The sequence below is a fragment of the Xiphias gladius genome, chromosome 3 (genome assembly GCF_016859285.1).
Source record: "Xiphias gladius isolate SHS-SW01 ecotype Sanya breed wild chromosome 3, ASM1685928v1, whole genome shotgun sequence".
Taxonomy (NCBI): Eukaryota; Metazoa; Chordata; class Actinopteri; order Istiophoriformes; family Xiphiidae; genus Xiphias; species Xiphias gladius.
The window spans coordinates 25486852-25608747 of record NC_053402.1 but is presented as its reverse complement, the minus strand read 5'-3'; the positions used below and the strand labels follow the sequence as shown (position 1 = coordinate 25608747).

At 44.5% G+C, this 121896-nt stretch overlaps 7 protein-coding genes, 1 long non-coding RNA gene and 1 other non-coding gene across 26 annotated transcripts; 3 read left to right on the top strand and 6 right to left on the bottom strand.

Annotated features, from left to right (window-relative positions):
• Positions 1 to 1450: 1450 nt before the first annotated feature.
• On the bottom strand, positions 1451 to 25760 carry kpnb1 (karyopherin (importin) beta 1). The gene is made up of 23 exons (XM_040124023.1): positions 25676 to 25760; positions 24970 to 25323; positions 24014 to 24072; positions 19325 to 19507; positions 19021 to 19221; positions 17697 to 17849; positions 17036 to 17095; positions 16780 to 16869; positions 15366 to 15476; positions 15156 to 15257; positions 14822 to 15046; positions 14481 to 14672; positions 13366 to 13496; positions 11169 to 11316; positions 10494 to 10565; positions 8711 to 8855; positions 7860 to 7942; positions 7260 to 7367; positions 5327 to 5470; positions 3893 to 3998; positions 3421 to 3535; positions 2524 to 2685; positions 1451 to 2339 (listed from the first exon to the last, which is right to left on the bottom strand). Coding segments are annotated over exons 2-23 (2631 nt in total). The 5' UTR covers positions 25010 to 25323; positions 25676 to 25760; the 3' UTR covers positions 1451 to 2338.
• On the bottom strand, positions 3724 to 3866 carry LOC120788514. Its single transcript, XR_005707253.1, has one exon. It is a non-coding gene; the product is annotated as a small nucleolar RNA SNORA79 (small nucleolar RNA).
• A 3391-nt stretch (positions 25761 to 29151) lies between the features above and the next one.
• Positions 29152 to 57427, bottom strand: zgc:158376 (uncharacterized protein LOC100101643 homolog). Of its 3 annotated transcripts, none has more exons than XM_040124014.1 (11): positions 57089 to 57427; positions 53717 to 53917; positions 49372 to 49515; positions 48057 to 48143; positions 46738 to 46926; positions 46475 to 46507; positions 43527 to 44803; positions 39170 to 39333; positions 37612 to 37773; positions 36381 to 36644; positions 29152 to 35381 (listed from the first exon to the last, which is right to left on the bottom strand). In XM_040124014.1, the coding sequence occupies exons 2-11, from the start codon at positions 53900 to 53902 to the stop codon at positions 35113 to 35115; spliced, it is 2775 nt and encodes a 924-aa protein (XP_039979948.1). In that variant the 5' UTR covers positions 53903 to 53917; positions 57089 to 57427; the 3' UTR covers positions 29152 to 35112. The 3 variants fall into 3 exon arrangements, with proteins under 3 accessions (XP_039979948.1, XP_039979949.1, XP_039979950.1); XM_040124015.1 differs by having other exon boundaries at positions 36381 to 36602; XM_040124016.1 differs by lacking the exons at positions 53717 to 53917; positions 57089 to 57427 and adding an exon at positions 50627 to 50732.
• Positions 57428 to 61090: 3663 nt separating this feature from the next.
• Positions 61091 to 71290, top strand: ube2m (ubiquitin conjugating enzyme E2 M). 2 transcript variants are annotated; one of them, XM_040124090.1, is made up of 6 exons: positions 61091 to 61457; positions 64910 to 65004; positions 67449 to 67487; positions 68836 to 68939; positions 69147 to 69210; positions 71098 to 71290. In XM_040124090.1, exons 1-6 carry the CDS (start codon positions 61343 to 61345, stop codon positions 71236 to 71238), a joined length of 558 nt encoding a protein of 185 aa, XP_039980024.1. In that variant the 5' UTR covers positions 61091 to 61342; the 3' UTR covers positions 71239 to 71290. The 2 variants fall into 2 exon arrangements, with proteins under 2 accessions (XP_039980024.1, XP_039980025.1); XM_040124091.1 differs by lacking the exon at positions 61091 to 61457 and adding an exon at positions 61595 to 61727.
• A 5302-nt stretch (positions 71291 to 76592) lies between these two features.
• On the bottom strand, positions 76593 to 89223 carry LOC120788321 (E3 ubiquitin-protein ligase TRIM21-like). 11 transcript variants are annotated; one of them, XM_040124037.1, is made up of 14 exons: positions 87281 to 87342; positions 85685 to 85749; positions 84527 to 84656; positions 82276 to 82731; positions 81441 to 81545; positions 81218 to 81313; positions 80360 to 80593; positions 79450 to 79627; positions 78695 to 78784; positions 78464 to 78490; positions 78332 to 78358; positions 77624 to 77799; positions 77363 to 77518; positions 76593 to 77049 (listed from the first exon to the last, which is right to left on the bottom strand). In XM_040124037.1, the coding sequence occupies exons 3-14, from the start codon at positions 84644 to 84646 to the stop codon at positions 76843 to 76845; spliced, it is 1872 nt and encodes a 623-aa protein (XP_039979971.1). In that variant the 5' UTR covers positions 84647 to 84656; positions 85685 to 85749; positions 87281 to 87342; the 3' UTR covers positions 76593 to 76842. The 11 variants fall into 11 exon arrangements, with proteins under 11 accessions (XP_039979971.1, XP_039979967.1, XP_039979970.1 ...); XM_040124033.1 differs by having other exon boundaries at positions 87122 to 87313; XM_040124036.1 differs by having other exon boundaries at positions 84527 to 84653; positions 87122 to 87313.
• LOC120788346 lies at positions 87986 to 90388 on the top strand. 2 transcript variants are annotated; one of them, XR_005707221.1, is made up of 3 exons: positions 87986 to 88546; positions 88647 to 89248; positions 89356 to 90388. It is a non-coding gene; the product is annotated as an uncharacterized LOC120788346 (long non-coding RNA). The 2 variants fall into 2 exon arrangements; XR_005707222.1 differs by having other exon boundaries at positions 87986 to 88904; positions 89014 to 89248.
• A 76-nt stretch (positions 90389 to 90464) lies between these two features.
• utp18 (UTP18 small subunit processome component) lies at positions 90465 to 96552 on the bottom strand. 2 transcript variants are annotated; one of them, XM_040124055.1, is made up of 13 exons: positions 96120 to 96552; positions 95245 to 95393; positions 94404 to 94499; positions 94261 to 94322; positions 94081 to 94184; positions 93443 to 93568; positions 93157 to 93331; positions 92772 to 92872; positions 92548 to 92638; positions 92314 to 92437; positions 91739 to 91913; positions 91479 to 91621; positions 90465 to 90791 (listed from the first exon to the last, which is right to left on the bottom strand). In XM_040124055.1, the coding sequence occupies exons 1-13, from the start codon at positions 96336 to 96338 to the stop codon at positions 90767 to 90769; spliced, it is 1590 nt and encodes a 529-aa protein (XP_039979989.1). In that variant the 5' UTR covers positions 96339 to 96552; the 3' UTR covers positions 90465 to 90766. The 2 variants fall into 2 exon arrangements, with proteins under 2 accessions (XP_039979989.1, XP_039979990.1); XM_040124056.1 differs by having other exon boundaries at positions 95245 to 95390; positions 96120 to 96550.
• A 2225-nt stretch (positions 96553 to 98777) lies between these two features.
• Positions 98778 to 115151, bottom strand: wipf2b (WAS/WASL interacting protein family, member 2b). 2 transcript variants are annotated; one of them, XM_040124058.1, is made up of 8 exons: positions 114318 to 115151; positions 111409 to 111506; positions 110502 to 110634; positions 106785 to 106895; positions 105511 to 106182; positions 104375 to 104605; positions 103456 to 103557; positions 98778 to 102571 (listed from the first exon to the last, which is right to left on the bottom strand). In XM_040124058.1, the coding sequence occupies exons 1-8, from the start codon at positions 114322 to 114324 to the stop codon at positions 102531 to 102533; spliced, it is 1395 nt and encodes a 464-aa protein (XP_039979992.1). In that variant the 5' UTR covers positions 114325 to 115151; the 3' UTR covers positions 98778 to 102530. The 2 variants fall into 2 exon arrangements, with proteins under 2 accessions (XP_039979992.1, XP_039979993.1); XM_040124059.1 differs by lacking the exon at positions 114318 to 115151 and adding an exon at positions 112871 to 113301.
• On the top strand, positions 114454 to 119427 carry si:dkey-225f5.4. 2 transcript variants are annotated; one of them, XM_040124076.1, is made up of 9 exons: positions 114454 to 114567; positions 114846 to 114942; positions 115580 to 115703; positions 116247 to 116404; positions 116981 to 117123; positions 117202 to 117379; positions 117668 to 117807; positions 118579 to 118741; positions 119123 to 119426. In XM_040124076.1, exons 1-9 carry the CDS (start codon positions 114551 to 114553, stop codon positions 119186 to 119188), a joined length of 1086 nt encoding a protein of 361 aa, XP_039980010.1. In that variant the 5' UTR covers positions 114454 to 114550; the 3' UTR covers positions 119189 to 119426. The 2 variants fall into 2 exon arrangements, with proteins under 2 accessions (XP_039980010.1, XP_039980011.1); XM_040124077.1 differs by lacking the exon at positions 114454 to 114567 and having other exon boundaries at positions 114575 to 114942; positions 115585 to 115703; positions 119123 to 119427.
• Positions 119428 to 121896: the final 2469 nt, after the last annotated feature.

The following is a 121896-nucleotide window of genomic DNA, read 5'->3' as shown; positions in this document are numbered from 1 at the left end:
GCAGCTTCTCATCCTGACGTTCAGGGCTCACAGGTTTACTCATTATTTTATTTTAAAGATTAAAGATAATGATCCAGAAAATGTCTCACAAAGGACTCGGATGTTTCATCACCCCGATGAACAAAAGCTGCTCATTGTGTGAGGCAGTGCTGGGGAGAGATGAGGACACACACACCCGGGGGACTCGGCGAACCTGCACTAATTCATCCACCTGGACGGATCTTTGTTGGGAGAATCTGGTTCGGTTCTTTATGACCCCCGAGCGGAAACCCAGTGCTCCTGCTGGATGGAGTGTGGGTCGGCACCGGTGGACCGTGACCACATGAGCTTCAGCCCTGAACCCAATGTTTTTTCTTTTCTCATCTCATTTATCCTTCTCTGAACTTTTATCATCAGTATTTTATATTTTAAATATAATTTAGAAATATCTCAACAAAAGGCAATAATGCTCAAACTGGTGCATCTGTCCTACACAATTCTGCTGATTATCGTTTAAAAATTAAAGTAAAAAAAAAAAAAAAAAAAAAAAAGGGAGGTATGGGGATGCACTGCTGCCCACAGGAGACAGTCAGGACTGAGACCACAGCAGGGAACATCTGTAAACCAGCCCCCCCCCCCACCCCAGACAGATGTTTGTGTTTTCATTTCGTGTCATCAGAAGAAGCAGCGGCAGATTGTTCAGTACAATATAGACTTTATTAGTTCACTAAAGTTGAATATGAAATAAAAAGCAGATCGGCTTTAAATGATTCACAATTCAGTAATCGAGTTGCCAGGTTCATCATGTCAACACAGGAAGTATGTTCCCTCTACTGCTGCCACACCTCTACAAAATAAGAGCCCTCCAAGGCTGGAAACACTTCACTGTCAACTCAAAGAAAGTTGAATTTGGACTTTATTTCAGATGTTTTCTCTGGTCTAACGTTGATTATCGGGACTGACTGAAGGTGAAGCGATCCAGACACGGAGCCGGAGGCGGACAGGTGGCACTGAGCGTGCTCGCAGGTTTCTGCAGCGTCCAAACTTCATGTCAGACGAGATTTTCACACCAACTACAAACTCAACGTCCCAAAAAAACTCCGTCAGCGAGGAGCGACGGCCGAGCTGCTGCTACCAAACAAGCCATGAAGCTACCAAACAAGCCATGAAGTGAGTTAAAAAAAGAAAAAAGAAAAATCATGGTTCTTTGCGGCGTCGGGTAAACAAACCGACAGTGGGAGGCGGCCACCGAACTCAAGAGCCAAAGTTCAGCTTCAAATCAGCAGAGTCCAGAACGTTTCATCAGTCCAGGAGTCCAACAGACGGCAAAAAAAAAAAAAAAAAAAAACCGAAATCACCAGAACTGCTTGGGGAATGTTTCATATCATTTTATTGTTTTTTTTTTTTAACTTTATTTTCATCATAGCAATGGAAAAATAGAACCTTATACAAATGTCTTCAATTCTCTGAATTTTTTTTTTTTTTTTTTTTTTTTTTTTTAAACAAGCAAAAATGGTGAGTGACCCTTTCCCAAACCAAGTGCAGCGGGGAAATAAAAACTGAAACGCTTCACCAGCAGCTCCCACCACTCGGGCTAGAGGTGGTTTTATTTTCCATTTGGCACTCGCTCTCTGAGGATTCCTTGTCGGGTTTGGACTTTTATTTTGAAGGAATTTAGTGCTGTTGTTGTTTGGAGCGTCGAACGCTGCAGACTGAGCAGGTGGAGGTGTTCGTGTCCGTCAGATCTCCGTCGCTGTTTTAGTGCTCGGAAAAAGAAGAAGAAAAAATAAGAGCAACAAAAATCTAAAGTTTTCCACAGAAGTCCACAAAGTCCGCTCGATTCGTATCTTTGATTCCACAGAAGTCTCATTTTCTCGTCGTGTTTTTATCCATTTCCCCTCCTTCCCCCCCTCCCCCGGCGTGGGGGGCGGCAGTGGGTCAGTGACGTCATTGTGATGTCGTAGGAGAGCCCGGCTACAGCGAGAGAGGTGGATTGTGGGAGGAGGAGGGGGGGCAGGCTCAAAGGTAAGTTTGTCTTCGTTTAAAGGGGGGAAGAGGGGGGAGTCAGAGTCCAGTCCACAGGCCGTCCAGGAGGGGGGAGGGGGAGGAGGGGGAGTCGTCGCCTGCTGGATCTGAGGGTGGTGTGACGTCATCATCTCTCGCTCGCTCACTCGCTCACACGTCTCTCTCTCTCTCTCTCTCACACACACTCATCTCACTTCATCTCACTCGACTTCTGCTTCGACCGGACGCTCGCGACAAAGACAGAAGAGTTAATTCCAGTGGGGCAATTTGTCCTCATTGTTCACTGATGTCGATCTCTCTCACAGCTCTCTCTCTTTTCCCCGACCAGCAACAATCTGAAAGAAGAAGAAGAAGAAAAGAAAGACGTCATGAGGCCGAGCTGCGACAGGAAACAGTGACTCGGACACGAGCCTGCCCATGACACTGTGGTTCCACATCTCACACATCCCAGGACATTCTACAGCTGCAAACTCAGGCGGGAAGAAAAGGAGCTTTCTCTGTGCGTTGTGTGTATCTGACCAGGCCTGGCTCTTTAGCTTGCGGAGCTCCTTGGTGGCCCAGGTGGCCAGCGTTTTGGTCTTGGCGGTTTTGGAGCGTCGACCCTCCGTCAGCAGGTCGTTGATGAGCGGACGAACCTCCACCAGCTTCATCACGTCTTTACCGAAAGCCGTGCACAGGTCGCTGAGAACACACACACACACACGTAAAAACGCACATCAACAACAAACAACTGTGGCTTTTAATGTGGAAGAACTGAAACTCTAGAAAACAGGATCCTTAAAAACGAGGAAAAGAACTTCAGCAGAATTAAGATGAAAAGATAAAATGAAAGAAAATTATTGTACAACTTAAAAAAAAGAAAAAAAAGAAAACTGAATTATGAGATGACAAATTGATATTGTGAACATGCAAAAAAAAAAAAAAAAATTTGATTAACTTTTTATACAGAAAAAGTGAATCATAAACTGCTGAAAATGGAAAATACGAGAACCTGAATGCAAATGCTCAAATTAAAATGTGTAATAAAAAAGGAAATATCGTGTTAGTGTGTCCTGCACTCTGTGGCCTGAAAGGAGCTAAACCTCCAGCACTGGGAATAGGGTTGTTTAGAGACCCAGACCCAGGTAAAACACTCACCTCCTGCTTAGACAACAAAAACGGGTCTGATGAGAACCTTAGACGCCGAAACACAAACAAGTCAGGTGTTTTCTGTGTGTTGGCCTCAGATGTTGGGTTGGGTTATACATCACACTGTCAGAGTGGTGCATGATTTCTCTTCACAGACCAAACGCAGCCCTGACACCAGTTCAAAAACCCGACGGGAGGGTAAAGACGCGGTGCGCGGCGGCGTTCAGAAAAACACACTGTCGTCGGCTGCACTCTAAAAAAAAAAATTAAACCCGAGCAGCGTCTCACCCGATGAGTCCGGCAGCGTTGGCCACCACTCCATCAGAGTGGTCTTCGTCCTCCGCTATGTGATGGATGAAGGAGAGGATGAACTCCACCCGAGGCTGAACCAGCATCACATCAGCTACAGGGGGGAGGAGGGGGATGAGTAGAGAGACGAGGTGAGAAGGGAGGGAGGGAAGACAGGATAAAAAGGGAGAAGGAAGAAACAGTTCAACCAAAATGTTCATGATCATGCAGCTTTTTATGAATGACAGCTTTTAAAATCCTCTGATGTTGTGACTCAGACCGGCACCGTTTGTGTGTGTGTGTGTGTGTTGGGTCTCGCAAAACCAGGGAGCCGTTTTTATTTTCGGCTGTAGCCTGAAGCTTCCTGGGTGAAAAAGACCCGAGTTTCTCTGCGACGTCGTAAAATCCTCCTGATTAACTGCAGCCAGGAGGAGGAACCGACGTCACCTGACAGTGTGTGCTCGTCTCTTACGGTGGACGTTCTCCTGGTCCCCCTTCAGGCCCTGGATGATCCCGGTGTAAGCCTCCAGACAGCCCTCCCTCAACTCGTTGAGGTAGTCCACCATGTCGTAGTCCGTCTGAAACAGAATCAGAAAAACTAGCTTTATTCCTGCTGCTGCTGCTGAGTCCAGTTTGACGTCTCACTGCTTTTAATCAGAATCACACCACTGGTTGTAAACTGATGTTCCCGACTGCTGAAACCCTTCAGATGACAAAGTCTGTGACCTAAAGCTGGACACTGGAGAATATTTGAATAATACGACACTGAATTATTTGGATAATTTTTCTCCAAAACCTTTTATTTAACAAAAGGAAACTTTGCTGAAATGAAATGTAGGATTAAAATCAAATTGATTTAAATCCGTAAATATCCGATCAAAGAAAAACAAAACTAATCATCTGAGCAGCCATTCACTGACAGATTTCAGCACCCGATTATTTCCATCCTCTCTGAACAGCGTCAGTAAAACCGGTGCATTTCTGAAGCTCTTTTATCCAAGATCCACACGCACCGATGGCAGCGAGCTACCACGCAACGTGCAGGTCTGACCGTCGGGAGCGATTTGGGGTTTGACGTGCGGACAGGAGGAGCTGGGGATCGAACTACCAACCCCGCGATTAGACCCGCCCCGCTTCCAGAGCCACAGCCGCCCCTACCAAGGACGTTTACGGGTGAAACTACAGGAAACTGGAAGGAAATAAGCTTAGAAAGCTCAACACAAACAGTCGTACGAAGCTCGGACTGAAAAGCTCCATGGGGTCAGTATTTCGTCAGACTACAAAGTGTGGAGGTCTCAGATAAACGTGGTTGGTTTTACATCACAGTCAGCGTGGTGCATGATTTATCATCACAGACCAGACACACATCACACACAGAGGTTCATTACTATTCATTAATATTAGTGCTGAAACATAGTCCATTACTCAAATGATAGGAATTTGATCAGCAGCTATTTTGATAAAGGGTTAAAGTAACATCAGACTAAACTCTTCGCGTGACTCGCTTTCTTCGTTTATTGTAAAATAGTTTGAGACAATCTTCCATTTGATGGTGAAGGTGAAAGTTAAAAAACAAAGGAATCAATAATATCAAAACCTGCAGTTTAAAATATGTATCAGCACCGAGCCGTAGGTCTTGATGATTCAAACTGGATTATTTCTGCTTTATTCACATTTTTATTTTTGCATTGTCTGTGGTTTTGGCTGTTTCGTCCTATGACTGTTTTACATGTTCACATATGAAACTGAAAAGTAAAATACTCCACCAGTGCAGCCTTTCGGTGTTCTCTTTCTTGCTACTGTGGCTCTGAACGGATCCCCACGGATGTGCTTATTAGTTGTAACGTGAATACGTTTATTTAAATCGAGGTAAACTTCCTCAGTGTGCGCGCCTGCGCCCGCTTACCTTGTCGACCTGAGCCTGTGAGGCCTGCTGCAGGGTGTCCAGGACGATGTCCAGGTATTTTTTAAACTCTCCTCCGATGGCCAGAGCGATGTCCCCGAACGCCGAGAGGATCTGAGGCTTCACCGACCGGTGGACGTTCTCATTCTGAACAGACACACAGAAACACTGAGTTTAGTGAAGAACCAGCAGCTGAAGGCGTTTAAACAAGACACTGAGAGAAGATCATCTGCAGTGACTAGGGATGGGAACTGATAAGACCTTTTTTATTTTGTGTTTATTGAATCGGCTTATCGGTCTGATTCTTTGATTTCCTCAACGATTCCTGATCAATTTTCTGTGTGGGAACGGACGAGCCCCTCCGATGGGAAGCAGCGGTATTCGTGTGTAGAGGGTCATTCCTGGAATTACTAAAGCCCATGTTGTGTAGAATGATGTCTCAGCATATTGGTGGCGTTTCCATTCTTACTTGAAATGACCATTTTACAGACATTAGTGTTTCCCACAGGTTGAGAATGTTGGTGGCGCGGCGTGCGACTGATATATGGAGGAATCCTGACTTTAAATTCAGTACTTTAAGCCTTTTTTAAAATATATTTTCAGACTTCACGACACTTTGAGCTGTAACTTACATTTACTACACACTGATTCTGAGGTTGCAAAACTAAACTGTCTTAGTTTGCGATAACTTCTATGAGTCACTGTATCGATACAACAGAACTCAGATTGGCCTTGAGGGAACAAAGCTCAAGAGAATCAATCAAGTGACTAAGCCAAAGGCAAGGTTTATTAAAAGTTATAACTGCCACACACACACACACACACACACACACACACACACACACACACACACACACACACACACACACACACACTCTAATGAAGTCATTGATTGCACAACATGTACTTGTTTAAACCTTCAGCTTTGAGAAGATTCCTATGGTTCGGACAATTCGGAATTGGTTCTCAATTCCCATCCCCATAGCGGACAACAGGGATGTGGAGGAGAGAACAACGGAGGAAAAAGAAAGAAGAGGATGAGAGCAATGAGCAGGGTGAAGGAGTAACAAAGACGGGAAGAACGAAAGGGAGGGGGACAGTGTGAGAAGAACGAGCCATGTAAACACACCATACTTTTAAACAACTAAACAGTTTGCACAGAAATAATTTAACAGCGGATTAAAGAAAAAGACTCAGACTGGCCGTGGTGAGGTTGGTGCGCTCGTGCACACGTTACGGCTTCGTTCTGAAGTAATTCATATTTGGCCTTGGCGGAGGTATGTGCTCTCCTGAGTGCCTTTCTAGTTAAATCTGGCAGTGAAACAGAATCTTCGAGGATAAAAGGTTTGTAACGATTCATGTAAAAACATGCTTATTTGGAAAGCTGTAGGACGCTCATGCCGGTTGCCCCAATATATGCCGTTTAGCACGAATCCTTGTTTCTGTGAATCTCGACAATGGAGGCGGCGAGAGCAAAGTTAGCATGAACCATACAGCCACAATAGCCACATTCATGGGAAATACAGTTGAAATAAACCGGAATCCTCCTTTAACGAATCGGACAATACAGAAAATGCTATGTAGGTGGTTTTTCTCTCATTGTCTGAAAAATCAGACAATACAAAAAAAACAAAGTGTGGAGGTCTCAGATAAACGTGGTTGGTTTTACATCACAGTCAGCGTGGTGCATGATTTATCATCACAGACCAGACACACATCACACACAGGAGATTCATTAGTGAGGAAACTAACAGTCCGTCAACAGAAAGTTAATAAACAGCTGGATGAATGTAGAGGACAGAGGGAGGACACAGCGGAGGGGGAGAAGTAGAGTGAAGGAATAATAAGAGGAGGAGAAAGAGGGTGAGAGGAAAAATGACAACGAGGGAGGAGGGTGAGTCAGAAAGGAGGAGACACAACAGGACATCTTCCTCACCCCGAGGTTCTCCAGCAGCAGCTGCATGATCTCGTCACAGTAAGGCAGGATGTTGGACATCAGAGCTCTGCCCAGGTCACACACCAGACCCACCGCCGCCAGACACACCTTCAACAACATCATCATCATCACACCTTCAACAACAGTATCACCACCACCACCACACACCAGACACCAGACACACCTACAACGTCATCAATATCATTACACATGAGCTTCACGAAGGACTGGAGGAGGATTACTGGACTGTTGGATCAGACTGACTTAGTTTGGACTGGGTGTTCCTAATAAACTGGACACTGGGTGTATGTTAGACGTCAGTCAATCCAAGATACAAGTTCATGCATTCATCAATTTGAACAACACAAACAGGAAAAAAGAAACACGCAGTTCATGCTGTTATGTCAAAAATAAAACAGTGCTGCTTGAACAGGGCTTACATCAGTTTTAATTAGGGGGAAACAACAAGGAGAAGCTGAAAGGTATAAAGGATAAGCTCTCATTTATTTTTCTTTACGTCAGAGGGACTGAACCCGGTTGTGGTTTGAAACTGACGTATTTTCATTTGGACCAACAGTGAAACAGAAGTTCATGTCCTACCTGATACTCAGCGTAGTTCTTCAGTCCGATACCCAGGAAAGGCTTAAAGGCATCCATGTACTTCTGGAAGTCACTGCCCAGAACTGAAACAGAAACCAGCAGTCTACCATCAGTGAACCGCAGCTCCGTGACAACAGCGCCACCATGTGGTGCTTTCACACAGTCCAAGTCTCAAATGTCAGAGCTGAACCCCTCATTATGGGGGATTTCTTCAGGTATCAGGTTTTCACCCAGTCTGATAAAGCCCTGATCCAGGAACGGACCGTTTTTGAAGCTAGTTTAGTTGTTAAAAGTGTTCAGTTTTCAGAATGTGAGCCGGCAGAGTAATGTGACTGTAGACTGTGCAGTGCGACACAGTCTCACTCTAGAGATCAACAATTGCCTGCACACTTTGGTTAAGTTTAACGCTCAAAGAAAAATTCAAAAACCCAGAACAAACAAATGCCCGTTGACAACGTGCAATGTTTTAAATCAATCACAATATTAATATGGATTTTTGTTCAATACAAATCTCCATATAACAAAACAGCAACATCACAGATTTGTCAAAATATAATCAAAACATTTAATGCAATGTTCCACTGCAGTGACTCCCTTGATCCGAATGAATATTGAAAAATATTTTCAAAGACTCGAAAGGGCCCGTCTGGACCAGAGGTATTAGTCAAACTGAGCACGAGAAACTTAATAAACACGTGGGAAAGCTGAACAGTCTGACCAGTGTCGTGAACTATCCATTTAATTTGATTTGAACATTTCCAGGCTTCAACCAGCGCTGCTGTGGCAGCAGAAGTAGCAAGAGATGTACACTGTACAGTTATTTGTGTGTGTGTGGGGTTCAGAGCGTGTACCTTCCACCAGCGTGGATACGGCCATCAGCGCGTCCTCCTGTACGCCTCCGGAGCCGGCGGTGCTCTGAAACATCCTCAGCAGAGACGCCATCACCACGTCGGAGATCTGCAGGGCATCCTGGTGCTGAACTTTACGAAGAACGTTCTGTAATAAAAACAGGAAACAGTCAATCTGACATTTATTCTAAAACTGCTGCTGTTGTTACATGTCACAATAAGAGCATGGGTAACACTTTAAGCCTACCTATTCATCCTGTATAATCAGTACGTAAACCTGTACGTACTGGTGTAATTATAGTTAAATGGGCTCAGGTCTGACCTTTATAAACTGATTTTACAAAACACGACTGAAGCTGTGACGAGGTGATTTCAATTCAGCTGGTTGTTTTCAGTGAGCTTGGCATTGGCCCCTTCTCAAGCGACATATTAAGGCTGCTGTAACGAGCTCCATTTAACGACATCATAGTAACATCAGTGGTGGAAAGTGACCGAGTACATTTACTCAAGTACTATATTTAAGCACAAATTTTTGGTACTTGTACTTTGAGTATTTCCATTTTATGCTACTTTATACATCTCCACCACATTTCAGACAGAAAAGCTGTACTTTTTACTCCACTACATTTATCTGACAGCTTTAGTTACTTTTAAGATGAAGATTTTACACAATGATCATATAACAAGCTTTTAAAACACAACACAGTGTCAAAGATTAAACCAGTGGCTTCCAACGTCTTACAGCTTTGCCAAATTGTGATTTTTCCCTCAAGACTTGTTCAAATATATCAATATCTCAGCACAAATCAAAGATTAGAGAAAGACAGAAAACAGATGATATAATCCAAACTGTCTGTCTTCTTCTTCTTCCCTCTCCAATGAATCATCCGACGACCCCTCAGGTTCACCTGGTGACCCTCTGGAGGGGCCCGACCACCGGGTTGGGAACCAGTGGACTAAACTCTCTCCCCGTACATGACGTAGCTAAAAGCAGCTCCACCTGGAGCAGCTCCGACAGTAATACTCGTGTACTTTTACTTCAGTAGGATTTTAAATGCAGGACTTTTACACCTGATGGAGTATTTTTACTTTAGTAAAGGATCTGAATACTTCTTCCACCACTGAGTAACGTGGGTCCATATTATCTAAATGTCCACACCGTTGTCTCATGACTTAGTCTCCTGTTCCAAAACAAATCCAACAGCAAAGCGTTTAATTAGGTCGTGGTTATGACAGTGTTAGGCCTGGCGAACATCAGCATAAAGAAAATGGAACCACCGGGGGCTGACGTTAACGTTGAGTTGGCGCAGTAATCGTCAGAAAACGGTTACATTATTAGCGTTAAACGAGTAGTCCAGAGCCCTAACATCAGTAATGTTACACAGGTAGAATCTGGAATAATAAGTACTCCAGCTAATGTTAGTTTCCATGGAAATAACGTTAACGTCTAACGTTCCATCCAAACTGTGATGGCTAGTGTTCGCTGAATCAAAACAACTCTGCTTTATCAGGCTAATGAACAGGCCCAAGCTGGACATGTTGTCAAATAACCTAATTAAGGTTTTCATTACGCTACTGTCAGAGATTCTTACCGTAGGGCATGCAGGCCGTCAAAAACTGATATATAGATCTATATCTATATATTATTACATGTTAATATCCTGATTATTAATGTAAATACGGGGACTTGAAGTGAAATGATACCAGAGCATGAACACAACTGAGTTAACCAAAGAGAGAGTATGTGTGTGTGTGTGATTGACAGCTCGGGTGTGTGTGGTCTCACCTGTAGAGTGGCACACAGCAGTGACTGCAGGTCGTTGAACTGGATTCGGTCTGAGGTGCTCTGGATGTGAGACTGGTGACACACAGGGCAACTTGTTACTACTCTGTAACTGGATCTCGTCTGCTGCTTCTTGTTTAATTACATTCATTGATTTTATTTTTTAAAACGTTGTTCTAAAGCATTTGTGTGTCTTTAGTGAAGCACTTTGAACTGTGTGTTTGAAAAGCGCTTCAAGAATAAACTCTGCTCAGTTGACAAAAAAACTTTTGCACTTGTGCAAATTTAGACCATAAACTTGACTGAACAAAAAGTCTGACTGTCAAAGTAATTGTTAATCATTTTGACAATCACATCACAAGACTCACTGACAATGAAAGATTCAGTTAAATTAGAAGTATTTTCACTCTCAAATCTGACAGAAATGCAGTAACCCTTTTCAAATGAAGTCCTTCGATCCACGTAAGCAGTTCCCGCTCCACTACAGAACACACACAAAACTAATCAGACTGAATTAATAACCTCAGAAACCATTTCCAGCTTTGTTCATCAGGACAATGCTACCACATAAAAACGTTCGTATTTGTCACTTACAGACAATAAATCCTGAACCAAAGAGTCCTGACACTAAAATTCCTCTGTTCCCTCGATCCTTCACCCGTCTCTTCTGTGTCTCACCTCCATCTGCAGGACCTGCTGCAGTCTCTCCATGATGACCAGTGTGGTTTTCTGGACAGCAGGGTAACAGTCCTTGGCGCTGTTCTTGACGATCTCCATCAGAGCTTCGTAGGCAGCAGAGCGCAGGTTGTTCTGGTGACCGTCAGGCCTGAACGGGAAACACAGGAACCATCAGGATGAAGACCAAATCAACAGCAACACAGGAACCACCTCTCAGTAGTCGACTACATCCCATCACTACAGCAACACTGTTTGGATTTGTATGGATTTATACACATTTATACACATTAAAGCCCACTTATGCACATGATTGTTACACTGAAACCAGTTGTGGTCAAAATGAGACTGTCCTTCAAAATGATAAAACACCACCACACGGGGTTTCTGCAGGTCCACCAAATTAAATTTAAGACTTTAAGACCTTATTAATGAAATTTTATGTGTTTTTTACTTGAATGGCCCTACCAGTTGAAAAAAGACAAAACAAAGAATAAGTCCTCCAATCATTTATCATCATATCTAAGTGCATTTATTGATACTGATACTTATTTTGTCTGGATTTCCCAGTTGTATAAAACAATAGTTCGTAGCAATATAACTAATCAAGATGACCATGACCCTATATGGATTACTGAACATGCTCAGGGGGCCCAAAGTGACAGTCATCTCTTTCAGTCTGGGGTCCTATACTTGTCTATGCCCAGGGGCCCATTGTATCATGATCTGTCTATGCCTGGACCCAGATAAATAATTAACTTGTCACATTTTTTGCTGAAAACCGACAAAAACATTACTCTACCGCAGGTAAGAAAACATATACCGAGACCATTGTAAATGAAATGTGAGACTTTTTAAAACTTCCTAAGGCCTGTTTTAAGGGAACAGAATACAAAGACTTGCAGATATCCTGAGCACAGGAGGGTTGCCACAGATTTTTATGAGGTAACGTTTAGTAAGCTTGTAAAACATGTACAGTGATTACTGTTACACGCAGTTTTTAAAAATGCTAAGAAGCTAAAAAATAAAATTCAAGATTTGTGTTAGTCTTTTTTTTTTGTTGAAAAAATTCAATACTTTAGAAACTAAATTGGACTTTTTGAGGGCATTTGATAACATCTAACTTGACACTTTTTGTATAGAAAAAGGTCGACGTGGAAATGGTGATGAAGGAGAGTAACAGCTCTAATGATCTGGGTAAAGATTTCAATTTTTTTTTTGTCTCTACCTGTGATTGTCTCAGTTTCCAATTTAAAAACAAAAACAAAAAACAGTGCATTGCTATGTCTCTTAAATGGCCCCTTTATTACTAAAGGCAGTGATTAGTAGTAATAGAAGTAGGATGGAAAAAGTTTGATGCTGAACATCAGATTAAGAGAGGTTTTTAAAACGGCAAGTAACGATTATTTTTATTATCAATTAACCTGCTGATTATTTTTTTGATTAATCAATAATTTGCTCTATAAAATGTCAGAAAATAGTAAAAAAACAAAAAAACCCCCCCCAATTTCTAAAGCCTTAGATTCTTATTTTCTTTCCAATTAACACTCCAGTGTCTAAAGGTTGTTCAATTTACCATCATACAAGATTAAAATCAGCAAATCCCCAGAATGTCTGGATCTGAAGAAAGCTCTCACTTTTGTGCTTGAAAAGTGACTTAATGATTTAATTATTAAAAACAGCTGCGGGTTATTTTTCTGTCAACTGACTAATCGATCAATCAACTGATTGCGCTCCTGGTGAAAAGCCCTCCCTACATCTACGTGTCTGAGCTGAAAATTAAAAAAAAAAAAAGAAAAAAAAAAAGATAAAATCGTCCCGTTGTTTTGGTGTTTGACGTTTTCTGAAAAGGTTTATCTGTGTCTCTGTAACTTTCACTGTACCAAAGTCTGACCTCAGTCTGTGACATTGTCTTCTACATTTCCAATCTGTCCTCTGTCTAACACTCAGAGTTTCTGTTTCTATGGCAGATTTTTATTTTCAAACTTTCCTCTTCCGTTCAGTGAAACGCTCGGCTGCATTTTAAAGTTTCTCACTTTAAACTGGAAACAGGAAACTGTCTCACCACAAAGAGTGTGAGATACTTTGACATTGGTCCTTAATCTGACTGTTGCAAAAAAAACAATATCACAGCCACACACAACCTGTGTGACTTCTCTTTGTATTAATTTTCCTATACACCTATTCTCCATCAGCCCACCTGTCTGTGGTCTCCAGGAGTTTCTGGACGATGATTTCGAAGGACGAGGACAGACAGTAGGTGCTGGGCTCCTCCTGGTCCTCTGCAGCATCTGTGGCTTCGTAGGCCGCCTCAGCCAGAGAGGAGAACGCCTGACAGGAGGAAGAGAGACGACATACATTGGTGCGTCTGCGAACAAAAACCAGCCATGTGACGCCGGACATTGTTGGCCCTGCACATTTATTCTACAAGTACGAGCTGCACCTCAGGCCAGGGTAGACTGGATGTTAGTACAGGAAGTAAAATTTCATAAACATTTTCTAAGCTGATTTGAACATGATCAAATAAATATCTGAGACACTAATTTCCCTGACTGTTCCAAACCTTTTCCAGGCTCAGAAAAAGCAATTTTCAAAATTCCATGACTTTTCCAGGTTTCTCCTGATCATACGAACCCTGTACTGTAACTAATGTCACTGCTTACAATTTATAAACATAAAAAGTGCATTTGTGATTTGCATCTGTCTTTGTTTTATATGCATTTTTTTCTTTTTATTTTGCAATGTATACTGAGAATGAAAAGTTCTTACGTTATCTAATCTTATAGTTCCTGTGGTTTCATAGTTCCTGGAGCCATTTGGTTGAAAAGGGCTTTTAATCAAGAACTACGAGTCTCTTTTGCACATTTGTATTTGTGTTTCAACCACATCTGCATAACTGAAGACCAGGTAAATATTCTGACACAAAAAAAAAAAAAAAACACAGATGGAAATGTACTTAATTTATGTGAGGAAATGGAGTCATGTGTTGATTGTAGGGCTAAAACGCATTTAAGGTTCCTAAAAACAAAAGCTCCTGCAGTGGAAGAGGCCTAAATGTTTCTTTAACGATCTGTTTCTTTTCAAACATGCAGTTTATCTGTGTGGTTTCAGACTCACTGCTCCATCTCCAACATTGCGGTGTTCAGTCGGACACTGATGTTCCCTCATGTTTTGTCATTTCTAAACACTTGCAGGTTTAAAAAGACTCAGTCCTGATTTGGTCTGTCCATCCACACCTGCTCTAACCTTCCACACTAACACTGTGAGTAACTGACAGTTCCAGTCGACCCCCCCATGTCAGAGCCCACATCTCACCCAGCACACGTTGGAGGCCACCCTGGGTTCAGCCCCCAGACCCTCGATCAGACATTGCAGCAGGGGGGCCAGGTAGATCTCATTGATGGCAGCTTCAGGCAGCAGCTCACAGATTCTCCCCACCGTCCACGCCGTGGTGTCCCTCACCACCACACTGGGGTCCTTCATCAGCTCGATCAGGGTCGGCATCGCCTGGGGGGGGGGCAGATGGTCGGGACACGGAGGGAGGAAGAAAACGGACGGCTCAGGATCCTGTTTGTCTTTCTCTGCGGAACCTCATTCATTAACAGTAAGCAGGTAACCTCAATACAAGGGGTTGAACTGGTTAGTTAGCGACCGACCTGTATGACGAGCGGTTTGAGCTGGTTGAGTTCAGGTCCCTCCAGGATGGATCCAAAGGCCATGACGGATGCGTCGCGGTAGCGCCAGTCGGGGTGTTTGATGTGTTCTTTGATGAAGGGCAGAACGTGAGGAACCACGTCGTCCTCGCAGCAGGTCGCCAACAGCATCAGACACACACCTGCTGCCTTACAGGGGTTCCAGTCATCATCGTCGTCGTTCTCATCCTGAGGGGGGATGGAAAAATCAACAGCAGGCAGTGGAATTAAATATAAAACCTTCCTAAAGGAACAAAACTGCAAGGATGATAAGGTAAGACTTCATCAGGTGAGTTACCTGTTTGGTGAGGGTCTGGGTGAGTATGGGGACCAGGTACTGCAGGGCCCCTTTGGCGTAGAATTTACTGGTGTGCTCCGGGGGGCGTCCCTGCTCCGAGGCCTGCCAATGGTCAACACCAAACAGGAACAGACCAAAAAAAGCAGTCAGATGGGAGGTTTTAACAAACTGAGAAAAACTGTTAAAGTAACAAAGTCTGCTCACACAGACCTCCGAGGCCTCGATGGCCAGGTCCATCTCCTCGTCACACACGTTGGACCAGAACTCGATGCCCTGTAAGGCCACCTCATCGATGTCGCTCTTCATTGCCTCGATGGTTATCTGAGAGCGCAGAGGAAGAGGGGAAGGGAGAAGGAACAGCAAACACACAAGACAAAAAATATATTTAACTCCTGAGCTGAAGCATCAAAATCCAAACGTTAGTTACAGCCGCCGTAACAGACCCTCAGAGTCCATAAAAAAAAAAGAAAGAAAGTTGTCATTGTGCCTTTACTCCATTTCTGCATGTTAATGAAAAACTGTTTGACTTAGAAAATAACAAAATAAAAAACCTTCAAAACAACATCAGCATTTAACTCGGACATCTTCTAACTTCGGAAAATATGCAATTTTTAGGAGAAGGAGAACTACTGCAGGTCTGCAGGCAACATTCATAAAAGTGATGACACAGTTCTACTTGTGACCACACAGCAGCCACGCTGAACTAGATAACTGATCAGACAACAGATGTAAAAACACTCTACTCACCAACACATCTACACGTCATCTGTCTACCCAACCTCATTCATCTGTACTTTTGTTTTATTTGTAAAACGTCTATTACTCCTCATTATCCCTCTTTTTATATTTTAATGTTTGGTTTTTTCGCTTGTTACACGTTTGTAGTTTGTCTAGCACTGTGTAATTTTGTTTAGAAATTTGCTCTAAAAGTTTACAACTCATCTTTTTTTCCCCCCAATGACTCTTTCAAATCCATAATTTTCCCATTGCATATAAAAAGCTGAATTTGGCAAAAAACAAAACCCTTCGCTCCTGTTTCCCTTAACTTTCTTCCAACTTTTCTCCCCTTTTAAAATACAACCAAAATGATTTATATTTAAAAACATTTTGTCAACACCTCTGACAATAAATATATAAAAATTGTACTAAATAAACAACATTTCACCCCTTTTAAAGGTTAATATACAGTATCCCTTAAGGTATACTATTCCTTTACAAGTTAACAAAACAATTAAATCATGAAGAGTTATAGATCATTGATGTCAAACCCCTATCGCTGCAGTTCTTGGTGACAATTCTTTCAAAAGATAAAAAAGTGTCGGCTTTTCCAATCATTTATTTTGCACTGAAAAAAAATAAGTTCTTTATTTTCAAATATTTAAAGTAGTGTTTCCATGAAATGTCGGACTTTCCTCAAAGCTCAAATACATCGTCTCTATACAAACCATCAACTTAATCAAGCTTTTACCAGAAACAGTTACAACAGTGTCTGACACTAACGGCTGTTTAATCACCAGACTAAATCAATCAATCAAACAAACATCAGATACGGGCAGATGTTCAGTGCTGTGGTTTTGTAAAGTCAGCCACAGTTCCTGACCTGTTGACCTGTGTGTTGTCTTACCGCGAACAGAGCTGGGCCCATGTATGTCTCCATGTACTGGTAATACAGAGACATGATCTTCACCAGGTTCTGTAAGGCCGCCACACGCACCTGAAAACACAACACTGTTAAAACACAGATATAAAAACACACACTAAACAGTCAACAGGAAACATGTTTAGAGTTAAATCTTAGACAGTAAGACATTTTTACTGAATGTAAAAGCATGTTCATTTAGGTCTCTTGATTTCAGTCCTTCCTTCCTGATGTTACTCACTCTGGTATCTGGACACTGTGTAGCTTCACAAACCACCTGCATGATGAAGTGTCTCTCCGTCTGAAAACACACAACGTTTAAAAAAAAAGAAAAATAAACATTTATAAAGATCTGTTTCCAACTGAACATAAGAAAAGACCTGAATAATCCAAAACCCCATCACATTTCTATTCACAGTCTTATTTTTGGCAAATCAATTTAAATTTCAACTTTTATCTCACATATTTGGCTCGAGAAACTTAAAACAAGTCACAACTCTTCACCAGTTGTAAGACAAGTTTCATTTTAATGGAAATCCCATTGAAGCTCTCACTGATTTGCATCTGCAGGTTCAAGTTAAATTTAGACTTTAAGACCTTTTGAAAAGCACATAGAATGAAATTCTTTGAAAATATCTGGCAGGCACAGCAGAAGAGAAACAAAATTCTAGTAGCCGCTGAAAAGGCTTCGCGGTGGCTTTGGATCAAGAGGGGTGATCCGTGGTGTAGCCTGCTATTTGAACACGAGCTGAGGGCTGATCACTACCGGCTGGGGAGGGTGTCTGATGATCAAAGGCCCGAAACACCCTGTGATCTCGGGAGCTTCACTGACGTTGTGTCCAAGCTGCACCACCTAAGTAGAACTAGGGCCGACGGGACAGCGTACGTCTATATCTGTGTACCTCCTTGTCGAAGTTGGCTCTGGTGAACTCCAGAGAGTTGAGCAGGGCGTTGGTGGCTGCCAGTTTGACGTTGTTACTGGGCTCCTCCTTCCTCATGCCCTGGATGATGGCTGTCAGGATCTGGTTGGCGTTTTCCTGCAGCTGCTCCGGATCCTGAAGGAACCACAACCAGGTTAATGAGTGTCATCATCAGGTTAGCACTGAGCTATTGTCACAGCTTTAAAATACAAAAGAACGTTTGAAAATGGCCCTTTGGCCGAACCGTTGATAACTCCTCTCGCCTGTGAGGAGGGATCAAACCGAGTTAAGCTACTCTGACGTGTAATAACTGGCAGTGCGTGGAACTAGACATGTTCCAGGACAGGTTTCATCAAGTTTGACGCAATCTGAAGTTGTCTTTTTGCCTGCATGAGGAGAGTGTCAGTGATCCTGAGAAACCACCATGATTGGACATCCTGAAACTTCCTTATGTAAAAGTTAAAAGAACTGATAGTGGATCATGGATATTATCACTCCTGTTGCTTTTGTTTCTTCCTTTCTGTTTTGAGCGTTTGCCGCCAGGGTTTCCATCACACTTTGGGTGATTTAAACAATAACTATGTTGTAATGCGACAAAGTCGTGAGGAAGAAACTGTCTAAATTTAGAGATTATGAGGTAGAATTTGGTTCTGGTTTGTGGTTAGTCTGACTCTGAGAACCAGGGCTGCTATTTCTGAAACCACTGATGTCAATCAGGGGTAAAGGATTTAACTAACATGCGAGTCCAGATGACACCCGTGAGCAGGAATGGGATGAATACTGACTTACATTTTTTAATAATGCTTTATTTTACGTGTGTGTAAATTCCAGATATTTTCCTTGAAAGTTTTCTGGAAAGAACAGTGTAATTTTAATTTATTACTCATTACTCAGTTGGTACATTCCCATTTCATTGATTTTGTATCTTCTTATTAGATCAGTAATTTACCTTGTTTGAATGGAGCTTCTCCTTTGAGGGAAATCTTTTTCCCTATAACACACCTCGTAAGTGCCGAATTATAGGATTCTTTTAAGGAATCTTTCTTGGAAATTATTATGAACTTGTAAAAAAATAAATAAATCGAGAGTTGCTTATTTTCTAGTGAAATTGGTCTTTTATTCTCCCACACTACAGCCCTCCCCTCAACATCTCTACTGGTAAACTATAATTACTTTATTTACCAGTGTATGTTCATGCAATTTTCAGTTCTGCTTTTTGAATTATTTTCTCTTTAAACAGATTTCACCATAAAGTCTGATGCTTCATGTATCTTCAGTGTCGGTGTTTGTATGTGCGATTACTCACGATGTCCTGGCAGATGTATCCGATGGCCTCCAGTGTAGACTCCTTCATGTGTTCGGTGCTGGAGGGGTCAGTGACGTTGGCCACCAGCTGTGGGATCAGCTCGGGCCACTGGTTAACGGGAATCTCTGCACAGGCGATCCCGGCGACGCACTGCGACGCCGAACTGGGCCGGTATGTCTCCGTGCCCAAAGTCTGTAAAACCTGAGAAACAGAATCAGACAGACGAGGTGCGACGCGATGAGATGATTACCTTAGATAAATAAACCTTAAATAAACCCTGTGGGAATGTTTTCAGAGTCCTTACGTAGTTCTTGATCTCGCGGCGAGCGTTGGCGTCGATGGCCAGCCATCTCTGCTGGTACTGCGTCTTAACATCGGGGTCTTTGGAGGTCAGAGAGTTCTTCACCTGCAGACCGGCAGCAACTCGAGCCACCTGAGTGTTCCCCGGGTTTGCCAACACTTTAGACAACTCCACCAGGAATGTGGGCTGGGGGAGGAAAGACAAATTAAGATCGGAGAGAAAACGCTGCAGACGAGACGCTCGACAGTTGACTGTGGTCGTCGCAGTATGTTTTTGTGTCGGAATTAAACACAAAATACTTTCTAATAACTAAACCATTTTAAGGGTTTAACATTTAATTTAAATCACTGATTATTTGGCAATTTATTTGTTCGATTAAATAACCGTTTGGTCTATAAAACATCAGACATCAATGAAAAATGTCCATCACAGTTCATCAAAGTCAGTTGACAAATTTCTTGTCAGTCCAAAGTCAGATATTTAGTTTATTCTCATAAAAGACCAGCAAACATTAACATTTGAGAACCTGGAACCAAAGATAGTGTCTTTTTTTTTTGGCTTGAAAAAAAATGACGAGTCAATAAATTATCAAACGATATTGGTGGATTTTGGGTCATGTGACTAATCATTTCAGCTCTAAATACAACATTTTAAAACACTGTGTGTGTGGGTTTGTATGTGTGCGCCCAACACCTCTGCATTCATTTTCATGCTTGTAAATGTTGAGAACTTCTGAAATCTTCTTTCAATTAATGAAATCCAGATTCTTTTTTTCAAATTTGGCAGACAACTGAAATTTTGATGATTAAATTTTCTTTAGAAAAATGAAGATGACAACATGACTAAAACTAAACTTTGCCGCGACCGTGTCCAACACAGTTAGATGAAATGTTAATGAAAGGCATGCACCACCGGCATGAGCGACATTATTTGGCATATTTTACAAGTATGTGCTATCCCACTCAGCTATGGACTACCTGTTCCAACTGATTCAACAAAGTGGAGTTCGGACATCCAGTTTAATAACCAGTTAAGAGCTGAAATGACAGCCACTATTTAATAATCAAATGTGTTATTTTTAAATACAAGTCTCCATCGACTCTCTTTCCAGTTTCTCCAAAGTCTCATATTTTGTGCTCTTCTGAAAAATGTTGCACAAAACAAGACATTTGAAGAAGTCACCGCAGACTTTGAGAGACGGTTACTGTGAAAAATGACATTTTATAGACCAAACATTTACTCAGTGACTCCAGTGATCACAAACTCGAGGGACAGAGTGAAAACACTATGTGAGAGTCAGTCAGCTCCAGGAAACTGTGCCGTAAATCACTATATTTCACACACTCATCAGCACAACTAAGGTTTAGAGCTGCAGATAATTATATTTAAATTATTATATATAATATATATATATATATATAAAATTTATTTATTTATTTTTAAACCTGCATATTTGTGATGAAATTTACTGTGAAGGGGTATAGGTTTACTTTTTGTAATGGAAAATTAGTTCACCTTCTAACAACTTGAAAACATTTCAAAACATTGCTCTGTGCTGGATCACTTTTTATGTCATAACATTTACTTCTGATTGTTTTTCCGTTCTTCCATTACTTTGTTCCAACTGGGCATCGTCTTCCAGTCAAGCAGGAAACATCAGCACAATGCCAACTGTGCATTAATATCGTTTAAACACTATAGGGAGTGCTGTATCATCAGCCTAATGCCCCGTCAAGCTCTGAGACGTCAACCCTCCATGACTCTGCACCACACTGACAGTGCAGAAATAAAGTCAGTTTGTGGTTACTGACTTCCCTCCATGTCTGATCATCTACGCCCCCCTCTGCAGTCAGAAGAGCTCTTTACACCCACAGCACTGAGACACCTGCCAGTCTCATCTCTCTCGGTGTTAAAGGGACAGTTTAACATTTTGGGAAATTATAAACTATTCATTAAACTTTTTTCTCTGAGTCACTGACGCTTCAGCAGAAGTTAAACACTTTTGTTCTTTATTTTATAGTAGTCGGTCGGTCCCTTACTGGTTTTACTCCCTCTCCTACACAAGCCGTGTTTTCTTTGGATATAGTATATTTAGGTAAAATTCTGTATGTATGTGAGTCTGGTTGTATTTTTTTCAATGTGCAAACAAATAAAAAATAAAAAAAACCTACTCGAATCCGACTGAATCTGATGTTCCAGAGTCTGACTTTCAATGAGTTTCTCCACAGTGACACAATCCTTTTGTTGAACTGTCATTTCAACAAAAGGAGTAAAACCTCTTCGGGTTTATCTCTGGATGCGCTGTATCATCCATACGGCTCCTCTATAACTGTGTCAGTTACCGTGGTTATCTGACTGCAGGATGAAGTTAACATTGATCAGAGGTCCAACTAAACTGAAGAAAATAAATCTAACATGGAAATGTGTATTTCAAAAATCCCAAATCAGACATTTCACAGGCTGCTGAGATAAAACTTTCACATGTCCAGAGGAGCCTCAGAAATCCAACACAAAAACCATACATAGTGTCAAACTCTGAAAATTCATTTTTGACTCTGGAAAGAGCTAGAAAGTGGACAACGACTTAAGTTTTAAGCGTCACACCATTTTCAGAGCTTCAACTGCATCTGCTTGACCAAGTTTGTTCAGTTATAAGTGAGTGACCCGAGTCCACGATAACTGAGCAAACTCCATCCACTGATGAAGACCGCTACATGTGGCCAGAAGCGCTGGAAAAACTAGTACGTGGACACTATGCCACTATGTGCTACCGCTGTCAACAAATTTTCTCAATGATTTGAAATCAATTTGTAAAAAAAGACATTTGATTATTTAAAATAAAAAATAAACAAATAAAAAACAAACAGCACTACCCTACCCTACGCCTCGCAAGCTCTCGCTTGGGCCACTGCACTGAACGCACTGCACGACGGACAGGAGTCGCACAACGTCTCTTTCACTGAATGAAAATGAAATGTAGGTCAAGATGAAACGTGCCGATAATTCAACAAGAACCGTGTGGTAACGATGGCAGAGAGTTCACGACCCCACTCGGCCGCAGAGAGTGTGATCTGCACTGCGATCGATCTGAGAAACCCCGTCTGGAAATACTCGGGATTTTGGTCAGTGGAAGTCAAAACTGTATGTGAGGTTGGACAATTTGGACACTGAACACATTTTTAATCACAGCATATCTTGATATTATTGCACATTTTTGTAAAGTTGTGTTTGTTCTCTTCCAAATTCCTTCTTAACTTTGAAGTATTTCTGTTGTATAAACAGTAACCAGAGAGAACAGTCTAGAATAATTATTTCATTTTACAGTACAACTTGTTCTCTGTGAAATTAAAGACTTCAATCTTGAAATACTGAACCATTCACACCTGGGCAACATGGATGAAATCCTCCATCACAGTTTATGTACATTAATGGTGCGATGTCAGTACATATTATGACAGTGCATTTTCTGAGAAGAAACTTTTTATGGATAAAACTACCAGATATGAATGTCTATTAAAAAAAAAAAAAAACAAACTTAAATAAACACCGATCACAATTACCCAACAAAACTAGAGATATTAAAAATGACATGGTATAAACTGACAGTTGACCTCGGAGTACGTGAGGTCACATCTCCCAACTCTCCAAACTAGAATCTCATTAAGTCTCTGTTCAGGCTCAGGTTGAGTTTACCAGTAATCCTTCTAATATGATGCAGTATATATTAACAGGAGTTTAAAATCAAATTCAATAAGTCATGTACAATAACTAAAGCTATGAATATAATCATATGACCTGGTCCTTCCTTCTACCTCCATTAGTCAGCAAATGATTAAAAACAGTAATTTCCATTCAAAGTTAAACCCCAGGTTTAACAAATACTGGGTGACAGTGCATCAATATGACAGATATTACAGAAACCTTAAAAAACAGGACTGTGTCATTGATTTTCTTGTGAACGACATATTATAGGATCAGTTCACTCATCATGCCATCTCTTTTCCATCTACTGGTACCTGTCCAGTCAGGTTTATATGTATACCTGTGAAATGTCTGCCCCCACCTGACAAGGCTCTCTGGATTATCCAGAGGAACGGAGGGAAGAGAAGCAGTAAACTGACAGGAAAATCGTGATTTCTGACACATTTCAAACAAAAACAGATTATTCTCCGGTTCCCGCTTCTTAGATCTGATCATTTGCTGGTTTTATCGATCTCTATCAAAGTAAACTCTGTCGATCGAACAAAACCAGATGTGTGAAGACCTCTGCTCAGACTCTGAGATACTGTGCTGGGCGTTTTCACTGTTTTCTGATGTTCTGTAGATCAAACACTTGAATATAGAAAGTAATCAGCAGAATATTCAATAACCAAATTTGCATTTATGTCAATTTAACCAGACAGACTAAACTCAGACCTGCAGCCCCCACCTCATCAGACGGGTGTAGCTGCCTCCATGAACCGCTAACGCCAGCAGGCTGAGTGTGTGTGTGTGTGTGTGTGTGTGTTAATGGAGGGGGGAGAGGAGGGGTGGAGGCAGCAGCAGCAGAGAAGCCGAGCGGGGAGGGGGGCCTCCAGCTGTCCTCAGCTCCATCCACGCTGCTGCCTGTCTGTTGCAGCGGGTCAGTTAGCTCCCCCCTCCACCCTGACCGGTAACACCACCGTAAACACACCGTTAAACCACCTCACTCACCAGGTTCTCTATCGCCGCCTGCTCCAGAAACTTCTGTGCCGCCTCCAGTTCATTCCGATCTGGGTAGAGAGGGGGGAGAGGAGGGGAGAGGGGTGATTCAGTGTAATGCTAGCTAATTAGCCGACATATATGGTTAGCACGAAGGCTAACACACGAAGGTATGAGTCCTAAACTGGGCGGTTAAACTGCTCCAGCACCTCTTTAAAACACAACACTCTAATTTTCACGCTTATTTTTCACTAATGAATGCCGGTAACTTAGCCGGTAATAAGACCAGGTCCGGCTGCAGAGACACGCCGAACCTCCAACGTGCGTGTTAGCCGCCGTGAAGGTTCTCGGTTAGCATGCTAATATTAGCCAGTATCAGAAGTGACGGAAATAAAGTTTAGTGGACAAACAGCAACCCGGTTAAAACAACAATAACTCAGTGTGAAACATGAGGAGCTGATTGATGCAGCTGCCGGGGGAACTTTTTTCCTCCTCTCATCGGCTCCAGAGTAACGTAAGCCAGGACAGGCGTGCGAGGAGGCGGACGACAGTTTGAATGATACAAGCTAAAGGCTAACGAGCTAGCAGAGCGGCTACATCAGGCATGGGCAGGGTCGGCGCTGATAACCGGCTACACCCAGCCGCCAGGTCCGCCTCCGCCGGGGGGAAATCTACGTTAGAATTATGTGACAACGCATCTAGAGATCGCCTCGATGACCTGGCGGATTATTTACACCCTTACACAGCAATTAAACTCCGGATAGAGTGCTAAGTCAGCAGCGGCGGTTGAGGCCGTAGCGTCAGCAAGGTTAGCATCCCGAGCTAGCAGCCCGCTAGCGAGGCATTTCCCTCCTTCAAACTTTCACCGGTTCACCGGAGCCGCCCGCCGCCGCACCAGCACAGCACCGACCACCGCGAAACCCGGCCCCAGAGCCTGCGCGTGTTTTGCGTGCGATGCCACTACTGACCTGGAGAGACGGTTTTTTCGAGGATCGTGATGAGCTCCATTCCGTCCCCGGCGCGCTCTCTTCACTCGGACGGTGTCGGTTGCCGCGCAGCGATCACAGCGGGATTATATTTCTTCCACGGAGCTCGGTCGGTGCCAGCCACGGGGCGGGTTCAGTCTGTAAGGAAAGAGGCGGAGGGTCCCTGGTGCTAGCTCGGAGTTTTCACTCGGATGGTGCGGGAAACGTTAACGGCCGTGGTACAGAGTAACGTCTCGTAGCTTCTCCGCCGCCCGTTCGCATCCTGTGTTGTCAGGAGGGAAAGGGCCGCGCGCTTCTCTCCCGCGGAAGGATATCACGCACTGTGACGGCGACGTGCTGCATTCGGGGACCATAGGACATTTTAACACTCCGCATGCAGTGGTGGTAGGTAACTGAGTATTATTACTCAAATACAATTTTGAGTTACTGGTGCTTTACTTTAGTATTTCCACGTTATGCGACTTTATACTTCTACTCCATTACATTTCAGAGGGAAATACGGTGTTGTACTTTTTACTGCACTGCATTCAGACTATTCGACAGCCGGAGTAACTGGTTGCTAATCTTATAAAATGTCACTTGGCGGCTCCCAATCTTTTTGGGTTGTGACGCCTACTCAGTACTCAGATACTTCACCTAAGTAAAAGTACTAATACTAAAAATTCTCCATCACAAGTCAAAGTCATACTTGTTCAAATGTTGTTAATATAGATAACACGATGAACTCATTGATCCTGAGTCACGCAGGCTTCGGCAGCGTCTTACCGGTGGAGCTGCTCCAGGTGGAGCTGCTTTTAGCTACGTCACAGACAGGTAGATGGTTCAGTCCACGGGTTCCCAACCCGGGGGTCGGGCCCCTCCAGAGGGTCGCCGGGTGAACCTGAGGGGTCGTCACAGGATTCGTGGGAGACGAAGTTCTGATTCACTGATCTGGAGTCAGTTCGTAGACTTTTCTCTGATCTTTTAAGTTTTTTTTAAGTGAAATATTGATCATTTGATCAGTTGTTGAAGTGAAACCATGTGAGAAGTGAGAAATGAACTCAAAGCAACTCAGAGACTGAAACATGACAGAGACACAACTACACACTGATTTTTTGTAAGAGGTCACGGACCCAAAGGCCTGAAACCTGTGGCTTCCTCTTTCATTTCACCTGGCGGCCCTCTGGAGGGGCCCGACCCCCGGGTTGGGAACCGGTGGACTGAACTAAAAGCGGCTCCACCGGTAAAACGCCGCCGAAGCCTCGGTGACTCAGGATCAATGATCCGGTCACGTCAGAGAGAATCAGAGACCAGTCACAGGAGACAGGTCCCTGCACAAAGAGGTACTTTTACTGTGATACTGGAACTACAGGAAGTACTTTTACTGTGATACTGTGACCACATGAAGTACTTTTACTGTGATATTGGAACTACAGGAAGTACTTTTACTGTGATATTGGAACTACAGGAAGTACTTTTACTGTGATACCGTGACCACATGTAGTACTTCTACTGTGATACTGGAACTACATTTATTACTTTACTGTGATACTGGAACTACAGGAAGTACTTTTACTGTGATACCGTGACCACATGTAGTACTTCTACTGTGATACTGGAACTACATTTATTACTTTACTGTGATACTGGAACTACAGGAAGTACTTTCACTGTGACACTGGAACTACAGGAAGTACTTTTACTGTGATACTGTGACCACATGAAGTACTTTTACTGTGATCCTTTAACCTCATTTATTACTTTAATGTGACACTGGAACTAAAGGAAGTACTTTTACTGTGATACTCGAACTACAGGAAGGACTTTTACTGTGATACTGGAACTACAGGAAGTACTTTTACTGTGATATATGAACTACAGGAGGTACTTTTACTGTGCTATATTAACTACAGGAGGTACTTTTACTGTGATACTGGAACTACAGGAGGTACTTTTACTGTGATACTGGAACTACAGGAAGTACTTTTATTGCAATACTAGAACTACGTGAAGTACTTTTACTCTGATACTGGAACTTCATGAAGTACTTTTACTCTGATACTGGAACTTCGTGAAGTACTTTTACTGTGACACTGGAACTACAGGAAGTACTTTTACTGTGCCATATTAACTACAGGAGGTACTTTTACTGTGATACTGGAACTACAGGAAGTACTTTTACTGTGATCCTTTAACTACATTTATTACTTTAATGTGACACTGGAACTAAAGGAAGTACTTTTACTGTGATACTGGAACTACACGAAGTACTTTTACTGTGATACTGGAACTACAGGAAGTACTTTTACTGTGATCCTTTAACTACATTTATTACTTTAATGTGACACTGGAACTAAAGGAAGTACTTTTACTGTGATACTGGAACTACACAAAGTACTTTTACTGTGATACTGGTACTACACGAAGTACTTTTACTGTGATACTGGAACTACAGGAAGTACTTTTACTGTGATACTCGAACTACAGGAAGGACTTTTACTGTGATACTGGAACTACACAAAGTACTTTTACTGTGATACTGGTACTACACGAAGTACTTTTACTGTGATACTGGAACTACAGGAAGTACTTTTACTGCGATCCTTTAACTACATTTATTACTTTAATGTGACACTGGAACTACAGGAAGTACTTTTACTGTGATATATGAACAACAGGAGGTACTTTTACTGTGCCATATTAACTACAGGAGGTACTTTTACTGTGATACTGTAACTACAGGAAGTACTTTTACTGTGATACTGGAACTATAGGAAGTACTTTTCCTGTGATACTGGAACTACATCTATTACTTTAATGTGACACTGGAACTACAGGAAGTACTTTTACTGTGATATTGGAACTACAGGAAGTACTTTTACTGTGATATATGAACTACAGGAGGTACTTTTACTGTGCTATATTAACTACAGGAGGTACTTTTACTGTGATGCTGGAACTACAGGAAGTACTTTTACTATGATACTGGAACTACAGGAAGTACTTTTATTGCAATACTAGAACTACGGGAAGTACTTTTACTCTGATACTGGAACTTCATAAAGTACTTTTACTGTGATATTAGAACCACAGGAAGTACTTTTACTGTGATACTGAAACTATAGGAAGTACTTTTACTGTGATACTGGGACTAAAGTGAGTTCTTTTACTGCGATACTGGAACTAAATGAAGTACTTTTACTGTGACACTGGAACTAAATGAAGTACTTTTACTGTGACACTGGAACAACATGAAGTACTTTTACTGTGACACTGGAACCACATGAAGTACTTTTACTGTGATACTGTGACCACATGAAGTACTTTTACTGTGATACTGTGACCACATGAAGTACTTTTACTGTGATACCGTGACCACATTAAGTACTTTTACTGTGATACCGTGACCACATGTAGTACTTTTACTGTGATACCGTGACCACATGTAGTACTTCTACTGTGATACTGGAACTACATTTATTACTTCTACTGTGATACTGGAACTACAGGAAGTACTTTTACTGTGATACTGGAACTACAGGAAGTACTTTTACTGTGATATATGAACTACAGGAGGTACTTTTACTGTGTTATATTAACTACAGGAGGTACTTTTACTGTGATACTGGAACTACAGGAAGTACTTTTACTCTGATACTGGAACTTCATGAAGTACTTTTACTGTGATATTAGAACTACAGGAAGTACTTTTACTGTGATACTAGGACTAAAGGAAGTTCTTTTACTGCGATACTGGAACTACATGAAGTACTTTTACTGCGACACTGGAACTACAGGAAGTACTTTTACTGCGATACTGGAACTACATGAAGTACTTCTACCACTGATACTTGCAGATGATACTTGTACTTTTACTTCAGTAGGATTTAGACTGCAGGACTGATACTTGTAATATTTAAACACTGTGGGAAAACTCATGTATGTTGAAGGTGTTTTCTAGTAGAAATTAACGGTTGAATGAGAAATTAAAACCAGTTTCTCCACAGTTTGTAAATAACCTGAGAGTAATTTTACCACGTAAACAGGTCAGAGATGCATCGATTGCATGGTCACATTTTTTATCTGTTAGTTTATAACTTGTGGTCTTTTATTACGCGTTTTATTTCTCATCAACCTGCAGAAATTCTGTTTAACTGAGAAATGAACAAACTCACACAGACGTTGTAAAAACAAACCCATTGCTTCTTTATTAGTTAGTCATTTTACAGTAGTCACTCATACGTAGCTGCCTTGAGTTGGTCTTTTTGTGTCTCTTTTTACTTTTTGTTCCAACTTCTTCCTCATTTTTTCATCAACACAACGGAAGAGTCATGGACAAAGAATAAAAAAGAACAAAAAACAAAGAAAAAACAGGATAAAATGCCCCTTTTCACAACAAAAACTACATTTGGCAAAAGGTGAGGATGAAGGTGATGATGATCCAGTGCATCTTTAAAACAACGATTCAGTTTTTACTAAGAGAGAAGGTGAGATGTGTCAGGGCGTCTGATTGGATAAGAGCTTTCAGGAGTCAGGGATTATTGTCCAATCAGATTTGATCTTCTCATTTGTTGCTAGGCGAAGTTTGAAGCATCATTAACAGGAAGTGGGGGCCGCAGGTGTCGAGCCCCACGCCACAGTAAAAACAACTGAACCACAACAGAATACAAAAAATAGCACACAAAAACTGATCCATTGAGACTTTAACACGGTGAAACGTTGATCTGGCAAGTTTATGGCACAACAGGTGTCATGGCAATTTGAAATTGAACTAATACTTTTCATTTCATGGACTACGGCGGCTCTGAGACCCGCACCAGTCGACACCAACCAGCTGGTTAACGTGGCTGATCTTCCGTGGATGTGCGACCTCTGCTGCCGCGGCCGGTTCAGTGATGATGCTACGATACGTAAAAATAAAATAACAGCAACAACAATTATAACAATAATGACGATACCATTAAGATTTACGACTGATCGTTTCCATTATCGCTGCGCTCACTTTGCGACAGAACTTTTGGTGTTTTTCTTCTTCCATGAAAAATAAAGTGAATGATTAATCGATTATCAGGCAATTAATCAACTAATCATTTCAGCCTAAATCGTAATCTTAACAACGAGCAGCCTACGTTGTTTGTTCTGTAGCAGGCTAACAGTCGCTAGCTAGCTAATGTTAGCTTGCTACCTAGGATTGCTAACCTGCTAGCGCCGCCGGTCTAAGGTCGAGACACTGAGTTGGCGTTCCACGCGACCGTTTTCCCGCTCGGTCTCTCGAGCTAATTTAAAATGCGGATTCAGTTTTACGTCTTTGTTGGACAGTATCTCTGACGGCGGAGCAGCAGAGGTGATGCAACAACGCGGAGCGGCGTGGCTAACGCTGAATCAGCTAACCAACACGGCAGCCGGTACCAGGAGATGCCGACGAACGAATGCTCGTTATTTCTTCATCACGACCGGTCGGCTCTTTGATTCGTCCTCCTGGTGACACGTGAAAAGCTGACGTGCCCAACGTGTCTGACCCCTCCCCTCGGTGCCACTGCCTCACTTGTTAGGCGGCCGGTTCACACATGAAGCGACGTAAACCCCAGACAGCCACGGCTGAGCGTAGCGAGGGGACCGAGGGTACGAATCCGATCGGCCTTCTGCGTTTCCACCACGTCAGAAACGTCAGGCCGTCGTTTATGAAACATCTGTATGACAACATTTGCGTTTCTGATCAAAGCGACCGATTCTCGTGAAGGAATCAGTCGCTTTCATCGATTTCTCGCGTCACATGGATAATTTTAACAATGACCCTGACAGGACATTCGGGTTGTGGTCGTTTTTTTTCTTAAGTGAGGCCCCTGAGAAACTACGGAAGCCCATTTCAGCCAAGAAAATAAAAATAGGAGAAAAATTAGGAACAAAAAAAGAAAATACTCATGGTACATCAAAATTATGACAGTATCCTCTGATGTTTAAGTCAAAATTACGAAACTAATCAAGATGATAAGAAATCTACATTAGAAGAAAGTAAATTGGGATTATGACTTTTTAAAATCTGAACAATAAATTATGAGATCAAAAACATCAGACTGTAAATCAAAGTCAGTCGATGTGTTAAGATTATGAGATAAATTATGATTATGAAATAGTAAATCGAGATTATGAGGAAAATCTAGAGCGTGGTAATAAATCAAGATTATAACCATTAGCCAAGATCACGAGATAGTAAATCAGTCAAAATTCTGAGGCAGTAAATTAAGCGTGAGATAAATCAAGATTATGGCGAGTTTAGATTCTGAGATAAGCGGAGATGATCAGATGCTAAATCGAGATTATGATACAGTAAATCAAGATTACAAGATTAAGTCGAGGTCATGAGATAATAAATTAAGATTAAAAATAGTGAGTCGCGATTCTGAGATAGTAAATCAAGATTACGGTAAATCAGGACCATGAGACAGTATCTGAATTTTGATTTACTAGATCAAGATTAAATAATAAAGTCAAGATTATTATAATATGTGAATCAAGATAATGAGAGTAAATCTAGACTTGTTTTAAAATCTAAATTATGAATGACTTTCTCATAATCTTGACTTTTCCATGAATATTTAAACTTTATCGTTTCCCCCCCCCCCTCTTTCCTGGCAGGAATGGGCTTCCACAGCAAACAGATTCAAACTGATCAATGCGGCAAACACAGAAAGTAACTTTCATAACGTAGAACACAGAAAAACAGAGATGCGTACACACGGATGGGACTGTTTCAGACAGAAAGGAGTGTGAAATGTTGAAAAACAAACTGAGATGGAGTCGTTTTTGATTTAGCAGGAATGTCTCAGTTTGGACTGGATGGGAGTGCTGCCGTGGCACAGAAAGAAATGAAAACCAGCTGAAAGAGAAACGGGAAAGAAAACGAAAATACTCCTGAGAAAAAACATGATCAATCACTTCTCCACGAGAATCCGATCAGAGGTGATGAACACAGGCAGACGGACGACGAAGGGAAGCGGAGCCGATACAAAAACAAAGGGGAAGACGAATGATTGAGGCGAATGTTGAAGACATTGAGGCTCAGTTTCAACACACCCAGCGCTGTCGGTCTGATGGCTCGCTCGCACGAGCACACACACGCACACACACACACACACACACACACACACACACACACACGCACACACGAGGGAACATGAAGGAAAACACCTCGAACCATAACCACACCTGAACAAACTTCACCTGCAGCGATCTGATCTGATCGACAGTCAGCGAGTCGCTTAAAGGAACAGTCTGACATTTTAGACAATATGTCTGTGTGGAAGATGGACATTAATTTCATCTCTAGTACAGAGATGGGTCCATTGAGCTTAGCTTAGCACAAAGACTGGAAGCGGGGGGAAACCGTTAGCCTAGCTCCAATAAAACAGAGAATAAAAATCCAGCCTCCAACAACACGTCGTCTCTTGTTGAACGCTGCTCGTGTTGAGACACCATTTAACATTTGGCAACTTTTTTGTTCAGTTAATTATATTTCTGCCCACGAGAACTGGACACTTTTGACTTTTAAAGCTTACTCCCCGCGGGGGTGGAGTCATTTCTCACGTAGCCGAGAATTTTCAGACAAACGCAAAGACTCATTCTTGGCGGCAGAGCGCGCAGAACGTCGGTTTTTGCCAACTTGGAAGCAAAGAGAACAGCGGGACGCTGCTGGGGATGTTTGATGGTAGGTTCTTGACCTGTCAGGTGAGGAGATGGGGGGTTGACCTCCTTGAAAAAGAAACCTTAATACTTCCTTTGCACTGAGGAAATTTAGAGGACTTCAACTAGGCAGCCTGCAGAGACTACAGCCGTTCGTTCTGCTTCTCTGAAAAAAGCCCACACCACCTTTGACTCTGGTAAACGTCGACTGCTGGAGGATCGCAGGTTCTTCGCTGATGGAGGGGTGGACCTTCAAAATAAACCTAGGCCGTTCTTATTAACTGAGCTCTGGGGACTGTGTGACCCTGCGCTGACCTGCTGCTCACGCCGCAGACTGAAAGCTTAGTGGTCTGGTTTACACTGGTCTGCCTCCACCAATGGGTTTATACACTCACATTAACGCCGATGTCCATCACACACGCTGACGCGCTGCGATCCTGCAGCCCGGTCTCCGTGTGGATGGCGGATTCAGCGTCTAACGCGGCGTGCAGGTACATTCGTTCTGCTCTGCTCCGGCTCTGACTGCAGATGAATGTGAGCGAGTAGCCGTAGACGTTTTTCTGCTGCGCTCGATGAATCACTTTTCATTCAGAGAAGCAGCAGAAGTTCGTTTTCAGTTGTAGAAACTTGACCGGACTCCGGCTGACGTATAACATCTGACAGGTTTGATTATTCCCACCAGTATCTTCTCACAATACTCTTGTTCTATAAACTTGGCTAAACTTTAGTATTTACATTATTTTTGACCCAGGAAAGCTGCAGGAACATGTCAGCGTCCGTCTTCACGGCCTGATTAGACTCCAACGTTTATTACTGTTTGATCAACTTAAGATGGTTTTACGACTGCAGAATCGGTTTTATGCGAGTTGAAAATACTGTGCACTGACATGACACCACATCCGTTAAATCTGGGTTTACTATGGGCGCCCTGGTGGCAACACTTGGGCCACAACATCCCCAGTTGACGTCCACTCAGGGGCCTTTGTTCCTTTGTTACATGTCGTCCCCCATATATATATATATATTGTATATATATATATATATCGGAGCTTTCAGAAAAATCCCAGAGAGTTTCTTAGGTATAGTTATTTTGGATTAATACCAGCCACGGCGTCGACTGTCAGACATCTCTCTCATTTGATTTGACGTTTTCATTTGAAGTAAAAAGGTACGTGCACTTGGGATTGATGTCATTTTGGCGCGGTTTCCATCCAAGTGTTAAAGAAAATTTGTCAGATCGTCTTAACAGCATCTGCAATCTCAAAGATGCAACTACAAGAAGAACGAGAACATCCCGGCCTTGAAGCCTCACGTTATAAAAGGCTTCCTGCCTCGTGTCAATTCTCAAGTTCAACACAAGACCTCGAACTTCATTTTCAGCTCACTGAAACAGCTTGGACACCAACCGCTGCCCTGTCCGGAGGCATTGAAGTGAAATCAGGGCAAATCACAGCATCACAAACAACCAGAACCTGAAGTCTGTCAGTTCAGATCGGCCGAACTCTAAGAGTTTTCATTCTGATTCATCAGTTCCTCACATTTAAACCCACTTCTACCTAATGTATTCTTGATTTGTACCAGACTTTATACTGAAAAGGAGCGTTTTTAGAGTGACAGTCTGACGTCAGGACGATCCACTTCCCCAGAGTCGGTTGAGAAGATGGATACCAGTTTAGAGACACAGATGTGTTTAGCCTAGCTTAGCACAAAGACTGGAAGCAGAGGGAAAATGTTAGCCTAGCTCCAACTTTTCTAGAACTCCAAAACTGTCAGAGTTACACTTCTGACTTTGCATGAGACACAAATGTCAGACTGTTGTTACTTTAGAGTTGGAAAATATCATCCCCAGAGTCAAACCTACAACTCTCTGACTTCCTGTGTGGGGGTGTCGGAGGGGCATCGTCACCGTTCAGACAACAGCAACTAAAATCCAGACAACACCGAGTATTGATTCTCCACATATTTCCCTGTTCTGCAGCTACAGACGAGCAGGTGGATGCCTGGCATGATGATTGGTCACAGGGTGGAAGGACGGAAGGAAGCATAGAAGGAAAGAAGGGAAGGAGAGGAGTGTGTTGGGGGGGGTGTAAAAGGTTAAGGGTCATTTACAGTAAACTACAGATATATACACACACCCAAAATTGTACAGAGAACAAATATGTACATGCTCAGGGTTTCTATTTTTTTTTTTTTTTTTTTTTTTTTTTTTTAAGTATTACCGACAACTTTGTCCCAAAATATGTGTTCTCCTCCTCCTCCTCTTCCTCTTCTTCTTCCTCTTCGTCTTCCTCCTCCTCCTCCTCCTGTGGTCGCTCTACTCGCCAACCAACAAAACTTTCCAGCTTCAGGAGAAATGTTCCTCCTCCTCCTCCTCCTCCTCTTGCTCACCTGTCTGTAGTGTAATGAGCTGGGAGGCGGGGCTTTCAGGCCATCTGGACCAAGTGTCACACGACACGGAGGAGGACTTTAGCTGTTCTTTAGCAGCGTTCTGTCTTCGGGAGGACAGGAGGAGGAGGAGGAGGAGGAGGCGGACGTGGAGGAGGAGGATGAAGCAGCGAAAGTGGTGGTGGCAGAGGAAGAGGAGGACGTGGAGGAGGAGGAGGAGGTGTGGGAGGGGAAGGAGAGCAGCTGTCCGGTCTCAGAGGAGAGGAGGGAGCAGGAGCGCAGGTCGACCGTCTGTAGGGAGGAGCAGCGACGCAGCAACGGGACGCACTGCTCCGTCACTTTAACGCAACCTGAAACACACAAACACAGTCCGGAGGTACAGCAGCAGTGGTAGCAAACAAGAGTGACAGGAGAGACGGGGACTCTGAGCTGGGACAGACTGGTTTCCAGTCTTATGCTCCTCACTACTGGACTGAGCTCCAACAGCTTGAAGTTGGAGCCACTCGTTCCTCTGAGGCTTTAAAGCTTCACTTGCTTATATTTCTTTTAATGTGTGTGACTGTTTGAGTTTGAGTTGTGTGTGTGTGTGTGTGTGTGTTTAGTGACTGAAATGTTTTGTTGTGATCTTGTGTCTGTGAAATCTGTCCTCAGATCCCTTCTGCAGAACAGAACCTGATCTCAGTGAGATTTCCTGACTAAATAAGGCTCAACTGACCAGTGAACTAACCTGCTCTGCTGCTCCTCATCTAGTTGCCTTGCTGAAGTTGCCATGTTACGTAGGAGTCCAGCGCGCAGGCTTTCGTCAGGTCCGTCTCAAGCAGTACTGAACCGTAGAGTTTGATCCGGTTTTAACCGCATCCTTCACCGCTCGGTTTTTTTCAGCTTTCCTGACGCGGTTCTTTCTGCCTTGGTCTTTGACATGTCTCTAGTCATTACTTCCTCTCTGAGTCTCAAATAAAGGCCCAGGGAAAAAAACGTAGGGGCGGGGCCACGAAATTACCTGTGCTGCTTGCACTTTGTCTTTTTAACATGCAAAAGACGACGCTGCCTGTAGATGTTTCACAGAGAGGTGCAGACCAGTGAGAGCTTCAGTTCAAGTGCATCAGAATTAAAACACGTCACAAAACCCTTCTCCGCTGCCCCCCCCCCACCCACTCTTCTTTCTGGGCTATCTTTCCTTCACCGGCAACTTTACATTCAGTCTATCGCAGATCACCTCTTTACTCATTGATGGGTTGACACGAAATATTGGATTTTATAAACAGGATTTTAAAAAGCTGGTTGTTAGGTTGTATGTTCCTGTTTATGTTACACACACTGTTTGAAACCTGCTTCAGGTGGATGTTTACCTGCCAGGTTGATGTGGGTGAGGCTCTCTCTCAGGGGGGAGATGGGGGAGGTGAGGTTGTGAACTGTGTGGTCTGTGATGTTTCCACACTGACTCAGGTCCAACCTGGTCAGGTGAGGAACGTAACGCACCAACAGACGGGACGACGCATCCGTCAGGTCCAAACCGGCCAATCGCAGCTCCGTGACGTTCTGGAAACGGCCCACTCTGGTTTCACCGTGAGCTGATCGACCAATCAGAGCAGAGAGAGAGACGGGTTGATGAGCTGTATGACAGACAAATCTTATGTGAATGACTTGGTTTTGTTTTATAATTAAGATTTTAAGTATTTCCTTTACCATGAAACAAAAATGAAAAGACCGTTCATTAATTACACATTTAATTAGAAATACGTGACCAATCCATTGCTAATTTAAGCTTTAATTAAGGTACAAGTGAAACCCCTGAGACCTCAATTCTTCCGTTAAGTTGAAAATTCAGGGTTAGTTTAACTTGGGATCAATTCATTTGGATTATGGTACATTAAGGGAGTCGATATCCCTTAAAATATTACACATACCCCTTCATTCTTGCCTTAAAGCAAAAGACCTTAATTTTTCACTTTCGGTAAAATTCAGAGGTTCAACCCGATCACACTGGCTTGTATTTTAGAACATATGCAAGTATTTTTACGGCATTATTTGCATAGGGTTTTAATGTGTAATTAATATTATAATCTGCCAATTTCAAGGTTACTGTGTTACAGAACACAGTAACCCATTAAAATACCTCAATAGATTACAATCCATTTTTTATTTTTTATCCATTAATCATCCCCGTAAAGTCCAGCTGAAATGCCTCAACTAAATCGTTATTCGTAGGGTTTAATTATTCAAGAATTTAAGGCAATTCACATTTTCAAAAAACATTGCCTCAACAAAGATGTGACTCCGTCTGGGGAAAACTTCTCTTGTGTTTTTTTGTCTCAAACAGCTCATTTAGAAACATAGTGAAACTAATCTGTTACTTTCCGTCAGGCTGCTCTGAATCATCTGTTCATTTCTGAATAAAGATCTGGTCTATGAACCATCAACAGCAACATCACAATTGTTCATAACAAGTTCCCAGAACCTAGAGATTGGTTTTTGAGATTTACTCATTTTTAGACGTAAAAACATGGAGCTAATCCGCCCTGACTGAGTGTTTTAATCTCAGGCTTCCTGTCAGGTGACACTGGTGTGCGAGTGTCTCACCTGTCCTGGTGTCAGGCGGGGGGGCCAGCAGCTCTCTCAGGTGCGAGTCTTTGAGGTCCTCCACTCTGCTGAGATCCAGCAGCTTCAGACAGGGGCAGACGGCCTGACACAGAGCCGAGACCGCCGGCCACGGGCACCCAGATACATTCAGCTCCAACAGACCTGAACAGGAAATGCAGATGAGAGTTCCAGTTGAGTCCCAGGTGAGTCAGGTGACAGTCAGTCACTACTAATGGAACAGAAATGAACCAAAAACTGACACCTGCTGCCAACAGCTACATGAAGGCGATGAGTGTCAAAGCAAAGGAAAAACAAAATAAAAGAAAATTCAGAACAGCTGAGCGCGAAGGTTACGCTCAAGATTCACTTACTAGCTTTGGTGAGAGCTTTCAACCGTATCCCATGGCCTTATATAAAAAAATGAAACTTGCTCAGGTGGTGATACACAACCATCTGTTGCTGCACGACCACAGAAGAACAGTGTTAATTCCGTTAAGGGAAACTATGACTAAGTATGTTCGTCAAGAACCGAAACGAGACGACGACGAGACACTGACGTCATTAAACACTAGCGGTGACGTTATCAACATGTAAGATCGCTGACGAAAAAAGACGATACTAAAATGTAGTTTAACGAATAAAAACTTTACCCAAATCTCTCCTTATTTTCTAAACCGAGGAGACGAAATATTACAGACCGTTTTTTCCAACGCAGCGGTTCCGTTTCCTGTGCTGCGCGCGCCACATCAGGGCCACTGTGGCCGGCAGCAACGAGCACAACGAGCACAGTATGGAGCCCAGTGAGGACACCGGTGGTTAATGACGACAACGTCAGGGCTTGGGAGAAAGAAACGATGGTGATATTTGGGCCCGTTTTCATTACAATGAGGCTGAGAAAAAAACGAATGCATGGCTTCATCAGAAGGGCAGCAATTTGGCCATAAGCTAGCTGGTGAGAACGCCACAATCCTAGACTACACTGACTGAAATGTTCAATGTAATCTGATGACTAACTGTCAACACCTTTCACTGACTGAAACCAAAGACTAAAATAGTTACTGTTTACTTCGACTGAGATGAGACTAAAATGCCCTGACCTTTAGTCAACTAAAACTTGACCTATAAAACACGATGAGGTTGAGTAAATATGATAAAAATTAACAAAGACATTTGACTCAGAACTCGGACTAAATAGAAAATAGCTGACAAAATTAGCACTACTGAGGAAGGGTCCAGCTGAAAGCTGCAGAAAAATGCTAATAAGTTAACGCTGAGTGTAGAATATTTATAAACTGCACCAGTGAGAACATCTTGTATCAGCGTGTCGTAGATGTGTTAATGTTTGAGCATTTGAAGATATCAAAAAAAGATATATCAAAAATAATGTGTGCCAGGAAAAATGAAAAATACTACTAAGCTGAAAAATGAGCACGTTTTCACAAAGGTTTTGACAAAGTTTACAAAACGGGAACGAGGGACATTATATTGAATTAACTGAATTATATTGACATTCTAGTGAACGTATGAGGACACAGGTTAATCTTGGGGGGCTTGTTACCTTGTAGGCGGTTGATCAGCCACATTAACTGTTTCTTTGAGATGTTGGTATAACCCAGGTTGAGGGAGACGGGTTGCCGGCGGATGATACCACTCAGCATGGGGGGGGTGATGGAGCGCTGCCGGCTCAGGTCGATCTGAGTCCACAGCCTCTTATCACAGCACCTGAAGGAGACAGAAACAAGTTTCAGGCATTTCAGACGGGGCTTCTGGCATGTGCTGTGAGTACAAGGAGACTTCTCCGTCAATGTCAAGCACAAACACTTTACAGCAGTAAAATCATTTAAACACTTCAGCACTGGGTTCAGTCTGACATAAGCAATTTTCAGACATGAAATAAATGACACTGTATGTCTTTCTAGCTGTTGAAGTGAAAGCACTAATACATTTTCATCGTTTATCAGAGAATCCTGCTGCTGTTTTCTAACAGACACCAGGGAATGACGAGTCGCAAAGCTGGGACGCTCACATGATGAATCCTGTGTCAACAGTTTTACTGGATGCTCGTACGGTCCTTCGTGCCGTTAGCAGGAAACACAATCAGAAATCACACGTATGGACTCAACAACACTCGGTCAAAACCTCATATACGGCTGGACCCTGTGTGGTCGATGTGCGAAATTGCGGCAATGTGTTACTGTAGTGGTCCTAGTAATATTTGTTGTTAAAGTGTACTGAAGTAGCGTATCACATGACATGGTTAATCTTCGATTGAGTTAAAAAAAAATAAAAATAAAAAAGCTTACAAATGCACTTGCAAGAACAAAACTTTACTCATATTTTGAGATGTTTGATTTTAACGAGAACTTACTGGCTGGACCGCAACAGCAGGGCCAGCCCCATAAACACGAATGTAGGGGACTGACCGACTGACTGCATGATGCTATTACACCACTTGTTCGGCCAAGTGTTGGAGTTTCTCCATTGGTCGTTGCTGTTTCAAAGTGAACTGGCACAAACAGTTTCTATTACGCCATCAGGGGTCGTTTACATGCAGCGCTGCTGACTTAGCGCCTTTGTCGCTAGATCTACCGACTTTTCAGACCCTTTAGTGACTTTACAGACAAATTTAGCGACTTTCTGGACAAACCTCAGCTACTTTCCGTAGAAGAGAGTCGCCAGTGCTGTCGTTCAACGGCAGCTGACACAGACGTGACTGAGCTTCTAACTTTCTCTCTGACTGATCATTTTACAGGTAAATGTAGCTGAAATCACAACACAGCCGTCGTCTTTAACTTATGTGTCTGGTGATTCTGTCAGGCGACGTCGTGGTTATGAAACCAGGATTTCAGCAGCAGAGCAGCAGCTTGGAAGTGTTATGGAAGTGACTGCTGGTTAACATGTCGTCTCAATGGGCCACGTTTCAGTCACTGTTTCATACTTGTTCCGTCGTCTGACAACAGAAACAGAAAAATATGTAGATGAGAACAGCTTTGTTGGGAATCCAGCTGGATTAAACTACTGTGTGTGTGTGAGCACAGAGCGCAGGAGAGAAGTAAACAGATAAAGGATAGTCCAGCCACATACCAGGTTTTGACCCGGTCTTATATTAATTATAACTATAGTAATGATCTGTTAACTGTCCCTGCTCTTTCATCTGTTTCTACCTGCAGATGTCTCTCGTTTCTCTCAGACTCACCCTGTACTGAGTGATTTTTATTCGTTGTGTTTTAACTTTGTGTCGCCGTCATGTCGCTCTGCACGTGGAGACGTGCAGTCATGAGAGGAGCAAATATAAACGCCCCCTGCGGACGTGGTTGAAAACTGCTGTGGATCCGCTGTAAACGCCCCCTGATGACGCCACAGAAAATGTTCACATCATTTTTAAAGAACAAGGACCAATGGTCTAACTTCATCATGAACTCAACTCCATCAGGCCAGGCCGGTCCAGCCAAACACTGTGACTTTCATGGGCTACTAAAAAAAAACAACCAGGGGAAGAGTGCTGATAACTTTGTCAGCCCAGGTGTCACTGTTGGATGTTGGATGAAGCTTTCAGGAAAACTACAAACTGGATTAATGCAGGCCAAGCCTCTACAGACACGCACACTCTGAATGGGAAATGCACTTGTTAATGTACAAGCAGCATTTTACTGTTGGTGGTTGAGGTGGAGCTCATTTTTAATTATTTTATATAGGACTGCAACTGATGATTATTGTCATTATGGATACATCTGCTGATTACTTGCTCGATTAATTCATTAATTGTTTGGTTTGTAAAAACTCAGAACTTGGTGAGAAATTAGGTCGCAGTTCCTCAGAGCCCAAATTGACAATACCCCACTGTTTTGTCCAAACCTCAAAAGTATTTAAATAAATAAAAAGGAAAAGCAGCAAATCGTCACATTTGACAAGCATGAAATGTTTGACATTTTTGCAAGAAAAAATGGCTGGGACTGGCTGCTACTTTGTATCTGTATGTGTGCTCGCAGCGGAAGCCCCACTGCACGGCCCACAGTTATACACTACTGGTCAAAAGTTTAAGGACTACCCCAGCTCAAGTCCAGTGAAAATGGTCCAGACGGTTCAAAGGTCAGTGGTAAACTGCCCGAGGTAAAAAAAAAGTTTGTGTCACCAAAACCTAAACAATCCTGTAAACTTCGTAGAAAACAGGCCTTTCTCAGGGATGAAGAAACTGGTTCACTCACAGCTTTTTGCTGCAGCAGTGGAAGGAAACGAAGCCTTGAAAGTTGAAGCAAACGATTCCTACAGGAGCCACAACTTTAGCCCATGACTGACAAACCCTCTGCGTTTACAAAGGCAGAGTAGGAACAAACTGCGTTGCTACACCCTCCGATGCATCACTAGGTCAACACTGGTGTCAGACTGGAGAGAAACGGACAAGTAACTGAGGAAGACCGACTGGTTGGTCGGGGCCTCGTCCTACAGCGAGATAATGACCCAGAACATTGGGAGAACGGAACCAGACGACGGCTTCGCGTGACGGAAGACCAGCACAGTCTCCGGACCGGAACCCCGGGGAGCCGGTTTGGGATGAACTGGACAGAAGATGAAAGCAAAGCAACCTGCAGGTGCAACACGTTCATGGGAACTTCTGCAAGTGTTTGGACAAAGGTGTAGTGCTATTTGTTTGAGTACCAGAGCGCAACTAAGCTGAGCTAAGCTGTCATTTCCTGCAGCCACTGTGGAAGCAGCACAAGCTGTCCAGGTTTAACAGGCCAGTTCTGTAACGTTTCTCTGCAAATGCTTCACAAATAAAGAAACCATCAGAAGAGTCAAGGATGAATGAAAGGACGTTCTCCTGCCTTTTCATCTTCACTACTTGACCTTGGCTAGGAAGAAAACAATTATTTAATTCACCGAGTCGCTCAAAGGCTACGTTTTCTCGCATGTTGCTCAATGCGCGAGTTGACGTGAATTCATCAATACCTTAAATGTCAATGAGTCTTTGAGGACAGGAAGACCTAGAAAGTGGTCCTATTTATTATCGGGCCGATGCGATGTGAAGACGATAAAACCATGAAGAAAGCAGAAGGCAGCACACGTGCAGTGCAGTACATCTCACTGTCCTCTCTTCAGCCACTGAACTGGTATATTTTACACAGAAATACTGAGCTTGTTTTTTTTTTTTCCCCTTCAAACCGTAAGTGAGCTAAAAACGAACAAATTATATATAAACAATTGAGCCTAATTACTTATGCGTCTGAAAACAAGTTGAATTCTTGAAGACTTTGAGGCTGAGCCAACCAGCAGAGCGTCTGTTCACATCAGCAGCTGAGGAGAGGATGATGCCACAGGGTTGTCTGTTGTAAAAGGCTTGAGCTGCAGCCTTTCTAAACTGGGTTCAGTATGTTTAGTTTCTATCCCATGGTTTCGGTAGCTTATATATGCCTGTCAATAAGGAGGCATGGTCTGGCATTAGCTCATTAAAAAAAAATTAATTAAGGTTATTACAAACAAGTTTACAATAAATTCACGTAATCTTTATTCTGAGGATGGAAAAGGAACTCTAAAAATAAACCTGTCAATCTGAAGATATTATTAGTAAGATTTAATATTATTGGCCCTGAATTTCCACGTTTGTAATTTCTATTTTGTTGTCATTTCTTATTTTGTCACTATCTTGCATGTTTTTTTATGGTGAAACACTTTCGATGAGCGCTGTATAAATAAATCTTTATTTATTTACTTATGTTAATGTGACATCGTTTAGTTTTAGAGATCTGACCTCGTCACATTGATGTGTCGACTCTGGGGTTTATTCAGACATGAGAGAACAAGTGAAACTACCAGATGGTCCGTGTAACAAGGTGCAGGTCTGAGAGCAGCTTTGAAACACTGAAGCAGACTCAGCGTGCCGCTGTTCGCTCTCCGGTCTCTGGTGGTTGTGGACTCACCAGCGGCTCCAGGTGCGACAGACCCTCATGCAGACACACAGCTCTCGGTGGCTCAGGTAGGTGAAGACTCTGAGCCACACGTCCCGGGTCATGATGTGGGACGCTCCGCAGTCCAGGGGCAGACAGCTGGGCTCGGGGCAGGCGGGGGGCGGACGCACCAGGTGTCTCTCCATCTGAACGGGCCGGGGGGGCGAGGGCACGGCCGGGGGGCTGCGCTTCATCATCTGAGAGCGGGGAGCGAGGCGGGACGGCTGGGAGCAGGGAGATGCCGCCATCACTGACATCATCAGGCCGCTGCCCCCCCCTCCCCCGTTAGAGGTGGGGATGGAGGAGGAGGAGGAGATGTTGTTCCTGGAGGCCTGGTTCTTGCTGTTGCTACGGATCTTGTTGCCACGACTCCCGCTGCCTTTAGTCCCACCCACTCCTCCCCCACTGTGTCTGTGATTGGTCAGAACCCCGCTGGCGTTCTCCTTCTCCCCTCCCTCTCTCCCCCCTCCCGCCCCTCCTCGTGTCCGTCCGTTGCGCGCCTCCTGCCCATTGCTGCGCTGCTTCCCCGTGAAGCCGTCATGCTGCGAGGACGGAGGCATCTGATTAGAGGAGAGGGGCGAGGGCGGGGGGAGGGAGGAAGAGTTTTTCCTGGTCCTATCTGAGGTGGGTGTGTCCTCCTCCTCTCCGTCCAGTAGCCCTCCTTTCCGTCCTCGTGGAGGTAACCCCGCCTCTCCTCCTCCTCCTCCTCCTCCTCTCCGCCGGGCCTTGTCTCCCCCTCCATGCTCCTCCTCCCGCTCTTCCTCCTCCCCCCTACCTCCCTCCCCCTCCGACTCCTCGCTGGCGCTGAAGCCCAGCTCAGCCAGACGTCTCTCCCGCTCCCTCTCTCTCTCCCGCTCGCTGCGACTCCTCTCTCTCTCCGCCCGACCCCCGCTGCTGTTGCCGTAGACAACGGGAGGAGGCGGGGCAGGGGAGGAGGACGAGGGTGAGGAGCCTCCCCCCTGCTCCCCCCTCAGGGAGTCGTCGGAGTCGGACTCTGAGTCAGACTCCGAGCTGGAGGACGACGACGACGACGACTCGGGCCGACGCTCCAGCAGACACATTCTTTTAAAACGCTCGAGTTTCTCTCTGTGATGGGAGCGCTGGTCTGCACTCGACGTCCCCCCTGCTCCTCCCCCACCGCCTCCTCCTCCAGGCTGGGAGGAAGTATTGGAGGAGCCCTGCAGTCCTCCGGTTCCTCCACCAGCTGAGGAGGTGGGACCGTTCGACTCCACCGCCTCCTGTTTGGGTTTCTGATGGAGAGAAAATAAAATTAAAAGTTGAACTTATGGTTCCACACACACACACACACACACACACACACACACACACACACACACACACACACACACACACACACACACACACACACACACACACACACACACACACAGCTAAGTGAGGGGGAGATAGAGGGGGAGGGAGGGAGACAGATTTCTCCCCATTTTCTTCTCTCTCTTTCCCCTTTTCAGTTGACCACAGAGGTGTAACGGTACAATACATTCAAGGTTCGCTACGTTTTCAGAATTTCGTAAAATAAAATTTATTTTGAAAAATGTAAATCATTCAACAGCAGCCGATCGGCCACGAGTGGCGCGCTGAAGCTGGCGTGCTGTCAATGAGCAAAAAGAAATAACTCCATGGTAAGAAATAGAGCCAGCACAAAGCAACGCTGACTTTCTCTCTTTTTCTCAACACTGAGGACAAAGCCGTCTCGTCTGAATGAACTTTATCGGGATTGTCACCGGATAAATCCGAGCGGGTGCTTCGGGTTTACCTTCAGTGTGAGCAGAGAAGTCGCAGGTTCTGTTCGTTCAGGGAGGCCGATAACAACGTGCAGTCCGAGTTAACACGTCGCAGATCGTGTGCTCTGCTTCAATGCTACAGCTGACAGACAACAACCGGTGCGCTGGCAAAATGTTCCCGGTGGAACTCGCGCTGGAACTCACTCGAACCGAGGCACGTCCCGTTACAGCCCTGGATAACTAACAGCAAAGCTGCTGATCACAGCCGCAACTGATGAGATGTGAAACCGTCTCTCTGCGATCACATCACTGAGTTTTAACGCAGCTCAATTCAACCTTCTCATCGAGTGCGTTTACATGCGCATTAGTATCCCGGATATGAGTCTTATCCTGGTTTCGATCTTATTCAGGATATAACGTTTAAATGGAACCTGAGAAACCTGGTCATTCATATCCCTGCATTCATGATCCTAACAGTATCCAGGTTTCTGAGCACCTGACTGCTGGCGTGTCTTGAGTTCTCAGCCACTATGAGACGGTTCACAAACCTGGATAAGTTGTATACATGCACCAGGATACTCCAAAAACCCGATCATAACCAGGATACTAGTGTGCATGAAAAACACACCCACTTACACATTCTCCTCTTGCTGTTGTCAGACACTGAACCAGGATCAGTGACTTAATCTCATAAACACTGCGTGTTAACCACCGGTCCTGCCCAGTATTTGTGATCATCCTTTGCTGCATGATCACAGACACTGACCCTAAAATAAGTGATTATAGGCCAAACCACCTCCGAGCCTCACCGAGCAGCTCTATCACAGTTTTTTGTTTCAGAAAAACTCTGGTCTAGTGAGGATGGACGGCTGAACCGGAGGGAAAACTGTCAGTTATAATTTTACCAGCTTAATGCGAACATACGCTAATAGGACACAACAGTCCAGTCCAGTAATTGAACCTGTTACCACATCTGAATAAGCTGCAAACGTGTGATTCTGTTTGGACAACATGAACACCGTCAACAAAACAACTCTAAACTGTGTTAGAAGTTTGTCAACAAGTCTCGCTGCCAACAGCAGCTCAGAAATCAATTAGGGCTGAACGACGCGCACACCAACCTCTCGCCTCGCATCAGTTTGTCGATAAATCAATGAAGTCTTAATGAAGCCTTCGTACCTTTTTGAGGCGTTTTTCATGGGCACCTTTCATCTGGAGGGAAACAAAGAGGAGAGTCAGTCAGAGCCTTAACACACATTATCACGTAATTAACACGGTCTCAGATCTCGCAGTCGGGGGCCTTCAAACTGCTCATTTTTACTACTGGGCTTTCACTGTGAAGCAGCTGCTACAGGAAAGCTCAGTTCGAAATCTCTACTGGTACAGTTTAGTTTAAACACATCACCCTCTTTTGCCATCACAGTAAAAACACGGATGTCCACCTTCTTCTTGGGCCCGCTGTCCTGGGGCAGCTCCTTTTCCTTCTTCCTCTTGTGTCCCCCCTCCGTCGTCCTCCCCCCCTCCTCCAGGGAGGGAGGGGCTTTCTTTTTAGGGGGAGGGTCATCTGTGAGTTTCCAGCGGCCCACCTCCCCGTTGTCCAGCCTGCGCTTCCCCGAGCCGTCGGCCTGGTCCTGGAAACAGACACATACAGACAGGTTACATACACGTTAAAACTGTTCACCTCCACTTATCTCCTTAAGTACAAGCTGCTTTATTGTGCGTGAACGATGACGGTGGAACTAAAAACTGAAAGACAACACTGTTGAATTGATGGAGAAAAAAAAATAAAGTAAAATTTATTCTTTGTGTTGCCAGAAGAAGAAGTCATCTAAATTAAAGGGTTTATCCTCTGTACAGTGGCCTTGTTAAGACATCTCAACACCTCATTATTAGTGTTAATTTTGTCATGGACACTATTTGTTGATTGCCTTTTTTTCCATGACAAAAACTATCAGTGAATAAAAACTCAACAACCTGGAACTAATTACTGTTTTAATGCAAAGTCTGCATCTGCAATAGGCCTGTCAGCGAATCTTCAAAATTCGATTATAAAAACAGCACTGCCGCGGCTGTACGCCACTGCACTGAACGCACTGCACGACGGACAGGAGTCTCTTTCACTGAATGAAAATGAAATGTAGGTCGAGATGAAATGTGCCGGTAACTCAACAAGAACCGTGCGGTAACGATGGCAGAGAGTTCACGACCCAACTCGGCCGCAGAGAGTGTGATCTGCACTGCGATTGATCTGAGAAACCCCGTCTGGAAATACTCGGGATTTTGGTCAGTGGAAGTCAAAACTGTGGAACCTGGAGATAAAATTGTATGTAAGCTATGAAAGCTACAGTTAGCCTAGCATTCCAGCACTAGCAACCTGTGGCCACATCTGGAAAATATGCATCCAAGTAGTTCTGGTTGGTCCTCTTATGGACATAATGAGCAAAAACAGATATTAAAAGGAATAATCAAACGTCATTTTTGGCCAATTTTGACAGCGCTAACGTACGTGACGAAAATGTATAATGAGACGGAAACTGCTGTCAAACTCATAATCAATCCAGTGACTAAAATGTGTGTTTACATTTTTTGCCAAAATGAACACTGGTTGACAGGACTAGATGAGAAAACGATCACCGAAGTTGTTTAAATCGTCCTGAAGGGAACCGCAGCCATCTGAACCAAACCTCTGTCCATATTATGGTTTCAGAGACGTGTCCCTGTGGTCCTGAGTACTGGTCCTAGGCGCTGGTCTGACTCCTACCTTACTGGTCTTGCCCTCCTTGTGGCACTTTGGACACTCCCAGCAGTTTGGGATCTCATCGTTGATGATTCCTTCAGCTTTACCCATCTGGGGAGAGGAAAATACAAACACACACTCAGTACAGTCTGTAGCATAAACAAACATGTCAAATCTGGAGCGAGTTATTAATTTCTAACCCATTTCCACCAATAAAAACTCCCTCATGTACAATTCTCTCCCAGCCGTGAGTTAAAACAGACAGAAGAAGAGCAGCAGGGAAACTGCGAGGTTCATTTGAATGTTTCTCCACTTATATTTTTCTCTTTCATCACTATTCTTTGTCTTCATTCTTTCTGCTGCAGAGACTCAGCCTCCTCTCGGGGATCAAAGTAAACGTGATCTTTTTGTTCTGATATTTTTGTTGAGGAGAGTAAAGAATCCGATCGTGTGGACAAATGCTACAGAAGATTTCTCTGTTTTCATTCAGTGCACAGAGAAACAGATGGAGCTAGACCTCTCTATTAAAACCAAAACTGTTTGTTTTGCTGCACCAGAATTCTGGGACCTGTAGTGTCAAACCAGCAGTAACTACAAGTGTCTCCAACTCAACCAGGACTAAAATCTTCCAGACTGACTGACTTTTCAGTGCTAACACTAACACCGTTTAGACTTTATGCCTGTTAAGTGGATTACTTTCAGGGTAAGAAAACGCAGTAAAAATTAAAAAAGGCAGAATTTTATTCCTGCTTTGAGGGGTAATGTCATCGGCTTTTCCAAACCTCAAAGACCATCAGTCATTTTATCAGCTGTATTAAACTGTTTGGAAAATGGGACACTGTGCCTTATGTCAAACTGTAAAATTGTAAGTTGTATCATTTTCTGGTCTTGCATCTGTCGAAAGTAGTCGTTGTTTCTCCAACATTATTTACGAATAAATATGCTCAGTACACACAACTTTTTAAAATCTCTTTTTAATGCCTGATAATAAAGATCAAAGTATTGTCTCTTAATTTTCCTTCCAGGTGAGCTCATCATCCTCCGCACATAGAGTATCCGTCACCTCCGATGTGTTTTATTTGCATCTTTTCCCTGTTCTGCCCTCTGCCGCTGCAAGGATCTTATTTTACAACGTTAGATGTGAAACCAAAATCTGCATTTCTGCAGCTGAAAACCTGATGTCATGCAGCTTTGACAGTACAGTGCTGTCAGACCGAGGTCACATCTCTGAGCTACGAGAGGAGCTGGCTATTTGTTCTCTGTTTCTGTAGGGGGGGGGGTGTATTAATGACTATTATTATTCATGATAAAACAAAGGATTTATACCCTGATCACTGACCTTGAGACAGCTGGGATGGATGATTTCATTGCAGATGGTACACTCCATCAGACAGAGGCTGAACTTCTCCTCCTCCGAGTCCACAGTGTCCTCCTTCCCCGCCTCACCACACGCAAAACACACCGCCGTGTGAGGCAACACCGGCTGCACAGAGAGAGAGCGAGAGACACAGGTGAGTCAGACAGGTGCAATACTGTGTTCAGGTTTTGCCTTTAGATGTTTAGACTGCTCTCTGTCATCGGTCCCATCGGGACGCGTCTGATCGTCCCAGATTCATCCTGTAGCAGGACAACGGCTCCAAACGACCTACCTGCCAAGAACCTGAAAGAGAACCGGTGCTGGATTAAAGGCAAAGGGGGGGTCACAGCAAATACTGATCTGATCTAGGATTTCTCTCTTCGCTGCGCTTCGGATGACGTTCACTGAGAAATAGAAACTATTCATGACATTATTTTTGAAAACATCCTGACTTTACTGGATCCCTGCCGCTGCTTCAACCAGTTCAAACTTCAGGGAATAACGATCAACAATTTTATTCCCTGAACAATCAATTGATTATTTCAGAAAATAACTGTCAGACATATTGAACATAATGAAAACAATTGTTGGTGGCAGCCTGACAGTTCTCCTGCGGCAGAAGAATACGACCTGTTAATGACTTGACAAACAGAAAAAACCGAGGCAGTTTGATAAAACACAACTTCACAACAAATGAGCAACAAACAACCGAAAACGGTTCAGGTTTTAAAACTAGATTCTGACAGAGACCCTCTATGAGACCAGGACCACAAGATGGGGGATGGAGGACCTAAAGGAGGGTTGATATTCTACTTCACTGGTGCAAATTTCTAACAAATTTGTGATTAATCCAGTCACGCAGACAGAAATAGCACAGAGTAAACCTGGGGCTTGTGGGCAGTTGCCCACCTTGCCTGGTTGGCCATCCAGCGTTGCCCGCTGACGTCAGGACAGCAGAGTCACTGCACATCCTCTACTACGGGATAAAAACCACCTTTTCAGACCACACCTCAGCAGCCCAGGTTAGGGCTTCCGTCTGACTTCTTTAAAAACAAACCCTCTCCAAGCACTTACTGCAGCGCTGAACATGCTCTCAGCTTGATTAAAAGGAAAACACTCCGGGTTTTGGATGATATCTTTTGCTTGCTCCCGCATGGTTTGAATGCACCTCCTGTAAGCAGGCTTAGATTCAGAAAGCTGGTCTCATTTTGGATGCGGTTCCCAGTCGGCACAATACCTGGATCCATTCAGCTCCGACACTAACAAATCTGGAACCTTTCATCCCTCCTGGTTATCTTCATGTAGACAACCCGCAGGTGACGTCAGCAGCTTCTCATTTGGTGCTTTCTCCAGTAAAATGACGACATCAGCGGCGGTAGATTATATCAGCTGAAGCTAATTGATGTTAATCGTGTAACGTGTCCAGTGAAACTTCAGTCTGTTTGTTAATGTGCTCTCTCCAAGCCAGTGACTGGACTCTTTTTCAGGCCTATGCGTGTACATGTACACATGTATAGGTGTTGGATTATTCTTATTATCATCGTCATCTCATTGTTCCTGCTAAATTTAATTTTGCTGTCATTATTTCTATGATTTTTTTGGCCTATTTCATGTGAGGGTGGGCGAGTGAAGAAGTGAACACAGGAGGGCTTGGGAAGAAAAAAATCCTCCCTAATGTCCTGATACTGTCACAGATCTGTTCTGTACATTTTCAATAAAGATATTGTGAGGAAAAAAAACACCATTTGGAACTGGCCTTTAACTGACTTGTATGATTTTTATATGTACTGACAATATTACATTATTTATGTAGTTTTACTTTTTATCGTATAATTTTATTGCTGTGTCTTGTCCCTTATCATTTTTTGAAAGATTTGTCTTCAAGTTGTAATAAATTCAAAAGCATTTTATCCAAAGTGTCAAATGAATGTGATGTGACCTCTGAGAGACCACAAGGGGGCGTCTGTCCTCCTCCTCCTCTTGCTTCAGGAGGAAGCAGAGGATCATCCATCCCCTCCTCCTCCTCCTCTTCACCTCTTTTACTCCTGCATCCCTCCAGCACATCCCTCCCACATTCCTCCTCCTCCTCCTCCTCCTGTTCCTTCAGTGCAATTACATCTGAATCCAACACCTTCCTCCTCCTCCTCCTCCTCCACCCGTAAGCACAAATAAAGAAATCTACAACAGAAATAACATGAACAGAGGCAGATCGCCTGGCTCTGTGTGTGTGTGTGTTAAAGCATCTCTGTGAAACCACGGCAGTGGATCAAAGCCAACTCTCAGCTCGAGCAACCATCTCTGGTTGCCACGGAAACCCAGCTCCGTCACCTGCTGGGCTCCAGCTCTCCACTGATGCTATTTGAAGAATCGGCACAAATAAATAAAAAATTTAAATCACACCTTCAGCGTTTGAAGATGTTCTGACTAAGTGTGTGTGCGTGCGCGTGTGTGTAGTGGAGTAAGATGCCAAATTGTAAATCTGTGCTGTGTGTGTGTGAACATGCCACTTTGTAGAGCGGGAAACGATGCCAGGATCTCTGCTCTGTGTATCTGTGTATGCAACAGAATGTACATAAAGACCTTTGGACTTCTATCTTTGTGAGGACCAGTTTGGGCTTATAGCAAGAGAACATTTTGACCGGTCCTCACTTCTTCACAAATCTCTCTCTGTAATAATATCTCCGGATGGATTAAATCCCCTCGAAGAATCGATGAGCCGGGCTGATTTATGACAGCTGTGACACAGTTCTGATTCGCTGATCTGGATTCAGTTTTTGGACTTTTCTGATTTGTTGTGAAATATTGGATCATTTTACGTCTTTGGGCCTTGAACAATTATTTAAAACGAAACCATGTGAGACGTTTAGAGAAGAAATTTCCCTTTGGGTGAACTGTTTTCTATTTTATAAACTTATAGGTCTAAACTTAAGTCTTAATTTCAGTCAGTAAAAAAGAGGGGTGGGGGCGAAGGTGAGAGTCAGGGTTCGTATGCATTTATTTCATTTGTTATGGTGGCATGTTCAAGCTAAAGCCAGGTGTTAAGTTGCTTTTTAAGCCTCAGTGTTGTTGGGATTTTCATGATAGAAAGTGGAAACAACAAATCATTTAGTGCAGGTTCGAGCTCCACTTTACTCACTGTGTGTGATGCTGTTGTTAAAAGTCCTGTTCATACATGCAAATGGAGGCGTTTCGACATTAAGTGAGCCCCTTGTGATGAGTGTGTGTGTGTGTGTGTGTGTGTGTGTGTGTGTGTGCTCTGCAAGCAAACGTGTGGTTTAAAACCAGCTCAGTGACTCAATCAAATCTGCTGCATGACTCAAAAACAATCTGCCTATTTAAACTACTTTTAGTATTTTTGATTATTCACTTAAGCGATGTCGGAGTCAAATTTTTTTTGTTTGTTTTGTTCCCTGTCCTGATCAGAGTCCTTAATATTGATTATCTGCTGATACACAGTCTGAGCTGATACTTCTATTCTCCTAAATGGTGATTAAACATGAATCTGACAGACTGAAATAACAGCTGTGGACAGCGATTCTGACACACCTCATCTTTCACGATGATCTGCAGGTCCTGGTTCAAAACAAGTTATTGATCTGATATGGATGAAAGTTGAACTGGAGAATTTTCCCTCACTAATGATCTTTGGTCGAGTACATTCACCATCTGCAGAGAGAACTAGAACCAAACAACAGCAAGTTTACCTGTGGCCTGTCATCAAGTTACTCTCAGAACTCTTGTTCATTAGCGAATTAGCGAAGGTGGTGTAATCTGCCACCGGTGACGTTGGTCATTCAAAGTGGTGAAAGTGAGGATCGGCGTCGGCTACACATGAGAAGCTGCGACCCGAAGCTTTGATGGGGAGGGGAGGAGAGAGCACAGATTGCTTACTGTCGGTGCATTTGCCGACATCAGTGTCAGAAGTCGGAGTCGACCAAATTATTCTACATTTGGATATCGAGTGAAATGCTGCAGTGTAGAGGCCGGCTGTAAAGGAGAGCAGCACTGCAACACCGGCAGGCTGAGGTGGAAACAACACAGCAAGTTACAGCAAAGACGGGATCAGATTTGACTTCAGCCTCATGTAGCCGATACCAATCCGATGCCGATACTCGGGATCGGATCAGGTCATCTCTGATACACGTTTTAGTATTTAACTCAGCACACACAGAAAGTGCTTTTACTTCAAATGAAGCGGAATGATCCTTTACGTTTCCCGTTTTCCTTCCACACGAGCTCACGGGTGTGTGTCATCAGTGGGATTTTCACTTTGTTTCATGAACGAGACGCGTGTCGCCGTGTGTGTTTCCGTGTGTTCTGGACTCACCGCCGTGCACTGTCTCAGGAGGCAGGACTGCTTCATCCGGCCGGGCCCTCCGAACTTCTTCATGTCCTTACAGAAGTGACACTCTCCGCACTCTGTCCTCATGCAGGCCTGGCAGCGCCGGCACCGCGTCCGCCTGCGCCTCGCCCCCCCGCCAGCCCCCCCGCCCAGCGCCTTACTGCCCGACATCCCCGAACAAGTCAGCTGCAGACACAGACACAGACATAACATGTACAGAGGTGAGATAAACAGCAGAAACTGTCTGCACCACAATATCTGATGATTACAATATGATCACATCTGAGTAGGGCTGCTGCTAAAAAGGATTTTCATTATTAACCTGCCGATTACATTCTGGATTAATCAATTCTTCCTTCTGTCCATAAAATGTTAAAAAATGGATTTCACAATTTCTCAAGCCCACAGAGATTTCCTCGGGCTGCTTGTTGTGTCCGACCAACAGTCCCAAAAGCTGAAGATGTTTCATTTACTGTCGCACACGATGAAAGAAAAACATCCCACCCTCACGTTTGAGAAGCTGCAAGCTGCTTGAAAAATGACTAAAACAGTTACTCGATTATCAGAATAGTCAGCGATTAATTTTCTGTCAATCGACTAATTGACTGATCGACTAAGTGTTGCAGCTCCACATCTGAGTCACAGAAACAAGTTGCTGTTATCACTAAATAGTCTAAAGTGGTAACTGTTATCCATTTTGATAAAGGAATAAACATTTCAGTCATTTTTTACTTAAAAATGTCAAATATTTGACGGTTCCAGCTTCGTAAAGGTGAAGATTTGCGGCTTTTCTTTGTCGTACGTTAACTGTAACTGAATCTCTTTGGGTTTTTGACTGTTGGTCGAACAAAAGAAAACATTTGAAAATAGCAGATACTCCCCAGTTTTAGCTCGTCATTTGTCAGGATTGGCAGCTTTTGTTTTTATCGCATGCGACAGTAAATTAAATATCTTTGATATTTTGGCCTGTTAGTGGAAGAAAATGGGCTATCTGAAGACGTCACTTTGGCTTTAGGGAAGTGTGAGGAACATCTGTAACAGTTTTCTGGCATTTTATAGGCCAAACAATTAATCGAGGGATCAAGAAAATAACCTGCAGATGAACTGATAATTAAAGTAAACAGACACAGCTCCATAACATACACTCATGTGTTGTGCCTGATGTCTTTCAATTGTTGTTTTGGTTCCTGTTGTGCAAATTATTTTTTTCTATTGCTCGGTAAAAGCAGAAAAAAGAAATCAGCTTGGCAATCGATCTAATGATATGAGCGAACATTAGGAAGCTCTCTGGTTTGTGTAATTGATAACTAATGTGTCCAAATTCACAGCATTTAGCTGACGACTTACAGTGTTTACAGTATGTAAACGTCTCTGTGACAGCTCAAATACACACTGACAACGTTAGCAGCAGACTGTGCAGAAATTATAAAACCATTATGTTCTGTCATATCCTACTGTCGTATCTGGTCTTAACTGGTGGGAAATCAGGAATTTAACATCTAAATTATTGATTACTAATAAGATAAATGAATTGTGTTTTAGAAAGCTTGTAAAGGCTAAATCTATGGACTTGACTCAATATTCTTGTCCACTGCAGTGTCACTGTGATGTATTATGTCTGTCTCAGGCCCTGGCTTTGTTTGTTGTTGCTGTTCTTTGCTCAGTAAAACAAAAACAAAAAAAAACAAAAGAAAAATAAAAGCAGTCATAAGTTAGCAGCCGAGACAGGGTTTCTGCAGGTGCGTCGAGTTAGATGTAAGAGTTTTAAAGACCTGTTTAATACCACAGATAACGGAGTTTAATACCCGTTTCATGATAAAACTGGTAATTTTATGAGAGAAAACCAGTAGGGACAATAAGGCCTACAGCTATTTAGTTACTACATTAAATTTATGACCTTTATATCACACTTTTGTCTGTACTTCCCAGCTGTATATAATTCTTTGTAACATAATTCAGAGCTGCTAGTCGATTCATTGACTTGTCGATGAACAGAAAATTAATCAGCATCTATTCTGATGACCAATCAATTGTTTTAGTCACTTTTTAAGCAAAAATGCTAAAAATTCTCTGGTTCCAGTTTTTCTCAAATGTGAGGTTTTGGTGCCCCTCTCTGTTTTATAGCTTTGTAAACTGGCGATCTTTGGGTTTTGGACTGTTGGTTGGATAAAACGAAACATTTGAGGACGTCACCTTGGGCTAAAGGAAATTCTAACGCCATTTCTCACTATTTCCTGACATTTTATGGACAAAATGAAAAATCTATTAATTGAGAAAATAATCGGCAGATTAATCATTAATGAAAATAATCGTTACCTTAACATAATTAACCGATCAATAGTTGTGATCTGGATCCAGATAAGGGTCAGAAAACCAATCTACCGATTAAAAAACAAAACATTAATTTAAGTTCTTGCTAAAATGAGCTTCTAGCTACTGTGGCTAGCAGTGATAACGATAATTAACAGTCATAACCCATGATAGCTACCTAGTGTTACTGGTTATGGCAAGCAAGAAAAATATATTCAAGACTTTTTAAAATGAAATTTATGACTAGGGATACAACTACCAGCTATGTTCACTTTCAATTATTCTGACAGTTGTTTTTTCGATTAGTCGGTTATTCGTTTTGTCTATAAGCCTGTCAAAAAACAGAGGTAAATGCTCTTTATAATTTCCCACAGACCAAGTTAACTTCTTCACATGTCCGAACAACAGTCTAAGAAGCTAAGATATTCAGTCTCCTGAGATATCTGACAGAGAAAAGCATCAAATCATTTTAGACGCAGAGCGCTGCAGATATTTCGCATTTTTGCTTTAAAAAAAAAAAAGACAAACGGTTAATCGATTACTTTACATAGTTGCCGATTCATTATCTATGACGACTAATTGATTATTGGACTAATGGTTGACACTTTATTTAAAGCTTAACCTTTTCAGGTGTTCTTGAAGGAGCTGAATTAAACCCCATAAGACTTTTTAAGACCTGCGAGAATAATGAAGATGGGCATCTGGCACCACTTGGAGCTGCTAACGGCTAACAGCTAGCGCGTCACAGTAACCTACATTTAGTCAGTGCAAGCAACAACAAGACACCTGCGGACGTTTATAAACGTTATGTGTGTTGTTAATAAAAGAACCACATTTCAGAAGTGACACACGATCCCTCCCCAGCCCCGGGTATCTGAAAAGGTAACGCTACGGCTGCTAACATGTTAGCAAGCTAGCTGTCCGCTCGCCCCCTGCAGTACGCTTCCTCTTTCATTATCTCTTTGCTCTATAAAACACCCCGCCCGGACAGGTGGGGGTCAGTAAACACCTGGTTAATAATGGAGCTATCAAACCGCAGGTGCTCACCTCTTCGTATCAGGTCGCATGCTCCTCGGTCGCTCATTAGAAATAATATTAGCCAACAGTTAGCCAACGTTAGCTTCGGTGCAGCGCAGCTAGCCGTCCGCTTCCTTGTTCCTTTCTCCGCCAGGCTGCTGTTAGCTGCGGACTGCTTCACATGCGTCCCATCGTGGTAGCTTTTGGTGCTCCGGCTAGCTCCCGGGCTAACCTAACGGACCCGCTGTGGGTTTAATGTCTCGATTACAAACTGATCGATATTGATAAGTGAAGGGCGCAGTGAGTCGTGCCCATTCACTGACTCTCTCTCTCTCTCTCTCTCTCTCTCTCTCTCTCTCTCTCTCTCTCTCTCTCTCTCCCTCTCCCTCTCTCTCTCTCTCTCTCTCTCCCTCTCCCTCTCCTGTGTGAGTCTACCTCTCTCTCCTCCCTCAGCACGTTACAACGTGTTCCTCTCCTCTTCTTCCCGGGGGGGTTCAAAACACATCGAACCGCTCATTTTATCGGAGGAGCGCAATTCTGAATGCACACTCGGTAATAACCTTCCGCGGGAACTAGGCCCCGCAGATCCCCGCATGAACGTGAATCAGATGCTGTGGATAAGGAGCAGCGCGCGGCTATTGTTCTCCGCGTCTATTGTGTGGCGGCTGGCTGCGGGGCCGTGCGGGATCTGGTTCAGTGTTGTGAGTCAGCTGGTCTCCTGTGACACGTAACCCCCCCCCCCCCAGCCCCCCCCGCGCACTGATTACATCACACAGGTGACCACAGATACCGCCCTCCGTTTTTACCTCAGAGGGAGAGAGAGAGAAAATGAAATAAATAAATATCGTAAATTAAAATATGGGCAGCGAAAATATGCAAGTCCCGCCTCTTCGTGGTTACGTCACCATGCGTCTTGTGTACAAAAGCATTTTGGGATTTGTAGTTTTCTTGTGTGCCAGCGTTACGTTTATAAAAACACTTTTATGTCATACATTTTTTTTTTTTTTAAAACAGATGAATTTTTATGACGCACTGAATGACAAAAAGAAAATGACCTACGGTAACTGAAAATTAGCTAATTTCAATCAGTCAGAATTAAACAGGTTCAAGGCGACATCTTGACTCTATAAACCCAAATTATGAGATAGAAAGTTAAAATAAGGACATTTAAAGTCAAAACTATGAGAAAATTTGCCCTGACAAGTTCATATCGTGTCCCAAATTTGACATCTGGTGCAAAATGTAGGATTGAAACAGTGCTCAAGGTTAAGAGCCTGCTTAGCTTATTTTTAGTCTCCGTCACCGCCCTGTACCTGGGAGGAACAGAGAGAGGGAGAAAATAAAAGAAAATAAATAAACGTAGTAAATAAAAGTATGGGCAGCAGAAGATGCACGCCCCGCCTCTGCACAGTGATGTCACGATGCGTCAGTGCAGCCGGGAATTTGGGGATTTGTAGTTTTTACTGTAATACAGTATCCGTATTTCTTCCTTGTTTCGTTACACGTCATTACACATTTACATTCGCACATTGTCATGACAATAACAAAATGCTGCTTTGTTGTTATAATAAGAAACTTATAGTTTTTGCAAAAACCTTTTCGCATTATAACAAGATCCTTTGGCCAGAAGAAGGAAAAATGTTGAGAATGACAGAAATTAAGATACTGGCCAATCATAATTATGACATTTTAAATCAAAATGTTACAATATTAAGACATTTGGACTTAACAGGACAAAATTGTGAGATACTGAGTCAAAACTGCCACCCCTGATTTTTAAGTACAGCATTTAGAATATCTTCAGAAATAGATGCAAATGAACAAATTTTGTGTAATCTGAATATTTTTATTAAAACGAGTTATTGAACAACAAAAAATGCTTTAGTGTAGTGACATCATACTATTATTTCTGTATTATAAATAGAAACATTGAATGTACAGTGGACATAAACAAAATAAAAAACAAATAAAACTCACCTGTGCTTAATTTTCAGTGTTCACGTGACCTGAATTAACCAATGAACGATGGTTTCACTGCATAAAAAGCAGCCGATTACAGTTTCTTTTTCACAATGAGGAAGACGAGAGCTGTCTGAGAGCATCAGAAATGCTATTATCACAAAACAGAACAATCGCCAAAGATCTCAAAATCCCTGTTTCAACAGTTTGTAATGTTATCAAGAAACTTCACAGTCATAAAACTGTCAAGACGCCTCCAGGACGTGGTGCTAAGAAGAAACTCAATGAGAGAAGTCTGACAGGGCTGATTTTAGACCGAAATGTGTTACCCAGTGTCAGAAAACTAGGTTTGAGGCAAAGGTCTTGGGTCTTTCAGCAGGACAAGGACCCAAAGCAAAGATCCAGCAGCACAAAGAATGGTTGAAAAGGAAAAGATGGACTGTTTTAAATTGGCCAGCAGTGAGTCCTGATCTAAATCCCTCCGAAAACCTTTGCAGAGAGCTGAAATCTGCCGACGCAGAGAGGAACGGAAGGGAAATCTGCAAACTTAAAAGAGCTTGAACGCAGAGCAGTGGAAGAGTGACAGAAACTACCAGCAGACGGGTGCAAGAAACGGTTAGAGGCTCTGCAACCAAGTGTTAGTGAAGGGTGCTAACAACTGTGTCTGGGATACATTTAGTGCAACATTTGAGACGTTAAGAAAATATTTTGATATACCAAGTTGAACTTTCATTTTGACATATGGGGACTGAAACTTTTCAATATGAGAAGTAAAATTGCAAAAAAAAAAAGGGGATTTGTAGTTTTCACAGGAATATAGAACAGTTTTTTTTTAAAGTGCTTCCCAACCTAATTTTTACATTTCATTAGAGTCTTTCACACTTTTACAGAAAAAAGAGAGATTAAGAAAAGAGGTCATGTTAAGAATGGCAACAATCCAAAAACATGTCAGAACTCATAATCGTGGTATTAAGAGTCAAATGACAACCTTTGGACTGACAAAGTCAAAACGACAACATATGGAGTCGGTCTTTTGACTAAGATAGTGAAAATAATGAGACACAGAGTTTTTAAAAATGACATATAAAGTCAAAATTATGGGGCAGTGAGTAAACCATTTCATATACAAAGTTATAATTATTAGAATCTCATTCAAAATTTTGACATATGGGGAGCAATACAATTTGATTCAATTGGACAGATGCAAAAGGGCATTTTGGGAATTGTAGTTTCTTTTTCCTGAGTATCTGTTGTATATCTGCTGCATATGTCACGGGGATAAATGACGTTGTGTTGAACTGAAACTTTGACTCACTATTTCTCAATCTGTGTTCTTGTCTTTCTGTTCTTGTGGTCCACGTCTAGGCCAGGAAGTTACCGTGTAGATTTATGATATGTGGTCAGCTGAATAAAATAACGTCTGTTTGGAACAAGATGTGAGAACTGACCGGTCATCTCAGCAGCTTTCAGTCAGCATCCATGGTCATCGTCCGGACGAGAGCAGTCTTATCTCAGCAGCTCTTTGGCTCTGATGTCTCTGTAGAGTTTTGATAAATAACTCGATTCCTTCTGGAAGATAAACTTTGGTGTCCGAGTGTGAGTCTAATATTCAGTTTGAGGGTAAAGTGAAGCGTCATGTTTTTACACCACAAGGGTGAGAACCCTTGTATGTATGGATATCACCACATTTACTTAAAAATCTATATATATGTATATACAGTAAATGAAAATGAACATAGGCAGCGTGATCTGTGTTAAATTTAGTTTTATTTTTTAACACACATTACAGATTGGACTGTAATCACCAGAGCTGAGTTGAGCTGAGCTGGTGGTGTCAGGAGGAACTCCTCCAGTCCTGGGGAGTTGTGGGTCCTCCAAGTACACAAGTCCAGACCTGGCGTACTCTGTGCTGGGAAAGGATTTTTGACCAAAACAATCTTAGTTCTTTTTATTTTATTTATAATCTAAAAATCATGATATATTGTATCATAATTCTGATTTAGTTTCATTTTCACATTCATTGTTCACAAGTTTTTAAGTTTCAGTCTTAGATATTCCTATAGCAGCAACACACACTGTACACACCGACAGTCAGGGCTCCCTCCCTCTTGTCCTCCCCCCTCCTTTGCCCGGCCTCCCCTGCTAGCTAACAGGCTAAGCTAGCTCGGCGGCTAGCAGCTCTCCTCAGTGTAATTAGTTGAGACGCACCGGCTCCATCCACATTACGGTGCCGTTAGACCGAACCGACCCTCCTAAAACTCTCAGTCAGACCGCGCACACCGCAGGGACACACAGTACCGGCATCCAGTGACCAAACGACTGAAGATGATTAAGCTCTTTTCACTGAAGCAGCAGAAGAAAGACGAGGAATCTGCTGGAGGAAACAGAACAGGAGCCGGGGGTAAAAAAGCCAGCGCGGCCCAACTCCGAATACAGAAAGGTAGGCTAGTTACCGATACCAGTGCCGGGTTAGCTGGACGACTAGCGGGCTGACTAGTTACCAGTAAACCACAGGCTGAGACCCCTCCCCCCCGCCAGTGTACATTAAACATAAATACACAGAGTCAAAGCGGCTGTTATTATAGCTCACTGATGCTAACAGCTAGCGCGCTAACTTTAGCCTAGAGTGGTGTGAGCTAACGGCGGCTAGCTTGTGCTATATTTGAAAACAAAACGCAGACAGTCAGAGGCTAACCCCATCTGATGGTTGGTGAGTTAGCACACAGCTAACACTAAACGACACTGAATCCACAAAACATGCCGAGCTGCTGTCCGCTAACCACTTCACATTAACAGCCTCTAAAAAAACACTACATCTCTAAGGCTAACTAGCTAACCTGCTGTGTCAGCTCCCAGGTTAACTGTCCAGACTGGTTTTCTCTCCACCTGGTCAGGTGTAACAGTTTCACTGGCAGATAACCAGGTAGTTTCAGTGTCAGCAGACTCAACGTTTCACTCATTCGTGAAAACAAAAACTGATTTCTTCTCCTCGGGGTCTCAGCCCCCCCCGAGGAGAAGAAACTACACACCTGTAAACAGACATGATAACAGATCTGACAGGTAGAGTTTAAACCTGAGGAGAGTCAGGTGATACAGTGGCTGACCAGAAGTATCCCAATCAGAGCCTCGTAAAATTAGTCCAGTTTTAAATTCGGTCTTTTGGATAATTTTACTGTAAATGTTAAAAGTCTTCACTTATATGAGCAGATGCATCATCATTGGCGCCCCGTGTTTTAGCCTGTACTTGTTCACATTCTGGAAAATGAATACACCGAATTCACTGTGATCAGCTCCTGTCTGCAGTGTAGCCATGATTGTACAGACAACTATCACTGGGTCACTGTGATACTAAAGGAAACTTAAAAACATGAAGATTCTGAATGAAGTTCTGCAGCCTCTTTTTCCTCTGGTTTCTCAGTGGATTTCTGGAGCTTTATTCTGGAGGGACGTCAGAGATCATGATATCCTCAGGAAGTGGACGCCAAACTGTAGCTAAAAATATGTATTTCATATCTGTGTTTTCAGATCTGATTAAGCTATGTCTCTGATTTTTGACACAAATTGCAACAGTCTGTCTCTAAGGGTTTTAAGTGTCCTACCTTAATTTCCTCTGATGCTGCAGCTGTTGATTACGTTGATCAGCTAAACTACAATAACTAACTTCCCTTTGTCTTTAGATCACCTGTATACACCAGTGATTTTAACCTCACGCAGTGTTTTTACCTCACCCTGTCACCCTTCTCATGTAGTTTAAACTTCTGAATACAACCAAACTTTTTGTAGGTGAAAACAAAAAGGAGCTCGAATTGTAAAAACCCACTAAAATCATCTTTTACTGCCCAGTTAAAGAAAACGTAGCTCAGTCTGGTGGAAAACTGACTCATCTGACAACTCTGGCAGGGACAGAGTTGTTGTGGTCCTGTAGCCAGGTGACTTCCAGCGTTTCCCCTGTGATGGAGTTGTCGTAGCAGTGGTTTGTGTGCATGCGAAAAGGGTTTTTTTTTTTTTTTCGTCTGTGTGCGAAAAAAATTTTGTTCGCTCGCAAAGCGTGCCCTGCTGGGGGGGTTTCTATGTTTCTGCCGGCACCAGAAGTCACAGGAGTCCTTGCACATACTAGGCCCAAATGTTGGTGTTTTCACAGATTTGTGCTTCTTCACTTGTGTGAAAATGGCAGGACAGTTTTCTCTTTGGTGAATGGTAATCCTGAATCTGTGATCATTGTTGACATCTACCTGGTGCTTGTTGTTATAAGAGTCGAGCCGTCATTTATCCCATTTATAGGCTTTACTCACAGGTGTGTGAAGTGACCTGGACATGAAGCGTCCTGTTTCTAAAGAGATAAGATTGAGCCCTGTCCCCTCGTTTAAAAAAAAAAAAAAAAAAAAAGGTGCATTAACGAGAAACGCTGGCTTCTGAATGGCAGGTTGCTTCCTCCTCATTAAAAACAGTTCCTTTGTCAGTGTCATTATAAATTCAGTGTTGCAGTTACATTCATTCAGTCGCAGTGAACTGCTGACTCAGTTTTTAGTGCCACTGCATCTCTGACCTCATGTTACATTAATTGACTCCAGTGATTTCCACACACTCAGTATCAGCAGATTAGGAGTCAAGGCATCAGAATCAGTGCCAGTGGAGAAAAGACTGGGCTGGTGCTTTCCTACGGCTGGGCAGACACTGCAGTTTTACTGATCTTGTAAGTTTTCCAACCAACATTCCAAAACCCAAAAATATTTTCCGTAGAGCTGCAACAGTACCTCAGTTAATCGATCGAAAGTAAATTAATTGGCAACAATTTTGTGTCAATGCGTCAAACTTTACAGCGATATTACAGCAGTCAACATCATAAGCAGGAACGCGAGTTAAGAAACATAAACCCAATAATAAATAGTTCATTCAAGGAACAATTTAAGAGTACGACCGCGAGTGTGTCGCTGAGGGTGCGCAGGTTGGCCTCATCACGCCTTTCACTCAGAGATGAAGGCAGCATCACTTTTGTACCTCTCCAGCTCCTCGGAGAGGCCCTTTGTCAGGTGTACTCAAGGACTGGGCAGATGAAAGTCAGGTCTATTTGATTCTGAGCGTCACATGGAAGACCAGCTCTATTGGCAACACTGAGCTAATGAATCCCAGCGCTAGTCTTTGAGAGCATCGCACGACAAATCGGATGATACCCGAACTCCGCGCAGTTTAAAGGTGGAAGGTCTGCTGATGAGACCCCGTCAGGAGCTCCGCGATTGTAAGGTCGTCAGCATATTTCGCAGGGATAACAGAGGGAAGCGGACGTGAATCCAGGCTGATAATGTAAATGACAAAGAGCAATGGTGAATAAAAACTCTCCCCGGGGGACACCGGCTGGTATTGCAAAGGGATCAGACACACAGGAACCCCACTGCACCCTTTGGTAACTCCTCACAACGAGCCAGAGCGGCGTATGACAGACACGTCGGCCAACAAATGAATTGACAGTGTTTTATTGTGTCAAAAGCACGGGAGAAATCAACAGAAGCGGCACGAACGTCCTTTGAATAAATGATCGTCCATTAATCATTTCAGTCATTTTTTCAAAAGCAGAAAAGCCGAAGATTTTCTGCCTCAAGCTTCTTAAATGTGAGGATTCAGACGTTTTCTCATATATGATAGTAAAGAAAATAGGTTTGGGTTTTGGACTGTGTCCCAGACAGTTTAAGTAATTTGAAGACGTCGCTTTGAGCTCTGCGAAGTTGTGATAGGAAGTTTTTGACAGATTTGTGACATTTTATAGGCGGTATGTTATTTTTAATATTGATTTTTTGAATAAAAATTTGATGTTACTGATGTTACATACGTACGATTCCCCTTTTTTTGTCTTTACTTTCACCGGGGTCTCTAATAGTTATTCTGGTTCTGTTTCAGACATCAATGAGTTGAACCTGCCAAAGACGTGTGAGATCAACTTCCCTGATGACGATGACCTCCTCAACTTCAGACTCATCATCTCGCCAGACGAGGTGTGTTTGTTCACTTCCCATCCTGGGAACACAGTTTTCCTGCTCTCAGCCACTGAGCCAAGAACCAGAATAACCAATAATATTCTTTTGTTCAAACTGTTATTCATCCAGTGCAGGTTCGCTGATCGCCACAGGCCCCAATATTAAGCAATGTTCTGATAATTTATCTCAACTCTGGTCTGATGATAGATACAACTACCAATCACCAAGGTTGGAGTAAACAAAATGTCCTTAATTATTTTGATCCCGATCTCTATTATTATTATTATTATTATTATTATTGTTCCCTATGTTTTTTGATGTGCTAATAGTCCTACACACTTGCAGTTAGAAACATGGTTCTCAAACGTTAAGCTTGTTTAGGAGATGGATGCGATGACCTTTGGTGCTGGTATCTGTAACAGTCGATTGTTTTTCTTTTTTTTTTCTTTTTTGCTTTCCTTTGGGAAATTAGCAAAACACAATGAAACATGATGAATATCTCAAAAACTGCAAAGGCTCCAACACTGAACCTTGGTGAACAGCTTCCCCGTACTTCAATGCTTCACATACTCAAAAACTGTGGCGATAGCGTCACCATGTGGTGAGAAATGAGCTAACGATTTTTGCAGAGTGCTACGGCTAATATCCGGGAACCGTGAGGCATAGAAGAAAAATTCTGGTGTCTGGATTCAGTGGATGATGCTGGAGAGATCATCATACAAATTTTTCTGCCATTTTGAATTGTTTTCTCGAAGAACTTTCGACTCCCTGTCCTACATCTTTTATCCAAGCTTCACCGGACCTGGTCCATACCGTGTTTGGACGACTGCGCACATGTTGGACTTGATCATGTTTGATCCCAATGAACAGCTTCGCCATAATTCAAAATGATTCTGCAAACCGAGCTGCGCTCTCGTTTGTGTTTGGTAAGGAGGTATCAAAACCACCGCCATCGACTGACCTGCTCCAAGATTTTGCTTTGTTCAGTCTTTCCCTACCTGCCGTTACAACAGCTAACACTGGCCGTCTGCAGATATCGGGCTGACGTCCAGTTCAGTTAAGACACGTAAACAGAGGCAGATGAAATAGTGTGTGGACGTTTCTACTCTGTCTGTGCTGAAACTGACGCTATTCCGCTATTAAAGCGGAAGACGGGGCTCGTTATTGGAAGCAGTCCACAGCTGTATAACCTGTATTTTTCTAAACATGCATAATGATAACAGCTTTACAGGCGGTTCGGGTCCCTCTATTGTTCTTGCTCAACCGCAATGAACAGTACGTCCTAAAAAGTTCAGATGTTTCAAACATGTTTTAGTCTTGCAGGTAGAAAACTCTGTTAAATCACGAATTGGCCCCGAGCTTGGCCATATCTCCCAGCCATAGTCTGAACAGCCAAATTTTCTGTCTTCACTGGTAGAACATTTCAGTCTGTTTGCATTAGAGCTGATTCATAGGATTCTGATAATCAAGTAATCCTTTAAGTCAATTTTTGAGCCCAAATGCCAAATTTTTGATGCTTCTCAAACAGGAGAATTCACTGCTTTTTCTTAGTCTTTTGTAGTCTCCCGGTCGACTGGTCGATTGGTTGGTCGATATGCTTTCGTCAGTCGCTGGTGTTACTTTCGTAAGGATTGCCTGGTTTAACTTATTCAGCGTTTACTGAACGTTAACTGAACTTGTCTGAGTCTGAGTCGGCTCCAAACTAACAGACACCCTGTCAGAGAAGTCGTCGGTGTGGCTTCAATTTGTTAAAACAAACGGCCGAAAGGTCGAGTGTAAACTTTGCAAACAGCAGTTTTCATATCACAGCTCAACAACCAACACGGCAGATCGTCTAAAAACGGTCGGCTACCTTGTCTGCGTTAGGATGCTGCGTTTTTTGAGCGTGAACATATCAGAAATGATTTGATGTGCTGCAAATACCAGCTTTTTATCTCCAATTCATCGAGGCTGCCATGTAAAGTGCACTCAGTGAACTGTGGTCAATTTAGTTCATCTAGAGATAAACTGCCACCAATCGATTGGTTGAAGAGCAGCTACGATTCAGTCGACCGCGATTTTCTTTGTTTGACTACAGCCCGAGTCTTTTGGACTGTTGGTCACACAAAACGAGACATTTAATGTCACCTCAGACTCTTCTTTAATCTTTCAAAGATAAAACGATGAATCCATTAATTGGAAAAAAAAAAAAAAACTGGCAGATCAATCGATAATGAAAACAGTTGCAGCCCTAGTTTGCATCACTGGTTGGCTGTGGTCAGAAGTGATGTCGCAGTGTCCCGGAGTACACCTGTACATCACCGCAGCCGGGTTCAGCAGGTGTTACATTGCCCTTCGAAGAGGTGAAAGGTCAGAACCGGATTGCTCAGAGACAGTTCAACGTGTAAACAGTACAATCATGTTCAGGAGGTGAAAATGTCTCTGCAGAGAATGTCACATTTCTGTTTGTGTTTGTCTCACAGGGTTTTTACAAAGGAGGAAAGTTTGTCTTCAGCTTTAAGGTGAGAAACACCTGTCACCCGTTCTCTCTCTTACTTCCTTTTATCTTTTATCTCGCTCTTTATTTTGGCCTGACAGTAGGTTCAGTGAAATAAAATGATAAAAACTGAAAACTGAGGTGTACACATCTGCTCCACAGCGTATACATAATTAATTTCACTACATTTACAGCAGAAAAAACAAACTACAGCTGATTTTTCATCCACGCACAGTGTGATGGGATATTAAATCATCATTGTTTGTTTGATTGCTGCCAAAGCAGCGCAATCAAACACACTACAGTTATCCAAATCTTTATTTTTCTATTTTCTCTGTCCGTCTGTTGTTTGACGTGCTACTACTCCTACACGCTTGCAGTGGGACACCTGGTTCCAGAGGCTAAATGTTAAGCATGTTCCAGGGATGGGTGCTATGACTTTTAGTGCAGATTTCTCTAGCGGTGGATTTTATATGAATTTCTTTGAATTTTTCGGAATGGTTGCTTATGGGGAACGAGCGAAACATAAGGAAACTTGACAGACGTCTGGCCACTGGTAAAATGCTTCAGATAGTCAAAAGTTTTTGCGATAGCCACCATGTGGCCAGTTATTTGTCTTTTTTGACTAATGCTTTTATGCGTATATTTTTCTTACATGTTCATGTGCCTCACTTTAACTATGACATCGTCCTGCAGATGCAGATGTTCTCCTTTATATTTATTACTTTATTTTGAACATTATTTTAATTTCTTTGTTATTCATAAATTTTCATTTTTATGTATTTATTTTATCATCTTTAAATCCTCTTCAGATCTCTTCATAAACTGACCGCTTTGACTGAAATGCAGTATTTTTTAAATGTGTCCTGACCCTCAATAGAAAACATAGGAAGTGTCTAGTTTTCTGTTGCTGCAGGTGTTTCATTGGAGTTTTCACATGAGGTAGCAGCCTCACACAGTTTTGCGCTTCAATGCTTCTTGCTTTTGTTAAAGCAACTATGAAGAACAGAGCGACAAAATTTATCCAGTCGTCTTCTTCCACGTCAGTACTTTTAGAACTTTTTGGTGGTAAAATGGAAGCGCAGGAGAAAAAATTGATTTAAAAAAATGTCCTCATTTCTGTGAAAGTTGCTTTTTTGGCAGTTAATATTTAAGAGACACGTGGTTCACATTTGTATGTGAGTGTGAACGTGTGTTACTCATGATTTGGGGACATAAATCAGTCTCCAACAGTGTCAGTCATTAAATTTTACAGTTGAAATTTGGTTTATGGCTATGGCTAGTTTTGGGTTGGGCAGGTAGTTCTTATGTCAGTGTCCGTGCAGCGTCCTAGTGATCAAAAATAAGTGTGTGTGTGTGTGTGTGTGTTTCAGGTAGGACAAGGTTACCCTCATGACCCCCCCAAGGTAAAGTGCGAGACAATGGTGTATCACCCCAACATCGATCTGGAAGGAAATGTCTGCCTAAATATCTTAAGGTCTGTTCACGACTTCGGTAACTTTAATCATCAATGTTCATTCTTGACCTTAGGAACAGTAGTTTAACTAAATGATCTGAACTCAAGGTCTTCTGCTGATTAAAAGCTGCAGAGCAAGCAAGTGAATGTACCTTTAGTTTGTAGTGTTTTATTTTTAAAGGCAACTACTCAGTTACTCAGCTCACTGACACGTCTTTTTCTCCACAGAGAGGACTGGAAGCCCGTGTTGACAATAAACTCCATCATCTACGGTCTACAGTATCTATTTCTAGTGAGTTTAACACACTGACCGACTCTTTAGTGCTTCACTGATTAACCCGACTGATTCTGGGTATTTGGAAGTTCTAAAACTCTGATAAGAACATAGGAACATGGCTGTGCTACAGTGTAAAAATCACTGAAATGGAGACGGCGTTTCTAAATAAGCTCTAACCCAGTTTCTCCTTCTCTCAACATCTACTGATACTGATCAGCCGACGTATACACTGATACCGATATATCACCAATAAGCTGATATCAGCCTGGCTGATTTATCAGTCTAACTACTGTACGGGGTCTTAGAAAGTTTTCAAAAGTATATAAATATGTTCTCTCGCCTGCTGTTTTCTTTTTTCTTATGTCCGTCAATCATCCAAAAAATCAAAGATATTTAATTTACGATCCTATAGGACAAAAAAGCAGCGGATATTTACATTTCATAGATAAAACCAGCAAGTGTTTGAAATGAAATGAAAAATGACTGAAACAATTGTCACTCATCAAATAGTTGTAAAAATAGTTTTCTTTCAATGGACCAATCGATTAATAGACTGATTATTGCAGAATAGTTTAAAAAAAGAATCATTTTTAATTGGTCAACAGCATTAATTAGCAGCCTTATTAATTATATCAATAGGAATTATTGCTATATCCTGCTGGCAAGTGCTGAGAAAAAGTGATATTATCATAATATCAAGTAGTCGTCTTCCATGTGGTCCGTCCTGCTTTTCCATCATACTTTCATGCCTCGGCAGAAACGATGGTGAACGGGTGTTCGATCACATTCTGTGAGTGAATCCTGTCGGTGCGAAATCTCGTGTTGAAATTTAAAGTTTTTAAGTGCTGACACTGAGAGGCCCATTACTGCCCCCTGCAGTATGAAACCATGATGATGATGATGATGATGATGATAATAATCTTTATTTATAGAGCACTTTTCTGAATCCACGTAATAAAGTGCCGAAATATGTTTCACCACACCTCTACTCATCGCAGGAAAACGATAGGGGATCTGCTCATCTTTAGGTTGCTCTACAGCGCCACCAGTGGTCAAAAACTCCACATGTACAGCACCTTTAACTAATCCAGTGAACTACGGCTGGAACCCCCACATCAGTACTTAATGCACACGATGGATTCAGGACTGAAATGACTTTAGAAACAGCAGTTTGACAGAACTGTCTAGACTCAAGGGCTACTTACTGCAGCTCTTGACCGTATCACGTAGTCTTCATCAGCAGATGGAGTTCGGTCACCATGGCTCAGTCATCATTGAACTGTAGATGTTGAATCTTCATTTTTTCTGATCACTTTAAGGACTTCTCATCCACGGCGGCTCAAAAGTTGAGATTGAAAGTTCATTCTTGATTTGACAAAACCGTCCCAACTCAAGGTCCTCTTACGAGCTTGTTGAGGAGCTGTCGACCGCATTGCGTTCCTCGTCTCTTTACGGCCAACATGGACGAGACTTCTGAGAGAATCGGTTAGAAAACTTAGATCCGTCTGAATCTACAGTTCAGTGGCAAGTGTGCAACTGCATCTACTGATGAAGCCTGTGAGAAACCATGAGCCGGAGTCAATTCAAGAACTGTTTGGTCAAACGATTTTGATCATTAGTTTGTTTTGTTTAAGTCGGTGCTGTCCAAAGCTTTTCTGTCATGCTCCCCTCGATCGAGCAAAATTATTATCAATTATATTCCCGATAATATTAAGATAACGGAATATCTTTTTTGTTTTGTCCTGTTGGTTGCACCTTGGGCTCTATGAAACTAGAACGGACATTTTTCAAGCTAAAGACTAACGATTAATTGATAATGTAAATAATTTGTGGCTCCCTCCTCCCTCCTCCTCCTCCCTCCTCCCTCCTCCTGCTCCTCCTCCTCCCTCCTCCCCCCGGCAGGAGCCTAACCCTGAGGATCCGTTGAACAAGGAGGCGGCAGAGGTTCTCCAGACGAACCGGCGGCTCTTTGAGCAGAACGTCCATCGCTCTCTCAGGGGTGGCTATGTGGGCGCCACCTACTTCGAGAGGTGTCTTAAATAACTCGGCGTCCCATGATCCTCCAATCTCCCCCCACCCCGCCCCCCTGTCTCCCCCGTCTCCCCCCTCCTCCCCCTTTTCCTTCTCAGTCCTGCTCGTTGGCAGAAGCAGGAGCTGCTGCAACAGAAAGCAGCAGGCCAGAAGACGCTTTTCTGTTTTAAAACAAAAGAAGACGAAGAAACCCCCCACCCCAACTCCCCTCCTTCTCCTCCTCCCTTCGTCTCCCCCTCCTCCCTCCTCCTCCTCCCATATTTCTCTCTGTTTTACTTCCAAGACGCAGCATTCAACCGTTTACACGTCACAGGGGGGACGCCGACACAACACACACCTGACTGGACTTGAAAAGACGGCCGACAGTGAGTGGCAGCCGAGGAGGAGGATGATGATGATGATGATGATGATGATGATGATAATGGAGGACTGAGGGACAGGGTGAGGGAGGAGGAGGCAGGTGTGGGTTGTCAGTAAATGTTGCTCAGGTGAGTCGATGATTCGGTGAACGCCACAACGCTGCTGATGATAATGATGATGACGATACCCACATGGTTTTTTTTTCGATTTTTTTTTTTTTTTTTTTAAATTTTGTGTGTGTGGCGAAGACACCTGACATCATACAGGTGGTCAGAAGGACACGCCCCCCTCCCTTTTGCCGCTGTTTGGTTGGTCCTTACACAAACTTCAGTCGGCAGCAAACTCCAAACTTACAAACAGCGTTCTAGTCCAACAACAGCCTCTGTTCACCCGGGTTACTGCGCTCCATGTGTCAGGCGTTAGGGCTGGTTGCCCCAGCAACCTGATAGCTGCTATGGCAACGGTTGCCTGGGAACATCACAGTTTTTTGGGGGGGGGGGGGTTGTCCCAACAGTTGCAGATGCACTGTAAACTGTCCCTCAAAGCAAGACATCAACGCAGATTTGTCCTCAAACAAAAGTAACTAGAGGTAAATGGAAACCTGGCTGCGGTCGATCACATGACACCGTTGATCAGTTACAGGTGCGACAGGTGCGACGGGTGCGACAGGTGGCGGCAAGCGACGCCAAGTGGAAATTTTTGGCCTTCACCTGACAAGACCGTGGCGAACTTGGCTGAAATGGCGCTTTGTCGTTTTTTGATCATGCCAAAATTGATTAGTTTGGAGTTTGCCGCTAAATTTTCTCACACACACTCTCTCACACACACACACACACACACACACACGCACACACACTCAGCATTGGGGGCAGAGCTGTGTGTCAAGTGGGCGGAGCTGTCGTGGGGGCAGGGGCGATCAGTGTGTTTGTTTAAAGGAGCGGAGGGTGGGAGGGGTCTATGGGGGGGGTTTGTTTTGATTCTGCGGGCTGGGGTGGGAGGGTCATTGTGGGCGGGGTTACAGAGGGGAGGGGCTTAAAATGTTGCGATTCTATTGTGTATATTGAAACCCCAGCTGTTCACATTGACTGCAATATGATTTATGTTAAATAAAATATGAACTTGAATGATTATAACTATTGTGATGTCAGTGTAACACCCGAAACAGCGTCCGTGTCCAAAATCACTTCCTGTTTACGCTTCGGTAAAGTCCGTCCACCGTCGAGTGGTGGGCGTGTCCGCTACCTTCCGCTAACGGTTCCCCGGTCCGTCCGCATCTCGGGTAGATCACAGGCTCCTGACTGGTGTCACACGCCCGAACAGCGGACAAACCGCCGGTGGAGCCGGTCCGTGTCATTTCTGTCACGTCCGTCCGTCTCCAGCCACTTATCCGGAGTCGGGTCGCAGCGGCGGCAGGTCGACCAAGGGAGTCCGGTCGTCCCGCTCCGTTCGACGGGGAGGAGCCGCGGCTCGACTCCGAGCTCCTCGCCCTGTCCCCAAGGCTGAGCCCCGACGCCCCTTGTGTCCACAGAACGCAGATCGACCGGTAAAGTGAAAGCTCCCGGCGGAGCCTCCTCTTCGGGGCAACGGTCCGCCGGAAACAGAAGCGGCAGGATACCGGGTCTGCGTGAAGAAGCTCCGTCAGCTTTCCTGCTGAATGTTTGAGGCTTCGAGCGAAGGTTCCTCGGAAGATCTTCGCTGGGATCAGGTGACGTGCTTCTGTTTTCGGGAATCCTATGAAAATGAGCGGGTGCGCGTTGGTCGGTTCCTGGTCTGTTATCATTCCAGTATAAAATAATGAGGTTGAACTCTTATTCTGCAAATACCAGCCTTGTCTGCTCTAATTCGTTTGGTCCAATGAGGCTCACTCAGAGCTCCGTGGCCCCTTTGGTCCATCTTTCCCCTGCGACCGATCGATTGGTTGAAGAGCAGCTACGATTTCTCCGGTTGACCACAGCCCTAAACGTACTGGTTTCTTTTAAAGAAACAGTCCGTGATTCTAAACACGGCCCGACTCTGTAAATGGGGAACAAAGTGGCTCGGACCGAGCCACACAACACCGTTCCAGCCAATCAGCAACAGGACCAGGGGAAGAAGAAGAAGAAGAGGGGAGATGGGGGAAAGGGGGGCAGAGGAACAAAAACTGAAAAAGAACTGCTCTGATCAGGTGAGAGCAAAGACCCACGCTACCATCGGCCCGGTTTTCCAACGGTGGACAGTCCTCAGAGAGCTGAGAGACATGAGGACGGATGTACGGGTGCTGTTTCTGCTCGACAGGTGTGTAAAACTTTAGCTTTGCTATGTTTCACAGAGCAAGTAGCTCAGTATTGTTTTGTCCCATCACCTCATCCCGACCGGTAAATCGGACAGCGGGTACCGGGGTCACGTTGGGTGTCCGGTGACCTTAGATCACTTTCTAGTTTACCAGGATGTGGCGTTGGTGTGATGTTAACTGTAGCAGCAGCGGAGCAAAACAAAACAGACAGTTTGTCACTTAGTTTGACTTTAAACGTGTTTTCTTCCGTTCAACATGTAATTTTCCCCGCGCCGAGTCTGATGGTTTTTGGAGGAGGCCCCAGTCCATTAAAGTGTTAGACTCCATAACGTGTAAAACATCACAGGCAGCATCTTAAATCCTGCATTGACACATTTAACCTGCTGGGGGCGCCACGACTCCAGGCATGGGGATTTGTTTTCCTAAATTCTGTCTCGTTTCACCTTTTTCAGTGTTTGTAGCAGGTTCACTAACAGCAGCTGAAGAAAAGACGACATCTCTACACCTATGACGGGTACTTTTGTTGTTGTGAACATTTCGTCAGTCTCAGTGAAACGAAACATAGTTTTCAGAGTTAAAAAAGGTGTTAATAAAACAAATTTAGGCCAAATTACTAATTCATTTATTCCACTTATGGAAGACCTGGACACAACTTTCATTATAATGTGTTATTTGTTGGGTTAATATAAATGTATGTAAATAAATAGCATTGCATAGTTTTTTTATTCTTTGTGCTTATTTAACAGCTTTAGTTTTACTGCTTTTACTTCCTGTTATCTATCATTCTACACACTGTAAAAATATAGAGTGATGCTCGGTACAACTTCCCACGGCGACATCGTGTGTTTAATCCATCAACACTCATCTGCAAACAGATGTTTTTCGTCTTTGTATGTTTCAGGTTCTCAGTCACTGATGGTAAAGGCACAGTTGTTAATGCATCTGCAGTTCCCCCGATGTCCACTAGATGCCGCTGTGGTCAAACTGACTGACTGACGGAAAATCTACGGAAGCATATTAGAGCCAAAGAAGCCAAAAGAAATGATGAAAATAATAGTAAGAGTAAATTAAGATTATTAGACAATAAGTAGACATTTTGACTCTCTAATTTTGCTCACAATCTCATTTTATATAAACATTTCTAACATGTATCTGACAGTTTTGGCTTAGGCAGTGCAAATGTTTACCAATGGCGTCGTAATTTTGGTTTTGTATTAAAAAGCCATATTTTTGCCTCTGAGGTGAACTATGACATAGTTTAGAACTATTTCAGATTTTGATGTAAACATTTTTGACCTACCATCCCATGATTCTCACTTAAAAAGATATCACTTGACTTATGTCATTATTTTTGAGATACTAAGTCAACATGTTGACTAACTACAAATTTTACTGTCTCATAGTGTGAAATGTCAAATGTTCTGACTGAAGTGTCCCAAGAAGTTCCTCATTGTTCAGAATAAAAAGCCAAAGTTTTGGCTTTCAGATTAATTATGACGTACCATCTAAGACTGTCACGTAAAAAAGTTTCTCAAGCACTTCTCATAGTTCTCATGTAATATTTCCTCATTTTTACTTTTCACCTCAAATTTGACATATTAACGTGACATTTCACAATAAAATCCAAAGGCTACCTCCAGCAAGGCGGTTGTTTTCAGCTTTGTCTGTCAGTCAGCAGGATTACGCAAAAACTACCGAACCCGGTGGAGGGATGGATCGTGGTCCAGGGAAGAACCCGTTACATTTTGGTGCGGATGCAGGAATATTTTTTTATTTATTTATTTTTTTTAAATCGCTTCCCTTGACACTGCGAGAGAAGGCATTTTTTTGACTTTTCCATCAATTTCTCAGAAAATAATGTGCGGCTCTTGACGTAAGAAAAACCAGACATATTTATGGCGTTGAGATCTGAGTTCGTAGAGTTTGGTGCAGATCCAGATAATAATCCAGATCTGGTGGAGCTTGACAGACGTGTGGGATTGTTTGGCCTTGACGGAGGTCTGCGCTCTACTGTCAGTCTAGTTCCCACCTAAACAGCCATAATTTTGACGTTTTTGATTGATGAAGTCCAAGCATTTCAACCTGAGTCATATCATCACAGCATGAGTATTTTTATTTTTAGCTTTCATTATTTTTTCTTCTTTACCTGGTATAAATGGGCTTCCGCAGGGGCTCAGCTCTATGGATACAAACGTTTTACAGCCACCATAACAAAAAACATTTGCCTGTTTAACAGGAATGTTTTCATGTTCTGTCAAGGTATTTTTAATGTTACATTTATTTCTCATCATCATCACCACATTTACATTCATTTTAACAAGTGACAGCAACTGTTTTGATAATCGTTGAAATGTTTTTTTTTGAAGCAAAAGTACCATAAATGTCATGGTTGAAGCTTCTCAAACGTGAGGATTTGATCCTTTTCTCTGTCTTTCATGATAGTAAATAGAGTATTTTTGAGTTTCTGACCGTTGGTCAGCAAAACAAGACACTTGAAGACACCAACTTAGGCTGTGGGAATTATAACAGGCATTTTTGACGATAAAAAAATTGATCAGTCAATTAATGGACGGGTTAATCGATAATGAAAATAACCGTTAAGTGCAGCCCTATGTTTTATATCACAAAACTTTGTTATAAAAAAAATGAAGGCATCCTTTTAAAATGAGACGTTTCTTGTTCTAACCTGAAAAATATTTTGGATCTTGGTACAAAGACACTTTTTTCAACATAATAAACTGAAGAAAGTTTTTTTAATTTTTTGTCATGGTGGCAATAATACACTGCTGCATGTTTCCATTTCTGTCACGTGTGTAAACAAACCAAAGTCGGTTTAATGTGTAGGGAGATACAGTTTCTGTCCCGACGTGCGAGCTGCACACCTCCGCATCCCCCAGCTCTTTTTTCCTCCCTCATTGATTATTTCCCGATCATCTCTTCTTTCTCTCTCGGGTATCACCCTCTTGTCTCTGGTCCCCGGTCCCTCAGGCCAGCTGGTGCTGTGTGGTCATGAGGACCAGGGGCACCTCTTTGTCTCCAGTTCCCAGCAGAGGAAACATCCTCTCGGTGAACTCGGAGGATCCGCTGAAGCTGTAGATCTCTGAGCCCGACTTCACGTTATAGAAGGACACCTGACCCTCGTCCACGTCCAGGAAGACGCCCACCTGACGCAGCTTCTGAGGACTCTTCACCTGCAGGACGGATAGCAACGTAAACGGAGATTAGGAACAGGATGCACAGAAACACAGTCAAGACACGATGAGCTAATGTACTGTAAATAGAATCGGGTTATCACTTTTGAACACAGGGACCAACAACAAACAAACTAAAGTCAGCAAAAATCCAGGTTTATGGAAGAACATTTACACCGGCAAAAGAAAAAATAGATAAAATGTACAAAATGACAAAAATAAAAATGTTGAATCCTAAATCGGATCTAGTATCCCTTCATTTTGGCTCAAACGGCCACTGCTTTAGAGCTGTGACTGCAGCGACTGGTCGGACCTTGGTAAGCGGCGGGGCAGTGAGCGCTCTCAGCTGGCTGCCGCTCCACCAGATGGCGTAGTATCCGTTAGAAGGACTCATGTCGAACAGACCTTTCCTCTGAGCCGACTCGCTGAGCACACCCAGCTTCCAGTCCTTATTCTCCCCAACAAACACCTGACACGGGTGAGACCACACACAGCAGAGGTTACATTTCCCCCTCTGCCCTGGACCACAGAGTGTGTGAGTGTGTGTGTGTGTGTGTGTGTGTGTGTGTCTGACCTCCCAGTAGTGCCTTCCTGAGTCGAATCCCTCTTTAGCGCTGACACAGGACCACACGTCGAACCTGTGCGAACTGTTTCTGTAGAACTGCAGCTTCTCTCCTCGCTTTACCTGCTTCCTGTCTTCAGACAGGATCAGGAAGGGATACGCCGTCACCGGGTTCAACGTCACGTCCTCTGGAAACCACGCGGAAATTAACAAAAACACACGTACAGCTTGTCCTGGGGGGGGCGGCACTCAAAGCTAACTGCTAACAGCATATTAGCTTGGCCGTCCTTAGAGTCGAGTGCTAATATTAGCAGGCTAACATACATACACCTTTAACGTTTGCTGTTTTTGCTTGTTAGCACGCTAACAGTAGCATGTTAGCATTTTGTGCAAAAAATGAAACAAGACTAATTTATAATGATAACCAATTGAAAAATGAATGCTAACTCTAGCATGTTAGCCAGCTTCAGTTAGTATTCAGCTCAAGCTACAGGTAAATTTTATGTTTACGTTGTTTAACTTGTTGTCGTGCTATCATTTAATTTACAGTTTAATATTTAGAGTTCTTGTTGTTATTCTGTCTGACTAATGAAGCTTAATGATAATAGTAATAATGATTTAAAAACCCTCACTCCAGTGGGTGAAAGTGGAGACAGGCAACGTTTTTTTAAATAACCACCTGTAATAATGAAACAAGAATAAAAAATAAAAAAAACTCACCCATGTAGACTCGAGCTTTTTTATGTCCTACAACAGAATAAACTGATTTTCACCATGATACACAAAAAATATCACAAATATGTTTAGAATTTACTATAAGAGAAAAAGAAAGTGAGTCAGTCCGACACAAACCTGAGACCGGTCTGATCTTCTTCAGGTCTAAAGGGGGACAGGAAGCCACAGTGAGTCTTTTCACTTTAAAAGTCCTCACTGCTGAAACAGTGTGTGTGTCTGTCTGTTTTCAAAGTGACTGACACTGGACCAGCTGCGGACCAGCTGCATCGCACGCCTCAACAACACCCCAGCGTTACTGCAGGTTCCCTGTAAACCCGGCAGCAGCTGATGTTGGGATCGGGGCCTCACCTCTCAGGGACCACTGACTCTTCCGGAGATTGGCACTGCTTCCTCTCAGGCTGAGCACGCTCTCAGCCGCCATCAGATCGCCGGACGAGACTGAAACACAGAGCAGACGGACGTCTCATCTCACTGAAACGTTATCTTACTGGTCTCCAGATTCCAACCCTTGACACGATAGAGTTAATAAAATATCAGCACTGAGCTCAGGGGACGTTTGGGTTGAAACACTCACACGGTTTCATTTGAAATTAAATTTTCTTCGTTTTGTTTCTTCTTTTCACCAAATATAATTTGTTTTTGTTTTTTTGTTTTATTTACTTTTTTTGGTGCCTTAAAAATCCCATTCCCCAATCCCAGATTTTTCTATTTGAACCAGAATTCAATCAAAAACTACTGCATAACCAGGACTCACTAGTACAATCAACTTTTATCCTTTCATATCTGTGTAAATCAAGTCTAGCTGACCCTACAAGAAGATATTACACTAAGCGTCAGCTCTAACAGCCACCGACACACATTTAAACTAGGAGGGCAGAGAGCGCAAGGCCAATGTCAAACAACATACAACAGACTTCAGAGAAAAAAATTAAATTCACAGTGAAGGATCTGGATCTGCCCCAAAATGTAAACGGGCCTCCACCAAGTTCAGTGCAAATTTGTTCAGTAGTTTTAGTGTAATCCTGTTAAACGAACCAACAGACGAACTGGGGGGAAAACAGAACCTCCATGGAGGAGATGATTACTAACTGATGTAAACTCACTGGAGCCCCTGGATCCTCTGGACCGGACCTCCCCCATCCTGATGTCGTCCATCTTGTCCTTCACCTCAGTCAGAGAGCTCTTCACCTCCCCCAGCTGGAAGTGGAGGGAAAACTCGGAGTCCTCGTCCACCTCGTTCTGCTGATCCTCAGCCAGGGGAGCTGTGGCCTCCTCAAAAGTCTGAGGAGAGCGGAGGAGGCGTAAAGGAGTGGACAGTGGTCTGTTCTTCACTCCTGGTGGCTGTGGACTCGTTACACGCTAATCATCGTATCTATAAAATGCCCTGCATTGTATTATGGGATTGTTAGCAGAGAGTAGTGTACATGTTGGACCTTAACTTGCTACGGTGGATACATTTACACATTCAGAATTCAGAAGCAAAATGGTGGACAGTAAATAAAGCGCACTGCGTATTAAACGGGGAGTGATTCCAGACTCTGCTGTAGTCATTACTGAAACAGTAGATTCTAATCAAAAGCAGCTCCTAATTTGTAGATAGCAACCATTGCTGCCATAACTTTAACTGTAGCTCTAGCAAGCTAGCTAATTAAGCTAACGTCAGCTCCATGAGTTGGTTGAAAAAAAAAGCTGGTTCTGGTTTCATACATGTTATTATGCTAACAGACTGAGGCTAAAGTTAACATTGTAAGGCTAAAGCTAACATTGTAAGGCTAAAGCTAACATTGTAAGGCTAAAGCTAACATTGTAAGGCTAAAGCTAACAGACTGAGGCTAAAGCTAATCTCAAAAGTCCCCAGTTGATGAACAATTTAGAAGACATGAGAATAAGGAAACAGCATTGCATTGCAGTACAGTCAGCACTAGTATTACAGCACGTTATTATAAGTTAAAGTGTGATTAAAATGTTGTTTTTGCTTAACGTTTTTTGTGTCGACAGGTGTTCGGTTCTCACCTGAAGGAAGCCGATGTGGTCCTGACTGATGGCCTGGACCTCCAGCGTGGCCCTCCTTTCCATCAGCTGGCTAAGCTCCACCTCCAGACGGCTCACTAGCCCCTCCCCCTTTGACATCACGGCATCCAGCTGGTTCTGGATCCCGCCCACCACCTGAGTCCGGATCCGGTCCAGGGAACTGGACACCTCTTCCAGCAGGTGCTCAACCTCACCTTGCTCTCCATCTGCGTAGTTCTGGAACAAAAATCCCATTAAAATGATTGAAATGATGATTAAAATCTGTTTTCGTCTGGGGGGTTTGAATCAAACGTGAGGTACCACGAGGGTTTCATCACGTCAGCTTCTTTATTTAATCTGAACTATGTAGCCAGTCTATGTGATGCTGTCTCCAGAAAATTCCATGTCCCCGGATATTTGTCTAAGCACTGGAAATGGATAAACAGTTAAAACAAATAGCTAAAAGTAATATATGGGTTGAAATAATGGGCTAAAGATAATGGTTGAATGGTGGTAGGAGGAAACCAGCGACCCAAACACAGAAATTATTTTAAAAACATCGCAACAATGCACTTTTACATACTTAACAGTGTTAAATAACAGTTCAAAACAGGTCAAATTAGCACGTGGAACAGGACAGATGGTACTTTAGCTCGGGTCTGTGGGGGTTCGTCAGAAAAAGCAGTGCCACATAAAACTCGTCACACTCTTCTGAGAAAACATCACAATCACCACCATCTGTCACAGTCTGCCGCGTCTCAGGCCTGGAACACTAGCAGCAGCAGAAGGGCCCATGAGCAAGGCGCAGGAACACGGGACCGACTGTGACCGGACCAAAGTTCCCGCTCAAACATGTCTGACCTTGACTCCGTCCAGTTTCCGCTTCAGCTCGGTCACGTGAATCTCTCTCTCTCTGATCCGGTTCAGGATCTCCTGCTCCGTCCTCGCTACCTGTTTCTGAACACACAGGCGAACACGGGTCCGTTTTATTGGCCGAATGACACGGTAAGCGGCTTTAGCCGTTTTCCCATCGGACCAGTCCTGCGGGATGCTCATAATACGATCACATTTCTGTCCTCGCTACCTGTTTGCTGATTCTCTCGGTCTGGACAGAGACAGTTTTGTGCGTTCGATGTTCCTCCAGGACACAAATGGCACAGATACAACGCTGACATGTCCGACAGTACACCTGCACAGGTAAACACATCAGGAAGTCAGAGGGGTAAAAGGTCAGTTTGTTTTTAGACCGTGCTGGTTCAGCGTTATCATTGACATGGCTGATTTTTGGCTCTGAGGACAGCGTTGTGTCCAACTTTCTGTCCAACGTGTCACTATCGATGGACTACTATGAAAGATCGTGTTTAGATTCATGTTCCCCAGAGGATTAATCCTCCTCCTCCTCCTAGCGCCACCAGCAGGTCGGAAAAATACTTCACCTCTAAATTGAATCTACAAGCAAAGACACACACACTCTAAATATGTTATTGTCTTTATATACATTTGAATGTGACGGTTCATTCTTGACCCCGGAAACAACAGTGAGACAGAAGTACTTACTGCTTCCAAAGCTTTCAGCCACATTATCATGGCCTTCCTCAATTTGCCTTAGTGACTCCTTGACTATAATTTCTTTTCTTTTCTAACGTGCAGTAATGTGTCAGCTTTTAAATGCAGGCTTCTTGTTTAGATTTGTTTACGTGGAGTTGGTCGACGTAGGTGTCATTTCATATATAATCTATTACTGGGTTTTACTTTTAACCACTGACTCGAGCGGCTGGACCTGGATTCTTCGATAAACCAACACCCTCGACGCCCTGAAAATCTAAACTAAACTCACTCACACTGCAAATAATAACATCATCGAAATTACTGCAGTATCCACGGCCTGTTTATCAAGATGACAGTGTACTTCCACGCACCTCCAGCAGGCGGCGGTGTATGGAGCAGGTGCGGCCCCTGAGGGCCTCCTGGGGGTCCATCAGCGGGTGTTTGGAGTAGAAGGGCGTGGTCTGATGTGGCTGCACATGCTCGGTGCAGTACGAGGCCGTGCAGGTGAGACACGAGCTGACGGCAGGCTGTTTAACACCTGTGCAGATGTCACACCACACCACCTCCTCGTTTGACGCCGGCGGCGGCGTCACAAACGGATTGGTGCTGCCGGTGTTCGTGATCGTTGTCATGGCGCCCGGCATCATCGGTGTCCCGTTACCGACCGGCATCGGTAACCCCGCGGCTCTGTAACGAGCCAGTTTGTATTTATCTGCGATGAGCGCGAAGACTTTGTTGACGCTGAGCTGAGGACGTTCGTTGAACTGACGTTTACACAGAGGACAGGTACAGACCGGACTGGAGGCCCAGTAGCCTCCGATACAGGCCTGCAAAGAAAGAGTAGAAGAAGAAGGAGGTTCAGACAGCAGGTGCAACTTAAATCTGTCGCGGATCCGGTTTAACTGCAACCTGTCGCAGACCCGGTTTACCTTAAATCTGTCATGGATCCGGTTTAACTGCAACCTGTCGCGGACCCGGTTTAACTTAAAACTGTCACGGACCCGGTTTAACTGCAACCTGTCGCGGACCCGGTTTAACTTAAATCTGTCGCGGACCCGGTTTAACTTAAATCTGTCGCAGACCCGGTTTACCTTAAATCTGTCATGGATCCGGTTTAACTGCAACCTGTCGCGGACCCGGTTTAACTGCAACCTGTCGCGGACCCGGTTTAACTGCAACCTGTCGCGGACCCGGTTTAACTTAAATCTGTCGCGGACCCGGTTTAACTGCAATCTGTCGCGGACCCGGTTTAACTTAAATCTGTCGCGGACCCGGTTTAACTGCAACCTGTCGCTGACCCGGTTTAACTGCAACCTGTCGCTGACCCGGTTTAACTTAAAGCTGACGCGGACCCGGTTTAACTGCAACCTGTCGCGGACCCGGTTTAACTTAAATCTGTCACGGACCCGGTTTAACTGCAACCTGTCGCGGACCCGGTTTACCTTAAATCTGTCACGGACCCGGTTTAACTGCAACCTGTCGCGGACCCGGTTTAACTCCAACCTGTCACGGACCCGGTTTAACTGCAACCTGTCGCGGACCCGGTTTAACTTAAATCTGTCACGGACCCGGTTTAACTTAAATCTGTCACGGACCCGGTTTACCTTAAATCTGTCACGGACCCGGTTTAACTGCAACCTGTCGCGGACCCGGTTTAACTCCAACCTGTCACGGACCCGGTTTAACTTAAATCTGTCGCGGACCCGGTTTAACTGCAACTTGTCGCGGACCCGGTTTACCTTAAATCTGTCACGGACCCGGTTTAACTGCAACCTGTCGCGGACCCGGTTTAACTCCAACCTGTCACGGACCCGGTTTAACTTAAATCTGTCACGGACCCGGTTTAACTGCAACCTGTCGCGGACCCGGTTTAACTTAAATCTGTCACGGACCCGGTTCAACTTAAATCTGTCACGGACCCGGTTTAACTGCAACCTGTCGCGGACCCGGTTTAACTTAAATCTGTCACGGACCCGGTTTAACTGCAACCTGTCGCGGACCCGGTTTAACTTAAATCTGTCACGGACCCGGTTTAACTGCAACCTGTCGCGGACCCGGTTTAACTTAAATCTGTCACGGACCCGGTTTAACTGCAACCTGTCGCGGACCGACCCGGTTTAACTTAAAGCTGACATGAACCCGGTTTAATTGAGGTTCATCAGGTTCAGTATGAGGACAGATTCATGCAGCTCAGATCATTTTATTAATTTCGTAAATATCAAATCTTTCACCATGTTTGCTCTTTTGAAGGAAATGCTATAAAAACTGGCAATGTTATAATAATTCAAATGTGTCACCGGTGTTTGTTTAATGCATCGCCACAGGTCCAGCGTCTCCGTTCAGAGTTTTCTAAACCTGCTTTATCGAGTCCGCTCTAACACTCACTGTGATGCGCTGGTTCACTATTGGCCTCCAGAAGTCGCCCTTTGTAATTTCTGTGTAACTTTAGACTGTAAACTCCTCCTCAGGTCATCAAAACCCCCAGATTCCCAGTAACGGCGCTGAGGACATGATGCGAGAGTCTCCGAGAGGCGCGAAGGTCTAACTGAGACACGAGTATCCGCCCCTTGCGAGTATCAGGCCCGTGACCTGGGCCTCAGGTGTTTTGTGTCTGGACGTTACCTGGCAGAAGTTGTGTCCACAGGGAGTCGAGACCGGTTCACTGAACAGGTCCAGACAGATGGAGCAGGTTAACTCCTGCTCCGAGAACAGATCTGGGTCCACCGCCTCCGCCATCGTCATACTGCTGCTGCTGGAGGACAGATCAGGGGAAACAGACCGCATCAGACCACGTCAGACCACGTCTCAGTCCCTGCTAGCACTCATGTCTCCTTTAAAAGAAAAAGTCTCTGAGCGCCGGCAGTGAAGCTCTGATCGTACGTTAGGTTTTTATTTTGAGAGGGTCGCAGCCCCAGCTCCTAAACATGGGTGTGAGGAACGTGGCCGAGGTCAGAGGTCAGAGGTCAGAGCTGCTGAGATAACTGTCAGCTTACTGGTGTTTTACAGCTGCAGACTAACGACAGGTCCTGTGGAGAAAACTGTGAGAAACTGTGGAGCATTTAAAATCCAACAGGTTAATATTCGATGAGGTGAAGAGTTAGCTCCCACTTATTAATGAACTAGTTTAAAAAGTTTTCTCCATTTTTATTATTAGCTGATTTATAATAAAGTTAAATACAAACACGAGTGTTAAACCAGCTTCAGTTTTCCCCGAGCTGCCTGTGGTTTAACGACACAGATGCTCGGTGCTGCTGTTCTGAACATCTGGATCAAAAATCCTCTGCTGCAGCGTGAAGATGGAATTTGAACACTTTTCTCAACCTGTTTCCTGATGCGGACACAGCTGGAGACCAGAAGTGACGCGGACTGAAAATCTGGAATTCACTCGGTCTGATGTGGACTCGCACCTGACACCCCGACGCTCAGGAGTGAAAAGCAGACTCAGCTTTTTACTGATGGTCGCTGATGGTCTACGTTCAGGCGAAGACTCATAAATTCAGCTCAGCCTCACACCCTGACTTCGGGCTTATCAGCGGGGATATCAGGGAGGACTTTCTGGGACGTGGGGGCGCTCTAACAAAACTAAAAAGCGTATCTCGCATATTCATCGTGTTTAATATGTGACACCTGCGAATTAACTACAAATATCAGATACATTTAAAAAGTGGACACAACTCATCAGGTGATGAAACTGAAACGTGACCGAAGCTTGGTAAAGATCCGGCTCTGTCTGATTTATAAACCAAACTTCACACAGCGAACAAACTGCAGCAAACTCACTGTGACCGGTGGCTGCAGCTCGTCAGTCCGTCTGCCGACGACCCACTGGATTAATCGACTGATCGCTTTGTTTAGAAAATGGTGAAAATGTTTAGTTTTGTTCAAACAACAGTCCAAAACCGAAGGTCGTTCATTTACAACAATATGAAGCAGAGAAAAGTCACAAATCTTCACACGTGAGGTTTATTTTCTCAGCAATGGATCAATCATCAACATGGCTGCCGATTCATTCTCTGTCCACTAACTGATGAATCGACCAATCGTTGCAGCTCTATCTGAAACACATCAGCCATCGACTCTACGCTGCTAAAAACTACCTGCAGCATGAAAACGTTCCGCAGCATCTCTATTCTGGACTAACGCGCAATGCCCGTCTCTCTAAAACACGTACAACTCTACAAGAAAATGCAAACAAAACAGAAATTATTTACGAGCGATGATAAAATAAAATGACCGTAAAACTCGCTCGTGACCACGCGACTGGTCCCTCTTCAAAGAGTCCAGTTGGAGTCGAAAGAGCCCAGTCAAGGGCCAGTTTGAGTTCAGCGGGTGAAGAGATCCACATGTTGATCCTGAGCAGAAAAGGACATTTGTCCAAATACTAAAGGGCTCCTTACTGTTCCCAGCAGACCCACCTTGTGTTACTGAACCGGAAACCTTGAGAGGAACCAGCGAGGAACCGGGTTATTTAGGGATTTATTGTGGTCAGTTTAATATCAGTGAATTTAATGAAATGATCAGAACCGATCATATGTCATTTCTTAAGGACGACGACGAAGACGAGTTCAGGTGACTGAACGTTTCTTTTCCCCAGAACACATGAAAAACGTGAATCTGCTGCAGAGCAAAGCGATTGTTGGATTCACCTGCACTTCACTTGTTCTAGTCAATCTAGTCAAACTGTCCCATTAAAAGCTGCTGAATCAGCTGTGATCAGCTCCTGTTCTCAGTGTTGCCGTGGATGTTCAGACAACTGTCACTGGGTCACTGTGACACTGAGGGAAACTTAAAAACATGAAGATTCTGAATGAAGTTCTGCAGCCTCTTGTTCCTCTGGTTTCTCAGTGGATTTCTGGAGCTTTATTCTGGAGGGACGTCACAGGTCACGACGTCCTCAGGAAGTGGACGTCTCACCGAATCATATCAACGTGTTCCAGGTCTGTGTCTTCAGATCCGACTCGGTTATGACTCTGAGTAGGGGGACGGTTTTTGACACCTCCATGGTTGCACTTGGTACCTGTATATCTCTGTGTGCAACTGTGACTTGACTTAATGCAGGTTTTATCTCACAATGGGAATAAATAAATAAATAAGAAATAAAAGATGAAGGGGAAGCAGACGTGACTGGAGATATTTTACCTGCCCAGATTGAAACCTGGTGCAGTGGAGCCTGGAGAGAAAATGTGAAAACAGTTCTGACCTGTTACATTAACTCACAGTGTCACTTAAAGCAGGACCAGGTCAAACAACATTCCTCCAAACAGACCGAACTCAGAGAAAAGCTAAAAATAACAAACCAGGTGAGTCAACAAGCTGGAACAGATATGGGTAGATACAGGTATGAAGACAGACCAAGAGTCGGACAGTTTTCTCTACCTGTCGGCCGTTTCCTCTCTGTGCTCCTGTCTGATGAGGCTGATAACCACCTGTTCTGAGCAGGTGTGAGCAGGAAGAGAGGCGGGCGGAGCCACCTGAGCTGTATGTAAGGTGCGTTCAGGGTCAGTGTTCAGAGTGTGGACACATTCTGAGAAGAACACCGCCAGACGCCAACGTCTTCAACGGTTTTCTGCAGCAGGAACACTGGTGTTCCCAGAGAACAGCTCATCCAGAAACATTAAACACCCACAGTCTCGGAGAATGATGAGATTGGGAACCTTGGAGAACAGTGCTGATAAAACACTGATTGAAACGAGGAAACCCTTCAGCAGGCTGCAGAGCTTCGGAGGAAATTCCTTCTCTGGCTGCCTGTTGATCCATCGCGCTGGCTTTAACGAGGGAGAGCGGCTCCGCAGGAACCGGTTTCTGTTTGTCAGGCCTGTCCTGACGCTACAGAGTCGAGTCCCGAGGTTTTTAGCTGATTCTCAGTTAAATGTGTTTTCAAATCTGCAGTTTCACAGAAAACTCTTTAAATGGACAATAACTGACGTTTGTCTTTCCAGCAGAAACAAGTGGTGAACACAGCATTAACGTACCATCAGCTTAAGTTGATATTGTGAACCGGCTGTTTATCTCCACATCCAGCTGTTAAAGAGCAACATGATCCTTGATCTGGATCTGGTGTCTGAGTCCACCTGATGAATCTAGGCCCGGTACTCCCTCTCTCTTGGCTCTGGTTTTGGTCTCCACCGGCTCCAGAGGGAAACATCTGGCTCTTTAGCTGCTAAATGCTCCACCATCACGATTAATGAACTTTGTCTTCCTGTTATTATTCTTTGTCTCACGCTTTCATTTGTAACTAACTACTCTTATTTGTTCCATTTTATACCAGCTCCCATAATACTTTGGGGGACGTAAACAGGAAATATAATGTTGCCATGGATTCATTGCCTGTGAGCTACAGCTTGATCCCTGTGTTTTTAGCCTGTGTTAGTTCAAATCTAGTCAAACTGTCCCGTTAAAAGCTGCTGAACCAGCCGTGATCAGCTCCTGTTGCAGTGCAGCCGTGGACGTAGAGACAACTGTCACCGGATCACTGTGACACTGAGGGAAACTTAAAAACATGAAGATTCTGAATGAAGTTCTGCAGCCTCTTGTTCCTCTGGTTTCTCAGTGGATTTCTGGAGCTTTGTTCTGGAGGGATGTCACAGGTCACGACGTCCTCAGGAAGTGGACGTCTCACCGAATCATATCAACGTGTTCCAGGTCTGTGTCTTCAGAACCGACTCGGTTATGACTCTGAGGAGGGGGGCGGTTTTGGCTCTAATTCACCTCACACAGCATCTATGCATCCTGTCCTCCCCAGGAATGAGCTTGACCCGGTGTCCAGCAGAGAAGAAACCTAAACCAGATCAGCATTTGCCGTGACCCCCTTTGCCTTTAAACCAGCACCCGTTCTCCGTGAGGAGGATTCACAAAATGTTGAACTACCCCTTTAACGTACAGTCTGGATGAATCATTACAGGTGTGGTGTCCTGACCGATCCCCGTTCAGCTCTGAGACAAACAGACAGTTGAACCTTCACAGATCTTCAAAAATCAGCGCGCAGCAGCAAGAACCCCGAGTGAGTTTCTGGAACCGGTCTTTGGTTCGCGGAACCCAGAACCACTGAATTTAAATCAAATCGATTAGTAACAGAAAGACGCTGAGCAGAAAGACTTTTTCTTTTTTAGTGATAAAACTGAGACTCCGTTTCAAAACCAACGACTTGTTTCCTGACATAATTTCAGTTTGAGACATTTAAAAAGACATTCGGGCCGAGTCGTGACTGCAGCAGCTTCTTACCTGTGTCCCAGGGAGTCCGGGTCTCTCCGTCGAGAATCCTGAAACTCAGGTTACTGTCAGCCCGTGATGTCACCGGGGGGCGGGTCTCACGCCTGAACGACGGCGGCTCCACAAAGTTGCCGGGTGAGTTTTATGATTTGTCCCGTCACACAATCCTCCTCCCGATTTGTTCGTAGTCAGGAATAAAACGCGTTCGTCGGGGTTTTTTCATTTTAATCATTTTTCTAAAGATTGACAGAAACACCGGACGCTCTGTGCTGCAGCATGGAGGAAAACTCCGGCTGAGCTCTGAGCTGGAGCAACAGACAGAAGCTCCAGCCGACAGGGGGGTCTTCTAGGGTCTACTCCCGTGCCGGGTTTGCGGAGTGACCCGGGTCGACCCGTCCGATCTGTGGGTCTGAGAGGAGCAGTCAGCGGCCGGTGCCTTGCTCGGGGGCGTCTTTCCGGAGGCAGAGACGCGTGTTTGCCATTTTTCAACCCGAGGACAGACAGGACCGAGGACATTCCTGAGACAGCGGGTGAGCGCGCAGGGGAAGGTGTGAGGTGGTGGATCCCGTTTGGCGGCTGGTCGTCGCGGCCTGCGATTGGCTGGTTCGTCCGTGTTGTGCAACTCTGTTGGAGTGTGACGAAAGGACTTTTTCACCGTATGGAAGCTCATTTCAGCCAGAAAAGGCAAAAACCAAATAGATGAAATGTGCACGAAGAAGCCGATAATAGACGGATAACAATTCTCACGGGCACGAAGACAGTCGCTCCCAATGATGATTTATTGAGTCATACTTATGAAAAAGTCAAATAGTTTTCAGCTAAAATTGTGGGACAGAGTCCAAATAAAGACAGTCAACGTCAAAATGACACCAAGTCAAATTTACGCTTCCTCGACTTTATTCGTTTGTCCAAATGATCAAGATGAAAAATTACGAGTTGCTAAATCTAGATGATTCTAACTTATGAGAAAAGATTTTTTTATTGAAAAATTTCAGATGCTAATTCAAATGTACAGGTTCTCTTAAGTCAGAATTATGAGACAGTAAATCAGAGTTATGTTTTTAATCCTAAACTGTGACGTCACAAGTTACAAGCTGGCAGGTGAAAATTATGAGTCGTTAAACCAGGATTAAGACACTGAAGCCAAATTATAATGGACACAATTAGGAAGTTAAAGTCAACATAGTGAATCTGGCTCAGGAGCCGGTGTCTCCTAAACCTCGAAGCAGCCGACGACGGGACGGATCGGCCGGTTCACTAACGAGACACAATCAGAGTTGGTCAGAAGGTGGATTCTCCCTCTTTTCGTTCCCAGAATAAAAAAAACAAAAACCAGACGTGACACACGATGAACTGGTTTAGTTCTTTTATACAATCACCTCATACAAATGATAAAAAACAGGGTTTATGTGGAAACCACCTCTCAGTCCCATCGGTGCGTCCATCTTCAGCGTCCGGGCCGAACTCCACAGGGATTTTTCATGTTTCAGCCCTGTTGACTGTCCGGTTCCCATCGATGCTTTTTCCCCCGTTTGTAGATTTAGTTCGTTCCTGGCCGAGATTCGATCATTTGGAAAAGTCTCTGCAGGAGTTTCAGCTCAGCGTTTCTAACCATGGGCTAGAACAGATTTCCGGTCGGCCAGAGTTCCTCCTTCAGAAGTCTTTGTAGTGCAGCAGCCTGAGCACAGACACAAGAGGATCTCGGTTAGACAACTGTCTCGGGACGCACGCGCGTGGCCCGTGGCCCGCGTCACGCGACGCGGCATCACCGCCCGTGTCTCGCCGAAGCTTAACGCTTCCTGAATCTGTAGGATTCAGCCTGACGCTGCTGTGACACACCGCAGGAGCCCTGACGGGAAAGACGTGACGGACGATGCTCATCGTTACTACTCTGAGTTCACCTTCCGCCAGTGTCGCGCTGACCTCAGATCATTTTCTAAATTCATTCTGTGCAGGAGGAAACAGTGAAGGACGTGTGTGTGTGTGTGTGTTAGTGAGGGTGTATAACGTAATATGAACGTCGGTAAACTAAAGGTTAAGTACTTGTCACTGAGTTTTATGGTATTTTACTGCATCACGTGTGTTGTGTTTCATACCACACACACACACACACACACACACACACACACACACACACACACACACACACACACACACACACACACACACACACACACACACACACACACACACACACACACACTTGCTTTTCACACTGTAAAAATAAACATTCGGTGAATAAATGATCTATAACCTGCTGCCACTGTGGTCAGTCTCTGGCATGCTAACATGCTAACATTAGCACACTAGTTACTTTTTTTTTAGCAGTAAAGAAAAGTGCGGAGAAGCCGATTGGCCGTCTGACCTGAAGAGCGGGGCCTGTCCTTTGTTGTTAGCCAATGAGAAGAAGCCGCTGTGTGGGGAGAAGTCGAGGCAGCTGGCTCGATAAACGATCTTCCTCTTCGACACGGGGAAGTTGGAGAAGACGCTGAGGCTGGGCAGGTGGACCTGAGGGGACAGAACCGGGTCAAGGGCGGCACAGAACCGGGGAGGATCCAGGACCGAACCGGGTCAGGACCGGGTCAGACACAGGGTCGGCGTGATGCCCCGCTCCCCTTTTCTTACCAGCCGTATGGCCTCGTCCTCAGCTCTGGAGGCGATGGCCAGGATCTCAGAGGTGGGGTTAAAGGTCAGGGAGGTCGCCGTGGTCAGCAGGTTCATCACCGCTTTCAGAGGCTTGGGATTGGCCGAGTTGAGACACGCCTCCTGAGAGTAGACGTTGACCACGCCCGACTGAGAGCTGAAACGGACAGGAGATCAACACTGACAAAACCGCATCCGACTTTCACTAAAACCGCCGGTTCCCAACCTTTAGTTTGACACCTGGAAACAAAGGCGACGCCCCCTCACCTGTTCACAGGCTCTGACAACACTGGGGGGTTTTTCCTCTCAGGTTATTTCATTTGACTCATTTTTTCAGATCTGAAGAAGTAAAATTATTCAGTAACAGTTTAGACAAAGGCCTGAAGAAGGAAACACGATCCCGAATGGAAAAATGGCTTTTTTCTAACGACCCGGTCTTCAGTCAGTTTCTTTCTCGCTCAGCCAGGTGTCACCGCGTAGACACCTGGAGTCGGTCCAACACCGGGGACAGCTGTCAGCCAGTCACAAAGCAGGAAGTGTGTGGGGGCGTGTCTTACCCGCAGGCCAGGTACTGTCCGTTACGCGAGGCGGCGATGGACGTCCCCTTCACACAGCCGTCATCTGTAAACCTGTTAACACACCGACTGCTGCGCATGTCCCACACATACACCTCCCCCTCCTCTGCACACACACACACACACACACACACACACACACACACACCTTAAGACACATGATTGACAGGAAGGTGACATGTGATGTCACACACTCTTTGAACATCGTGGACTCACCTGAGTTGACAAAGACTTTGGCGCCGTCGTGGGAGAAGGCGACTCCGCTGACGTTACCGTTAATCTTCATACTGCGAACCACCTCCTTGGTCTGAACACACACACACACACACACACACACACACACACACACACACACACACGGGTTTCTAGAAACAAAATCCACCGACACAGCTCTGCCCAACTGACCAGAGTTCTCTGGGATCCACGAGGACCGGCGTTACCTTGAGCGTGAGCAGGTGCAGGTATCCGTTGGTCCCGGTGAGCAGCAGAGCGCCTCCTTCAGGACAGACCGAGAACTCCTTCACTCTGGCTTCATTCAGACCTGAACAACAAACAATTGTGAGCCCCGACAGCTGTTTGCCGGCTTTCGTTCCGAAGCTCGGATCTGGCAACAGGTACATGTACCACAGGTAGGACAAGGTGGGACTGTCGGTTTATTTTTAAATTTAAAAATGTTAAAAAATTCATCAAATTATTTTAGAAATCTTTAACAGGCCCGATGATCCTTATCAAACGTTTCAGCAGGTTCTAAAATCTGCTCTTCAGCGTCGTCCTCATTTGTTCCCCTCCTGACCTCTGACCTCTGACCTCTGACCTGCGTCTCACCTCTGACAGTGTGAACAGGTGTGACGCGGCCCTCCATCATGTCGTACAGGTAGAACATCTTGTTCTTCAGGCCGGTGGCGATCACCGTCTCCCCGTCCCGGCTGAACCGAGCTGTGTGGACCGGGAACTGCTCCAGGTGGATGCTCTGGATCTTCGGGTTCGTCTTCCCGTCCACCTGCAGGAGGAAACGGAGACGCAAACTTTTTTAAAGTCACACGATCTCTGCTCCACCTGACCTCAGATCTTTGCAGGCGGACGCCAGAGACGAACGACCGGCTGCCCGTACCTGAAAGAGGGAGACCGATTGGTCGAGGCCGGCCGTCATGACCACCTGAGCGGAGGGGTGGAACTGGACGGTGGTCAGTCTGTCCTCTGACGGACGAGCGCTGTTGGCGTGAAGACACTTCTTCATCTGCGAGAGGAGGGAAGAAAATGTAAACAAATGTTCATCATCGTCACCAGCAGGGGGCAGGGTTCACCGGGAGGGGGGGCTGATCTTTGTGTGGAGTCCAGGGGGACCAGGGGGCATGTGGGAAGTCCAGGGGGACCAGGGGGCATGTGGGAAGTCCACACATGCCCCCTGGAGTCCAGGGGGCATGTGTGGAGTCCAGGTGTCCAGGAGGACCAGGAGGACCGGGGGCATGTGCCTCGGCTGATGAGGATTCAAATAAAGAGCAAAGACCCACGACTGATAGTCAGGGAATCAAGAGCAGCTCCACACACTGACTCTGCTGTTGGTTCCTGCAGAATCAGGCTGAGACAGACTGAAGTCATTAATGTTGGGAAACGCAGATGCAGCTGTATCGACACAAAACCACAGACCCGACACGGAGTCTGCACGAGACCAAGAAATGAGACGCAACTGTAAAAATGTTACTGTCACAACAAAGAGCTGCTGTTATTGATCAGATTAGAATCACTGACCCTCAGGACGCCGCTGGGCAGACTGTCTGAAGACGCCACAAAGTTCCCCGTCCTCCTCAGCAGGTCGTCCTCCTCCTCCTCCTCCTCATCGTCATCATCGGCAGCTTCGGGGACACAGAAAGAGTCATTCTGGTTCGTACAGAAGACAGGAGAATTTCAATCTCGTTCCCGTGTCTCTACCTGTCCTCCTCTTGACGCTGCTCTCTGCCCAGGACGGAGTTCCTCCCATCGACTTCTGAAACCTGAAACACGGCAGGGTGAGCTCCACAGAGTGTGTACGGGTGGATGCGTGTACAGGTGTGCTCACGTGTGCGTTCACTCACTGCTCCCTCATCCTCTGCCGTAGTTTCTGTTTGGACATGGTGGACTCGGCCTCGCCCCGGATCAGGTCTCTGCGGTAACGGTGCTTCATGTCCACCCTGAAACACAGACAGAGACATGTAAGACCTGCGCGCCGGAGCTGTCTCTCCGGCGTCGATCGCGTTTCCTCCCCCGCCTTCGGCCGGACACGTGGCACCGCGATCGGATGCCTCCCACGGCCTCTCGGGACGACGTGGATCTGAGGGTTCAGATCAGAGCCAACGCTGCATTAATGCATCGTTTCATCTGAACAGGAAATCTACGGACCGAAAGGCGAGGAGGTGTCGCCCACAGTGACTCCTCTGACCTGTTCAGACCGACAGCAGCTTCCGCAAAATAGAAACGGCACAGAAATTTAAGGGGGAAAAAAAAAAATCCACCCATCGTTTCTCTCTACCAGCCGGAGCAACAACATGTCAGGCTGTGAACTGGAAGGTGGGTTTTCTGTGTCTGAAGTCTTTCTCTAGTGGATTTTCTTAGGGTCACCGTCCTGCTGCATCACCCACTTTCTACCGATCTTCCCCCTGACGTCATCCTGTCCGTCAATTTGGATTCCGAGAGGGAAAACGACAGATAAGACACAGAGAATCTAACAACACTGACCGACCAAGGTGACGGCTCCGTCTCACCGGCACTGTTCAGATCCCTCATCGCACGGCTGGCGAGAGACTCTGCAGCTGCACCGGCAGCCTCAACCAGAAACAGCTTCTTAGTGAATGAAACTAACCCCGAATCTGCTCGTGCTCGTGCAAGAAGAGACCAGCACGACGGACCCACTGCAAACCCCGCATGCCCCACACTCACACTTCCTCCAGCTCGTCATCCTCGTCCACCCAGGCGGCCTTTCTGGTCGGCTGGAGCTGCACACGAGCCTCGTCCTCGTCTTCGGATTCAGCGGACTCCTCGTCTTTGTCCTCCACCAACAGAGTTTCAGTCGGCTCCTCATCCCCCTGCTAAACGACAGGAAGTGGGGTTTTAAACGCCAACGCGGGATCTGATCTGGACACCTGCTGCCGTCTCAAACATTACAGGAACATTTTTAAAAACAACTTGTCAGCGAGGGAGGTGATTATCTGGTGCATCAGTCGAGCTCCATTTTCTCTGAGGACGAGCCAAACTCCATTCAAAAACTATACAAGTTTCTGTTGCTTCACTCGTCAGTGTTCGCACGCATCTGGTAGCACAACACATTAGGGCTTTTGTAGTCACTGCCAATAGCCAATAGTGATAGAGACCTAAAATTAACAGGTTTTTTTTTTTTTTTTTTTTTTTTTTTAAATGGAGCCTGGCAGCAAGCAGCACAGAGCCAGCGTTTTTTTCTTTTACAAAATTTTGATAAACCTGTGTTTAAAGTTTGCAAGTAGAAAACCAGTGAGCCAGACCTACCGTAAAGAAATGAAAAATGATGAAAAATGATCAAAGTTTGTTTTAAGGCAAGGCTACACAAGAGCAAGAGAACATAAAATTAGCTGATTTTTTACTTAAGTCTGGTAGCGAAGAGCCTAGAGCGAAAATACAGTTGGTTGACATCTGACTGAAGTCGGGTTTTGCTGGTAGGGAACAAGTGAACCGGACCATTATTTAGGAAGTTGTCATTTCTGTCCCTCAAACACAGGTAATTTTGCCCCCGAGAACATTAAACAGGCACATTTCTGAACGGAGTCTGGTAAGAAGGTCACCTCCACGAGTCTCTCCACCAGCTCGTCCTCCGCTCCGAACACCAGCTCCTCCAGCAGTTTCACCGAGCTGTCCTTCTCTCCCAGCACCGCCAGACTCTTCACGTTTTTCTGCCGTTTTTTTTCTTCTTCTTCTGGGTCAAACTTCGGCGGTCGTGCTCTCTTCTTGGCCGGTCTTCTCTCCTCCGTCACCGGTAGCTTGATAACGTTCATGTCCTCCATGTTTTTCAACTACCAGCTAAACCAAATTCCTAAGAGAAAACTATGACTTTATAACCAACCTTAGCAACATGTGGAGCACAGTATTTTTAGTTTTTTATAGGAGCACGCAATGGTTGACGCTCGCACATGTGAGACCCACTGTTTTCTTTTCCTCCCCGTTTAATCACGTGCTTCCGGGAAAGGTGACCCCTGAACCAGGAAACAGAAGTCTGCCCCCCAGCGCTCAGAGGCGGAACTGCAGCGTGCTGACCAAAAGAGGATTCTCCAAGATGAAACTCTCTTTGTTGTATTTTTAAAAACTCATTTTTAATTCGACCTGTTCATTAGTGGGTTAATACATTCATTAGTACATTATTTAAATCATCACTCTTTATTTTACATTTAAATATTTAATGAATGAAATAATTATATACCTATTATTCATTTATTTGTTTGTGAAGTCCTTTTCTGTTTTTGTCATCCATGTAAGTATCAATCAATCAATCAATCAATCAATCAATCAATCAATCAATCAGGTGTTTGATCAACATTTACATGACTCTCCCTCCGATCTTTAGAAAAAGAACAAGGTTTTGACTTACGTTACACACAGGATGAAGGAGATTATGAAAGTTACGAAACACAAAGGATCGAAATTCGTTCACCTGGTGAAGACTCGTCTCTCTTACACTCTCACAAACTGGTTTGATCCCAGACTTCAGCACTGGAAATGAGAGCGTTCTGGAAAAAACGTGCAGTGATCATGGAAATTCTGAAAATGAGGAATGGAAGCCCGAAGGTTCCGACTTCTTTGCGACGTGGTTACAGGAGAAGGAACCAAACGTGTTGATCTTTTCATCTGTGCGGGTTTAGTTTGACTTAGAGAAACTGATGAGCGAAAACAGAACCAGTCAACGATGGAGTTTATTTCAGGGTTCAGACAGCTGCAGTTGAAATAAAGAGAGACCACTGAGAGCGAGCATGCTGTTAAACTGGGAGCGAAACAAACCATCAGGCCCAGTTTAAATGGAAAGCTACAGGCCAGTTTGACACTATCACCACCATAGTTTTCATGACTACAGACCGTCTGTCCTCCAGCAGACGAGTCCCGGCTCTTCACAGTTTTCTGCTTCTTTAGAAGTTTTTTCCATTTTCTAACTGATGAAGGAGATTTACAACAAACAGTTTGGAAGGCAAACGGAGCAGTCGTGGGTGGGGGCAATAAAAATGCATCAACTGCACATCTGCACCTGTGGTGTGGTTGACTGAAGGTCATTTATTTAAGGTTATTTATTTAAAATGTCTTTTTCATCATACTCACATGTCCTGGTGTCAGATGGAATATATAGCAACAGAGTTTGGAGAAAACGTTCTAACTTTTACTGAGTAAAAGTCACATTAGGATGAGAATGAAGCCATAACTTTACAGGTAAAACTGACGCGATCAGAATCTTTATTCCTGTATTTGAACATTCTCACTGTTTTTCGTATATTTTTCTGGCTTTTGAGGTTTTCAGGATCGGTCGCGTCTCTATTTTGTTCCAGGAAAATTTATTGTAAAAACAAACAGAACCGACAATAAACTAACACAGATCCATGACTCTGTCTTTCCCGGTGGTTTGACTGGCTGCAGCAAATGTACGTTGGTGAAAAAAGAGCGGAGGCGAACGGAGGCGAGAGCGGGTACGCGGCTAAAGCTGCAACTGATATTTCTGCAGCAGACTTTATGAAGACGACCAGCTCCACAGTGGCGAAAGGTGGAACAATCACTGAATAACACCGACGAGGCCGAGTGAGGAAAATCACCTCAGAAATCTTTTTCTTTTCAAAAACAGAAAAGTGCTCGGTCACGTGATTTAAAATGAAAATCATCGATTCACAGAGAGTGTCAGAAAATAAAAACGTGCAAACGTGGCGCCGTGAGAACCGGTGAGAAAGCCACCTGCCGACCGGAGCCCGGGGAAGAACGTTTTAATAATCTGAGACAAAAGCAAATGCTGCCTGAGAAAAGCCACAACATTATGAGAATAAAGTGATTTTCTAGAAGAAAGTCAGCAGCTGATTTTAGTTTCTTTATCACTTCAGGAACATTTTGATTTTATTCTCAACATATTACAATTTTTTTTTCCATTTTCTCTTTTAATATTGTGACTTTTTATCCAAGTAACATTAAAACTTTATCGTCACATTACGACTTTTTATTTATAGAATTGAACCTTGTAATATTTTCTCCAAGTTGTGACTTTATTCTTCTAGTATTATTTCTACCTGTAAAATGATGACTATTCTCATAATGTAAAATTTACTCATCATATTACATCTTTTTAACTTGTGATATTAAGTTTACACTCATGAGAATTATGACTTTCTTCATTCATTTCTGACCTTTTGTTGAAATTACTCCTTTATTCTTGTTGTATTTTTAACTTTTTACCTGTAAAATTGCTTTTGTTGTGATACTGAGTTTTACTCGTAACATTACGACTTTATTTTTATAACATTCTCATTTTTACATTTTCATAATAGTGACCTTTATACAATTTATGGCACAATTCATTTTTTATGACACTGCAGCTTTTCTTTAGTAACACAAACTTTATCTTATTATCACATTTTCTTCTAAAATGACATCCCTTAACATTACAGCTATACTTCTAATACTGTGACTTTTCCTCGTTGCATCTTGTTCTCTCTACATTTACTCTCATAATTTGACTTTTTGCCCAAAAAATGACCTTTTACTGGAAGCGTGAATTTGAGAGCTGCGACGCTGAACGACTCAAAGAAAATGAATCAGCACCTATTGTGATAATGAACGAATCCTTTAAGTCGATTTTCAAGCAAAGATTCCAAGTAGTTGAAGGTTCCAGCTTCTTGGATGTGAAAACTTTCTGCTTTTCTTCTTCTAAGATCTCTGAACACGTAATGTTGGACTTTTGGAAATTCTCATCGGTATTTTTAACAGTTTTCTGAAGTTTTAGAAAGAAGATAATCAGCAGATGAGCTGATATTGAAAATAATCGTTAGTTGCAGCTCTAATGACTTTATTCTCTAAATATTACAACTTTTTCCCTTAAAATTACAATTTGCTCTCGAAATTCGGAAACTTTATCTGTAAAATTCTGATTATTCCGACTCATTATATGAATCCTTTTTTCCTCGTCATAACTGAGCGACATATTTCACCGGATTATAACGACCTCGTCGGTAAACCTCGTCGTCCCATCGCTCTGTCGGGTCGAACCGAACCTGCTGGAGCCAACTCATCGGTTTGCTGCGAGTCTTTTGTAACTGTTTAACACTGCTTGTAGGAAGGCGAAGCGTCGCCGCCATGCTGCGAAAACTCAGAGAAAGACAACGTGCAACAAGGTTAGTGTTTAGTTACAGAAGGAGGGAAGGAGTCCAGGTGAGTCCAGGCGAGTTTCCCTGGCTCACTTCGGTCCGTCTTGGCACTTAGAGACTCGACCTCGTAAGAAACTGATCTCTGTCCGTGCTGGAGGTCGAATCAGGTCGCGTCCCGGCAAAATAAAGCCGGTCGCGTCGCTGACATCACCGTGACAGGTGCGTCAGATGATGACGACGCAGGGGAGTTGATGCGTTTACAGGTGTTTTCATCTGGTCTGAGTGTAAATCCTTCCCGTTGGTTCGCAGTTTCACAGCGAAGGAGGACGTCAAAAGAACCGATTTCAACTCAGTTTACTGTTAATCTGGACCCGTCCGATCCAGGTCCAAGTCCAGGTCCAAGTCCAGGTCCAGCTCCAGCTCCAGCTCCAGATCCAGGTCCAGATCCAGCTCCAGATCCAGCTCCAGATCCAGCTCCAGATCCAGATCCAGCCTGCTGAAGGCCAGGTTGCTGAGGTCAGTGTGAGTTTGTCTTCATGGTTTATCAGGACCTCTGAATTATGAACATTAAAGGAATAGTTCAACATTTTGGAATGTTGTTCTCGTGCTAGATATTCAGATGGATCGGTCTCATGTCTTAGAGCTCGGTACAGAGCTGGAGTCAGGATGTGGCTAGCTTAGCTTAGCCTAGCCTAGCTTAGCATAAAGGAGGGGCTTAAGATGTGCTGGCGGCGTGTTTCCACCGCACAGCGTCAGAGGTTAAGTCGGGTGTCGCCAGATTGTTTCGGTCAACACCAACATCGCTCACAATGAGTCTACATAAAACACAACCTGTACAAATCAGAAAAAATAAACCTTCGAGCCGAGGAAATGATCGAAACCCGCTCGTTTTCAGGGGCAGAAATCACGGCGGCGCGAACAAACCTCTCGTCCCTCGATCCGTCCGCTAGAGTTCGCTCGCTCGCCGCTTGTCGGGAAGAGCCGATCAACGGGGACGAGCCGAAGCCAGGATGCGAAGTGTCCCAGACCTTTTCAAAGGACAGGAGGACAGACCTCGCGCTCAGAGACAGGCGTGCGGACCTGATCGCAGCTCAGCAGTTGACTTTCTGCTGACAAGACGCCGTCAAACGGTTCAGATCCCGACGTCTGAACTGCGTCGCCGTGTTAGTCATGTGATCTACTGCTTACACACTGACTACATGGAAGCGTGTGTGTGTGTGTGTGTGTGTGTGGGGCTGTTCTCTACCTCTTGCTGTGTTATCACATTTGGTATCGAGAGTCATGGAAGTTCAACAGTTACAGTTACTTCGCTACAGGTAAACTCGTCGACTGATTACCGGCGTAACCAGAGGCCTGAACCACGAAGCCGGTTCAACCGACCCAGGACGCGTTTCGTAATCTGGCTTCACCAAACCTGACAACCGCAATCGCGCTGAGCCGGGGGGGGGGGTCGAGCCAGGTCTTCCCGAGGCGACGCGGACACGTCTACTGGCAGCAGGCGAAGAGCAAACCGGAACATTTGTGAACAGGCTCCTAATATCACCGCCATCATCAGCAAACGCCGAGACCTGACTGTCGTTTCATGTGTGTGTTCCGTTCAATTAAGGGGTTGCTCGGATGCGTGAGACAGTTTCAGCCTCGTTGTTTCAGCTGCAGCCTCGATGGTGTCGAATAAAAACCATAAAAACAAGATTCAAAGCAGTAAGTGGACCGACTTCCACTTCTCACAGGCAGGTGTCCGATCTGTTGTAGGATGAGACCGGTAGACGAAATCACAATGACAGGAAAAAAACGAGATGAAGAAGAGAGGAGGGGACCAGCTCCTACACGGGAAGGAGCTGGTCCTCTGCAGTAACGAGGGTCGCTCATCTCAAATCGAATCATCAGGCAAAGCAAAAGGGGTTTCGTCCTCAGAGAGACTCCGAGGGCTCTTCTAGGACTGGGGAGGCCCCCTTCAGTAGGCGGAGCTTTTACACACTTTTACATCTGTCATGTCAAACATAAACCTGAGGTTACTACCAGAACCACGAATCCTGCTCCATATTCCAGGCTCTGCTTTCTCTGAGTAACCCGATTTTTTAAGTGCATGTAGACACCGGCTGATTCATCCACCTACCACTTCTGCCCGGCAACAAGACATGAGAGTGACATCAATCTTCTCATCTAGCAGCGGGACAACTTCCCAAAATGTCTAGTGATGTTCACGATCCAGACCTACTCCACGACACACTGCCTCGTTTCCCGTTTGTTACGGTTCAGTTTAATTAAATCACGTATGTGACGGACATCGGGACACTCATTTTCACTGACGTCCGTCCGTCACACGGCCAATCCTTCGGTAAGAACACCTCCACCCGGAGCCCGAATCCACAAAATCCAAAAGGATCGTACCACCAAAGGTCCCCGCAGCATCTCTTAGCGCCACAAACCGTCCCCCTTCGTGTGTGAGACTCTGCATTAACCTCCTCAGACGTTCAGACAGATGATGAGCTGCTTCTTGGTCTTGCAAACAAAAAAAAGTGCAGGTGCAAAACTAAAAACTAAAAACTGCAGGGTCACGCGGTCCAGAGAAGCAGCAGCTGAGCCGGCAGCTCCCCTGTCAGGATTTGAACTTCCACGTCTCCTCGTTTCACGTCAGATTTAAAATCCCGTTTCCTCCTCGTTCACATCTCCTGCAGACACGGGATCGGTCGGTTTGTCTCTCTGTCGGACCGGCCGTCGGCCAATCGGCTGTAAGCGTAGATGAGGCGGTGATGGCGGAGTCGAGGGTGATGAAGCTGGACGCTGCAGATGTCTTCAAACAGGATGGAGGATGCATGTTGTGTTGATCTGTGTGCGTGCGTGGTCCAGCTGTGACGTAGTTTTCGTGGTTCACCTCCCGACAGGAGGCAGCGGAGGAGCTCCTCTCATCACTGAAACAAAGAAACAAAAAATAAACGTCTCATTAAAGGTCTGAACTTAAAGTTTGTCCTGAGTGTGGCTCCAAAATAAAGGTCATCTGAAGTGTGTATGGTCTGTACGGTGGCCTTTTCAGGACATCTCAGAATCAACACCGTCACACCGTTTCTCACAGAGAACTTTCTTATGACATCGCCTCTCCACTGACCTCGTCAACATCTTATTCCGTCAGTGGCTGGAAATGTCGCTTCAGACTCGGGTCCTTTTCACATTAGGTACGACTGCTTCGTACAGTAGGTGGCGGTGCGCACCTAGTTGGCTTGCGATTGACCAATGAACACAAAGAAGAAGAAGGGCGCACTCGCGTTCACATTAGCAGACCGCTTCCGTGTTTGGGTTCACACCTGATGCGAAGCGTACCCAATACACATGAACCGTACTCAAGACCACCTTTCCAAGTGGTACACAGTAATCAAACAAACTGGACTTCGGGGTCCGGTGTACCCTGATGTGAAAGCCGCCTCGGCTGGACTCTGGCTCGGTTTACGGTCTCACGTTCGCCGTGAGCGAGACCCGGCTTCGCGGCACCTGCAGCTACACCACAGGGGAGAACGGCCTCAGTATTTTCTGGACATTTCCTACCTGGAAATATCTTCAGCGAGACTCAAGGACAAGACATTTTTGGCCAACAAATGAAATCAAGAAAGGATGTAGGGGATTTTATAACCAGGTGCGTTTGTTGATTCTACCTGCTGAATCCTGGTTTTTCACTATAAACTGAGTGACAACAAAAGAAACCTGCTTCTACTTCTGTTGCACATTTTGTCGTGTTTTCAGAACATTTCCTTGACTGGAAAACCGCTGTTGGTTTAAGACACTGAGGTTTGAGTGTGTGTACCTCTGTTGGCCTTGCTGGGGTAGATCTTGGTGAAGTGTCTGTACTCGTCTGGAGGAGGGAAATCGTCCAGAGGATGAAACGAATACTTGGACTCAAAGTCATCTGCAGCAGGAGAAGAGACAACACATCATTTCTTTGTCTTCTTCAGTCTTTTATTTTACAGTTCGTTCAACCGCCTTCTGTTTATTGACATGGAAGCGATAGAGTTCGGTCGTGTTCATACGAACTCTGAGGCGTTCGATGTCGGGGACAAATGATGGAAAAGAGGAGGAGAAAACAGACGGTTGAGGGAGAGGAAGGTTGGTTATTAACTAACCGTGAACCCTGAATAATTACCGTAAATTCGTTACTCAAATAACAGCAGGCAATAAAGGCTGAATAACAAACGCTGAGGAGAAGCTGAATTACCCGCATTATAATCTCTCACACGTACGGAAACAAATGATGGTAATAAAGATTTAAACCTTAAAAGCAGCCGAATGTCTAATAGTGACATTTAATACACTCAGTACTTATTGTTGAAATGTAAATAGCACAGAATTCAAAGCACTGAAATGTTTTATTTTGAAAACCATCGGTCTGAATTTATGTGGTCTGAAGATGAAAATAACCCATTTTTACGATTTTATTGTGATTTTATACAGTTTTGGGCTTAAAATTAAAGTATCGCTCTAAGTCGATAAGTTCAATTCAGATTTCAAAAGTTAAATCAAGACAAAAAAACTAGTGTCTTAAAGAAATTAGTTCAGATCTGAACATCTGAGGTACCGAGGATAATCGATCGAGCCCGAGTGGAATCGATAAGTGACGAAGCTAAAAACTAATCGATTAACTGAGAAACTAATGGGGAGAGGAATCGATAAAGGAAGCTGCTGGCGTGTTATGTTCTGGTGTTGGATGGAGGGACAGACCGACTCACCGACGAAGGAGCGAGGGATGGAGGAGGAGGAGGAGGAGGAGTGTCCGTTGCGGAGAGGAGGGGGAGGCGGGGGAGGAGCAGCAGGGGTGCGGGTGGGCGGGGGAGGAGGTTTCCCTCTGGTGGGGGGGTCAGAGGAGAGGGAGGGGCTACCATGTGTCCTGTAAGGAGGAGGAGGTGGGGCTTCTCTGCCGCCCGCCCTCGAGGACGATGACTGCACCGGAACAGGAGGAGCTGAGGAGAGAGATCAATACAGCCGATCAATACAGCCGATCCATACAGCTGATGGATTGCAAGGTAAAATTACATTTTCAACAAAAAATACTAATCAACAATTTATCATTAAATAAAAATCTGAATAATTAATTTTTTTATTAGTTTAAGTAAAAAAAAATAAACTAGGAATAAAATAGGTAGATCTAAAAAAATTAAATACAATAAAATATTATAAAACAAAAATGAAAATAACTAAGAATTTAGAAAATGAAATGATTGTTGAAAAAATGAAGAATGAAAAAAGTATAAATATTATAAATAATTTTTCGAAATAGTAAAAAAATAAAATTAAAATAGGAAAAAGAAAAAAGTAATATCAAAAACACAAGGAAATTAATAGTGGAATAATGAAAACTAAATAATATAACCAGTAACATTAAAAGCGTGTGTGTGTGTGTGTGTGTGTGAGAGATTGTGTGGTCTTTCCGCTGCTCCCATTAGGGGGCGCCACATTGGATCACCGTCCACACATTTGATTTTGATACAGGTTCTGGGGGGACCAGGGATCAAACCGCCAACCCCAACCTGCTGTACCTCCTGATCCACGACCCCAGTAACATCAAAGGTATAAAATACAAATATAAATATAAAAATGCGTTAAGTAATACAGAGATGAAAAACACAAAGGTGATTTAATGTTAAAGGTGCACTCAGAAAAGCAGTTTCTCTTGTGAGAGTCACGTTAGGAACAGATCGGTGGAGATCTGCTGACTTTTAGTCCAGAAACATGGGATCCTACATTTCCCATAATGCTCCAGTTAATCACACAGACTGATGAAATGACTGCGACATCATCATTTTTCACGTCAACTGAAAAGTGTTAAAGCAGCTGTTAACGTGTCTTCAACGTGTCGAACCCTCACCTGCTCCTCTACCTGGCGGCTCTCTGACGGGAGGCGGCGGCCTGTTGGCGCCCTGCTGGGAGGGGGTGGGAGAGGCGGGGGGAGGAGGTGGGGCGGGGCCTCTGGTGGGGGTGTGGCCTCCAGGCGAGGGGGCGGTCCGCTTGTTGCTGAGGGAGTTGTGACGCTGCGGCAGCTCGGGCGCCGACTCCCCGCCGCCACCTGTCGGACCGTTGGTAATGCGGTAAGGAGGAGGGGGGGGGGCCAGAGAGGAGGAGGCGGTGGAAGAGGCAGGGTTACCTCCTGAGGTGGGAGGGCGTCTGCTGTTGCTAGGAGATGGGGGAGGTTTGGAGGGGAGGGGCGGGGTGTTGTTCGGGGTTGGGGGGAGGGGCTTCTCTCTGTTGTAAGAGGTGGAGGAGGATGGAGGGGAGGGGGCGTTACCACGGCGACAGAGGGGAGGAGGGGGAGGCGGGGCGGAGGAGGAGTGCTTCATGCCAGCGGAGGGGGAGGAGGCGGCAGAGGAGGGGGAGGAGGGGGAGGGAGAGGAGGACAGGTTGGGGAGTGAAGGACGCTGGGAGCGACACGTCTCCAATGGCGACGACGCTTGAGGGGAGGGGCTCTCGGAGCCGTCGTGGCGATGACTGGGGGGACGGGGTGCCGCGGCTCGGGCGGAGGGAGAACGACCAGAGGAGCCGTCTGGAATAAACAATAAAGAAATGCAAAATGATAATCACAAAACATGGTGGAGTCAATAAGAAAAAGAAAAAGTAGATTCTGATAAATACTAAAACAGAAACACCTAAACGATAACGAAAACACCAAAACATATAACTAACAGGAGTAATTACAAAGATACTAGGGAGCAATAAAATATACAATATGAGGAGTAGTAATTAAAAAAATACTTGTGATTTTAAAATGTATAAAACTAACAAAACAATCCAAAAAGTACAAACACAAAAAATATAAATTAAGATAAATGTACAACTGATTAAAAAATAAACGTAAATAAATCAATAAAATAGAGATTTAAAATAGTTGAAAATAAACTAAAAAATAAAAATAAATAAGTCAAATCATTCAAAAGATTCTTAAAAATGAAACTAACAGCTACACATATTAATAAATATAAATAAATACATCTGAAGTACAAATACAAAACAAACTGTGTATAAAAAAGAAAACGTTAAAGATTAAAAACTAAAAATTCTTATAAAAGTATAAATTACATATAAGAACAATATGCAAAATGAACAAAAACTAGCTTAAATATATCTAATACATATAGAGCTCCTCACCTCCGACTGGCCTCAGCTTGGGAACTCCGCCCGTGAACAGGCCTCCGATTGGTGGAGCAGAACCCGATGGGCTTGCCGCGCCGCTCCCACTGGCTCCGCCTCCTTTAGGCTCTGGGAACCACAACCATTGGACAGGTGAGCGAGGGCTCCGCCCGCCGAGGGCGCGACGCCACTACACTACACTGACACTACGATGACATCACCGACTGGATGAATGAACGTGCGAGGGCGAGGCGGGATGCGGGTGAGACCAGGTGACCACGTCAGACGCCGTTTAATGAGGTGAGATGCGGTGAGATGAAGCGAAGTGAGATGTTAAAGTTAAACGAAGTGTTTACGCTCCCAAGCGGCTCCGACGATCATCGACAGCACAACGTGAGCGACAAACAAACAGTCGAAAACACATTTAATCACAATTAACGATATCACAGGTGATCAGGGCTGCACAGTCACTCAGTCGTCGCTCAGAAATCCATGAACGGAATCGGCATTTTATCTCTGGTAATAAACCTTGAAGGGTTTCTGTCCGTCAGGTCTGGTTTATTCCAACCCGAGTCTTATTTTGGTCAAACTTATCAAGAAGAGAAGAGAACAGCGGAGGGACTTTGACCGAGTTCAGACCTGTTCTGACTTACTGTGCTTACCAAAGCCCAAATGAGTAACCTTCACATCTGTCTCCTCCTGCAGCCTGTTCCCTCGTGTCAGAGGGATACAGTGCTGCTGACCGATTAATCGTGTTCCCAGATCTCACACAGTGTTGTTATTACTGATGGATGTCATGTTCAGCTCGACCACAATAAGACCAGAGTTCAAATAAACCACAACTATCCTTCAAGGAGAAAAAGGTTGAGGGGTAAAATTTTTCCAGTGCTGTGCAGCCGCTACACATTTTCATACTGTCTGTGTAATGACGAGAGATGTCTGCCACCCGACCGGGTGTTACTCCTCCCCAGGTAAACAGGAAGCCAGCATCAGTGAGCTCTGAAATCTGATCGGCAGGCAGCTGAGCACGGCCAGGCGTACAGGCGTTTCTAAACCGGCTAACGAGCACGTTCAGCTCTGAGACGCCACTGTGGAGCGCCCACTCAGTTACCAACTGCTGAACATCAGCACTGATCCTGGGCTCAGCTTTTATCAGAGGAGGTCAGTTCAACATTTAGGGAACTGGTCCTTTAAAATCATTAGTAGATGACAATCCAAACACAAATACTAACAACGTATACACTGTGTTGTCATCCTACAAGAAGGATATTAAACTAGAGCTGCAACTAAAGATCAGTCCAAGCTGACATCTTCAAATGTCTTGTTTTATTCGATAAACGGTCCAAAGCCCAGAGATTCAGTTTACTGTGATAAAACACAAAGAAAAGCTGAAATTATTTTATGAATTATTTGTGAAGCTGGAAATATGACTTAAACAACTAACTGATCGACTAATAGCTGCAGCTCTAATCAGAGGTGTCTGAGTAAAGAGTCCGAGAGGGTTGGATTCACCTGTACAAAGTCTCACATGGTAAATTCAGTATAATGTCCATTTCCACATCAGTGGAACGGCAGAGTAGCTCAGCTGATGTTGTTCTGGTTCTGTTGTTCAAATATTAAATCCTCAGTATTTGAGGAGCTGCAGCAGACAAACCCTTTTCAACAAGACAGATGAGTTTGGAATGAAACTCTGTAACATTAAACTGGACAGCATACGTTTGTTCTGCCCGTAACTGACGCAGCAGCAGCAGCAGCAGCAGCAGCAGCAGCAGCATCAGTTCAGCAGCAGCTCTGCAGGAAGCTGCAGGATCTGTTCTAACCAGCCGCTCCTTCACCTGTCCCTCAAATCTACACACAACAGTTTGATGCACTGATTTTAATCTGCACTAGAGTCTAAAATCACAATATTTGAATCCAGACGTCTGAATGTCTAAACCACAGTTACTCCAAACTCATAAGAGATCAGCAAAAAAGGAAAAAGAAGTTAAAGCAGAAATATAAAGATAAATCATTAGTGTCAAAGTAAAACACAAATAATACCAACATGGAGGGACAGTAAAAAGTGGAACAAAAACAAACATGATCAAACAGTGTGAAGTCAGTGTCTGTCCTGATATTTGTTCTATTCAAAAGATGCAAACGGTGGCAGATAAATGTGATAACGAATGTGTGATATGTCATCCTGTCGTCACGCAGTGATCAGATTCCAGATCAGATTTAGCTCAGCGCTGCACAGGCACGTGTTGTGTGGATGGTAAATTAAATAACAGCTTCGTGAGAGCGTTAAACTGAGAAACCTGAGATTCAACAAGATGAACGCGCTGGATCACGCTTAGCTAAAACTGTTTGAGGTTTGTCCCGAGGGTGGCGCTAGAGAAAAAGATCATGGCTCTAAACCAGATTTCATTAAATCTGAGCGATAGCTGGTGCGGGAGCTGGCTCTGGACCAAAGCGTTGGGCCGATGTTATCGCCCTTACATCCAGGGTGCAGGATAAAAGGGGTCCTGGATCAAAAATTAAGCAGATTCTTTACCGTATTCCTGCACTGAGAAGTTCATTTGCATGTTAAGGGAAAGAGCAGCACAGACACTGGCGGCTGCTGACGTGGCCGGCAGTGACTGCGACCGGTTATAGGAATAAATTTAAACCCCAGGGTTCTGCGCCTCCTCTGCATGGTTGAAAAGTCTCATTTAAATCTTTAAAGTCCACTAAGCGTAAACGATGGCAGTAGGAAGTATTACTTTACACTTCGGAGTTTAGAAAAAACACAAAATTGAAATCTATTTCAGCGATATGTGATCTTTAAGAGCAGCTGAGAGGAAAAAAACAAAAAACAGAAAAACATTCACACCGACGTCCCTGTTGTAATTCAGAGTCGGAAGGATCATGAATTTCTGACAGCTGCTAGAGGACGTCTCCAACTTGACACTAACAGAATTATGACACGATAAATTCAGATACGTTTGCATCTGGTTTCTCTGACGACGAACTGCGACATATAGACAACACAGTCAAAATAGGTAGCTCTGGGTTACTCTCCATCTACCTGGCTCTGGGAATGTTCGAACGCTGCTCAGTCTGCTCCGCAGCTTAAACCACAAGCAGCCTCAATAATCTCATCTGCCTCCGAGTTTTATCCAGTCAGCGCCGATTAATACATGACTGAAAGTTAGAAACATCATTCTAAGCAGCTGTCTCCACTAAATGTTTGTGTGTCTCAGTCTGACGATGAAGATGATTCCTGCTTCCACATCACTGCATCAAACTGTCATTCAACAAACACTGACACGTGGTGTTGCGGTTATCTGCGAGGTTTTGGATTGGTCTGATAATTAGTCTGTGTATGTTTTTGGAAAACTGGGAATAATGTAATAGTCAGTGTGGACGTCAGAGTTTTACTCAGTCCAGGTTGGCTCGTATCAGGTCTGATTTGAACGTGTAATTTAGAGATGTGTGTATTCCCTCTTATTAAACGCTTCCCTGCGGACAGGAAACATGGCGGCTGTGTTACCCCTGCCCCTCAGCCTCCTGCAGTCAGCCTCTAATACCAGAGAAGGGTTGTTGTCTTACTCTCTAGGGACAGAGCAGAGCTCTTTTCTCCGGCCGTCTTCTTCTGCTCCTCAGACGGCGCCCCCTGCTGTTTAGGCTGGCTCTGTTGCTGGTGTAGGTATTGGTATAAGCGAATGTATGGGTGCTCTGTGGGAGGTGTTTGGCTCTTTGGTGTTTGAGTCTTACTGTCGAGCAGCGGAGCGCTGCGGTCGTTCACCACCGACACCTTCCTCAGCTTGGTGCCGTTACAGATGTCCGACAGCAGAGCGCCGCGACCTTTGGCCTCCTCTCTGCTCAGCTTCGGAGGGGTAGTGTTGGCCTGGGGGGGGGGGTTACACCATTAATGCACTACACATTCAATCCAAACTGGTGTGTTCTCACAGGACAGATGGCAGGGCGTTGATTGCTGCAGTGTGTACAGGCTTTTCATACAGTCTCACTGCATTAAACACATAACACAAATAGAGACCTGATACTTTCTGACAGCTTACGCTGAAACTTGCCTGTTTACTACAAAGAACACTGTACTGTACTGCTTTATCTTTATGTTCAAGTCTAGCGTTAACTGTATAAATTGAAAAAACACGTTGCGCGTCCCACTGAAAAACACACTGGAAGAACTTGAACGTGCCCCGAGTAGCATCTGCAGGAATTCTTTCCAGGCTGCGTACAGCCCACACAACCTTCACCAGAAAGCCTGAGAGGTGAAACCCAGGGCAAAAACAGTCTGAACCGGACTCACTGCTGCTCATGAAGCTCACCGCACATTCATTTCTGCTGTCAAATTATTTTAACGTTGTTCGCATTATTGTCATTTCTGGTCACGAAGACAAAAAGAAGTGACTCATGTACACGTACAATTGTTGTCTGAAGAAAAATAACTGTTTTCCTTCAACACGCCTGTCACACACTCAGGTGTGACAGGTTTTTCAGTTCCTTGTAGAAAAATAAAAATAGAGATCAGTTGAAAACTGCTGCAGCTGCTAATGAAGGCTATGATGATGATAATGATGAAGAAGAACAATGAAGAAGAGGGGAGAGCAGCAGGATAGAGAAAATGATTATACATATATATGTGTGTGTGGCTCCTCACCTGGCTGAAGGTGGGGGGAGGCGGGGGTCCCCCCGGTGGAGGAGGAGGCGGGGGAGGGATGGGCATCTTGCTGCTGATACAACACTCACCTGGCAACCCTGAAACACAGTAAACCAGACTGTCATCATGAACGAGACCTTTCGGCCACTTGGAGCCAAATCGCCTCGACGACAGACTGTCAACACAACGTCGGGCATTTCATCAGCTTATAAAGCATCTGGGTTTAACATGTCGGCAAACAGCTGCCGTCTCCACATCCGGCACACGCAGACCCACATCAACGAAACAACGAGAAAGCGAGCGCGCAGAGGTTCGCAAACCCCCTGGAGATAAACATCTGGGGAAAATGATGTGGCAGATGCAGGCTGCCTGCGCTATTTATCATCAAAATTCAACTTATTTACAACTTTACAAAGTGGAAATTTGTGAAAAAGTAGAGCTCAAACAATTAATCGAGCGATTGGCAACTATTTTGATAATCGATTAATAGTTTGTGGTCATTTTGTGGTCAACACAATCAAAATTCTCTGGCTTTAGATTCTCAAATGTGAGAGTGTTGTTTCAACACGCCACTTTGGGCTTTAGGAAACCGTGTTGGGCCTTTTCCAACATTTAATGACATTTAATAGACTAAATGACTTAATGAAAATAATGTTCAGCAGCAGCTTTATTAAAAGGCTATTTAGCTGAAAACGGATCCAAGCAGATTTTAGGGTGTAAGATCGATTCATTCTCAGAAAACATGAGGGGAAACTGAAAAGACATTCATCTTCCTCAAAACAAAACAAAAATTTCTGTTGTCCTCAATGCAGACCACATCGGACCAGGTCTAGAACAAAACCCGGAATATGTAGACTTGTCTAATCTGGACTAGATTCACGTGGAGACTCTAAACTCTGTAGATTTGTAAATAAAATAAAAAATAAAATAAAAAATAAAAAAAAAAACCTTTATTCTATTTATGAAAACTGATTTCACTGTTCTTTTTCCATCCAGACCACATCAGACCAGGTCCTGTTCAAAAACCACAAAGCTTAGATGTGTCAGACCTGGACCTGATTGACAAATGGACTCTAAAGACGGTTTGACACCCACATTCAGATTTCTGAAACATGTATTGTCTCTGTGAAAGGTGGAAAAAGAGCGATTTCACTGCTGCTTCTCAGCTTCGCCCAGCTAGCTGAATTAGCACGGAACAGCATCTGCACCGGCCTGGCTCTGCTAACGCTTTAGCCTCCGTGCTGAGCTCCTGTCCAGCTGTTTGGTTCAACGACCAACATCTGCCCGGACAGACTCAGACACAAACCTGCCGGTCGGCGTCACACGGCGGTTAAACTGTTAGATATTAAAACGCGGATTGGGGTGACCAGCTAGCCCAGCATGCTAGCCGTTCGCTACCACTAACGCTGGGTCTGTGCAGCTTCACCGACACGTCCGGGCCGACAGGTGAAATAAATCCTACCTGTGAACGTCACCGGCTCTCCGCGGGCTAACTCATGCTGTGATGTGTCTGTGTCGGTGTTGAACTTGAAGCTGTGAAACTGCGGGTCTCCTGCGAGCACGCTCAGCTCAGCTCACCTCTGCCGTTAGCCGTTAGCCGTTAGCGTCTCTGCTGCAGAGATTTTTATTTCTCTTCAGTCAACACGGGAGCACGTGACCTGAGCGGGAGGAAATGCGCCGCTGCAGCTGCAGCTGCATCTAATGCATCTAATGCATCCGATGCATCCGGTGCATCCGGTGCATCTAATCCAGCTGCTGCGTCTTCATCTGCTGTATCTACTGCAGCTGCTGCATTGTTGCTCGCTTGTACATAAAAGTAAAATGTTAATAAAACGAGGTAAAAATGCTCCATCAAGAGTAAAAGTCCTGCATTTAAAATCCCACTGAAGTAAAAGTACACGAGTATTACTGTCGGAGCTGCTCCAGGTGGAGCTGCTTTTAACTACCTCATAGACAGGGAGAGAGTTTAGTCCACTGGTTCCCAACCCGGGGGTCGGGCCCCTCCAGAGGGTCACCAGGTGAACCTGAGGGGGCGTCAGATGATTCATGGGAGACGAGGTTCCGCTTCACTGATCTGGATTCAGTTTTTGGACTTTTCACTGATCTTTGCTGTTATTTGTGAAATATCTGATCATTTTATCTCTTTGGGCCTTGAACTGTTATTTAAATGAAACCACACGAGAAGTGAAACGTCTGTTTGGTGAGACTTAAAACTGTTCGTGGTCCAAACCAAACAGCCTTGTCACCACTGGTAAAATCCGTAACCACGCGTTGTTATGCATGAGCTCATAATATGTTTTAAATGTAAAATCTTGATGTATAAAGCAACTAGTAACTTAACTGAAGCGGTCGGATAAATGCGGTGGAGAATGAAAATGAGAATCAGCTTTATTGGCCAAGCATGTGTTCACATATGAGGAATGTGACTCCGGTTTCTGGCTCCTGATCCAAGAGGAAAAATCATAAATGAGAACTTTTTCAAGATAATATTGTTTCTGTCTCTCATGTATCATATTGGATTTTTTATGAATTATAAAAACGTTCATATAAGTGTGTTCTCTACCAGAAAGTTTTAATCTCATAAGGTCGATTGAGAATTTTGATCCTGGTTTTCCTTCAGCAGATCAGAGGTAGTACTGGCGTGATCAGAAGTTTAGCTCTTATTCTGCACATTCAGTCAGATTTTGAAAAGAAGAAGACCTTAAAAATCTAAATATTTAGCAAAACACCTCAGCTTTCTTCCACGATATCAACTTGATGTCCACCAACTGTACGTGACTGTATGTTTTTCTCTTTCCACCAGGAATTTGACCGCTATTAAGGCAAAACGTCTCTTCCACAAACGCAACTCCCTGATTTTTTGATCGCAGTTTTGAACATAATGTAACGTTACACCGCGACGGTCTCACCGTCCATGAATGAAGCAGCTTTTAAACACGGAGACTTTCAGCGTCGTTTCTTTCTTATTTCAACGTTTAACTTCATTTTGTGCCCACGTTTCTCTCGTGCTCTTCATTTCTTTAATGTTCTTCTGCGGCATTTCCGATAAAAACAAAAAGGAGATCCACGATTGGCTGAACGGGCTACGACGTCATCGCGAAGCGTCCAATCGGATGATCGTGGCGGAGATTTGAAAGCAGAAATGGCCGAAGTCCGAGCGTAAGTCTCTAAAAACTACAACGTCTAACGTTAAAGCCGCTCGGTTAGCGTCTGCTCGGTTCCGAGAAGGGGTTCGAGGGTTTCTGAACGTCCAGGCTGGACTTTTCTGCTCCAAACGATAAACTGCAGTGTGTGAAAACGCGAGCGGTACTCGTGAGCTAGCCGAAGCTAACTGACCGAGCTAACGGTTGTCGTCGCTCGTCTCGGGTGTTGGTTGACGGACTGTGAATGTGAAGTGAACCGCGCTGTGGCGTGTCTGTGTTTCTGCTTGTACGCAGTGTGTTGCAGCGTTGCGATCCGTCTCTGCTGGACCCCTGCGGCGACTCGGAGCAGCCGGACTCCGCTGAAGGAGCCCGGATGGTCCTCTACCTCACGGTCTGTGTCTGCAGGAGTCAGGACTCAGTACTTTCTTCCCCATTCCCTCACCACTGGAGTCCGCCTCTGATGAGCGAGGGGAAGCTTGACTCACAGCCCCGAGCGACCTGCTGTGGCAGGGCGTCGTAGTTAAACCCTCAACACTGTGTGAAACCACTTTTACGTTTGTTTTATTCACGAAAGCGACAAAGGGAGATTTCACTGCCTTTTTCCACATCTAGACCACATTGGACCCGGCCTAGATGAAAAACCCAGTATACCTAGACTGGTGAAATCTGGTCTAGATTATCCCAGACCCACTAAAGACTCTTTTAAAACACAATTTTATTTTCGTAAAACCTTTATTCAACCTGTGGAAACGCAAAAATAGCTATTTTACTGTGTTTTTTCCCCACATCAGACCGATTACGGTCTGGTACAGATTCTACAGGGTTGGTGGGGGGGGGACTTTTCTTCCAGTCAGCCAATGAGGTTACAGATATTAGAGGCGTCACTGCTTGTCATATTGTTTTTTAGGCTAAACTTTTAGACATAAGAGCAGAAACAGTGATTTGATTTGATCTGAAAGAAAATTGAGTGTATAAAAGTAATCTCTGTGTGTGTGTGTGTGTGTGTGTTTGTGTGTGTGTGTGTGTAGGACAGTCGTCGAGTTCAGAAGGTTTTGTGGCGTCAGCTGTTCGTCCTGGACTCCATGATGTCTCTACTGGAGGGTCTGGGGTCTGCCCAGCAACTGGTGACACTGCCCTGCCCCCCCCAACCCGGTACACACGCAGTGCCTACACAGTAAACACAATACACACAGAACACAAAACTACGTATAATACACAGAGTACATTCTGTTCATACACAGTGCTGCAGAAATACCGAGGGCACGACCCACCTGAGAAAGTCCGGACTCGCTACCGACCAAACTCTATACACATTTCACCACATTTTACTCTCTTAAATTCTGGTGGAGTAATGATGAATCTATTTTATTTTAATTCATTAAGAGTTTTGTCGAATTAAAGTCAGACTGTAAGACATTTAGTGTAAAACACAACAGACTGCAGAATGAGCCTAAAGCGCACAGGGACGCAAGGACTAAATGTTTTGTACAGAGTGTCTGTTCACACTGTCTCAGCTCATATTTATTTTCATTATATTTTCTTTATTTATCCCCATAATAAAACTATGGCTGCACAGCACCTCCTCTGGCTGCAGAGGATTATCAGAGGAGAATGATTTCTACATGGATGTACGTGTGTGTGCGTGTGTCTGTGTGTGCGTGTGCGTGTGCGTGTGTGTGTGTTCTCGTTTGTCAGAGGGCGGGGCTCGGGGCAGGTGGAAGGCTCTGAAGGTGGAGAGCAGGTCGGGGGTGGAGGAGACAGAGACTCTGCTCAGATCTCTGCAGGACAGAGTCCAACAGATCCACAACAGACGACACACTCTCACACAGCTGGTCCAACAGCTGCACAGCAAGGTGTCAACGCGCACACACACACACGCACACACAGTCAGATGAAGTAGAAGCAGGTTGGAGTGGTTGCTAAGTGGCTGCTGGGGCGATACCCAACGGTTATTATAGCATTAAAAAATGGTTGCTAGGGTCATGAACTTGGTTACCATGGTGTTACTAAGTGGTTGCTATAGAGGTGTGAGCTGTTCTGTCAGACTCTCCTGGTTCCTGCGGTGGTGAGTTAGTGAGTCCCAGCTCAACATGAAACTCTCCTTCCTCCGTCATGAGAACAAAACGTCGACAACTGTCAGAAAATACCTGAATCTTTGATAAAGGTCAAAGCTACAAGAAGCTGTGGACATAAAAACTGAGGGGAGAGCTTGACTTCAACTCCCAAGGTGCATTTCACTGACAAACATCCAACCACAGAGCTTAACAATTCCGCGACGTGAGGCACTGACTGGCTTCTTCTCCATGGAAACAGTAGTCGAGGCTCTTGGGTATCGTAGTATTTAAAGCCGTCCACCAAACCGATGAACAAAACCTCCTCCTCGTCTCCTCTCCTTGTCCCCTCTCCTCGTCTCCTCTCCTCGTCTTCAGAAGCAGCAGCATGAACAGCTGGAGGAGTCTCTGCTGAAGGCCCAGAATGCATTGCAGGCATGCGATCGTCAGCTGACCCAGCTGAGGGCGGAGTCAGAGGCGGTGCTCGGTCAGCTGATCAGCTGGCAGAGACTCAGAGAGGAGTGAGTGTCGTCAGGTCACGTGACCCTTTTTCAGGTTATCTGATTGGTCACTAACTCAGCTTCCCGTTCACCTGTCAGGCTGCAGGTGTACGTCTCTGCCGTACAGGAAGTCGTGCAGATCAACCTGCTGTCCTTCAACCAGTTGGAGGTGTGTGTGGCGCTCAGGCCACGACCCTCCTCTGACCTGTCGTCCAATGAGCTGGAGCCGCTGAAGCTGTCGGTCACCTGGAGCTCCGACGAGCGCTTCAGACTTCAGGTAAGGCTCATTGGAGATCTGATCACCTGATCCCGATTAGAGCCAGGTGCTGCAGGGCATGATGGGAAACGCCTGGCTCTCACCTGGTCTAACCGCTGATTGGATAACCTGATGTTTTGTATTTTCAGTTCACATGGAGACATTTGGATTTTATCGTCTGATTTTACTCTGTTACCAGGATAAATGTCTCCTTGTCTCCCTGCCTCCTCTTGCCTTGTCTCCGCTCTCCTTACCTCCTTGCCTCCTTCGTTAGTCTGTCTTATTTAAAGTCGCCGTGTCTCTGCGCAGGTGAATGAGGGGACAGCCGGTCTGGCGGAGGACTGTCTGTCGGGCAGACGGTCAGAGCTGAGCGCCGCCCTGCTGGAGGTGATGCAGTGTTACCTGGGTCAGGCTGAGCTTCTGTCTGAGATCCAGGCCCTGAGGTCCAGGTGAGCCTCCGCGCCCCGTTTGTTTAAAGACAAAAACCTGCCGACTGCTTCTTCTACCCTCGGACTGAAAGCTGTCAGATCAATAACCAATAATCACCCGTCATGAGGAGCTGACACTGCTGAGACTGACTTCATGTTATCTGAACCAGCTGCTGTTAATGGGGAAAAACCGACTCATGTACTTATAATGTATCGTTCAAGAGTCCCTTTAAAAACCGACACATTTATTAATACTCTCTACTATTATAACGGCCGTCGTAGATGTAGTAGTTATACAAAGAATCATTTGAGAATCCCCTTACAAATAGAGCGGTTTCTCCATGTTTAAAGGAACAGTACGGTATTTTGGGAAACCCGCTTGTTTGCTTGAACTCTGAGGGTTTGTCGTCATCACTAGGACACCGTTTTACCAGAAACCTCCACTTCTCTTCTGCCGCAGTTAGCATGCTAACCAGCGAGCCCCGCCCCGGCCCGTCTCGTCACTGGACGACCTCTAACCTCTTGTCTTGTAAACGCGACGATGGCCGAAGCTCTCGGTGAGCGACCGTCACCACCGCCTGCTCCCAGCGAGAAACCACGATCGCGGGCAGAGGAAACGGACATAGGGCCACTTTAAAACAGGTCAATCTGAGATGCAGATTCCGAGGTGCTGAGCGACTCGGAGCTGTTGAAAGGTGTCTGCGTCTTCGCGCTAAGCTAGGCCCAAGACTTCCCGGACACGTCTCTGTTCCGGACCTTTAATATCCGTCTCCCGTGTCTTTGTGTTTCCAGTTTCGCCATCGACTGGCGTCCCGCTCGGCGTCTGCTGGTCTACCTGAAGTCGGCACTGCTGGTGTGTCACCTGGAGGTGGAGGAGGGGTACCCGAGCAGCGGACGAGCCCGACTGCTGTCGGTACGCAGAGATGGACAGCCTCTGGACACATCTGGACTGAAGGTAACGCCACACAAACAAAAACCTCGTTCTAAAGTGCTTGAGAGACACAGGTCAGTTGAGGATCTTTGTCCCGTCGCTCACGTGGACAGTTACTGTTGGCCGCATGTGATCAGCAGGACGTCTTCGTCCACGGCAGCTCGGCGAGGAAACACCGTCTGTGTTCATACGTTACAACCGATAGGATACAACTTCCCGCTCTAATTAAGTTAAAAGAAAGTTCACTCTCGCAGAATTCTGACTGTTTCCGAAAATATCACACCTTTTATTCTGGAAATCTCCGATGGTTTTGTGCCCTCTGTGGCTCTGATGCTCTACAAGACAGAAATACAAAACAGAGGTCACCGGTTGATAAAAGTGGACTAATCTGTCTCTGTCTTTCAGCCTCATAAAACCGATCTCAGCCTGACGGACTGGTTGGTTTTTCTCTGCAGCAGTCCACTCATCTGACGGACGCTTCGTTCATCCCTTTGTCTTCTCCTCTTCTTTCTGTCCCTCCACACGTTTACCTTTTATCCCTCTAATGTCCACTGGGTGTCAGTGTCTGACCTGTATTTGTCCCCTCTGCGTTTGTTGGACACAGAGGAAAGATTGATCCTGTTCTTATACTAAAGCCGTGTCCACCGGTCTGCTTGTCGCTGTTTGTGTTTCTGTTTTATTTCATTGTACAAAACATCAAAGTGTAAATAAACCTTTTACACCCAGAACAACCAGGAAATCTCTCTTACTGTGAAATTAGTCTTAGATCTGTGAAATCCTGTGAGGAGTGACGATTTTTTTATTTTTTTAATTAAACAAAAGTAGAAAAGCTGCTCTCGTATGTAAACTGGCACAAACAAAAAGCTCCTGAACGTCTTTGAGTTGAGGTGGGGCTTTTATTTTGTAATGCTGTCCCTGCAACGCTGCAGTGTGTCCACCAGGGGGCGGTGTTTGCGGTCTTTCGGCCTGCCGCCTCCCCCTGAGGGCCTCCCAGGGTGCACTCTGCACTTCTACTGCACAGTGTGACATAACACACATGTAGACGTGATGAGATAACATGTCAGGAAACCGAGAGGCGTCATGTGTCTGAAACCAAACGGACACACACGCTGACGGTCTTCACCGTCCTGGAGGTCCAGGGTAGGATTCAAGGACTCAAGGACTCAAGGATCTGTATTGCTCACATTCATACCACAGGATGTACAGTGAAACGTGTTTCTGCTCGTGTCAGTTTTCTCTATGTAACCTGAGTCTCTTTGAGTTTTGAAGCGGACTCTGGGAATCAGGACAGGCTGCGTTCACTGTTTCCTGTCATTTTATAGACAAATCAACGAATCCAGAAGACGGACAGTCGTTCGTTTCAATAAAACTGCTACTTTAAGTTTCCTGACCTCTGGCTCTGAGCAGTAGAAGGAGTTAAATTAAAAACTATATAGAAATAATGGAAACACTTAATAATCCAGCCTGTGATTCCAGTTTGATTTTGTTGCATGAATCAGGTCCCAATAAAACACTGACCGGTTCCTGCTGGTACTCGAACGTAGGTTCAGGGGAAGAGAACAGGACCGTGGGGAACGAGGGACTAAGTACTGGGCTCCTACTGGTGGAGCACTGGGACACTCAACGGATGTCCGGGGGGGAAATGGGGGAGAAGAGCCTGACTTGATTCCACGTCGTCATGCTACAGCCCACAGAGCTGATTCTGAGCGTTGCCGTTTCACGCATTGACAAACGTCGTCGTGGTGTTTGGGAGGAAACGCGACACGAAAGAGCGGAGCTCGGCTCCTGCCATAACTGCTGGTGGATAACTTGACTTATTTGCTTTCTCAATTAGTAACTAATATTTATTCCTTCAGCTCCTTAATGTTTGTTTTGTAACCGTGTCCTGAAAAACATCTGAGCTTCGTGGAGCCACGTGTCAGGATGGATTCAGTCTTGACTTTCATCACGAAGGTCCCGAACCTGCTGTCGACAGGGACGTCAGTTAAACAGTTGTTAGGAATCATCCTCTCAGAACGCACGGGTTATTTCTGTTTTCGTTGGTTAATTCATCCATCGACTCTGCATCGCATCTCACCTGAGTCCAGGCCTGGACGGATTATGAGAGAACGGACGCGCGGGCACAGACAAGCAAAAGGCCCCCTGCCCTCCTACGTGGGACCAAGACTGCCCCGGACTGGGAGAGACACAAAACGACTACAAATCATCTGGTCTGTTGTCGTTTTGTGGCTCTCTGACCCCTCGGGCCCCGGGGCCTGTGCTCTGCGGGCCCGCTCAGTGATCCATACGTGGGTCCAGGTCACGCTAATGGGAGGTGCTGCCAAAAATGTGATGTAAATGTCAACCAAGCCAACAGGCAGTGTCTTATAGTCTGTTGACTGTGTTTCCTTCCTCGACCGTGGAGACGCGGTTCAGGTGAATTACCTGCGGTATTAAAGTCTTTCGTTTAATCAGCTGAGCGCCGCAGAAACCCTGACGTGTTTGCACCAGACGTCCCACGAGAGTCCGGCGAGCTCTGCCGAAACCTCCACTCTGCAGCTACCGGGAAACACATCACAGAAGTGGGCACCCGACTGCTGCGAATACTGCGTGCGTGGGCGCCGGGACGGGTCCTTAGTCTCAACAAAAAACACCTGATTGAATAAAGTTGAAGCAGCTGTTGTGCTTAAACTCAAACAAGCAGCTGTGGAGACACAAGATCGATGCCGTCCCAGTTTTACTCGGCATCCGAACCGAGCAACAACCAGCACAGTAAACTGTGCTTAAAGCTGTTACATAAGAAATAAACGCACTTGCTGGAAACAATGTGAGAATCTGTGCATCTGTCCTCTGAAACTGGGACACCGCGCAAGACTCCACCTGCTGCCTCGCGATTGGCCGGTGGGGATGTTGAGGTTTAGCAGCGGCTGACCAATCAGGGAGCAGAGTGGAAAGTTGGTTATGAGGCTTGAGTTTGACCTACTTCTGGTCCGTGTGACTGACTTTCCTCTGCCTCCACCCCTGACGGTGTCTCTGTGCCCGCTGAAGTTCTCCCACAGACCATTAATGATTATTGTGTATTTATGCACTGATCTGCTTCCATGTTTCCGAATGTCTGTGTGTGTCCGGATCATTTTAGACTGAGGTTTGAAAAATCCGTGAAAAAGAGAATGGGATCTGGTTCGGGTTAAAGCATTTGT

Bases quoted from the DNA above. Each gene is read 5' to 3' on its own strand.
- kpnb1 (XM_040124023.1), bottom strand. From the start codon at position 25,009: ATGGAGCTCATCACGATCCTCGAAAAAACCGTCTCTCCAG. The intron at 24,073-24,969 runs GTCAGTAGTGGC...CTCTCTACCCAG, and splicing joins CGAAAAAACCGTCTCTCCAG to ATCGGAATGAACTGGAGGCG. The intron at 19,222-19,324 runs GTAAGGACTCTG...TCTGTTTCTCAG, and splicing joins GCCGCGAGATCAAGAACTAC to GTTTTACAGACTTTGGGCAC.
- zgc:158376 (XM_040124014.1), bottom strand. From the start codon at position 53,902: ATGTCGGGCAGTAAGGCGCTGGGCGGGGGGGCTGGCGGGGGGGCGAGG. The intron at 44,804-46,474 runs GTACGAAGGCTT...TCTCTCCATCAG, and splicing joins ATGAAAAACGCCTCAAAAAG to AAACCCAAACAGGAGGCGGT. The intron at 37,774-39,169 runs GTAACAAGCCCC...TTTCCTGTTCAG, and splicing joins GCTGATCAACCGCCTACAAG to GTCTGTTGGAGCTGAATGTA.
- ube2m (XM_040124090.1), top strand. From the start codon at position 61,343: ATGATTAAGCTCTTTTCACTGAAGCAGCAGAAGAAAGACGAGGAATCT. The intron at 65,005-67,448 runs GTGTGTTTGTTC...TTTGTCTCACAG, and splicing joins TCATCATCTCGCCAGACGAG to GGTTTTTACAAAGGAGGAAA. The intron at 67,488-68,835 runs GTGAGAAACACC...TGTGTGTTTCAG, and splicing joins AGTTTGTCTTCAGCTTTAAG to GTAGGACAAGGTTACCCTCA.
- LOC120788321 (XM_040124032.1), bottom strand. From the start codon at position 84,688: ATGCGGTCTGTTTCCCCTGATCTGTCCTCCAGCAGCAGCAGTATGACG. The intron at 80,594-81,217 runs GTCAGACATGTT...TTTTTGTTCCAG, and splicing joins GGAAACTGGACGGAGTCAAG to AACTACGCAGATGGAGAGCA. The intron at 78,491-78,694 runs GTGAGGCCCCGA...GTCCCCCTTTAG, and splicing joins GAGTCAGTGGTCCCTGAGAG to ACCTGAAGAAGATCAGACCG.
- utp18 (XM_040124055.1), bottom strand. From the start codon at position 96,338: ATGGAGGACATGAACGTTATCAAGCTACCGGTGACGGAGGAGAGAAGA. The intron at 93,332-93,442 runs GTACGGGCAGCC...TTCCTCCTGCAG, and splicing joins AATCGGTCTCCCTCTTTCAG to GTGGACGGGAAGACGAACCC. The intron at 92,873-93,156 runs GTGAGACGCAGG...TTTGTTGTTCAG, and splicing joins ACCTGTTCACACTGTCAGAG to GTCTGAATGAAGCCAGAGTG.
- wipf2b (XM_040124058.1), bottom strand. The intron at 106,183-106,784 runs GTGAGGAGCTCT...TGTTTATTCCAG, and splicing joins CAAGCTGAGGCCAGTCGGAG to ACGGCTCCTCTGGTCGTTCT. The intron at 103,558-104,374 runs GTGAGTCGGTCT...CTCCTGCTGCAG, and splicing joins CATCCCTCGCTCCTTCGTCG to ATGACTTTGAGTCCAAGTAT.
- si:dkey-225f5.4 (XM_040124076.1), top strand. The intron at 117,124-117,201 runs GTGAGTGTCGTC...TTCACCTGTCAG, and splicing joins TGGCAGAGACTCAGAGAGGA to GCTGCAGGTGTACGTCTCTG. The intron at 117,380-117,667 runs GTAAGGCTCATT...GTCTCTGCGCAG, and splicing joins ACGAGCGCTTCAGACTTCAG to GTGAATGAGGGGACAGCCGG.